General features: G+C 40.2%; 2 protein-coding genes across 5 annotated transcripts; one reads left to right on the top strand and one right to left on the bottom strand.

The window, feature by feature from the left end:
* Positions 1–53,135: 53,135 nt before the first annotated feature.
* Positions 53,136–141,365, top strand: RMDN2 (regulator of microtubule dynamics 2). 3 transcript variants are annotated; one of them, XM_041476947.1, is made up of 11 exons: positions 53,136–53,262; positions 53,750–54,216; positions 60,485–60,680; positions 61,642–61,744; positions 65,589–65,649; positions 76,786–76,861; positions 78,526–78,603; positions 86,961–87,059; positions 88,809–88,862; positions 88,951–89,031; positions 141,310–141,365. In XM_041476947.1, the coding sequence occupies exons 2-11, from the start codon at positions 53,762–53,764 to the stop codon at positions 141,343–141,345; spliced, it is 1,239 nt and encodes a 412-aa protein (XP_041332881.1). In that variant the 5' UTR covers positions 53,136–53,262; positions 53,750–53,761; the 3' UTR covers positions 141,346–141,365. The 3 variants fall into 3 exon arrangements, with proteins under 3 accessions (XP_041332881.1, XP_041332880.1, XP_041332879.1); XM_041476946.1 differs by lacking the exon at positions 141,310–141,365 and adding an exon at positions 98,818–99,533; XM_041476945.1 differs by lacking the exon at positions 141,310–141,365 and adding an exon at positions 98,193–99,533.
* Positions 120,451–127,785, bottom strand: LOC121358603 (cytochrome P450 1B1). 2 transcript variants are annotated; one of them, XM_041476944.1, is made up of 4 exons: positions 127,717–127,785; positions 126,806–126,959; positions 125,029–126,045; positions 120,451–123,339 (listed from the first exon to the last, which is right to left on the bottom strand). In XM_041476944.1, the coding sequence occupies exons 2-4, from the start codon at positions 126,823–126,825 to the stop codon at positions 122,727–122,729; spliced, it is 1,650 nt and encodes a 549-aa protein (XP_041332878.1). In that variant the 5' UTR covers positions 126,826–126,959; positions 127,717–127,785; the 3' UTR covers positions 120,451–122,726. The 2 variants fall into 2 exon arrangements, with proteins under 2 accessions (XP_041332878.1, XP_041332877.1); XM_041476943.1 differs by lacking the exon at positions 127,717–127,785 and having other exon boundaries at positions 126,806–127,704.
* Positions 141,366–144,179: the final 2,814 nt, after the last annotated feature.

The following is a 144,179-nucleotide window of genomic DNA, read 5'->3' as shown; positions in this document are numbered from 1 at the left end:
CTCACCTACAAGAGTTTGTTGTGGAGCACATCAGAAAGCATGTGCAAAAGATGTGAGCTATTGTTACTCAGTTTTTAATCTGAAAAAGTGGAGTCAGATCTGTTGTGCTCTGTAAAGGACTCTGCCTACAAAATTCAGTTTACCCTACTAGTACCACCACTACTCCAAAAAGATTGAAAATTATTTCTACTTTTAAACACCATGCATTTTTACTGTGATTTGTACTTTTATTACATATCTTTGGTTTTTCATTATGAACAGCTACTGAGAGAATTCTTCAGCATGTTTTATGCTGTTCCTCCTAAGGTTTTCTTTAAACCCAAACAAGAGAAATTACAGTTGTATGCCTTTAATACAGTTTAATGCCTTTAAGACTTTTCTGGCCTGATCAACAGAAGAAGGTGACTGTCATCATACAAAAATATGCAATGAATCTGAATTGAGTTTGATCCAGCTCTGTTCATTGATATACAACACAGACTTTTGATTACATGATTTGATAACATGATTCCTTACATGACCTTAAAACACTCATTTGTGTCCTGCCATTAGCAGGACATGCTTTTGCAGGAGGACTTCTGAAAATTTTATTAATTTCCAACAGCAATAGCATGTATTAACAGTTGTGAATGATCCAGCAAAACTGCCACTCCTAGCACATTCCCTTCTTTGTTTGCTTTCTGTTTCCAAATATGTGCCCTCTTTCTTTCTACCCGGAAATCTTGCCTGGGCAAATTTTATCACTTTCTATATTTGTCTGGGATTTTCAGCCTTCCTAGAGATTCATGGTGAAAGGTCAGATGGTGCTTTGCATATGCCCTGAACTGACATGGGAGCTGACACTTTTGGACCTGGCTTCTGTACAGAGGTCGAAGACTTCTGTACTGTGTGTGGACACACAGTATGGAACTATACCTCACTCACCCCATGCCTGCTAGTTTGGGAAGCACGGTATGATACACCCTGCATGCATTATGAAGCCACCTTGGACCTGTGCAATCAGTTTGACACTTAACGGGAAGAATTAACTTTAATTACGGGGCTTTGTGGGGAGGCAGTAGGTCTAGGAAACCCCAGAGATATGTATGTTGGTGCCACGTAGAGATAAAGCATCTGTGGCAGAGTTCACTGGGTCCTATCCTCAGTCGCACATTTAATCAACTCTGATACTGTACTTCCAGTTAATTAGACTTGGTTTCTTTAGTGCTTTCTCAAAGACAAGCTCTCACTGGAGAAAGTCTCATTTCTCGCTTGACCCAGCTCTAAGGTTTTTTCAGGACTACCAGAGATTTAGACACTGTTGCCTTTTGTGGCTTATTGTGAATCCACATTAGACATTTAATCATATTTGAGATCTCACAGAAATCCTGGTGATCTCCTGTGACAAGATTATTAATTCTGTGGCCTGCAGAGCACATGAGTATATGACCCTCTGAAATGCAGCTGAGACACTGAGGTATAGTTCCTTTTTCAATTGACTTATTTTAACTGGAATTTAGAATAATCAGCCATTCTATTTTTTTTTTTAGATTTATGTAATTATATAAGCACCACTAAGACTACAAATAAAGCCCTTAGATGATTGTGAAACAGCAACAAGAATCCAAGAAAAACTCCAAGTTACCAGAAGAATGTTCACTCATGGATGGAAAGATAAATATTTCTAAGACTCACATCATAATTTTAGCAGTATCTGAAAGAATGTTTGTTTTTTTCAGTTTATCTTTTACCTTTGGTAATTAGAAGTTATGGTTCTTGCCTGGAGGAACTCCGGTTTCTATTTAGCTTTAATTTCAGTGCATGAATGGAATGCAGCCTTCTGTGCAAAATGCACATGCTGCCCCATGGCTTTCTCATGACTGAGGATGTGTTTGTCTGGTGCTTGGTGAGCTAGGGCTGAAAAAAACCCCAAAAAAACCTCTACATTTTGGATTGTGCACCAAATCTATCCCATACCTCCTTTGCTTATGGAGGTATGGGATAGATTTTTACATAGATATGGCTGTTGGTATCATTTCCATATATGTGAGCAAGGTAAATAGATATAATTACTTTTTAATCATGGTTGAATTTATGCTCATGGTTTTGCTTCATTAACTCTTTAATTCTGAATTTTCAGTCAAAAAGGGGTTCCCTAGCCATTCTTTTCCAGAAACACTGTTATAAGTAACAAAGATAAACATTAAAAAGGGAGAATCATCTTTTGCCAGGATCACACATTCTAAGGAATTTAGTCAGTTTGGTTGACTAAAATGTTTTATTTAAAGTAATAACTGGTTTTATAGCACACCAGCTCCCTTCCCAAATAAGCTACTTTGAGATCTGTAAAAGCAGTCAGAAAAACAGATGATACCAATTAAAACTTTATCAGGAGCTGCTTTACTGTGCAATTTATTTCATGTAATTGCAGAACACAGGCATCCAAAAATAATATGATAATTTCTCCCCAAATCATAAGAATCTAAGTAATAAAAATGTTGAGACTGTTTTTATTCCTTGATGTTAGATACACTCTGTGTGACCTTCTACCTAGTCTTTGTCATACCTTGCTCTAAAAACAGCACATGATATTGTATTTCATTCTTCTTAAAAGTTCCCTGTGTCCCTGGGCATTCAGCAGGTCTCTGACGTATCATCAGTTCCTGTGCAGTTTTATTCACATCAAAAATAGTTATAAGAATCCTTCCATATGTGCATTCAGTCAATCAGTGCAAGTTTTCTCATCAGTGTGGTGTCTGCACAAACATGTATCAGCAATAGCTACTACGAGGCTTTTATGCTAAATGCTGTTTAAGCAGTAGTTGGTATCATGTTTCTTAATTTAGCCTTACCAATCCCAGTATTTTGCAAACTCTGGATCAAACCTTGAGGTGAGGCTACAAATAGTGGTATTAAAAAATAAAAAAATGTACTTTTTTATGTGTGTCTTTTTTTATAACTTATCTTTATAACTTATTTAATAGTACCATGCACTCATTCTTTTTGCAGGACAGAATTACAAGAACCATTTTTTATGAAGTGCAGTAAATTTCATAGATATAGAGTGAAAGGCCATGTTGGCAGCTATACTGTAGCATCATTTGTAGCACCATTTAAAATGTTCATGCTTTCCTACCCTGCCAGCTATATAGAAAGACATCCAAAGTGAGGCGGGGGAGAGATAGAGTAGTCTGGCTAAAATGTGCTTGAGAAACTGTCACAAAATCAGTGTCTAGTTTGCAAAAAAAAAAAAAAAAAAAAAAAATTATAATTTTAGGTGTAGATTCTGGATTTTGGTATGTACTTAAAAATGTAGTGAGGAATATAAGTGAAGAAGGAATAGTCATTTCTTACTGAAAAAAAAGATTAAAAAGCAAGCCAACAGATGTTAAATTTCAAGAATATATCTAATTCCTAGAATGGCATGCTTAGCATGGAAATAGGCAAAGTCAGCTACGATTTCTAATACCGTGTTCAAGTATTTATAGTGCCTTTATATTAAAACTGTAGTGGGGATATTTTTTTTAATTTTTAAAGTTTGGTGTCAAAGTCACTTACATTTTTATTGTTAGACCAAACTATGGCTGCTAAAGGGCTTTCTTAATTTTGTCTAACAAAATCAAAATGAAAATTATATTACAATATTGAAATCAAATATAGTGACATGAACTGTTAGACATTGAGGGCTGAATAATATCCTGCTGGAGAGTTTAATGCTGATAATAATACTGTGCATTTTTTGATTCAAAGCACACTGATTATCAACTAACTATCTACTGGTTATCAATTATTTACTAATATATCCTCTCAGACATAGAAGTGACTTCCATTTTATGCATGGAGTAATTTGGGTGGATCTGATTTACCTGACACTACATTCTGATTCAATGATACAGTGAAGAGCAGACTTCAGGTTTCTGAGCACATTATCTTCCACTGGAAGTTAATAATTTGATACATTTATGCAACTGGGTAAATGTGAACAAAGATTTTTAGTGGTTAATCTGTATGATAAAGGATAATTTTTAATTAATCAAGTACTGATTGAATTTGCTCTATCTGACCTGGAAGTCTGCAGCCTGGGTTTTCTTGAGAGTTTACATGGTTATTTCTGTTAAGACGAGTAAAGATAAATTGCTTTCAAGGGTGAAGTGCAGCATTTTACATTCATTGTGCACTTCCAGACAAGTGGAAGTGATTCCACAAGTAATGGGGGTCTCTGAACATGAATCCGCATGCTCCAATCTCAGGCTGTAGTGTCATCATGCACCTCACATGGTAAGGTGGACAGAATACATTGCACTGCTCTAAATATAAACTCTGGAAAACAGAGAATACAAAAGCAAGACACACATTATCTCTACAGCACCAACTCGCATCCTTTGGCAGTGACAACACCACACACCAGAAATGCAATAGCTCTGCAGATGGTGGGGGGACACTCTGGGAACCAAAGCCAAGGCAGAGCACTGAAAGCTGAACGCTTAACTCTTCTCTTTGTTCAGACAAATCCCCAACTCAGGTCAGTTACATTGAGTAGGAGATACTTCACATGAGCCATCCCAATGTCTTTAAATATTATTTTTTCCTTTCTTCTGCTTTCAATATGACTCACATCTATTTTACCATCACTAAATGTTGGAGTTATTTTTGCAGGATACTTCCAGCTTGCTCATAGATTCTGTGGTGGTAGGAGAGCTTGTATATCAATGCAGGCACAATCTACAGAACAAAGTGTCAACAAAAGTCTTGTTTCATGTATATGTTTAATTCCCCTCTTGCTGCAGGAACAGCTCTGGCAAACTGCTGCTCAGTTTGTTCATCATTCCATACAGGACTGAGTACAGGGAAATAGTGCACTTTAAACCATTAGAATACAACCCCAAAGAAAGCAATTATTTCTGCTGTTTACTTCCCAGATTTTGGACACCTCAGAGATTATGTGTGACCAAAGCATTTCTTTTGAGGAACACCAAACTCAGCCAGAGGGTGCTTCCAGTTCCCATCCTGTGGCCATGGCTATGGTAAGAACAGGCAGGGGAGGAAGAGGGAGCAGGTTTGGATTGAAATAGCAAGTAGAGCTGCCCTCCTCTCAGCTCTGGCTGCAGTGTTTTTCATTGCATTTGGCCCTTGCAAAGCAGGAGCCTCTGACCTAATCATCCAGCAGCTTTATTTGACCACACTCTGTCTCTCTCTTTAGGAAACATGATTACTGTGTCCTAAATGCTTCCTAGAGTCTTTCATCTTTCCTCTATCTAATTAATGCTAATTTCCTTGATGGTACTCCTAAAGTACAGTTGGAGCCTGGATGTAGATTACAGAGCACTTTATAATATAAGCAGTAAATCAGACAGAGATTGTGAAGCACATATAATATGCATTTCCTGAGAGTTGTGAAGGGTGGGACTTTATCTTGCAGTGCATTAGTGCCTCTAAGATTGTGTAATGCTATAAGGCACTCAGTTATCATGACACTTGGTTGCCTGGAAATCCTTTTCCATTACACTGTATGCCTATTTCATTTTTGTAGACAAATCAGTTTGGCACATGTTAACCTGAAGCTGTAAATTCTGTCTTTTAGACAGTTTTCAAGAGTGATTTTCCCAAGGAGCAAAATGTGTTGAGAGGAATATGGAGGGCCTTAAATAATCTTCAGGGGAATCACCCTCATATTTTAAACCCCAAAGCATACCTAAGACATAAGAGAAGAATACATATTAAAACTATAAGATACACTCAGCTTGCACTGTAGGAGGAACCATATTATTAAATTAATGAAAAGAAAATTACCCTTCCTTTTAGAGATACTTTCCTCTAGTAAGAAAGGTATATAGGTTATTTGGTTGTTTTTAGTGTAATGTTACATCGTTAGACTATATAACTTAAGCCAAATCATGCAGCCAACATCAGTCCATGTATAGCTGAGACATTTTTCATATGACAATATATGACTGCTTGGACAAGCACATTTCAAGGCGTATCTGTGTATGTGTATGCAGAAGTGCAGATGGAATTTGTAGAACAAACTCTAAATATGTCCAAAATGTTCTAAAAGCCACACCTATCCAGCTCTGCAAATCTGATATCAACTGTGCTTCACTGTCTGGTCAGTTCCAGTGGTGGAAAGCAGAGATGAGGTATGACTCTTTTGGCTTGGTTGTATTTTGTCATTGCTTCTTACTGATTAGCCAGGATTCTGATCAGCCCAGGGAATTCCCACAGATTTAGTCTCTGCTATTCTGAGCAGTAACTCTTTGATGGCAATAAAACACCTCCAGTACAGTTTACAATTTGACTCAGATTACTGTTATAGCTCTCAGTTATAGGATTAGCTCAGTTTCTCTGTAATTTCTCTTACTGATAAAGGTCAGAAAAGCTGTCAGTAGATCTTCCTAGCTAAAATACAGCATCTTGTAAGATCCATTCAAGGAAGAACAACTCGACCAAAATGACACTTTCTTCCAAACTTCCCCGTGATTTTACCTGAGTTTTTATATAGATTATAGAACGAGAACAGCATCAGATCACATGCATACAAATTTAAGGGAAATGCTATATTAAGCTTAATCCAGACATGTTTCTCTGAGCCATCATATATGAGAATACATTCATTTTTTCAATAATAGCTTAGCTTCAGTGACCCAAACCCAATTATTTTCAGTGTAAACTATAATACCCACATTTTACATAATCTATGTTATTTCACTTAAAATCCTACTCCCTTTTAATGAAATACAGTAGCTGGCTCTTCTACTGAAAAAAAATCATTAAATATTTCCATACTGGCTTCCAGCTTGTCTGGTGTTTTTGCCTGGCAGAATACAGTGCATCTTTGTATGTTATTAATGGGCTGAGCTTCTGGACAAGACCATGCTTTTTGCCACTGCAGAATTTCCTTACAAACAATGTGCTGTAAACCAGACAGGAACAGAAGCTTTCATATATCCAGAGGACTATTTGTGACAGAGTAAGTAAAGTCATCTTCATTAGACAAAAGGTGAAATACCTATTTCTTCCCTTCAGAGCATAAATTAAGTATATATATAAAAAAAAAAAATCCCAGGCATTTTAGCAGTTGCAAAACTGCGAGGAATGTGGAAGGCTGTTAATCTTTAGGTCTGGTCTTAGGCCTGAATGAGTCCTCCCCTCCTTTTGGCTGTAAGATGAAGGATAATGGTGTGAACACTGCATATGCAGAACTACACAGAAGGGTTGCCAGATGTGGGTGGTGCTGACAAATCACTGTCAAGTGTTAGAGGAACGTTTCCAGGAGTGCTGCAGGCTCTGGAATGGGAAATGTACCATTCCCAACAGCACTAGAAGCCGTGTGAAACACTGCTACATCCCCCAAGCACTCCTGAGATATCCCAAGAGCTAAGTACTGAGATACAGCATTGCAATATTAGGTACTCTTGGTGCCCTGGCACCCAGGAATGCTGTAGCAGAGCAGTGCAGATGAGTGTCTGAAGCTCAACTAAGACCTCTCTGTACTTCATGGCATGCTCAGCACAGGTGGTGGAACTGGAGAGCAGCTGTGCCTGGCCCTGTGCCCAGTGGGCAGGAGCTGGTGGAGATGGCTCGTCTCATATGAAGGAGTTAAACAAGAGATTTCCTTGGCTGTGCATCTGTCCCCTTAATCCTCACTTCTACAGCTGAACATGTCTTCTGAAATGAAGGCAATTCAGAAAACTGTCTAGAAACTGTCAGCCCTTTGAGATCTTTATACTACAAAGACACTTTTTGGGGAATCTTCCAGGGATTGTCACCCCTGAAGCAGAAATAAGCATGTGCCTTGGTCTCAGCTGCAATATGGGTAATGTGTTGAAGCTGGGAAAAGGGAGTTGTGCTGTTGAACCAGCATGTGAGTTGTGGGGGACTTAATGACACACTTTCTCTTGTGCACCTAGCAGGGTGCAGAGCTTGGTGTGTGTGTGGGGGCAGCTCTGTCAGATAGGAATAGAGGAATTTTCTGAAATTAACTGATCTAAATTTGCCAAATGACACCATGTCCCCTAAGAGACAACAGAAAGGTCTCATGAAGCTAAGTATTTTATTGGCAGCATTTCTGGCTTCCTTCATTCTAGAATGATTTGAATCAAGATAAAAACAGATGCAGGTGAAGTGGCCCCCTGAATCTCTTATTCATGAATACAATAAAAGACAAAGCAAGAGTCACTCATTTAATCTGCCTCAATCACATTCATCAGATTTATGTATTTAACCATGAACAATCTAAATGATTTCAAGTGTGCTTTTTCCTCATTTTTACATTCACCCTCATCCAAAACCTACCCTTCTGCCTCAAGACTTCTAGGTTTTGAATAAAGAAAAGCAGTGTTATCTGTTGTCTATCAAAGTGAAGATCTCCAACTCAGTACAGGGTGAAAACTTGAGTGTGTCCCTAGCCTTGACTAGACCACACAGTGAAAGTCGTACAAAGGTAAGTGTTTCAGTGTTCATTTACTTAAAGGGAGAGGGATGAGGATCTGTCCAAGGCAGACTTGCATTTCCTGACTGCTTGGCATATGTGAATCTTTCAAAGTGATTTTGTGCACAGTGGCTGCCCCATGCTTAGAAGTCTCATATCCTGGAATGAGATGTAAAGAAATTAAAAACGAAGCAGCAGTGGTTGAGTTTCAAAAAAAAAAAAAAAAAAAAAAAAAGGATATGAAAAACTGTATTTTTTTAAAGAAAGAAGAGCATAGTGAAGGTCCTAACATAAGGTCTGCAGTGGAAGAAACAGCCTGTCTTTGATGGCAAAGTTGTTTGGTTTTTTCCCCCTGAAACTTCTTCACTCAACATTGCAAAAAAATATCATGATTTTTAATCTACTCTAGCAAGATGAAAATCCAGATTTCTTTTTTTCTTCAGCTGCGTATACCACCAGCAGCCGCTCGCTGGAAGCGACACCCAAAGCTCGGGAGTATGCTGCGTGTCCTTCAGCACCATCTACTGGTACGTGCCCTGTCCTCTGCTTGGGCACTGCATTGCCTACAGGCCTTGAGAGAGTCAGGAAGAAAGAGAACAACTAAAATCCTCCAAGAGGCTGCCCATACATGGTAAACCTAAATACTAGCCTGGCTGAATTGGTGCTTAAATAGATTTTAATTCTACTAAGAAACAGTACAAATCATCCGTTTGGAAACTGTGTAATTGAGCTTATGGTCATACATGTCCCCTAACAAAAACATAATGAAGGCCAGGGACAGAGTAAAACAGGTCAGAATAAAACAGAACTCATGAGGTAATGGAAACACAAGATGAGGTTATCTGGGCACGGAAAAGCTACAGGAAATGTAAGAAGATATTAACATAGAAAAGAGCTTTTGGAAGCTGAGACAGGATGTATTTCCTGAGATCTGTGCCTTAAAAATTATATTCCTGAACAAGCTTGGACAAGCTTGGACTGTTATTCTCTAATTCTGCAATATGCTTCTTAAAATATAAAACTGATTAAGAGAAGGTGTGACTGTTTTTGAAAAAGTCTTTAGGTAAATAACTTTGTACCCCTCTGACTAGAGCAGCTCTATGTACTCCTTCAGTGAGACAAATCTGGGGCTGAGTTATTTGCTCTATTGTCCTCAGAAACTCTGACATAAAAACAAAATGGAAAAGAAAATTTGGAGCAAAACTTGCAGACACTGTAAATTACTGCAACTCACTGACATTAAAAGCACTTCCTGATTTGCTACAGTGGAGGAACATTCCACTCTCTTTGATGCCTTTTCTGCCAGTGGAGTAAACCCAAATTCAAGCACAACCACTGAGTGAGCCCTGAAATATATTCAACAAACTCAATAATCTTCATTGCCAATTTTCAGCATTCGTTTAATTGACAAGTGGTAGTGTGCCAAAGGTATTTCAGACAGTCAGGAATGAGGTTTTCCCAGTGTTTCAGAATATGACAAAAGAGTAGAGAAAAATTATATAACATAATGTGCTACTGATATATTTGGGTAAATACTTGTTAATCTTGTTTGTTTGTTTGCATATCTACAACACTATATATTCACAAAATCAATACAGAGAGAAAGGTATAGTCTCTTCACCATAGAACTTGATATCAAAGAGATCTATTCTAATAAAAATCCATTGATAAAAAGCTTCTATACACATCTTCCTACTCACAGATGTTGCTTCTTAAAAACTTTCTAAATAACATTGTACTTGATTGTAGCATCAGCAAAATGTTGACAAAATGAATATTTTGCAGCATGAATTTGCAGTGTCTCTTCTTGATGGCAACACCTTTAAAAAGGTATTTCAAAGTTTTCAGCTTGGTCTTATGAGAAAAAAATTTAAGCAAAATATCATTTAGCATCAGTTCTTGCTTACTCTGTTGTGGCAAACACAAATGCCTCCAGTTGCTAAAGATAGGATAATTCAGTTATTGGTTGTAACTGGGGAATCCAGCAAGCTGTACTTCCTCATTACATGTACAGGCTTCTGAAGATGTTATTTCCAAAGGGAATACAAGTATCTGAGACATCTTCCAAAGTTAATGACTGTAGCTCCAATTGATAGAAATGGACATGTGTGTGGCCAGCAGTTTAATACAGATGTCAGTGGATGAACAGACCATGAGTAAAGCAAGACTGGATGAGAAGTGAGGTTAGGGAGACAAAGGATTGAAATTAAAAGAGCCAGTAACATTCTTTGAAAAGGCAATTCATAAAGAATGGGCAAAGGAAGATTTAGAAATAGTTAAAACTGTGGAAAAATTTTGCTCAGAAGTTATTCTGGAATTGATACAGATTGTTTACTATTTATGTACTTCTTTAAAAATACTGAAAGAAAACACTGGAGTATGATTTCGGGGTTCTAAAACATTCAATTCATTCATCAGGCTCTTCCGTTGCAGCGCAGTTTTACCACATTTCCAAATTTAGTCATTTTAGCAACTACAAGCTTAGAAAGTTGCTACTGTACTTAAGTGAAGATCAGAACTTGGCAACATATGATTCCAGATGGCTTTAAGACAGATCCAGCACGCCCAGATAGAGCTGAAAAGTGTTTGGTGAACATATGGGCGAGTGAATTGCTTGTAGATTTTGTGATACATTGATAGCATCACATTTCTGGCAAAAGACAAACTATTTGTTCCCATTTATAAGAAATGAAAGCATTGATAAGTGTTTGTCTTGGATGACAGAGAGTGAAATGTGCACCAAAGAATTTCCTAGTAGCATCTATCACTGAGGTAGAACAAATCCTAGAACTTTGTGTGGAAACATAAAACAAAGAAACCCCACAGCTGGTGTGCTAAAGCTGGAATTTGGCCAGGACTTGCAGATGTAATGATAATCGTCTTCTTTTAAGGGCCGCAATTCAGTGTGTCAGTCAGTGTTACAATTTGGTCTTCAAGTGCAGTTCAAAGTGCTGTTTCAAGCTACCATGTCTTCCATCCTCCAGGGACAAGTCAAAACGTGACCTTAAATGAAGGTGCTATTCCTGGGTCTGAGTGTAATCAAAGAGATCTAAAGATTCTGAGAGTCAATACCTGAGCAGATGGCCTGTGGTAGTAACAGATTTTAGCTCCTATTCCCCTCCCATTCAGTGTTTTTACACATCATACATATCTTTTGCTAGTACTAGCATAATATGTTTTGTATGCAAGTAGCAGAGCCCAGAGTAAGATTAAGGAAGAGTAAAACATGCCTCCCACACGCACACATGACGGATGGGATTTTTCCATGCGTATCAACAAAAAGCATCCAAGAATTACAATGAAAGGAATGTAGCTTCCTGTTAATAAAGCCAAAAACTCGTGGCAAGGAATATTTATAAATAATCCAAAGCTGACACTCCTACCTTTGGTTAGTATGGGGACATCTGTGCACCCGGAGGATGTATAAGCAGAAGGGGAAGGACTCCTAGTGAGTCCTCACTCCATGCCACGAGCCCAGCCAGCCCAGAGTCTCCTCAGCTGCTCTGCAGTAATGCCTGCAAGGAGGTGTTGGCCCTCCTGTCCCAACCCACACCTACAAGGTATTAGCTGTGGTTCACAAGCAGGTTGCTGTCCCAGGCCCTGGTCCAGAGTCTGCTTCATGCACTCCTTCAGAGGAATTCATGTACTGCCAGCTCTAGTGAAAGTCACTTCCATTGCTGAAGTGGTCACAGGATAGACAGACAGGGAACCCTGAAAGAAGATTCTACTGAGAGGTAGGGTCCTACAGCTCAGTAAACAAATCACATCATTGTAGAAGGCAAGTAACTATTCTAGTAGATGTATTCTGTATCACTTCCCCTCTGGTTTAAATGTCAAATAGTGGATGACTCTCCAGAGAAAACACAAAGAACCAAGCACCCAGTCTCTTATTTTCAGACTTCCAGCCAAGTCCAAATTCATCTACACTGTCTTGCTGCCAGGAACCTGAACACTGTTTAATGAGGCAGGGTAATTACAGCTATGTCCCAGTGACAGCTCCATGTTGTTGGAGATAGGCAGGATATAAGAGCACCTGAAACATTTTTCTAGTAAACGGCATTAATCAGAGAGTGGTTAAGATTCTGTTGGGAAAGCATGAAAAACACTGCCTTTGGAAAGAAAGCAAAGTTGGAAATTTCTCTTTTGAGTGACTGGTAAAGGGTTAGGGCTGGACCACTTGTGAAGTATTCTATAATTTTAATTTGATGGAATTTAATAACGTAGTATTCATCGACTTTTAACTGGAAATTTTGTTGCTCAACATGGCAACATATCCTTCTGTCAGTCTGAAGATCTGTGTCTCAGCTTTCAACAGGCTCCCATGCACTCCCACTTCAAGGCAAAGGAGCACACAGGAATACTGTCTGTGATTCTACAGGGAGCAGGGATACAACAAAAAGTGTACATAATGCCTACTTCAGTCAACACTGGTATCAAGTGGGATTTTAGGAAGTAGAAGAATATACAATAGCCTTGCCTATTAACATTTTAATGAACTGATCATTTTACTCTAGAGGACTGCTCACAGTCACAAAGAAAATTGAGTTTCTTACAGTCACTGCAACTGTGCTGTAATAGATAATTTAGCCAGAATACTCAATGATATCTCTCCTGCGTATGGCATGTACAATAGAAATATAAAAGAATTTACTTAATGGAAGTTTTGTCTTACCTGAAATAATTTCACCTTTTTAGGACAATATTTGTGGGAACAGAGGAGTCATTCAAAAAGCATCATCCATTTGTGGAAATGAAGAGTACAGATTATTATACTTAAATGCTACTTTTAACTCCTAGAATGGATATTTGAGCCTGTTTCTGTCTAATAATACCTGGGAGTTATTGGAGCCTTATGTAAACTCAGCCTGTGGGCCTAGATGAAGCATCTGAACCTATGCTTAAAATCACCAACTCATCTGACTTTTTGCTTAAGCATTCAAGCACACCATCCACTGTACAGCTAGGGCTCACTGGCACTAGTGTATCATAACAAGTGGTCAAAGTAATTTCAAAGAATTCTGAATGTAGAGAATGCTTTGATTTGCTTTTATTTCCTAGCTCCCTGTAAAAACTGGCTTTTTGCCTTGCTTTTGACTATGCTTCACTAGCTATGAATGAGAATGAGTTCCCTATGAGAACTTTAAGTCTCAAAGGGACAACAATGCAACATTAAAATAAATTTAAATTACTATCCTCAGGAAAAAAACCAATAAAACTAGCACGCAGTGTTTAACAACTTTACTGGAAAGTCCAAAATCACTTATTCAAAAAAGTGGTATCTGAATTGTAAGAAGGAAGAAAAAAAAAATCTTTTTAATTACCTGGTTCTATTGATCATTTTCAAGAATATTATTTTTTTTCTTTTTTTTTTTAATTTCTAGACAACTGGGAAAATATGCATAATACTGGAAGCTACCCTGCTGGGATGTGTAAGTAAACAAATTTTGGCAGACTATGTTGTTAATTATTCTGCTTGTTATAGCAAGGTAATTACAAATCTTGCATAGAGTGAAGAATGACTTTCATAGGTATTCAGTAGAATTTAATAACAAAGCAAGAGCATGTGAGCAAGTTTTATGATGTTGGATAGAGTCAACTTCAAAGAGTGGGCATACTGAGGTAATTTAATTAAAAACTTATGGAATATGTGGATAAAATATGCTCTTGACTGGTTATTAGCCAAGAATATGCTCTTGACTCTCTATTAGGAAAAGTAACATGTATATGGTCAGTCTGCAAAATAATAACAAGAGTCTCCTTGTAGCAAAAATGGTAATGGTTGAAAAATGCAGTCAGAAAAACACTATTTTTAAATCATGAAGAGAAGACAGTCAGTCAGCCTTTGGCTGCTTCTATGCATATCCTAACTTCATCTGAAAAAATAACTTCTGATATCGTCCATGCATTTCAAATGCAGACTGGAGAGCTGAGAGCCACTTAAAAGGCTGGCAGAGGAAACAAAGAAACCTGAGCAGTTGTATTTTTGCTAGGAATATCGCTGGTGAGGTTGACTGATATAAACTGTGAGGGTTGGACATACACTCCAAACCAGAAGGGCACAGGCAAGTTTCCATCTGTGATAGCAGCTCTTTACCTGAAGGCATCCTCATCTGGTACATCAACGCTACAGCAGTCATTACTGCATCCTAAGCAGATGCCCTGACTCTCTTTTCTTTCAAAGCTTTGCTTTTGGAAAATGCTTTTGGACAAAGACTCTTACAGGCAAAATCACAATTCAGTCCTTCAAAGGGCTTTCTGTTGCTTCCTGAGCAGCATGGTGCACCTGGTGACAGCAATTAGGAAAAGGGGCTTGGCAAATCTCTGTAAAGGAAGGGATTATGCAGTGGGGCACACAGCAGTAACTGGAGAAAATGGGTTTCTATTAAAGGAAAGGGAAAAGCTGGGAGAATAAGATGCTGTTGGAGATGAGGGCTTTCAGCAGAGTCTCTCCCCTATTCAGAGGCTGGGAGTGGTTAGACTCATTGAAGGAGCAGTAAAGAACTGTGAGAAGAAAAGCAAGGGTACCATAGAAGGTTGTTCTGTGCAATGTAGCCACTGATAGTTTCAAATATATAAGGCAGAAGATCGGAGTGTAATTCCACCTGCTTAACAATGCATGTTGCTTCTCCTGCTGATCAGGTCTGTAGCTAGATTAACAAATTTTGTGAGCCCCTGCCTCACAAAATTTGTAAGCCTCCCCTGCCAAATTTTGTGAGCCCATTTGCACAGCAGGGTGCGAAGAGCGTGGTGTTTGGTTGGCCCTGGGCCAATGCACAAGTATCCAGAGGAGGTAAAAGTTGAGTTCTATCTGATGGTGGCTTGGAGTCACACAAGGTCTTGGAAGAGGTATAAACCAGGGAACAGCAAAAGAAAAAAATTATCTGTGAAGTGTTCATCAACAAACATGTCAAACCAGATTAAGATTACCCAGAGAAGGGCTGGTACATCAAACAGGAGCTTGGCTTTCTGATGAGCGCGGCTTGTTGCGTGTGGGGTATTTGGCAGCCGTCTTTGTGGGAGACTACAGAACTTGCCTAGAAGAAAATATGGTGAAGGGCTATTTTCAAAGAGCTCTGCTGACCCCACAGAAGCTATTTGCGGCTATGATTTCTGTCATATTCTTTCACAGCATTTTTCTGTTTCAACAAAAAAGCTATGTTGTGTGTCTGCATGTGGTGAACTGCAGATGTGCTAGAGAGGAGGAAAAGTTCATTTCAAACTTGCATGTTGAAACATTTAATGCAGCATGAACTTATTTTCTCTTTAAACTAAATATATATTTGTGTACATTTAGAAAGTGCTGATTTTAACTATTTTTGTTTCTGATCTGGGAACTCAAAGGGCAGTCATCTGAACAAATTTTTGCTTTTGACTGAGCTATTATTACACCTTAGAGACCTGAATGGTTCCAGTGTGTGAATTTGAAGGTAATTTGACAAGACATGTGGAATCCAAGGTAGTAGAAATACAGATAGAGGCTCATTTTCTTGCAGCAAAAAAAATTAAGAGTATAACCTGGCTTGAAATGCCGACTCAGCAACAAGGTGCCACAAAAATTTCTTTCCAAACATTGTGGCATTTGTTAATGCCAGGAAACCTCACAAAAGTTAAACAATGTGATTGAGATGTTCAAAGCAAGATTCTGAGTTCTACTTCTAGCTCTGGTGATGACAGTTCCTGGTATGTCTATGCAGGAAAAGAAAAGCATTGATGTTATATGGATAGGCCTACCTTGCTGGCAAAATCCAGTAGCATGTGTGAAAATAATAATCAAGACTCAAAATTCCAATATATTAGCACATGCCAGTAACTACACTAATAACTTTCCAAGAATCCTGACCATGTTAGTTTACTTTTTAGCGTGTCCCAAAGGCCAGGCCACCAATTCTTCTTGGCTGATGCAGCTGTAAACACCTTCCCTCATTTTGCTGTGATGCTAGTAGCACAGCGGAAATACTGAGATCTGTAGACTTAGATATCTAAAGAGGGAAATTGATTTACATTTCATTCTGATGGTATCTGAACTTGCTGCCATACTCTGGAGAATGTATCACGGGTGCTCATTCTGGCGACGGGCAACTGTGCACTCCCACACTCTCCTGGTGTCTCTCTCTGACTCAGAACACACTCTGTCACCTGGGTGGCCAGAGATGCTGGCAAATGAAAGCAGCATTTCAGAGCGAGTACACAGAGATGAGGAGGTGGTAATGCAAATGGGTAATTCAGAAGTAAAAACTAGGTAGTTGTTCAAAAGTAATAATTAAGATTTATCATGTGTAAAATTCTCTCACCACATCTAAACCAAGGAGTGTTTTGGAACACCTGTGCTTTGCTGTTGGAAGCTCATTTGAGCTGGAAAATTCTTCCTCCAGAGGCAATTTATTACCCATGTAACGGATGCTATTCTGTTGAATATGTAGTATATTGAGGTTTGGCTACCAGTTTCACTCTTTCAACGCAAAGTGAAAATATGGAGATTGTGGGTTTGGAAGAATTTATTTTATTGATGTGGAAAACTGAGAATTTAACTTGGAAATTCTTTGATTAACTCCTGATTCTGTTTATGCAGGGAAAAGTCTGTTAATGTTGGAAATTAAGTTCAAATGTGTTCAATAACAAATTCCCTTCTTCAGAGGCAGTTCTTGTTTCACCTTTTGATGGGACACCATTCCCTGAACAAAAAGTCTGTCTTTCAATAGGCTGCTATCAAGATTTTGTATTTTCATATTTTACAAAGTTATATACTTTACAAATGAAAAAAGTGAAGGTTTGAGAGGCAAAAAGGGAACATTTAATCTGTCTTACTGATGTGATTTTCAACTGTTGAGAACAATTAATAAGCCATCAGCTCTGAAAAAAACCACATTGAACTGTGTACTCTGAATCAGATTAAATTGCTTGATTTTTGTATGAATGATTTGCAGTGTATTTCCACAGTTTTAGAACACACTTCCCTGGAGTGAATGCCTACCAATCTGACTGATGCACAAGATTAGAGAAACTGTAAAACTAGAAATCTAATTACTTAATCTTTTCTTCCTAAATGCTTATTTGAAAAAACATTCTGGTTTCCTTTTGTTTCTTAATTTCAGTAAGCACAAGAAGACAGGTATGACTCTGTTTATTTTGTGTATAGAAGTGCAAAGAAATTACCTCACTGGACTGTTCACATCTATCTGTGTCTGACTATTGTAAAACACATACAAGACATAGTGAAATGACTAACCACAAAATGAAATTAATTAATGTGAAACAGCTGTAGCGCAGTCACTGGTCCTTGAATTTTAAATGTTCCAAAGTGATCAGAATTTTACATTCCTGGTTCTTGTTCACCTCAAAATGACAATGGCAACAATATTTCTATTATCACTTCACAGTGGTTTGATTTACACTGCATTTAATTACAGCAGTTTTGATAATGTTCTTAGTTTTGAATGGCTTGCAAATCTTTTTCTTTTTAAGTGAAATATAAGGGTTGCTTTATTTTAGCTGCAAATTAATAGGAGTTTTTAAACAAAACCAGTTAAAATTAAATCAGTTTGATTCTTCCCTGGTGTGGATAGCCCAGATAAGCTTTTGTCTTGAGGCCAATCATCTATCAGTCCTAAAGGAAGGACTAGATTTATGTGTTCTCTCCTTACCTCCTCCTTTGTACATTCATATTTGGATATATATCTTTGCAAATGTTCTAGGAAAAATGCCAGATCTGCAAAGACAAAGAACAGGTATTGGTATTTTTGCTGTGAAGTTTAAGTTTATATAATGCAGAATGACAGGCTGCTTGTGCAAATGCAGCCGTACAAGTAAACAAAGTGGAAGGAAATATCTCAGAAGCCTACACCAGCAGATAAACTTAGCCATAAAAGGTCTGGAGAACAATTTGTGGGTTCTAAGGGGTAAGTGTTGAACTAGAAATTGGTGTGTTCATACAGTTTGTTGCTATTGGGAGAAAAAGAATAATAACAGTACACAGTACTGATTGAACCCATTACTTGAAGGTAGTTATTAAGGCAAATACTGGAAAACTATTAGCTCAAAGGCATGTGGTGACATGTAAGGGGCTTATCAGAATTGTATCATTCTGTAAACAAAGTTGCATATCTCAGATTTCACAATGACTGCTTCAGACATGGCCTTTCAATTAAAGCACAAACTCTGTTAGTATGGAAGACACAGGTCACATTTCAAGAACTGTTTATCAAACAAATATAAAACCAGGGCTACAGGTTTGTTTTGCTTTATTTCTTTCAATTTTTAAATTTCTTTTAATGCTGTATTCATAATGTGAATTTCTTGTGGATTATATGGACACTTTGTCATTTGTATTTGTCATTCAGGGTCCTTTTCCAAGGCTTGTTATCAAATCAGCTGCAAAAGCTGTATTTGCTTCCAGCTAAGGTGACTGTTCCATTCTTGTCATGGAGGCTTCCTAATCACTAGCTTCCAAAAGCTTCAGTCTGCAGATAATAAAAAGAGAGAGACCATGATATAAACAGCAGGGTTTCCCCTTTCATACAAGCCTACATGTGTTTCCTTATTTATACAGGAGTGAGGAGAACTGGGTCTGTCTCAATATTTCTTCTTCACCCTCCAATTCTTATTTCAGTTTCTTTCATCAGCTGTGCAATTGAAAACAGTCTTCTTCCAGGCTCTCAGCATGGACAACAGGAGGTGTGAGAGTCATAACACATGATAATGCCAATTAAATCTCTATCCTGTATTGTTACCATGTCCAACTTGAAGTTGCTCTTTCCCTCTTGGCTGTTTGTTCAAAAGACATTGTCTTGCTGCATAAACCTGCCCCATTAATGGCCCCAGTCCTCACCGTCTCACCGTCTGAGGACGGCGACTGGAGTCACCCTGCCATGGGGGACACCTCCTCATGCCTGAGGTGGTCAGTGAGTGACTTTGCTTTTTTCCACTCAGCATTGCTTTCTGTGTTGCCATTCAGCTCTGTTCTCCTGCTCCTCTCATTGGGTCTGCCTTTGCACTCCTAATTCATTTGCCCACTCTTTTGAGTGTGGTGGTGGAATTACCTTGACTTCCAGCACTAGCCTTGATTAGTGCACAGCATTCACAATTCTCCCAATTCCCCCAGTAAATGCTGTGCACTTGGGGTCAGCTTGGAACCAATATACAAAATGGCTGAATGATTCCAGGTCACCATAGAAGCACAGTGGGGGCTTTAGCCCCAGTTCCCACACCCTCAGTTGCTTCCATAACTTACTTGGTTATTTCTCCTCGCCTGTGTTAGTGCTGGAAAGGAAGCGGTACTGGGGCTGCTCTTGTGCCTTACTCCTGCAATGGGTGCTGTGCCCTGCAACCTCACCATTGCCTCAGGTACCCCCATGCAGCGCAGAGCCTTACCTTAAATAAACTTCGTGGCATGCAGCGAGTAAACCTCTCTGATCATCTTACAGTACGCTTGTGCAACAGCACAGAAGTTGGCACGCATTTTTTCTCTTATGAGCTTACCTCCAGGAAGATGAGAAACCACAAGGAATCTGAGTGCTTTGAACACGGGCTTTGCATGGAATTTCTACCATCTCTCCTGATAAACACTTGGAATCAAAGTTATTTTCAGATGTCCCCAAAGAATATTTTCAACAGATTGCTGAGATCATGACTGATAGCTTTATTAGTAAGAAATGTAGTTAATTGCCTGTTCAGCAGCAATAAAAAATACGATGGCACATATTTTTCAGCCAGATCTTTCCTACATTTTTTTTCTTCCCTTCAGACTTTGGCACACATGAATGAATTAACTGTGCAGCCCTTTACCATTGCCAAGTTCCTTCTTATCCTGCTTTGTAGATGAAAAGATGAGGAATCTATGTATCTGCTTTGCATCTCTCACTGCAGGCAAATGTCCCTTTTTATCACCAAGAAACACACCAAGGCTTGGTTAGGATTTTAACTACAGCTTTGCTGTGTTCAGGCTCAGGTCAGAACTCAGCAGGCTGTTACCAGCTGGATCTAAACCTCATGACCACTTGAGGAAGACAGGCAGTATTCCAGACCTGAACATACTAAGCTACTGTGACACTGGCATGTGTACCTCTTTTTGATCCATTTTATCAAGCTAGTAAACACAATTGCAAGTCTTTGGTCTTGAGCAGGATCTTGAATTCCACAGCCAAACACTACATTTGCAGAAGTGCTGAATTAGTCTCCTGGTTGTGGCTGGAAAGTTGAATGCTAGTATTTTCAACATGTTCTGTAAATCAGGTCATTCAGAGGCATTTGAACTTACTATACGCTTTTCAAAATCAGGGCCAGGATATTACTTTGAAAAAGTAGTTTTTGATCTACTGTAAAATCAGTGGCACACAGAACAAATAATACCGAGAAGGGGCTAGGCTGGAGATTTCTAAATATATGAAGTACTTAATCTCAACACCACAGAGACAAAATGAGGGCCATTTCTACCCCTGCTTTGATATCAGCTGGCTATTTACTTGCAACAGGAGGGCTCTGATCCGCAAGTTGTCTCTATTAAAAATAAATACGGATAACAACCTAATCCACTACCAGCAGTCTATTAACAATGTTCTAAGCTTGAGTATGAATTTTCAAATGCAATTCAGGTGTGACTACAATCTATACAGCACCAACATTTTTCATCTTGTACATTCTATATGTGAGACCATTATGGCAGGCTTACTGGAGTTCACATCTAACAGGACTTCCATTGAGAAAAGTGCTTTTAAAAAGTTTTGTAAGCTTCTCCACACTTTCCTATGGATTCCTCTATAAAATTGTTGTTCTGCTGGAACTTCATTACTGAAAACAGCAGTCCTCTTTCCTTTGCTATTAATACGAAGGATAACTCAGAAGAAAGAAAAATGGTATCTGCTTTTAAAATACACAGCATTTTAAACTGGAGATAAACAAAATATATGGCAGCTCTGGCACTACAAATATGAATGACAAGTATGAGTGTCACCTCTCAAAGAGATGACATAAGGTGACAGAGCTTTGAAAGTAACTGAATTCAGAGGCAATAGCTGAAGTCTGTGGAAAGACTCAAATTCTTACTTAACTGGGAATTTCTCAGTGATGGACATTGTCCTGTTTCCTGTCCAAAAGCTTCCACCTGATTCTTTTTACCTGTCTCACATATCAACAAGATTATCTACAGAGAAATTTGATAAGAAAAAGGGGCTCAGCATTTTATTTTGCTTAATTTTATTTTAAAGTAGCTTCTGATGGTCTTGCTGAAACTGAAATAAACCTGGCTGACTTTTATGTAAGTTTCCAGGTAGTTTGGATTAGCTATAATAGTTGAAAATAAAATCTGTAAACTAGTTTGACTGAAAGTGTAGGCTCTTGGCTGTTCTGCTGTAAGGATTGTTCTTTCCTATGTAATCTCTGCTAAATGCAGTAGAGATGGCTCTGTGACCACTGAAGTAGTGGGTTTCAGAAGCCCAAAATTTGTTTATATTGAGAAGAAATATTTTAGCAGAAGTTATTTTTACCTACTGTTTTAAAAATACTTCTCAGAGCAGCAGAAAAAGGGATGTGTTGCTCAGCAAGCCACAAAGCATTATTTAGTCCTTAATTTTCTTTACTATTTCTTACTTCTGGCTCTCCATGCAGCTTCAGTGGGTGCAGGCTCCAGACTTAATGGCCGAAATCCACTTCCTTACTGCTGAAGAATCAGGCAGGTCCTACTGGCACTCCATTGCATTGAGCAGGAAAGAAAATATCCTGAAAGGTGCCCCAGCATAAGGGAATGGGAGAGTAAGTGTAAATAAAGCAGAGGCTGGGCAGACCAACAAGAAATGTTTAACATTCCATGCTCTCCACAAAGGGCAGGTCAAGGAAAGGGAATGAGTGGTTGGGATGAAGCACATGCCACGGATATTTTTCAAGCGCATTTCAGCAGAGTATATCTAGTCACGTAAACATCCACAACAAACAGAACAGCCTTGTTCTTGAACGTGGCAGACCTCCTGAGGTCCCTCTATATACACAGGAGATGGGTCTCACTATGCAGGGAAGCCACAGCTGCTGAATTCACAGCTGTAGTTTGAATTCACAGACACAATTATACTAAAAGTGCTGGACATTCTCAGATATGACCAGCTGAACAATTGCTTGTTCATGCCCAAGTCAAACCAATGTATTGTCAAGCTATGTGTGCCCTGCATCTGGGCAGGTAAGACGTGGAAGAAGTGAATTTGTTGAAAGTCATATCTCAGGGTTTGGGGGAAAGCTAAAAAACCCCTAAATGAAAGTTCCATATGTAGTGGACAAGACTTCTTCTTCTTTCTTATTCTCAGGTGCAATCCAGATTAATTTAATGAAAATCAGTTATTAAATCCGTCTTTATATAGACTTGAAGCAACAGTTCAAGTCACTCAAGGCTTTGAATTTGTGAGGCTGCAATAATTTAAAAGGCATAGGAGATTCAAATTATGTTTATTTTTGGTTTATATTGAAACTTAACACATACCACGTTTAATAGCAGTTGGGAATGTAGACATGGGTCTTCAGAAAGCTGCAAAACCTTCAGTAGAGGTAAAATACATCTATGAAGTAAACCCTTATGAATCAGTGACTACCCCAGTCTGAGAACTGCCATGCAGGCATATGGAAGCCAGAGCATGCCACAGAAATAGTCTCACTCAATAGGGAAAACATGAACTGCACCTGCAAACAACAGTATAGAAAGGAATACTGTGAAGGTTAGATATCCACGAGGAAGACATCTTGCCCACTTGCTTATCTGGAGATTATTTTGTTACCATTGTTTGCCCTGCCAGGACAGGACCACCAATTGCTCTTGAAGATGCTGAAGTCTTCCCTAAGTATCCCATGAATTCACACCAGGTTCCAGCTGCTCAGAGGTTGAGCAGCAGCCAACAGGTTGCATTGGTTGGCATAATCTTTTATTTATGGGGAGTGAGGGAGAGGTAACTACATTGCAAATCTTGACTATAAGGGATTTCAAAGGAACAGGAAAAAAAATGGAAGAGCTTTCTTAATTCCTCTTTGTAAGACTTGAACATGTCCTAGGTTAGCATTAATAGTTCTCTAGAATACCATACATTTTTGGATGCCACGCTTAGAACTACCTCTGCCTTAGTGTAGAAGAATGCTGTGACTCTATTACTTGTGTATGTCAGAGTAACCATTTTCCTTTTTTTAAAATCTTATTTAGTTTTTAAAATTTTTTATTTCTTTATTCCTTTTCTTTCTTTTATCTCTATATAATTCATACTAGTAGCTATTCTACCTCATGCGCAGTTTGAAACATCTTATGGGTAGCTTGCATGGTGATCCAGAGAGAGGTAAGTTTTCTGGAGTCTAAAAGTTTTAGACAGGCGATTTTTATTTTTTTTTTAAGATGGTAGGGTTCAGAAATCTAGCTGGAGTTCATGAACCTATTCTTCCTGTAACTAAAACCCATGTTTTACTCAGGGTTGATTCAATTTTTAAAATAAATGTTTTCCTAGTTACAGGGAAAGGCAGTTCTATGTATAAGGGGTAGAATAACACCCTTCTAAAACCCATGTGTCATAGGTGGGTGGCCTATATGCAGGATATGCATGCACACTAAATCTAGCTTACAGTAAGAGAGTTTTCCTCTCCCCATCTGTTCTCTCCCACCTACTCCCTTGGCATAATTTCTGTCATCTTTCTGCCTTCTCACTGAGCTGTATCAACTACTGTATTTTTTAAACTAAGTTTGTGGACATTATTTTCAATTTCTCTAAATGGAAACTGAGCTTAGATCTCACCAACACAGATTCTTTGTCCAGTGTCCATTTAAGTACCATTTACTTTTCCTTAATGGAGTTGGGTGTCTGAACTTGGATTACTGGCATAAACAGAGTGATAAGAGGTTCTTACTGCTTGGGCATGTCATCTATCCAGTCTGACTTACCAACAGCACCTACTGTCCTGAAGCATCTGGAATATCAGATGTTTCTGCAGACACTCAAATGGGGAGAGTAGGGACACGTAATACAAATGTTTCCAACCCTTGCAGGAGTGGAAACATGGAAACTTCTTATGAGTGCTCTCCAGTCTTTATGCCTGAGTCCTTTAGCCCTTTTGCCCAGTGGAGTACCACTGGTGTCCCATCATTTCCAAGAACAGATCTCTTAGGGCAGCAAGATTTTTCTTTTCTTGGACTGTGGTCATACACTTCGTATGAAATGCCTATTCACACTGGGGAAAACTCCATGTACAGATCAATGGCTGCACAATCTTAGGTATGCAATCATCTGCCAGGAACAGACACAGATTTTGTTTCATAAAACAATGGAATTACCCTCTGCAAAAGGAAGATAAATCATTAAAAGCATGTTAGGACATCAGACAGGAAAATGTAAATAACCATACCTAACAGCAGCTGTTCCTGATCCGGTTCCATTCTTTGATCTTTAAAAAGATGGCTATTAATTAGCAGGGTCAACACTAAGATTTTTCTTGGTAACAATGATCTTCTGAACCGCCCAAATAATAGATAGTTGCTTGTAGCTTTGCTATGCTAAGCTTCTTGGGAAGGATTCTTCAGATAAATGGGATAACAAAATTACCTTAATGTAAACAGTTCTGAAGTTAGGTCACATTTGCAGTAGATAGAGGATACATTTTATTGGTAGCCAATCCTGAATCCTTTGAAATAATGTATGAAATGAGTTCCAATCATACTGAAATGGCAGGTAATTGCTACTGAGATTGCAATCACTGCTTGACATGAATAACTACCTGCTGTGCCAGGTTCCATCTGCAACATAAAAGTCACCATGTTATGGACTCTAAGGTTGCTGAAACACTCTTGTTAAGCTGCATTTCCATTTTGCACTACTGGTTGGGAAAATTTTCTTTGAATGCATTGGATAAACTGCAGAATCCTACTAATGCCCACGTAATTGGACCCATAACAGAGTGCAGTATCAAACGCAGAGGCTGGTATCAAATCCAGAACAGTCAAATCCTAAAACCTAGCAGCAAACCACATGGAAAGTGTAAAATCCTGAACACAAAATATATTCCAGAGTGGGGTCTGACTAGTCTCCAGCATGCAGTTTCTGATTCCACTTTGAAATTCAGCAGCAAATTGAAACAAGTTACACCTGCAATTTAATTGTGGGTCATAAAACTTACAGGCAACATCTTTCTCGTTGACATGGTATAATCACACAATATCTTTTCAATGAAAGTCATAGCAACATGTATGGAGGGAGTCTACTGAAGGAATGGAAAATGACCTTGGTTTCTCCTGTTTAGGGATGAGAAGTTCAGAGTCTGTGATTATGTCTCTCCTGTCACAAGACATGAAGGAGATTAGTCCATGTGAATCTGCACCTATATTTGAGACAAGCACAGTTGGTCCAAAGTCTTAAGAATTAAGCATTCTTAACTTAAGAATTCATCTTCTACAATTTCCGTGGTCGAATGTTCAGAGAATCACGGGCATGCCATCTTATCTAACTGTTAATGTAGTTTGAAGCAAATAACACATCCTCTGAAAAAGGATATGTAGTTAAATACACAAACACTTCCTCCTATATCGGACTAGACAGCAGAAAAAAATGTAAACTCCTCTGCCACTGGTTCATAGTTAAGGTCGCAGTGGTTACATAGTTGAGAAGTATTTCATTGGATGTCATGAAGGGAAAGATGTGGTACTGTTAAGACTAATCCTTCCTGTTCCTTAGCACACACTGCAGAATCATAAGATTATGTCCTGTTTTAAGTAAGCAAACTGGCCTTCAGATTTCAGCCAGGTCTTCACCAATTCATACATCCAGCTTGTTCTCCAGGACCTGTCAGTTCCAAGGCAGAAAGGCTAATGTCTCTGTGGCTGCTTGAAGCACCAAGGAACCATGTCAAAGCACAGTGTCTGGCTCTGTGCTCCCCACTCTGCTACTGTTTCTTCCCTTTCACAGCCACACTCTATGCACACATTACTTCTGGGCATGACTCACTGCCCACCTCTCTCAGGAAGAACCTCTCATTGAGCTGGGGCTCACTGGATTGCAGAATGTTTTTGACTGTGTCCCCACACTGAAACATTTACATAACGTGCTTGATTTGATTAAGAAATGAGGTGCACGAATGCCTCAGCCACCTGAGCCATACTTGTTCAAAGAAGCTAACTGAAAACCAGCAAATGGTGGTAGGAGTTCTTTAGTCTGAATTTTGCAATTCATAACTAACATGAACAGAGTTGAGTTTTAGGTGATAATTGGATGCAATGCCAGAGCTATATCTTACTTTTGAGTCCTTTGCAGATAACGTCAAATTATTTACCTTAAAATGGGTTAATATATGTCCATTTCCTATTGTACTTTTCTCCTCATCCTCATTCATGTCTTTTGTGCAGCCCTGTAAACTGTAGCAAAACAGTTATCAGCTCAGAGTGCCTGTGGCACCCTGCCTGCAGTGATGCTCAGGTGCATTACAAGTGGGAATGAAGAGAAAACTTCTAAGAAATAAACCTAAATATTTCTGTGAAGCGTGTTCCTCTGTGTGGGGGTGGAGGTGATGTGTTCCTTTCTCCCTTGGTGGACCCAAGCCAGTAGCTATATCTATAGTATCTAACTGTGAGGGGATAAAACATACAAATATTGTGTCTTCCTACACCTTTGTTCTCCCATCATCCATGGCTTACAGACAGAGCACTGCTTGGCCCCCTTCTGGGGCTCCTAACTCTCTGTCTCCAAAAGGCTTTATTTCTGCCCAGGGAAAAAGGGGCTAATAGGTTAAAAATGTGGGGATGTATTTGGAAGAGCGAGCCCTGTAGTTCTTTCTGCAAGTTTACACACTACTACCAACTAGTGCATAGCAACAGCTAACAACAGGGACTTCTCTATGTCCCCTTCAGTCCGAATGCTAAGTACTAAAAACAGATGCTAATTGTATGGTTCCAGAAAAAAAGGAAAAGAGCATGCTGGGGTGACTCAGGACATATTCCCGCTGTTGTGCAAGGACAAATAGTATTTAGATATGTGGAGATTTGTCTGTGGTTAACTGTGGCTTGTTGGGGGGCAGGAGAGGGGTATGCATGTGTATGCAAAAACTCACAAGCACCACCCTGAACTATTTTAAGTCTTGGAGATGAAACTGGTGATTATCTTCTAAGCTGTTAGCAAATGGCTATTCAGTGCCATGGTGGGGCAAACTGAACTCAGTGACAAAGAATGGGATAATAAACAGAATTTTATGTGTCTCCTTTGAAGCATAAAACTTGCTACAAATTACATATCATTAAACAAAGGCATAAAAACTTATTGGAAAACAGAGGGTGGCAACACTTCCACAAAAATGTAAATGTGACTCTGATGCATATATTTTTACCTGAGGGAAATCAGTGCCTGTGAAAACACTCAAGACAAGAATGCTTATGAAAATGAAAACAGTCAAGGCAAGAATTTATTACCCTACGATTTTATTTTTTATTGTATTCTCAAATATCCAGCCAAGTGATAGGAATGCATTGCTCTGGGATCCAGTCACCCTTCTTCCAGTGCCTGACTGTAAGCTCTGCCAAGGAACTTAGTAAAACATTTTATGCCTATGTTAGACACTTTATTTGTAATTAGGCATCTAAATAGTTAGCATCATTATCTTAGTGAATAAGCACATGAACAGAAAACTTTTTTAGAAAAGTTAACTGAAAATGCTAATTTAGGTGACTTGCAAGTACAAAAGTTTGACAATGGTGTCGAGAGCTTTCCAGCACCTTCAGTTACCTTAGTCGGAGGAATTGTTACATGACATTTTATGCTGCAGCTGGTTTTTGTCACTGTAAAACTCCATATGCTGGAGTCAGGTTATTAATTAAGAAATATTTTTTGGCACTCTGATGTGACTTATACCCCAAAAGGACCTGTAGCATGCTTTGGTTCCAAGCAGTTAGCTTCCCCAGGCCCTTTCAAGTGTTTCCTTGAATGTTTGAATAAGAGAATCTTTCACAGAAGGGTTCCTTGGTATGGTCCTTCCCTGTCTCATCTGATCTAAATTCTGTCTTTTGGGCATCTTCTTCACCTTTTGATCAGACATAACTATTTCTATATGCTCTAAACCACTAATAGGTTTGTTTATACAGACTGTAAGTGGTTAGCAAGAAGGAAAGCTATTTTTACAGCCATTAAAAATGAAAATCATGCTCCTGACATCACTTTACAAAATAAGCCTTCAGGTTATGAGGTCTCATTTCTTGAAATAAAATGTCAGGTTCATTGCTAGACATTATGCTTCTCTCCAGTTCTAACCTCAAGGCTGCAAAGTCCTTCATTACAATCTCCAGACCAGACAGGACTCTGCTGTCAGGTTGAAGCCTGGAGTGAAAGAGGAGCAGCAGGCTATAGTGGAGGTAGCCCTCTGGGACTCTGCAGCAGTGGGAAGCTGCCTGTGGTGTCCAAGGCCATAAGAGCAGTAGCAATCAGCAACTTGCCAGTGGTCACCAAAAGGCTCCTAATGACACAAGGCCACAACTTGTTGGTCTCTGGCTTTGCAGTCCACAGTGTGACTGTCTGTGGATGGGAGGAATAACCTTTATCTTTGGCCTGAAGATATTACTTTATATAATACACTATCCTGTCAGGGCTAGGTATGGAGGTGCAATCTGTATATTTACATGAATTACTAAGGCAACTGTGACCTGAATATTTGTAAGAAATGTCTCTGGCAGGCCTAAATATTTCCAGTTTCTCTGCCTGTGTACATTTTGGGGGTGCTGGTATGACTGGCAAATGAAGAACCTGATATAAGAAGAAATCAAGACTTGCTTCCAAACTTTTAGCAATTTTATGGCAATTGCAGGAACAGAATAAACAGTGGCATCCCCCCGTGCTAAAGGCAAGCTGAGTACTCTGCTTGTGGGGTCCTCTAGTATTTGGGGCAACGTCTGCATTGTCCTGCTATTTTAAAGCTCCAGATGCTGTTAGGCTGATACCTGTGAATGTGGGCTTTTGTTAAAAAAGAAAATAGTAATTTAAAAGCAAGTCTTCAATATGACAACAAGAAGTTTGAAATTGCAAACCTTAAATGACCTCAAACCAGAAGGCAGCAAAGTCAACACTTCTAGTTTACTTAGAACTAGAATTTTTAATCCAACTTTTGGTGGATGCCCAGAAATGGTCTCAGTTTCAACAAGTTGTTTGGCTTTCCCTGCACATGTTCTGCCACTGGAACACAGTGTCCAATGTCGCTTCTCTTACCAGTGCTGCTGGAGCAAGAGGGCTTGCCACTGTGAGCTTCTGTTTACGCTGGCTGCACCATGGCTCATTTTTGTGGTTCTTTCTCTCCTTCTTGCCAAATACTTGGGTTTCCCCTGCCAGAAATAAGAAGATGGGGTGAGTGAAGGGTTATGAGGTGGGTGAAAAGCAAAGATGGGGTGTGTGATGACAAAGGGAGCAGAACTGGGAAGTGTGGGGAGAAATGAAGAAGAAGAGGAAGCTGAGATATTGGGATTGCATGTAAGACTCAAATGGTATGTGTCATTGAACCTCCAGCACTTCCAAGACAGAGCTCTAAACAACATTATTTTTGTCTGGTTACTATAAACCAATAAACAGGAAATGTGTTATAGTAATAAACAAAGGACAGGAAAAAGGAAACACCACTAATCAAACAGGAACACAGCCTGGGAACACGAAAAAGGAACAAACAAGAGTTATGTTTTGCCCAATTCTCACTCAGGACTGAGAGCAGTAACAAGTATGACAAAACACAGGACAAAAGAGAGGTACTTGTGGCACGACAGAAATGAAAACCAACATTCTCAGAGACATTTTGGGCCTTGTTTCCTGCTAGGAAAGAGGATGGGAGCTCTTGATGCAAACTGTAGCTGCTGTAGTACCTCTTACACCAGAAGTTTTAGAAGTGTATCTGCGTCCATGTATGAAACTGTAACTACCTCACCTCAGATCGGTCTCTTGTCTTTAGCACAAATTTGCATCAACAGAATGAAGCTATTTAGCATGAAAACATGTTCAATACCCAGCAGTCACCAGAGCTAGGCTGTGTTCATGCTGGATGGAAAGTGAAAATACAATCTTTTTTCACTGTTTATACATACATTTTTTTTATATATGTGGATATATATAAATATATATATATATATATATATACACACACAAACAAATAAACATGCATGTCTTTGTGCAGGAACATCCTATTTCCAGCATTTCTAGGTTTTACTTCAGGGCTAGGGAGTATCCTCTAATGTATTCTCTGTTCTTTTTTCATATGTTTGTTCTGTGCTTTAGCCACAGAAACTTCTTTAGAAAACAGACTGTTTCTGTGGAGAAACTTTAGTTAAAAATAGGTCCAAGTGTTCCTCTGGATGTTTTTCCATGAGATTAATTCTGAAAACAAGACTACTTTCTTGGAAATATTATGTTACAAATGTGATTGGTATATGGTTCACTTAATTCCATGGGTTCTTGTTCCACCTAAAACACACAGGTGAATAATGAAGAATCATTTAGATATACTTTCTGCAAGCAGGATATTCATAAATAGAAAGCTCAAAGGAGAAAATGAGCTTCCAGTGGATAAAAGCATTTGAAACGTGACTGTTCTTCATTAATGATCCAGATAACGAAGTAGACTGCACCATCAGCAAGTTTGTACAATACAAGGAGGACTGGTTGATGCACCATATGGTTTTGGTGTCATTCTGGGAAACTTTGACATGCTGAAGAAATCAGACAGCAAGAAATTTAGGGAATTCTAAAAAAGGAAATGGGGATCCTAAGGTACTTAGGCACAAGCAGGCACTGTGGTGGTACCCATTGAAAAGACAAGAAAAAAATGGGCAGAGATTAAAATATAAGAAATTCCATTTAACCATAAGAAAAAAATATTGCCATAGGGGTGATCATACATTGGCACAGGTTTTTCAGAGTGGTTGTGGAGTTTCCATCTGTGGTGGTATTCAGAAAGTGACTGAGCAACCTACTTTAGCTGACCCTGCTTTGAGCAAAGGAGGAGGGGGGGGTTTGGTCTTGATGATCATGAGAGGTCCCTCCCAGTGTTAACTGCTTTATGATGGTGTAAAATTAAATAAAACCCGCCACAACAATGGCAGGCTGAAGATAAATGATTGTCAATTCACAGGGAAAGACAAGAATGGGAACATTTTGCAGAGCATCTCTGGCTGCCTCACTTCTGAAGATACCCAAAAAGCAAGGAGATGCTGCTGAACAGTGCTCTGGAGGTACAGGTGACTGGACAGTTGACATCAGAAGGGGCTAAGCAGTTGAAGGAGCACTCTGAGCCTTCCTCCACCAGACACCACAGATGGCTGAACCAGGAGGCAGTGGGTGAGGCAAATCATGGGTTCTGTAATGAGAGAAAAGAATTGCAGGTGGAGTCTCAGCAGGCTGTTTGGAGAATGTTTACATGCTGGCACAGTGGCTGTGGAGATATGGCTGGCTTCTACTGTGTGCCTCAGTCCTCTTACCTCTCCTGAATGAATACAGGATTGTGTCCAGCCCAAATGGATGCTAAGCTGCTTGGGTGTGGCATGAGTGATTGCTCATTCAGCTCTGGTCATCACCTGCTTCTCTCACTTTTCCTCCCAACTGGCTTCCGCTGATCATCCAATGCCTACCAATCATGGCATAATTACTTAGATACTCCTCAAGCAGCTCCTTGGAAAGTACTACCCAACATAAGGATGGCAGAAGGATAGGCTGAAGCATATCCATTTCCCTGGGCTCTTTTGGGTCCTTCTGCCAGAAAATAGCACCTTGGAGGTCTGGAGGAAAGAGACTAACCAGGGCTGGCACACACAACATTGATGACCTTCCCATGGGGTAGCTTAAAGGTAGGAGTGAGATAGCACCCCATCAGAGACCAAGGTATTTGCAGCTTTAGCAGCAGGCTGTGCCTATAGCTATATTACTCCATCAGGGAGACACATGTGCTTGCTTTGCTCATGGTCAGGATGAATGAATTGCTTCACTGCTGTGCCAGAAGCCTGACTGACAGGCTGTGAGCACATTTTATAGGTTTGCATCTTCTCTGCAAATGCCCCAGCTTCAGACGTGCCTTTAACTGGCATCAGAAGGTAATTTAGGTGTTCACTGCCATCAGCTCATTTAAGCTGTCAAATGCAGACCCTGTTCATTAGTTTTTCACACCATCGCAGTCTCTGTTGTCTGGTTTTGCCTTCCCAATACAAGTAAAAGATTTGGCAGAGCAGCATGTGGGGAGAAATAAGAGATTCAGAATGGACAGCCCTGCCTACGTCAAATCATTTAATTAGTCAAAGGACTCAGTCAGACTGGGAAAAGAAAATGTAATTAAACTGATTTCACTTAATTTGTGTATTAAAGGGACTCATCCCTGCTAAAATGATAGGAACAGGAGAAACCACAAGTTTTGCCTACATGAGACCATGCTTAGGTCATGAACAGAAATACCAAGTGTGGTGAGGAGGACATCTCTGACTCTGAGCATCCAAAATACTGCACAAGGTTCATCTTTAGAAAACATAAGGATATCAGCATGTATCACCAAATATGTCTGTGATTTAAAATGCTAGTAAATTATGATTCGCAGACATATGAGCCAGATCTACAGCTTTTATAAAGTGTGGCATTTTTCTTCAGGTCATAGTTTGAGCCCATGCCTGATTCAGATAAAACTTCTGACACTCAATTTTTTTGTTGAGCACAAGTATGAAGGATTATTGGTAATAATGGTTGAGCACTCACACTGGCCAAGTGCACAGCAAGCTAATCCTTTATGCAGTCCATTTCTTCTCAGTATTATTAGTAAAACTATTTAAAGTTTAATTGGTCTTTTAAGTTCTTGGCTAGGCTCTCATTCTGCTGTCTGAATGAAAATAAAATTAAAAAACTCTAATGAAAAATTCCTGACAGATATTTTTGTGCCACTAAGCTGATACAGGTGCAATACACCATCTCACTAAAGCAAATTACTCTGGCTCTGAAAACTTGAGACATTTATTCTTGAGTCCAAATTTGAAAACCTTTAAAAATCACGTTAGAAGTAGAAACCTGGGAGTAAAACAAACCAAAGTCTGCGTAAGTTAGTTTTGGCAAAATGAGTAAAGAAAACAGAACAAAATAAAATATGATCAAGGGAAGGGGAAACCCACAAACATAAAGACACTTACCATGTAATTTTTTCAAAGTAGATTTTCACCAAAACTAGTGCATAAACTCAAAACTTCATTAAAACATAAAGCCTGAACGGGTTTAGTGGGTGAGGCTCTTGTTTATTACGTGTGACTGTGATGTCAGTCCAGGTGAAAGCTGTAATGAAAACAATTCCAAGATTTTAGTCCAGTTTCTTTGAAGGTTAACCCAACATCACAAACACATCAAGTCATATAACACCCATGGGCAAGGCCAGGGTTCCTTCCATCCAGATAGCCCTAAGATTGTATGGACAGTACATATACTAACCTACAAGTAGTTTGTGGGATGGTAGCTCAGTAAACATAGGTTAAACTATTATCAATAGTTTGGAAAAGATAAATGGTCAATCTTTCCAGAAACATGCACCTGTCTTCAGCACGAAAAATATTCTCCAGGTGTGAATGCCTTCAGTACTTGCACAAACAACTACCTGAGGGCACCTAATTTGCAGTTTGCTCCTGAGTGCTGTGCACACTCATGTCACACATGATGCAGACCATTAAAAAAGTAAAGCAAACAGCACCTTTTTAAGTAATATCCTAGAAACCCAGAATGGAGAAGAACAAAGAAAGGAACTCAGCTGAGACAGGAAACTCACCCACATACCAAAAACTTGACAAGATTTTTATGAGATGCTTAAGAGAAACTCCTCTCAAGAGGCCCCATAATGGGCCTGAACCAGCCTCCAAAACCCAAATATCTCACAAACTTCTTTGCATTAGCCTCTTCCTAAAGAAAATAAAGGAGGGGGAAAGAAATTCCTGATTTTGATTTGGAAAAGAAGGAATATTTTCTTTCCAGATAGAAAATTTGTGATATAGTTACCTCTGTCTTTCCTCACTGGGAAAAATGCAGGGAAATTTTCTATTAACACTTTCATAACTTCACCTGGGTTAAAAGAATTGCTACAGGTCTTTTTTAAGGCTTGGCCACTGTGCACTGAGGGAACTGTCACACACATGTACACACAAAAGGCTGCATTACCTTATTATGGTGTATGCACCAGAGCCTGAGCAATGTACCTACATTAAACACAATCCTTTGCTAAGGTCTTTATTCCAATGTTTCAGGAAGGCAACCAATCTCTTGCAAAGCATGCATTTCAGATTTCTAACTCAGGCTGCCAGGGGTGGTGCTCTGTGTGCACCCATCTCTGCCTGACCATATTTTCTCTCATGTCCTGCACTAACAGCAGAGGGGATCCACTACTCCCTTTTAGTACCTGGATACCTTTTCTGACACTGTGTATGAAGTCCTTGGGTTTTCTGGAAGCTGAAATGTTGATTGTGAAACCAGTGAAATGTGATGGCAGACAGAGCAAGGCTCTGGGGACGTGAGACTTAACTCTGCACACATTTACCTCTCAGTATTCATCAGTATGGGCCTTATCCTCAACAGAGGTCCTAAAACCATGTCAGACCCTTTTCATGAGAAGAGAGTAGTGTTATTATTTCTTCCACATATACTGAATGTCCCTTTTGGGAAAGGTGGAGGGCAGAGTCTTGTGTTTTCCACAGGTTTCACTTGTTAGATGAATCATGAGGAAACACCTCTGCCAGGAACACGGTGTGTCAGACCCTGTGAAAGCATGAACAGAAAATGCATAGAGAAGCAGACCTGTAGGCAATGTAGATCTGCTAATAGCTTGTTTAAGAAGGGCTTAAACAGGTAACAGCATGGACATACCCACACTTCAGTAGTTATGACATGCTGAGAGGCAGTAATTTAGGCAGGCAGACAGCTCCATTGTCTCCCTAGGCAGGTGTGTTGGAAAAGCTGCTTGGAGATTTGAGGGCTGAATTCAGGTAGCTGAAGTGGCAGGTGGGTGCCTCAGCCCCTCTGGGGCCTGATCCTCCCGTGGTTTGCTAAATACAGAGTAGGAAACTGAAATTTTCCTGCATTACTGAAAGAGAAATTGTGCTGTTAGTAAAAAAACCCAGACTGCTACAAGTCTTGGTGATTTCTGCAAGGAAGACCTTGCCACAAGCCCAGGCAGCTGTATCCCAGCACAACCTTTAGAGTCAGACTTATGGAGCTCTGCCACTGCCCTCCATTGAGTGTGAGCTCCCCAGTGCTTACACAGTAACATGGAGCACATTCAGACTCCAGCTAACCCTCAAATATCCAACTCTAGATGTATTTTCCTGACCCATATTTCTCATCACTTGAAAGTCTTTGGCTCTGGTTTGTAAAAGCCAGCACCAGAAGAAACCATGCGTTATATTTTTTTGTTCTGAATTTGCTGGATTATTTTCCATCTGTCAACACCAGACCCCCCACCTGGAAAGTAGCAAGTTAGAAAGACTTCTGCTAAAAATTGCCACTTAAATAAGCTACCTCTAAATTCTGCTAACTGAGCATTTTTGCACAATGTGAGGGACCCAGATTTGCCTGGGGCTGAACTGACTCAGTCTGGGTGTCCAGGCAAGTGCTGCCTGCCTGGCTGTGGTCCAGACCTGAGTACTAAGTCAGCCTTAGGCTGAAGAAGGAGCCCACAAGATGGTGCAGCACTTTGGTTTGGGTACACACAGATTCAGCAAGTCCAGGGACACACAGTAGAGGCCCTACTAACACATGCAGAATAACACACATCCTGAGATCTTCCACAATTCAACATCTTTGTAAATGTAATGACCATTAATAAGTTATACAGACATCCCCTGGATTTTATTTAGAATTAGAAATTTTCATAGAATTAGATAAAGATTTAGGTTGATTAGGACATTCAAGGACTGAGTAAAAGGACTTACATTTGAAAGCCAAATGCCATAGGCCATATGCTCACTAATTCCTCAAATCACCTTCTCTGGAGATAAGTAGCAAACATATCTGCAGTTCTAAACATTTCTGCAGTTTTAAACCAAAGGAAAAATTAATACTATTTTTAAATAATTTTTTTATTATTTATGAACAAGAAATGATGGCAGAATGGAATTTGTGTCATGGTCAGCACAGCATATGAGGGGAAAGAAGAGATGGCTGGGCACAGCACAGTTCTACCTCAGAAGTTCTCTGAGCCTTGAGACGGTCCCCAGAGTTCTCCTTCCCATAAAGCATTAATTAGTTTGCTGTTATTGTAAAGTATTTATAATTTTTAGCATCTGAAAGCAGTTACGCATTTTCTATTACACCTTTGTTGGAAATTTAATCTCTGCTGTTCTTAGACTGAACTATTGCTTTATGAGGCAATTCCAAATAAATTGCCTTAAAAAAGAAAATATCCTTTTTGCAAGATTATTTTTAAAGAAAAAACAAATGCCATTTTGAAAATGTTCTCTATGTTTCTAACCTCATTTTTATGTTTCCTTCCTTCACACTAATTGCTCATTCCTGACCAGTTCTGTTTCCCAGTATCCCATCTGAACATCATTACACTCTGGATGTATTCAGTCACCTTTTTACCAACTCAGAAAGAGGGGCTAGTAACATACTATTTTCTCTAGCTTACTTTTATTCAAAGAAAAATAATATGTTACTATAGGGACCCAATATATTTTTCTCTTTTTTTATTCTGGCTATTGATGTTATCATCTGATATCCGTCAATGAAGCCTTTTATTCTGTATATATCCATGTATAATTCAATTGTCTGGAGAATCAGTGTGAACTTTTAAAAATAATTAAAACACTGTACAAGCTCCTTTATAGGTGATAGCAACTGAAAACCTTGTGCAATTAAAGTATCAGAGCAGGTTTGGTTCGGTTCCCAGATGTGCATATTCCACTTCTCCCATAACTCTCTGAAGACCTCAGTTTGGCTCAGTATAGCAAATCTATTAAAAAACTCCCCTATGGCATCCATGTTAGCACAGAACTGCTTGGCTGCTAGAAGGATTCCAGAGTTTGAATGTTTTCCTGTTGGTGCTGGGCTGTGACATCACCTTGTCCCAAATCCTATTTTTCTGGTTTAAACTGCTCTGCTTTCCCATACTTCCAGCAGTTTAAGCTCCTCTGGCAGCTTGTTAGGTCAGTGGAGAAATTGTTGACTCTTTCATCTGAAGTCTATCAAGAAAATGTTGGTCATGTAGCATGAAGGGAGGGCTTTATTTGCTGAAGTCTGCCTCTCAAGGGAAGTTTATTGGCATATTTGAAGACCTGAGGATGTTTTTGTAGTACAGAAGCCAAGCTGACCATGATAAGACCCTGTGGGGTGGGACACCAGGGTATTTTCTCTGTTTAGTTAAACTCTCATATCTGTGAGTTATTTAAAATGCTGATTAGATTTTATTGAAGACTTGTGATTCTATTTCCTCCAGAGGCCTATAAATATGAGGGTCATCTTAGTCTACGAACAACTCATATTCCAATGCCAAGATCTAAAACAAACAAACAAAAATCTCCAAAGTCTAACTAAGACAATAGTTGAGATCCTAAAGACCTATAAATTAATAAGCTTTCCAGAATGAAGAGAGGGTGAAGTCTAGGAGAGTAAATGACTTCCCAAAACAATGTGCTAAGCAAGCCAAGGTTGGATCACAGCTTGCTGAAGGCACTGAAAGGACTCTTTTCAGTTGGACATGAATCTAAGGACTCTGCAACATCCAATAGTACCATGAAATAGGGAACTGTGACCCAAATGTTATGGCATATTATGGTCATTTGGACACAGGACATTTGGGAGGACTATCTATTTTATGGAAGAGAACAACAAAGAACTTCAATTTTATACATGTGAGACTATCTTGACGTAAGTTTGTGGTGTAGCAGAAGCTGCCAGTGGCAATTGTTGCTTGAACAGTAATAGGAATCCTTGCTTTAGTTTGTCTCATCAACACAAACAGAAAGAGCCCACAAATACATAGGGCAAAACTACTTCCAAATTCCTGTCTCTCCTTGCTGAGTGGGTGCTTGTATGGTGTATGGAGCAGGTACAGCAGCATGTTGTGCACTCAACCACTGTGCTGAGACTGCTACCCTGTTGAAACGTGCTGTTCACTATGTAGCTACCATACAGGTAAGAAATATTTATACTAAACACTACTGCTGTTGGAAACAACCTTCTTTTGGTGTGACAGTCACCAAAAGAACTACAAATCTGCAACAATTCCATACACTTTGAATCTGAAATACTCAATTTACAAAACTATTAGTTTCATAATTTCCAGGGAATCTGCCCTGCTTTTTCCCACTGGCTGACATAAACGACTTTCATTTCCATCTAACCTACACTGTTTTCTTGTGACAAACACAGAAGCCTCTCAGCTCTCTGTAGCAAAGATTGTAGTCATCTACATATGTAAAATATGGAAACACAAATTAAGTAAGCTCTTCAATATTTTGCTTGCTATATGTTGGGTCTTTTCCTGTGCTAAGCTTCTCTGTTTCTATAGGACCACAATTTCACACCAGTTGTGTATCTGCTTTAAACAGCCATATAAATAGACATCCTCTGAGGAGGAGAGGAGGGGATGCAGTTGATGGGATTTTGACCAAATCATCCACAATGAGGAAAGAATTGTGTGTGGTTATGACAGAACAGGATAAATTTGTGGGTCTGGATTTGTAGTATTAGTCTAAAAACCTTTCTCTAACGGTGATCATCAACTATTCAAAGTTTTAATTTTGCAATATCTTACTCAAAACAAAATTGGAAACCTAAATATCTAAACATGCACTTCTGATTTTCACATATTTGAATCTTAATTCATGAGCATCCATCTGCTACTCTTGACTATTAACCAAAAAGAAATAATGATATAAGGAAAAGACAATTATTTCTCAGGATTTTTTTGTTTTGGAATTTTTTTTGTTTTTCTCAGTATTTTTTTTGTTTGATAGTATAATAGGATATTTTTGCTACATATGCTATGTAAAGGACTGTGAGAAATATAACTTCAAGCACTAGGGTTTTTTCAGTCCTAGAGCTGAGGGATCAAGCAGCCAGCCAAGAAACACCACAGAGGAATGTGTTGAGGGAGTAGCAGTTCAGGTAGATGGTTTGGCCTGTTTCCTTCTCTTGCACTGCTAAATTCCAGAGGCCTGCACTTGCCAGGACTCAGTGCAGCCTTCTGCATAAGTTACAGCCCAATGGGGCTCCCAGATTCACTAGACTCACACACCAGAAAACTGCGAGCAATGCTGCAAAAAATGTAACTCTTTGAAAACCAGATCCAGCCTGCAGCAGTAGAAAGGCTGGTATTGATATTCTCACAGTGTGTCCAGAAAATCTCACCTCATCAGCCTCTTGCCATCAGCATTTTAAGAAACCTTTCCAGAGCCTCCTATAAATTATTATTTTTCTGGAACAATATGCCTTTCATGAAGTTGGATAGGTTTTGTCACAAAATATAAGACCCTGAGTTTTCATTTTCTTTTAAAATGCTTTAGAAGTTCTGCAGTAATTTGTTCAGGTCACTTTCTGGCTTTATGCTTATCTAATTTTGTGAAATGCTTTCATAAAGGAAATAATTCATTAATGGCAGTAGCCTTTAGCACAGGCCTAAATGAGGAAGTCTGGGTTCCCTGTTGCTGGTGATGGCAGTACATAGGAAATCCTTGCCCAATCCTCCCACCCACAGCTTGGCATGGACGTGGTCAGAGAGCAAAAGGTCAGAGCCTGGGGAAGCCCTACATTGAAGGTGATTACAATTTATTAGGGCTATACACAAACAAATCCTCTGCACTAATTAGGGAGGCTGGCAGAGGAGGGGGTAAATTGCAGCTTAAAAGGAAGACAGGAAGGTGAACTGATAAAAAGTCTCCCTGACTAGCAGCTTGCAAGCACTGCTGTCAACACTGCCTGTTTTCTGTCCCATGCTGAACTACCAAGTTAAAATCAGTGCTGCCCATTGCGTGTCATGGTCTCAACAGGACTCTCGTTTCAGCTGTCATCTCTAGAGACTTTATTCAAAAGGAATGAACTTGAGCAATACAAATACAGAGGAACAATAGGAACATTCCATAGAATTCTCAAAAAGTTCATCCAGAAGAAATTACAGGCTGTGTGACTTTAAATTACTTGTAGGCTGTCTCTGTAAAGTACTGCTACAGGGAAGGATCAAGGGTTTTCAACAGAGCAAAAAAAGATCCTTTCTCAGACTATTTCCTTTGGCATCTAAATATTCCTTTGTCTTATATTTGGAGTGACAGAACCAGGTTTTTCTACTTTCCCTGAACATCAGATCTCTCTGTGATGGAAAATTGTCTTGCTTAATCTTTTCACAGTGGCTTACTTGGTCTTTGGCTTTGCTGGTTCACTCCTGATTCTATAGTCTCCATCTGTAAAGCACACTCAGTGTAGCACTGTCTTAAATTTTTTCTGCTCTTCTTGTTACTAGGAACACGATTTCATTGATGAATGTTTATAACACAGCTTGAGGAATTTCATCCTCCCCTGGTAAACTGTGTAGGAGATTGCCTTAATGGACAAAGAAAAATGTCTGCTGGACTTTAGCCAGAAGCATGGACTTGCTTATAAAGAAGAAAATACAAGTATAACCTTTTGTTGCTGTGTACAGAAGACATATTTTAAAAAATACTCACCTCTTTTCTTACAAAATAAAATGGAACCAGTGAAAGATATATGTGGTTTTCACTATTTTCTGTCAAATTGCTTAGTTATGACAAGTTTAATTCCACTTCTTGATCAGATATCTTACAAGATATCTATTTTCTCCAACAAATACCTCTAACTGGGAAAATAAATTACAGATGACTGTGAAAAAATGAAGACAACTTAAAGTTAAGAGAAGAAAAAAATGGTCATATGCTTCAATTGCAGGTGTAAGGAATCTAATTTGAAACAGCAAATTGAAAGTTAAATCCCAGTTTTAACTTCCCTGAATAGGTTACTTGAGCAAGTCTTGGAATATGAATTCAGCAAAGCCATGATGTTAGTTTGATTTATGCTTGTTCAGTTTGTTTAATCAGGGTCTGAAAACAGACTTTAGGGTTTGAGCTGTTCTGAAGGCTACGTGAGAGCGGGTGTTCCTGTGCTTAAGTTAAATTCCCTGTAGAGCAGTTTCTAACCTCTGCTGAAGAGAAGCAGAATCACGCTGTGTTGTCTGGCTAATCTGTTGTGTTGCATTTATGGTAAAGGAAATATATGTGCTATATTTCACTGCTTGCTGAAATAACCTGTAGATGCCCAGCAGTTTTAAAGAAGAGTTTCAAACAGACTGCAAGCACAGCTGAACTAGCAGCCAGAATGCACTAACATCTTTCTCAGCCTCAGAACAGTAATTTGGAACTATGAATCACTCTCCGTGTTTCTTCCACTCACTCCCTGGTGGAGGTTTAATGTACTTAACTATATCCCCATGGAAAATGTTATGTGCCAGGAGTGGAAAAGCACAGGAGTCCCATGTAGCTGATGGAATGATTAAAAGTCAATGGGTCCCTTCTGCCCAGGCATCTCAGAAAAGGAAGACAGGATGCCTTTATTTCCTTACAGCACCTTATCCCTGCTGCTTCTTCTGGGTTGGAGAAGGATGGATGGTCTTTTGGCTGCTGGCATTGCCTGAGGTGCTCTGGAATAGGAGACCAACTGCTGTCTGCTTCATTGGAGCAAAGAGCCCTGGAGAACTGGAATTCGTCTCCCACATTTCTAGAAAAGACTACCCATCCAAAGTGGCCATGGGAACTTGAACATACGGTTCAAGTACCTCTCACGTTCACAGGTTCCCTCACTTTGCCTATTGAGCTGTCAAGAAGCGCAGAAAGCATGTGAGCTGCCGAGAGAGAAAGCCAAGTAAGCCTGCAGGGGAAGCAGGCAACTTGGGATCCTGCCTGGCTTCTCTCAGAGCCAATGTGCTGCTCAGAAACCTGCCAATTACAGTTTGGGTTATTTTTTTCCCAGTGGAGAAATTTGCTGTCAGAAATTTCCAGCCAGCTCTGCTCTGTGCTGCTACTGCTGCTCCAAATGAGAAAGCCAAAATGGCCCAGAGGGCCTCACACAGGGAAGGTGCAGGGCCTTGGGAGCCCTGCCATGACAGCAGGTCTGCAGCCCTGGCTGCCACAACCCAAGCACGAATGCACTTCCGAAATGTCAGATGTTCCCTCCAGAATTACGTATGCACATTCACTCTAGTGTGACCGCTAAAACAGTGCATGTGCCTTGCCAGGGACTTCAAAGGCTTTTCTACAACACTGTAATCCTCTGATAAAAAGTTCTGCTTCTTATTAGAGTCCTAGTCCTGGTCAATATTCTTTGAATTTAAGAGGCAAGTAAATTCTTCTGATTTTTTTTTTTTTTTTTTTGGCATAAAGAAGGATATGCCTTTTTACAAATTAAACTGTTTAATAACTTGCATTTTTTTACCTTGCCTGTCTGAAATAGCCAAGCTGGACAATGGTGTCTATCTGAAATACACAGAACTACAAAAATTACAGGGTCCAAAACTATTACCACTGAAGCTGGGCTCTTCAAATGAATTGGGACAGTGCTCCTGATGGGTAATATTGTAGAAGTGTTACTATGACTGGCTGGCTCAGCTTATACAACAAATCAGTTATGTTGTTTTCTTAAATAATAACTCTCCATGTACTACCTTTTTCCATATATTAGAAAGTGAAACATGATGAAAATTATGATGAAACATGATGAAAAATCTGCTTAGTGCACTCAGTTTTTTACCTTCACAAGGTATTTAGAAATAGATATTAGTAAATAAAGTAGGAGTTAAGTAGTAATTTGACTGGTTAACTAAAGTGCCTAAAATGATGCTGTTTTCTAGCTCAGTTTGAACTAATTTTTATTATGCATTACAGCTGAACAGTGATTGTGGTCTTAGAACCATCACAGATAAAGATGACCATTGCCTCAGAGCAATTAAAGTATTAAAAAAAAAAAAGGACAAAAAGATGCAGATAAGCAAAAATGCATTGAGAAACCCATGTTTGTTTATAAATAATGGCCAAGCTTGTTTGCTGCACCAGACTGCTGTTCAGTACAACTCTAGAGGAGAAGGCAGCCAAGATAAGCAGGGAAGTCGCCACAGCTTCGTGATATTCTGCTCGTCCTCCTGTTTCAGTTCAAAATAGATTGCAGGACATTTTGCCAAAGGTTGTAAATAAAGTCACCCTTTTTACCACCAAAGAGATAATGAGTATCACATGGGCTGGCCTCCCATATAACGCAATCCAATACGTGCCTCAAATAATTTCCATGACAAGGATGTCTTGCAAGTGGCAGAGGTCAGTAATACCCTAGGCACATAAAGAGCAAGACTGAAGTCTACAGCCTGAAAGCAGTTGGACAATTACTGACACTGAACTTGAAGAGTTGTTCCCTTTTCAAGGGGCCTTTCTCCCCAGAGATGTTACAGAAAACCTATAGCTATGTACATGTAAATTCAGGAGGTAGGAATCCAGGTCATGACCACCTTTGTGACAGAAACAAGATCTCTGGGCATTTAAAATTTTACAGAGACTTTCTCCACCTTCTTTGTTTCTACCTTTACTTTTCATTTGTGGTGATTCTACTCTGAGCATCTGTTCTACTGCCTCCATTTCTCTTTGTTTTGTTTTGTTTTGTTTTTTTGGGTTTTTTTTTAATTTTATTTTATTTTTTGTTTGTTTTGGTTTTTTGTTTGTTTTGTTTTGTTTTGGGGTTTTTTGTTGTTTTTTTTGTTTTTTTTTTTTTTTTTTTAAGACTTGAAGGACACACCACTCTGAGCTGAATTTTTCTTGTTAAGGGACAACTTACACAGAGCCACACCATGATAATTCACTGTCATTCGGATCTACACTAGAACCAAGAGCATATACTAGAAATATATGCTCTCTTAACTAGTCTTGAGATCTGATAGTCTGCCTCTGGTACAGGTATAGGATACCAGGTGTTGTCTTTCCTTTTTTAATTTGTATCTCTTGCACCCTTTCTCCTACAACAATTGCAATTAGCGATGCACTTCCATGAGATGAACAAAATCAGTCACTTTTCTCCTTCAGCTCCTGGCCTTGCGCTCCTGCCTTTTTTCTCACAAAGGGCTTTGCCTTGAGCTGATTCAATCCACCAACCTGGCAGAACAGTGACAACAAAACCGCGGTTTTCTCAGCCAAGGCAGTGAGCTGAGCTATCTAATTAATGCTGGATTCAGCGCAAGGAAGGATGTAAAAGTACTGCTTTGGATGGCTGCAGGACCCGCGGCAGGCCGCTGCCATCCGATCTCTCCAAATGCACCCGCCAAGCACCGGAGAAGCGAGGAACACCGGGCATGGGCGTGCTTCAGGACGTTTCCTTCCTTCCCTCGTATCCAGGGGCGTATCCAAGGGCGCCGCCGGCTGCGGCACAGCGACAGGGAGCGAAGGCGAGACATCGACCCGCCCCTGGCGGCCGCGGCGCTCGGGCGCCACCCAGTGGTGCCGCTGGGTGCGGCCGCGTCTGAGGGCGCCCGGGAGAGGCGGGGGACGGGATGGCGTTCCCTCAGGCACAGTGACCCGTGTGGCTGCCGGGCGCCTCGAGAGCCTGTGGTATGTGGGGAGATACTCGGGGACATGGTGGGCTCCGCGCCCCTCCTGCCCCAGAAGCATGCACGCCGTGTGTGGCGCAGTGCACGGTGTGGCTCCTGTCCCCTGCTGTCCCGGGGCAAACCGTCCCCTCACGGCCCTGCTGAAACTAGGCAGCGAGGCTGCTTCTCACGCTCCGTTGCCCGGCGGTTGTGTAACCCGGTTCCTCTGATAGCTCGAGTCTGCAGGCTGTGCCTGCCCATGCCTAGCACGGACCGCCTTGCTTTTGTGCCAGGTGTGTGCTTTGGCACGGGTACGCCTTCTCCCTGCCTCCCCCGCCGCGTGTGAGCCCGGCTGCCCCGCCCCGAGCTCCGGTGGCAGCACTCCTCGGCAGGAGGTGACTTTGGGGTTGCCCAAACCCCGTCCCTCGGCAGGAGGCGGCTTTGGGGTTGCCCAAACCCCGACCCTCGGCAGGAGGCGGCTTTGGGGTTGCCCAAACCCCGACCCTCGGCAGGAGGCGGCAGTTGCCGCTTTGGGCCGAGGAGACGGTGGCAAAGGGCGGGGCGGTGTGGCCGTGGGGCAGGTGCTGTCCTCAGGACGGTGTGTGGCCTCGGGGAAATCCTTGGGCCACGTACGCCTCAAACCAGCCCTGCGAAAGCTCTGCCGTTGGGAGGGAGCCAGGCTGCTCGTAGGGAGCCACATGATCCATGCGTGGCCTTGGAGGCAGTTTTTGCCCTGACCTCCCTAACCTGGCAAAAACAGTCCCACCATGCCCTCCAAATTCCCACTTGCAAGCCCGCAAAAGCAGTTCCAAACATCATGGCCTGGAGGCATAACTGCATCATGACACTGGCATGATTTTGGTTTTTTTGTGAAAATATCAAAGAATTTTTAAGTGTTGTTGCTCAACATTGGTTTGCAGCCCTACACAATGAGTTGACTGTACCCAGAGATGAAACAGATTTCCTACTCTGCACATTTACAAATGCCATTTGCACCCTCATTTGGGATAATGCTGCAGTAAATTAAAAAATAAATATATTTTTTAGCATTCTTTCTGTATTTTGGAATCAGGTTCTGATGCAAAATAGTGCAATGGACACGTTATCTACATCATTTGATGCCTCACATGCTGTTGGCTCTTCAGAGTAACTCTTGATTAATATTAGACTTGTTCAGGGTGTAGTGCTAAATTTTATGCATGTTTCAAACTTCTTGCTCAGTAGGACTTGTAGCTGTGTGAGGAATACAGATCTATAGACTCCTTTAAAAGTGTTTTAAATTTAAAAAATGGCTTTTAAAAAATAGGAATTTGAAAAAAGGATTGTTTCACATCTGGAAGATAAACCATATTTTAGCATATATCAAATATATCATAATACTTTTGGAAATTATTTTCCTGCCCTTTGGAAGCACAGGGCTGTATTTGCTCTTCTAGGTGTTTTGGTTGCTTCAGTCCTGCTTTCACAATCCAAGACTATTGACTAAATATAAAATATTTATTTTATGAAAACAGATGATCTTGAAAAGCTGCTTAGTAACTTGGTAAAGTGGATTATAACAGTATGCAATAGAAGTCTGTCAAAAATTCTATGTACCTGTTGACATACAAATCTGTATTTCCATGTGCTTTTGCAAACTGGAAAACAAACAAACAAACCAAATAAAAACATGTTTCAGTTGTTCGTACAATTTCTTCCTAGCTCTGGAATCTTACTCTGTTATTCTCAGGAAAAAAAAAAAAAACAACCACCAAACTGGTATTTCAGTTTGACTATCAAAACATTTGCCAATGAAAATGCTTCTAAAACAACTACTCTGGCCAAAAATCTGACTGTTTCATAGAAATACTGTAATGTTGCCCAAGATACTTTTCTATCTTTTCATTAGATATGGAATTTTGAAATTGCATATTGCACAGCCATGCAGTAGCTTTCAATAGTGTCTCTGAGAAGTGGCAATAGAAGAAACAGTTTCACTGCTTTCAGGGACAGCAGTACTGCTTATACTCCGAATGTCCTGGGAGGGGTTTTGTTACTTCTGCTAAAATGCAGTTCAGAATTCTGAACCACACTGAATAATGGTTCCCCACTGGAACCATTGGATGGTTAACCTAGTGAATTAATCACACAAACACAGTTTTTCTAAATTAGAAAGAAATGTGCAAACATTTGAAAGGCTATCATTGCAATTCTTGACAGTGACTCAATATCTCAACTTTTGCAAGTGTTGCAGTTGCTGCTGCATTTTTTCCCACAAGATAGCAGCACTGTAACTATGAATGAGCAAAGCACTTGTGAGCCCATCTCACCAAAAATTCAGAAAGCCCACCTGGTTTATTTACTCTTTAGGAATCTGCAGCTCAGAATCACAAGGAAGATTTCTTACACACCAGGATGGACTGCAAACACCAATTAAAAGAATAAAATCTATATTTACATTTTACTTTAACACCTATCTCTATGAAAAAACCCATCAGGTGTCTTGAAACCATCTGCAAAACTAAAATGCTGTGTACATAAATATATTTGAGTGAGTGTGTATGTGTGGGTGCATTGCATACAGTAATAATCTTGTTACTGTATACAGCAAAACTCTTTTAAGTGGTTAGGTGCTTGTTTATGCTTCCCCTTAACTCACCTGGTTTCACCACATTTCCTCATGCTTTTAGCTGCACTTACTGATTGTCACTGTTCACAAGTGCTCCCACGATGAAGGAGGAACCCCTTTGCCAGCACTCAGCAATCGCCAGCAGGAGGTGAACTCCCCGCTGTGTTCACTCTGCCCTGAATGGTTGTGTAACCCACATCAAACTCTCCAAGTGTAAATATGTATGTAGACAGTAATGCTTTGGGTTGGCTCAGGTGTGCACCTCGCAGGCAAATCTCCCAATTGTCCCAGCTTGGCAAGCTTTGCTTGCCACGTACCAGGCATAGAACACCTGGCTGCACTTTGGGAATATCCATTGCAGAAGCACAGCAGAGGCACTGCAGCCACAAACGGGCACACAACCCCAGTGATCAGGCTGGAGTTGGCAGAAGTTAACCCAGGGCACAGCATGGATGTCATGGCATCAGCACCAGCTGTTTGGCCCAGAGACTCACTGCTGTCAGACCCCACTGCTTGCTAATGTACACAAGGCCTTGGTGGCCTAGATGGAAACTTGAAATCAGAAATGAAAATTTTTTATAAACTCACAAGTGGTAGCAGAGAAGAGGGACAGAAATGATGGAAGAACAGACCACATCACCTGAATGATGATTTTTTTAAATGTGAAATTGTAGACATCCCAGGGCCATCAGGCAATATTTACTGGAATACAGGAAGGGGCATGCTGTCATTTGCAGGTGGAAACAGTAAAGCTCTTTAAAATACTTCAGTATGCTCTGAAATAGCATATTTATAGAGAAGCTGAAAAAAGGGACACTTTTCATTCAGTAAAAGAAAATACAGTGGGTGATGTAGAATACAGCGTGCACACACACACATCTTTATAAAGACTTTGATTATTTTTGAGTTTTAACTCCCAAGGAACATATACATATACACGTAAAATATATTTTTATACACATATATTATTTATGACTATTCATATATTTTTCCTCTTTTTACCCAGGCACTCCAAGGACAGTTTCTCTTTGTGAAGAAATCAGGCAGTGCTGTGAAATTACATCGGATGTAGCCTTGCTTATTTTTTCCTATTGTTGTCAACACAACGTATGCAAACTCTTTTGGGCTGCCAACTCTCATCTCTTACATCAAGGAAACGGAATCATCTACCTTGGCCTACAAAAATTAACAGAGCTCGTATAAATATATTTTGATAATGTCCTTGAGATTCCTGAAGACACAAAGAAGCAGGAACAGTACGTACATTTTTTCTTTTGCTGTTTGAAAAGCCATGCCATCAGTGACCATTTGTACTTAGCTGAAATTGCAGCACTGGATCCTATCAACACAATAAATAAATAAACAGATGATTGTGAGTGCAGTTGAACTAACGAAGCCAGGTTTCCTATGGGGTTATAACTTGTAATTCTGTTAGCTCACATCTGATAAAATGTGAGCTCTGCTTTAGCTTTTCCTGTCCTTGCAAAATGCTTTTCTCTTGTGTGGATTCTCAGTTTTGCACCAAAGAATAAGCAATCTTCCCCATAGCCGTGACTCTAATTCAGAAATTTCTTCTTTAAAAGATCAACTAACTCAATGAAATTTGTTAGAGTTTCTCTGTTGAATTTGACTGAGACTGGCCAAAGATTCAAAAATACTGGGGACGAGGGAGAGGTACAGTTACATTTGCATGCACGGAGACAAAGGCAGAGGCAGCCTCATCTCCCCAGGGAACTGTGCTAAGCAGTATGTCTTTATTTCAAAAAAACAGAAAAGATCAGTGTGCTATTACCCATCTCCTTTTAACTTCAACTGATTAATTTCTCACTAGGGGCACTGGACAACTGTTCAGGCCAAAAGCAGCAGAGAATACTGACAAGTCTGACAGTGAGTGCTTCCCTTTGAGGTAAGATATAACTTTATTTTTATAGCAAAAAAATTCAGAAGAATTTAACCAAACTTGACAGAACAGTGATTTCTGACTGTTCTGACATCCAGACAGGATTTCTGGCAGGCTGGTTGCAAGTCTGGTCAAAGGTATTTAAGCTTTCACAATGTTTGGTGACATATTAACAATATTTGACTTTACGCCTACAAGACAACTGGTGAAGTAATAAGTATGAAGTGTTACTAGCTCATTAAAGGTTTCTGTATCTGTTACAAGCAATAGATTAATCTCTTGGGAGTGGGGGAGGGAAGGGCATTTCAGAAAGAACAGCATATAATGAAAGAAAATGGACAGAAGACTTACAGCTAAAGAAAATTATGAAAATAGTAAAATACAAATGCTTCCAAACAGAAGTGAAAGCACCAGTAGATTATGCTTCCCTTGTCTGGAAACAGAATGCATCCATTACTTACTATATAATGGCTCTCTGATCCATTGAACATAATCCCTCAACAATGTCCTAACTTTTCGAATATGACACAAAAATCTTGTCCCAGTTCAAAATTTCCCAAAAGACCAGTAAACTGCCTGTCCTGGTTTTACAAAAATAGTGCTGTAAGAAGGCTGGTGCCCTGTGCAGGCGTGTCAGTGTTGCAGCACTGGTGTGCTAAGTTCATTCCTGTGTGTCTGCCTGGGGCCAGGGGTGGAGGGAGGCAGGATGATCACAAGGTCTTGCCACTCCAAAGTGCTGGCCTTCTTGAAACTACCTGGAGTGGCCCTTCAATACTTCAAAGAGTCTACAAAAAATAGGGAAAGTGGCTTTTTACTTTGGCAAATAATGATAGAACAAGTAGGTTTAGATTAAAAGAAGAGAGATTTCAATTAGATGTTAGGAAGCAATTCTTTACTTAGGAGGTGAGGCACTGGAACAGGGTGCCCAGAGAAGCTGTGGATGCCCCATCCCTGGAAGTGTTCAAGGCCATGTTGGATGCAGCCTGAACAACCTGTTCTAGTGAAAGGTGTCCCTGCCCATCACAGGACAGCTGGAATATGATGATCATGAACATGCCTTCCAACCCAAACCACTCTATGATTCTACAATTCTATGATCTTGACATATTCTGTCACAATTGGCTGAAATTAAGCTCCATATTCAGCAGCTAGTGAGTGGAGAAAGTGTCATGGTATGGCTTGAAGGACAACACACAGACAACCTGGGGGCATAAACTTTGTGTTCTTAGGAAATAAGGCTGAAAATACACTAAAAATATTTGGGGCTAACCATTTTATAACAGATGGTTGTCTGGACTTCTTTTTTAGGACTTCAGGTATAACCTTTTTTTTGAACTAGGAAAAATTCATATGCAGAAGAGTAGTACTTTACTAAAAACATTTATTTCCATTTATTAGAACATATATCATATTTAGGCAAATTGAATTATGTCAAATCTAGGTAAATTGCTGTTTAGTTCTCCAGCTTGGAAAGCTGCTGTGTTCCAGCGAGTTTCTAAATATAAGCAATAACATCTTTGAACCAGACAGGTGACCTGATTTTCATAGTTGCTACATATCCAGGCAGCTGTAGATGGTAGTTCTCCTGGGCCTTTATTTTTGAAAACAGTTCTCCTTATCTAAGGCCTGCAGGCTGAGACAGTCACTTTGGAAAATCTTCAAAAATAATCACTTAGCCTTTTGCATCTGTAATATTTTGTTTCAACTCTGTGCTCTGTTTGCCCTCAAATTAATTATCTTTTTAAAATCCTTTCCTGTTATAATTGGCTCATGGAAAGATTTTGGCATAATAGATTGAAAAAAAGGGTAAACAAAAATTAAAGGTTTTCCAACACATTTATATTACCATTCCTGAATACTTGAAACACTATCAGCATATGGAGATTTATGTTTTCTTGTTCCATTTTAAAACACTGAGGGATTTTGTATCTTAAAACCATTACTTATAGTGAAATTTGTTAAAATAATTCAGTTTAGTGAGGTTTCTATAAAATTGAAGAGATTTCCATCCTTTGTTTAAAAATTTCAAATTACAAACATATGAACAGATTATACATTTTGTTATTATATTGTAACTGGGAAACCTGCAAAACACTAAAACAGTATTCATTTCTTCATTCTAACAAATTTCTACCTTTGTCTCAGATTGTAGCTTGGTCTCATAAGGGTAATTTCATCCTCAGGATCTTAATGAAGAATTATTTTAGAGCTGTATTTGGTTTAAACTAAATTATTTGATGATAAATAGACATTAGACTGATTTACAATTGCTAATTTGTACTAAGACTGAAAATTCTTGAGTTCTTGGTACCTGTTTGAGGCACTTTTTTTTTTGTTTTGAACAGCACTCTGCTCACTTTTTAAAGGCAATTATTATGTTTTTTAAGAATTGTGTTCCTTTGTTTCTGATTGATATGGGTGAGGACAATTTCAGCTGCTGAAGAGCTTCTTCCATTGCACAGACACAGTGATTTCCATTATGGTTTCCTCAAGCCCTCACACAGAACAACACGAGTTTTATGCTTGTAAATTTTGACAGGATGTTGTGCACAGGCTCTCCACAAGCCTTCAGGAAGACAAATGGTCAGAGCAGGTTGTCTGTGGTGATCCTTCTTCCATCCCAAGCGAGAAACAAGAGCCAGATCATTTTGTCATAAAGGGCAGAGGAGAGTCTTGTGAGAGTCACCAGTAAAAGTGATCTCAGATGGGGCACAGGAGCAATACCTCCCACACTCTGATAAATCCCTCTACTCTGCTCTGGTGAGATTCCACCTCCATTGCTGCATCCAGCTCTGGGGTCGCCAACACAGGACACATCTGTTGGGATGAGTCCAGATGAGGAAAACCAGGTTAATCAGAGGGATGGAGCACCTCTCCTGTGAAAAATGCTGAGAGAACTGGGATTGTTCAACCTGGAAAAGAGAAGACTTTGTTGTGACCTAATTGTGGCCTGGGACCCGAAAGGAACTTAGAGGAAAGATGGGGCAATACCATTTACAAGAGCATGGAGTGACAGGACAAGGGGAAGTGGGTTCAGATTGAAAGACAATAGCTTTAGATTAGACACTAGTAAAAAACGCTTTACTGTGAGGGTGGTGAGGCACTGGGACAGGTTGCCCAGGGAAGCTGTGGATACCCAACCCTGGAACTGTTTATGGCCAAGTTGGATGGGGCTTGGAGCAACCTGTTCTAGTGGGAAGTGTCCCTGCCCATGGCAGGGGAACTGGAACTAGATGGCCTTTAAGGTTCCCTTCCACCCCAAACCATTCTATGGTGCTGTGGTAAATTCCTCCAGACTTTGGGCAATCTATAATGGACTTCGGTGAAATCACCTTAGGGTCCTTAGATGGCTTAAATTGCAATGAAGCTTTTATGCCAGGACTGCCCGTCTTCCTGGCAACTGGGCGGGGTTTCTCCGTGATTTTGCAGCTTCAGGTCTCCACCAATGCAGTGGAAACACAATTTCTCTGTAGCCTAGAAGTAGCAAAAAGTCAAATCGGTGAAATCGAGGGGCCACCAGACTGAGGACAGACACACGAACAGGTACATTTGCTCTAGAACGGCGTGTTTCGAGCCATGTCCGTGGCAGGTGCAGCCGGAGTCCCGCAGCAGCACGGCGCGCCGGGATTCCCAGCGCTGTGGGAATCCCTCCTCCCCCGGGCAGCGCGCGTCACCCGGGCGGCCCGGCCGGCGGTGCGGCCCAGGCCCGGCCCCCTCGATCCGGGTATCGCCGCCCCCTGTGCCGCGGCGGGAGAGCTGCGGGCTCCTGGGCCGGACTCGCTGCTGCTCCCGGCTCGGCTCGGCCCGGCCCGGCCGTACGTACGTACCGGGGGCGGCGCTGGGCTCGGGGCCGGCGCTGCCGGGGCGGCTGGGCCCGGGGCTGGGGCGGCTGCGGGGTGGGCAGGAGGCGAGCGCGGGGCTCCGGCAGCCCTCGGCGCGGTGGGGCTGGGGGACCGGCGTGACGCCCCTCCGGGCGGCGCTCCGGCCTGACAGCTGGGTTTCCGCCTCTCTGCGGTGGCGGAAAATCCGATTATATGAGTTTCTCGCATTAAAAGAAACAAATCCCAGGATGCCGGGACGGTTAAGAGTGAAGGCTGCGGTCCTGCCCATGTGCCGGAGCCCCTCACATCCCCAAACCCACTTTGGTCTTGTTTTTGCCGCCTCGTATTGCGGAATCTGCAAAAAGTGTAACTTTGTGTCTGCAGTTCTTCCTGCTTTATGTTTTCGTGATTTCAGAGCGGAGCAAGTCGCTTGTGTAGAGCAGGGAGAAACATCTTAAACTGTTATTGTTGTCTCACAATTCTAGGAACGTGCAGAAATGTCTCCCTTCGAAAATAAAGGACTAATACTGGGCATAATGGCAGGGACCGCTGGATTAAGCCTGGTGTTGGTTTGCTACCGCAAGATCCGAAAGCCTGGTGCAGCTGTGCGTATTCGTGCGTTCCAGGATATAGGTAACAGAGTTAATTCAGTGGGCTTGCCAAATGAGGCTCCTAATGAGCAAGCAGCAGTAATGGTTTTACATGGAAGGCAACTGCAAATACTAGAAAAATTGAATGACCTGCTACTAAGCGTGGACGAACTGAAGAGAGAGGTGGAATTTCTGAAAGAAGCTATTCCAAAACTTGAAGAGCTTGTTCGAAATGAGCTTCAAGGAAAGGGTGACGTTCAGAGAGTTAGCCCATCACACAGAGCAGCAAGGCGAAGAAAAGCAGAGACAACTTCTAGTGCAAGAGAAACTACCAGCTCTGAAGAGGCAGAAAGTGAAGGAGGGTGAGTTAATTTGTATACTCTACTGTACACATGCAGTGCAAGTTGCATCATTACCTATATGAAACTGTAAACAGGAGCCCTTAAAAAGTTTGTAAGGAGCCCTTTAAAAGTATAGATTTTATACTTCTGGAAAAATAATTACAAACATTCAGATGAACAGTTTTTAGATCAGAGAAGACTCTTAGTGATCATCTGAAATCTGCACTATGGCTGAAGTTGGCTTAATGCCAAGCATAATACAGATTCTTTTTAAGAGTGTGTTTGGTAACACTGATGCAGTATTGCTACATAGCTGTGCAATGAGAGGCAAAGTTCAGAATAATGGTGTAATTTTAAAAGTTCTTCTAGTGCAAAGTGTCTTCGACAGAGTTTGTTCAGACGTGTATGCTCACGTGCTTTTCCTGATAATTGTTTTTTATCAGCCTCACAGATTAGTTATTACTGAGTTCTGCCTAGAGGCATTGCATACTGTGGAAGCTACATCTGAGCAGCACCTCTGTACAAGTGGCAATGTTTATGTGTATGAGCTGTTGTATACACTTTTTGGTGGCTCAAAAAGTGACCATGAGGAATTTAGGATGCTGACTCAGGTAGAAAGTTCCTAGTTTTGATCACATCTTGTAGTCACGTTATAGTTAATGGGGTCTTTTATTCTCATGAGTTGAGGAACATGCTGGGGAATGATGTGTTCCAGGAGAGGCACTATATTTTTGTCTTGACATTAATCTCCTGTAATTACAACTTTGTTTTGGTATAATCAGATTAGATACTTACATGCAATTTACTAATACTATGTTTATAGCAACTGAGTTTTTTGAGCTACTTCTCAGCATGTCTTACACGCCCGTGTAGGCAGCATTATGTCTGTTAATTGCCCATCTTATATCACCTTTTCTCTTTAAAGTATTTTAACTAACTGTAATATTCTGGAGACAGCTAACATGCTGCATATTAATGGAATTCTATATTTAACAGTTTCTCCACATTCGTTTTCAGTTACTGTGAGCAGACTTTCTTTCTATGTTACATCCCAGCCCACAGAGTTCACAAGTCTTATATTTTGATACCATATTTTAAGACTTGTCAGTTCTATTATGAACCAGTTCTTTATTTTAAGTATTCAGGGTTAGCATAAGTATTCAATGACAGTCCTCCTTCGTCTGGTGTGGAAACATCTTGGTTCTCTTAGTTTCTTAGATTATTTCATCCATTGGTTGGTTTGCATAGGCCTTCATGTTATGAATAAAATATTCAGAGCTGCAGATAAGGCAAAGGGACCAGTTTACAAATTACCAGGTCCACAGATGCAATGCAGGGGTTATTCCACAGGTAGCATTTGAGAAAATCCTGTTTCCTGATCAGGAGTGATGTGTTGCTGTTTGAAAACAAGCCAAGGAAACTTGTGTGTTCAGGTTCTTCCGTGTGACGAAGAAGCTGATGTGGTGCTCCAATACAAGTGATTATAGTGTGCAAGAGCATTGAGTGTGTCCTTAAGAGAGGCCTTCTCTGACAAGTATTTGTGTACAGTCAGAAACAAGGAAGATAATTCAAGGTTATAGTTAGCATTAATCATTTGGCTATGTTCTTTCCCAATGCTGTTTTTCAATCCCTTATGGAAAGAGGTGGGCTTTTTTCCTATTAACACATTGGACTTGATATGTTTGTTTTTCATATCTTCTCTAAATTTGAGATAATTTGATTTTCTTTAAGTAAATAGTATTTTTTTGCTTCCTTTTGCAAATAGATTGTAAATCCTAATGTGTAGAGTTGCAATATATAGCTTTTTCTGAAGTTTTCTGTGACTTTAATGACTGGTGTATGGTCTGGAGGGTCAATAGCAATACATGAGTTTTTTGCAGTTACTCTACATCACTGCTTCATATGCTGTAGGCATTGCACCATGTGCACTGTTTTATACTCTTCTGTGGCTAATTCCACACACAATAGTGCATTCAGGTGCTTGTTTTGGCACTACAGGAAAAAAAAAATTTGCTCTTTGTTAGTGATAAAACATTTTTTCACCTTTCTATACTCCCATCTAAAGTGCATTGTGTTTCACTGCCTCAGCAGTAATTTCATGATCTAGAAGATAGGATTTTGCTTGAATTAATCACTTCTGTTTTTAATTGACAAATGGGTAGACACTGGGAATTGACAGATAAACTAATCTGAAGAGTTTTATGGATTTGTGCTGGATGACTACATTGGTTTCAGGTTTGTAAACTTCTTCCAGAAAAGCTTTTAGTACTACCCTAGTTTTTTTCATTAAATATAGGGAGCTGACAGTCTCTGATAAGACTCTCACTGCTTTGATCTGCTCTGGGCATATTCTCAATATCACTGTTGGTATTCAACACCTTGGGAAGAGAAGTTTTCTGTTTTGCCTTTCAAAAATTACGTATTTCTGTAAGTGGAGAAATGTCACATGTGTTTTAATAAATGAGCTATATTTTTACATAATGACAGTCAGAATGGAAGGTGCCCTGAATGGATGAGACATTAAATGGTAAAGAGTCTTTGGTTTCTAATCTATGCTTCTCTGTATTCTATTTTTTTTAAGTTTGTTTCAGTTCCAATAATGTCCTAGTGAAAACTTCGATGTTTAACATTTGAGAATGTGTAACAAGCACTCAGTTATTTACAAATACAATAAATTGTGCCTAGATGGTCACCTGGAATGGAACGTGTCACCGAATTCTCCTCTTTGTGATTTTCAAGCTGTTTCCTCCCTGATATGGCAGTGATGAACTCTGAACATCAGTGTCATTTTGGAACCCGTCTTCAGCTGGCCCAGCATCCAAGCTCTTCAAATTGCATTTGGCATCAGACAGATTCACTGCAGTAAATTATTTTCTGACAGATGCTCTATTTATAATTTTTCCTTGAAATAGTTTAGTCAACAGGAAAAGAAATTTCCCTTGCCTGCTTCTGAGTATCATTTCACTTAGCATTTTCTAATTTATTTTGCTGTTCATTTATTTGAAATGCAACCTTCAGTTGGCTTAAGAATCCAGTTTGCCAAACCTTTCCTTGAAAGCCACTTATCATTACTGATGGATGTGCACTTTGCTGAATCATACAGTGCAAATTTGATCCAGATCCATCTGTGACATAAAATCACCTTTCTGTGGAATTAGCCAGAGCAGATGAGAGGGTGTTTGTATCAGCTTGTGTTTTTCTTAGAAGTTGGCAGGGAGATGAGAGATGATATTTGATCTGTCTAAAAGCTGAAGTGTTGTGAACAAATGATACCTGGTTAGGCCCAGTGTCTGCCAATTTACAGACACCCCAACACAGTTTTTGAACAACCCAACTGTGTTCATACCACAGGGGTGTTTCATACCATGTAGCTTGTTTTAATCTGGTACTAGGTGCTGGGATTTATTGCTTAGCCATGGTGGGGTGAGTCTCCAGCACAGTTTCCATTTGTTCTTTGAACTTTGAACAGTCCATTGTGATACAACTGAGTCCTGTTGGTTGATCGTTGCTCCTCACATTCTTATCACTGTTTTTCTCTTTTATTTAAATCTATTGGTAATAAAGGTGAAAACAAGTTGGCACTGACTCTGGACATTTTTTCCATTTTTTTCAAATATTGATCAATGTGTTTATCACTTGTAAATCACTTTTCTTTTTATCACCTGATAAAACCTCTTGCAGGAAAATACCACCTAAAATTGCAGATTTCTGTTGTATGGAATATTTGTAAAACGAACAATAATGACTATTCCTTGTTTTCTGTTTATTTCCTTTTTGGAGTAGTGTTATCAGTCCTTAAAGCCCTGGAGTTTTTAAACTGTGTTAAGAAGAATCTCCACTTCTGTTTGTTATTTCAGTGCTTTAGAATGCATCGGTATAAGACTGTTAGCTGCTTTGTTGAAGGCAGATATTGCCCAACAAGTAAATTGAAATTTATGACATTCTATTCAATGTTTAAGAGGGTCTGTTCCACATTTAAATACATTCAGGGTTCATAAAGCAGGTAAATAGATGAGGTAAGAGAGAATTTGCAAGTACAGTGGAGATGAGAGGGAATAGGTAAGGCATGACCCTGCTGTCTCTGCTGTTTTGTAATTAACTCCTTATGGGTTCACATGGTCTTTTAGATAGTGACCTACTTCACACTTTTTCTATGAGTCTCCCAATAAATATATGACTTACCTGATGTCGTGTGAATTTGATGTTTGGCCTCAATTTGGTGTTTTGTCATGACATTTGATGTAATGCTGCTGGAAATCTCTGCTGGGCTTGTTTGGACTGACAGACAGCCCGATGGGCTTGGGCGTCAGCCCAACCTTGTATTTGTCATCTGGCTATTATATTTTTGCTGGGAGAATAGCATTTTCTAATAATCATTTTTATCTGTTATCTAACACAGGAACAGTAGTGATCATAGAGATTTTAGCAGATGTTTATGCAGCAGAGGTAAAGAATACAACACCAACTCTGACTTCCAAACACTGGTCCCTCGCTTTCATATCTACCTGATTAGGTAGCATTTGATGCAGTGCCCAAATTCCTGTAACTAAGGATATTGTCTTTACTGCTTAGTTGTTGCTCTTTCATATTATCTAGTGACCTTATTTTAGGTTGGGAATTGCCCAGATCCTCAGTGCATTTATCTTTTAATTAGGGGGAATGGAGCATCTAAGTCATGTGAGGAAAGATACTTTCCAAGCATACTTCACATCATAGAGTTTTGTATTGGAGCTAAAAGATTGTCCCATTCCCCGGGAACTCCCTTATACATTTGATTAAGTTTGGGCTCTTAAAAATGCAGCCACGATATATATCTGTGCCCACTTCAAAATAACTATGAAAGAACGATATGCTGTGTTTTAAGCATGCTTCAGAAAATGAAAATAAATGTTCAATGACTGAATATAGTCTCTGCAAGACACAGCATAGGATGTCATCAACTTCAGCATCATCACGATTATGTAAAACAAATCTGTAGAAACATATGAAGTTTTCCATCTCTGTTCTGCTCAATGAAGTTTTTCAGTTTGAACATGTACACATGGTCTGTGTATATATTGTTTTATGCAAAGGTATTTTTGACTCCTCTTTCTGGTGTCATTGTGTTAATTTTGCAGCAAAACTGTCATGCCACATCTGGCACTTCTGTAGCTTCATAAGCATTTGTACTTGTTCATTTACAGGCTGGAAGTGTATCTGCTCTGATACACTCATCTGTTCTGAAAGCAACATATTGAAAACAGAATATTTGAAAGCCATGATTAATAACCTTCATTTTGACTGCTAACATTCTGTCCTAGTTATATTTCTGATAAAAGAAATAGATTTTTTTATATTCCAACTGTCATGGTCTATTTCGATTATTCAGTTACTTAATGTGTGTAGTACATTCCATGCTATTTGTACTCAAAGTAACCATTTAGAAGATCTTTGAACCTGGCAGCTGATAGGTTTACATTGTTACTTCTCCCCAGAACAGTATTTTCAAAAGTGGAAATGCAGAAGATGAGGCTTCTCTGTCCATTTTTAGTACATAAATAAAAGGCTGCTTTTTAAAAAACAGTGCCATCAACTGCTCCTCTTTGAAATCAGAATACCCTAATGTATTCTCAGCACTTTGGACAGTAAGGCCACCTGCTTATCTCTGTGTGATATTTATGCTTTTGTAAATATTTCTTTGCCCTTGACTGCCTTGTGCTGAGTACTTGTGCACTAAGCATCATGAATCAATATAAGCTCTTTTCTGAAGTTCAGATACTCTAAACTTCAGAATGCTCAGAAGAAATAAGGAATTTATAATGATGGTGTTATTTTTATTGGCTTGTATTTAGATCTTAAAAGTGCTAAGAAAATACTGTATAAATTATTGTTATAGCACTTATATTTTGGTTAGTAAGCTCATTCTTTGTTCAAAAAATAGGGAAATTGAGGTAAAGAGTTGAAGAGGCCTATTCAGGGTTACTGAGCATGTCTTAAAACACATTAATGATTTCAAGTGTTCTGCATTTGAAACACAAGGCTACATGTGTTTCTAATATGTATCTGCATTTTTTTAATGGAGTATTAGGCAGCAGTATAATTACTTACCTGTTATGTTTGGAATATGACTGTGCTATCCCTTTGAAGATAAAGGTTTTGTAATAATAACAATAAGCTTGATATTAATAAAAAATCCTTTAAAGTTGGACAACTGGGATAAACTGTACTCTGAAATTTTTGCTTTTTAATTTAACAATGCCCTTTTTTTTTCTCTTAAGAAAAAAATGGTTGTTATTTTCTGTGATTTTAGTTACCTTACCGCTCATACTGATTCTGAAGGAGACTCTGAGGAAGAAAAGAGATGTATGAAATCACCTGATGACTTGCTGAAATCAGAAGAAGATGAAGACTTACTTAATTTTTTACAGCAGGTGGACAACTTGCACAAGGGTTCAGAGGATGATAAAAAGGAGGGCTTCAGACTGCTGACTGAGAAAGATGACAAGGTATTATGGGTAAACTTAATATTGTGTTGCTATTAACTTATACTTTACACTGCTTTTGAGAACTAAATACAAGCTTTAAAATGCACTTAGAAGTGGACTATGAAATTTCAAGCATATTTTTAAAATACAGTCAAAAAGTAGTATTTCAAAGTGGTGTTAATATTCATGTTGTGTGGACATAGAATTTCTACTATTTTGTATCCCATTCCAATTCAATAACTTTGAGGCTTTGTTTGACATAGGAATTCTTCCATAAAACAAAGAAAAATCATGGGCTTTTTTCAATATAAATTATACTTACTTCTACTGGTTTTGGAATTGTCTGTGTGAGAAAATCCTGTAGAAGTAAGTAGTAACCAGACCTACTGTTCTCAAACTGTGAGCATCTAGTCTGCTCATACCTTTCTAATACCATCCATGTGAATTTTTCCTTTGGCTTTATTGGGCCCATATGTAACTCCAGATAAAATTTAAAGATGGTTTCATGTGCAGTGCTGAATTCATTTTACCATTTTATTCTGGTTTGGCAAGCATTAGTTCTGACTGTATTTTCATCTGAGTATTGGAATACCAAGGAAGGTAAATGAGATATTGTGAGTGAGTGTGGTGCTTATGGCTTCCCTGAAGAAAATACATATACTTTGTTCAGGAATTTGTTGTGCTTTGCTGAATTACCTTGTAAATGTTTACATTAAAAGAAGTTTAAACTGATTTATAAAATAACTTTTTAGACAGTCTCAGGTGTTTCCAAAAGCTGTATTCTCTTTTGTCCATGGAAGATTGGTCAATTGGTTCTCACATGAACTAAAAGTAGCATGTAGAAGGATGGAAAATTAACAAAAAATTATGCCATCTTCTGAATACTTGCTTTAAGCATGTTATTAATTTTAAACATTGTGAACGTAAACTGTTTAAATCACATTCTGATCAGTTTAATTATGTAGCTGTCGTCTACTTCCAGTACAAAGACTGTGTGGACTTTCTTTGGAGGCTTGCACGTGCTTATGGAGATCTGTTTGAGATGACTACTGATGCTGAGGAGAAGAGGAAATATGTAACTGATGGTAAGAGGAAAAATGTTTATGAAGAGTGCCATATGAATGTAGTGAAACATGCTTTGAACTTTGGTTAAGTTTTTCAATATAAGGAATTTGCAATCCAAATTTGCATTTGTACTGTAATGATCATGCTTTGTGCAGTAAACCACCACAGTTTGTAACTTCAGTTCATTCTTTCCTCAATGAGATCCAAAATCAGTGGCAGAGAAGTATAATGGGTCATGATTGGAGGCTGTTGTCTCTGCAGATTGCCTTAAAATCCTGTATTTTGTTGAGAAACAGATGGATACAGAATGTGGAAACTCCCAGATGTTGTTAGCACAGTTTCTTAATTACATCTTTGGGAAAGCAAGAGGAATAAATAAATGAGGCTGGGTCAAGGTTTGTTTTTCTGCTTTCCTGTGGTCAAGGAGCACTCCTGCATATCAGCAGTCTCTTTTGTGGTGATGGTGGGGATGAAACTCTGTGAATCTGGAGGAACTGTTGACCAGAAACAGAAGCGGTGTGTTGACAATTGATGTTGCTTCCAGACATCTCTCCCCATGTGTCTTGTTTAACAATTTAATCTCTACAAGATTTTAATTTTCTTCATCATAGCACCTTTTTTTTTGATTGCTTTTAAAATCATTGCCCTTTTTTTCACTGTCTGGATGGATGTTGGCTAGAGGAACAGTTTGTTTCCCCTTTTATTTTGGGTCTTCTTTTTATTACATTAAAACCTACATCTCTATACTGTGCCACTCTCCTCCAGTCAAGGCACTGTTTTTAAAATAATCTTTTTTGCCTTTATCTCAGAGTATTTCTCTCTTTCTTTTGTCTCTCCATTGCCCCTTCCTTGCTGCACCAAATCAGGTTTTGTAAGTGTAACCCAAGTTTGGGTTTTTTTGTCTTTTGTGACACCTCTCATTGACTTTTTGTTGTGTTGGCAGCGACAGTGTCACTGACAAAGCAGTTTCAGCTGTCCTTTGTCATCCTTAAAGGCAGTGTGATGCCTTCACGCTGTTGTAACATATTCCACGGTCAACCTCAGTTTGTTCAAGGTCCTTCCTTTTTCAAGCCTTTTGTCATCTAAATACTCCTGAAGACTTGCACTGTCTTAGCAACTTAATTGATACTGTCTTTGCTTTAGTAGAGACTTGGCTTTGTACATAAATCCTACAGTGCAGTGAGGATTATGACACAAAGTAAATGAAAACAGTAAATTCTGTTGCAGGATCCTTTGCTTTTACCAGTGACTGGACTTGAAGCTGGCCAGGACTGTGGGGGACAATAAAGAGTTTTTTTCAAATGTATTAATGGCAATAGGCAGTGTAAAAATAACATTAGCTCATTACAGGATGAGGGTGGTCACCTCACAAAGGGAGACATGGACAAGGCACAGATGTTTAATGTATTCTTTGCCTCTGTCTTTAACACGGATGATGGAGCAAGGGGTTATCAGTGCCTTGAGCTGGAGTACCATGGCTGCAAGAATTATCAATTCCCAGTCAACCTGGAAATTGTGTAGGATCTGCTGCTTCATCTGGCTTCCTAAAAATCCATGGGGCCTGATGGGATTCATCCAACAATCCTCAAAGAACTAGTTGGTGTCATCTCAAAACCTCTTCTGGTGATTTTGGGGCAGTCTTGGCAATCTGGAGAGGTCCAGCTGACTGGAAGCTGGCTGACATTGTCCTGATTTTCAAAAAGGGTAGGAAGGAAGACCCTGGCAACTACAGGTCTGTCAGTCTTACTTCAGTGCCTGGTAAAGTTATGGAGAATATTATTCTGGGAGGTATAGAAAATCATCTGGAGGACAATCCATCTGGTCACAGCCAGCACAGCTTCATGAGAGGAAGGTCCTGCTAATAAAACATGATTTCCTTTTATAACAAAGTGCCCCACCTAGCTGATCAAGGGAAACCAGTTGATACAATATTTTTGAATATCAGTAAAGCTTTGGATACTGTCTCTCACAGGATCTTTCTGGACAAAATGTCCCGCCCACAGCTGGTTAAACACATCATGGGATAATGTGGTTCACAGGTCAGGCACAAAGGGTTACAGTGAATGGGGTGACATCAGACTGGGGACCTGTCACTAGAAGGGTTCCACTGGGCTCCATTCTTGGCCCTGTGCTCTTCAACATCTTCATAAAGGACTTGGACACAGGCAAGGAAGGGATACAGAGTGAGTTCACAGAGGATACAGAACTGGGAGGAGCTGTTGAGTCCCTTGAGGGCAGAGAGAACCTGCAGAGAGACCTCAACAAGTCACAGAGCTGGGCAACCACCAACTGTATGAAGTTCAACAAAGGAAAGTGCTGGATTCTGCACCTGGGATGGGACAACCCTGGATGTGTGGACAGGCTGGGCAATGAGATGCTGGAGAGCAGCACCATGAATCCTGGTCCCTGGCAAGTCGAACCTGAGCCAGCAGTGCCCTGGCAGCCAGGAGGGCCAACCCTGTCCTGGGGGCATCAGGCACAGCATCAACATCTGGGCAAGGGAGGGGATTGTCCTGCTCTGCTCTGAGCTGGGGTGCAGTTTTGGGTGACACAATGTAAAAAAGACATTGAACTATTGGGGGGCATTCAAAGGAGCATCATGAGGATGGTGAAGGGCCTTGTTGGGAAGCCACATGAGGAGCAGCTGAGGTCACTTGGTCTGTTCAGCTTGAAGAAGAGAAGACTGAGGGGACCTCATTGCAGCTACAACTTCCTTGTGAGGGGAAGAGGAGGGGCAGACTGATCTTGGTGGTGCCAGTGACAGGACCCAAGGGAATGGATTGAAGTCGTGTTAGGGGCGGTTTAAATTGGATATTAGGAAAAGGTTATTCACCGGAGTGTGACTGAGCAATGGAAGAGACTCCCCAGGAAAGTGGTCACAGCACCAGCCTGACAGAGTTCAAGAAGAATTTGGACAATGTTGTCAGGCACATAGTGTGACTCTTTGGGGTGGTCCTGTGCAAGCCAGGAACTGGATTCAATGATCTTTGTCAGTCCTTTCCAACTCAGCAGATTCTGTGATTCTGTAACTGCATGTAACCACAGCTGATGAATGATAGCAAAAACCAGGGAGAGATAAAGAATGATGGAATGAAAGTGAGTCTTAGGTGTTGAGTAACCAGCCTAGTTTGGCTCATTCTCATGAAGTGGGGGTGGCGGCAACCTTTTCATCTCAGTTTTTGGAAGTGCTGCAGAGGGCTTGAGACTGCAGGAGAGCTGGCAGTAGTTTCATGGTTATTTTTCATTCCACTGGGTAGGAGGACTGTGTATGCTATTCTTTGTTTTTATGAAGTTAACTTACAATACAGAAATGTCAGTGCAGTTTAATTGGTTGCAGCTGAGACTCTGCAAACAGCAAGCATCTCAACTGAACTTCTTACTGGGGGCGTGGGTTGATCAAATCACCTACTGTCATCTTTATTCAGTTAAAAGTGGAACTTAAGGGAAGGCTTTGTGCTAGAAAGAAACTTCAACTGGTTTATTCCTGTACCCAAGGCATTGAAACGGCTTTGCTGGTTCTTCTGACAGATGCTTGTCTGACCTGCTTTTAAGGCTCTTCAGTCTTACAGACATGACAGCCTCCTTTGACAGTCTCGTCCAATCCTTCCCTGATTTAACTGCATCTGAACTGGATTTTAAAGGAAAATACTAAAACTGCATGTATAGTTGATATATACTTATATGTATGTGTATGACTATGTAAATGAAGTAAAGCCAGGATGTTATGTTGTTCATCTAAATGTTTCTAAGAACAGGAAGCAATTTCTTTGCTGCTGGAGTAAATCAGATTGCTTTGTTCTTGGGCATCACCTAAAACGTGGAAGAGTACTATAAATCCTTTAATATATGGTGCTCCATTTACAGGAAAGATTAAAGCTGAACAGGCTATTCAGCTGGATGCTGGGAGTGCTGAGAGTCACCAGTGGTAAGTTTGAGAAAGTTTTTACAAAGTTGTGTACATTTATTAAATTCAAGGAAAAAAACTCCAGTCTGACATCAGTTTCATAAATTAGTCATTACTATTTTTTCATAGTTTTATGAAATTCAACTATCATCAGTTGTTGCTAAGAATTACATTGAAATATTCTGTGAAGCATTTACTATAGCATGTGAAACAACTCAATAACCATACTTCAATAAGTACCAAGAAATGTACATAAGAGTATTTGCTTAAGCTGCTATTTTGTTTCTCAGAGAAGCCGTAGTTTTCCATTTACCTTCCCATTCAATAATTCACAAAATAATGTCATTTGACCTTGAATTTTGTCCTTTCCTTTTCTTGTAATAGTCTAAATTGTGATAATTAAAAACAGACATAGAGGACTATGGAAATTTGAATTAACTTCTCAATTTTTGTTTTATCATACAGTTTTTCTCCAAGCTTGACTCTTAGTTTAGTTTTGTAGACCTTGCCAGAACTAACAAACTCTGCAAATGTAAATATTTTTTATCAAATCAACATTATCAGGTAAAAGATAATTCTGCTGAGTTCTAGCTGATAGTTCCTCACCTTAGTATTTTATTAGTAAATTTTACTGCACTCCTGATTTCTTTTCTAATATTATTAGCTTTTCCTTTCCATTTTGGTTTCTGCATTCTTCATTAATTTTCTTTGCACTTGTGGGATGGGATTTCACCAAACTTCTGCGCATCTAAAACAAATACTTTTACCCCAGGCTCCTTTCACAATCTAAAGAAAGCAGCCACTTCTGGAATGCAGTTCACTGGAGTCAATTTTGCTCATTTAGTCTTGCATGAGGGTGAGATGAATTTCTCCTGGGGCTCAGTTGACAGCATCTCCATTGCCAACAAAGGGAGCACATGTCAGCTATCTCAGGTTTAGATACTTGATTAGACACAGACATTGTCATTTAAGCAGTTAATTCTCTGTCTTGCTTTCTCTCTTTCTGAAACCAATTTAAAGCCATTTCTGCTCTTTGCTTCACCACAGTCATGACCACTTCCTGAGGGTAATGCTGGTGTACCCCTTTCAGCTAGAACTTTGTGTATAAACAACCACAAAATCACATTCAAGTACGAATCCTGCCTCTCCCTTCCTCCTCAGCCCACAAGACTGACAAAATATTCTAGTATAAATACAGCTTCACTGGCAGAAACTATGCTGATAAACCCTTACATATTGCGCAGGGAGATGTAGGTGGTCTGCTGGACTTCACATGTGAGATCCTGTCCTGGCAGGAACATCTAGCAGGGGAAGAATTATGAGTGTAAGGAGATGTGTTCCAGAAGTTAGCTCAGAAAGCTGATTGAGAGGTTTAAGAGGAAAATCTTACATTCTTTAAGCTACTGCTTCTTGTAACAGGCAATGGATTTCTATATGGTTTGCAGTTTTCATCCTTCATCTATCTGGGTTGCAAGTGAACATGAGGTTTTTTATCAATTATTGTTCAACTGATGTCTTTCTAGAGGTATCGATAGACATTATATATTAAAATAGTTCACTGTCATTTTTATCTGAATATATTATCTGCTTGTCTTTATTTTCTGACATATTTCTGACTTAGTGCATGATTTTTAAAGTGTGATGTAAGTGTAATGGTTGTGCCAATGAAACTGAGGCTCTAAATACTGGGCAGAATGGACTTCCTGCTCCAGAGGAACATTGGTATCTTTTTGTTTTGCATAACAATAGTTGGTCATTCTGTGGTCCTAGTAGGTATTTTTGTACTGTGCTGCTACTTAACCAGTTGGACTTGTTTTGTAACTTATTTTTGAAAATTGTTTTGTTCTATTTTATTCTTTATAAAGTATTTTACACACATTTAATTGATTTCGTGTTTATTTCTTACCATTTCTGAGTTTTGAAGCCATTTAAGTTTCTAAATGCACCCCTCATGGATTAACATTTTATTTCAAAAGTGGTTTTTGTTGTATAGACTTTTTAAAATCATTAACTTAATTAATGAAATTACTGGAAGATAATGGATCCAGCACTAAAGTTTGAGTGACACCTATAGTCATGCTCAGGTTCACATGAACCTGGTTCTGCAACCATCTCTACAGGTGATTTAATCTAAATATTTCCATGGTTATGTTTTGAGGAACATCAGGTAGGACAAAGTCAAAGGCCACATAAACAAGGTGTATCTCATTTGTTGTATTCCTCTTACCCAGGCTTTTTTATTTTGCCAGAATTCTTCTTTTATCATGTTTTTTCACAAAAATCTGGTGTTAACTGTTTTGTATGCTTATGCACTTCCAGAGTAATTTATCCTGTATTGTTTTCAGGTTAGGCTGGTTTGCCTGTAACACTTCTCCTTCTCCCTGATAGCAGCTATGTTTGCCTTTTTGCTTGCTGTTGAGGCTTTCTGCATTACTTACAAGACTTCTGTAGTCAGCTCTGTGTCAGATCTATATTGTTCAAATCTGGTCTAATGCAAATTTTTCCAGTTTATCTAAACATTATTTCACATGTTAATCCCTGTGAACAAGAAATAAGACTTCAGGGAATCTTCCCTCTAAAAAAATGTGCTCTCAAAGTTGTACACAAACAGAATTATACCTGAGGTTATAAATAGGAAAGACTGTGTATAACCAGGTAATGATGCAATACAATTAAGTTATGAATAAATGATATGTGAAAGTAATACAAAATCCATAGTTAATAAGAATATTTATAAGAGAGAAAACAACATTAAAAAAACCCAGAACAAATATTTATACAAAAAGATCGCTAGTGGGTGGTCAGGATCAGAGCTGAAGGGCAGTAACCCAGCTCCAGATGGACAGCTGGATGTTCTGTCTCTGTCATATGTGCCTGCTTGTGGGCAAGGGCCTGCTCCTGCACTTATGGGGGATGGAGAGTTGAAAGGCAGCATGTGCCATTTTATGTGCCAGGGTATTTGTATGGCATGACAGATATCACGCAGGACCTTTGGGATCTCTACACTTCCAGGCTATCATACAGAAATGGTGAGAAACCCTAGGACATCTCCAGTGGCAGCAGGCACCTGTGTCCAGGCAGGGATCCTGTGAATTGAACAGGGTCTCTGCTGGCTGTAATAGGAGATTAGATACACAAATGAGAAGGTCAGCATGAGTGCAAGGTCAGTGTGAAAGCAATGCTGTCTCAGACCAAAATCCTTCCTTTTCATCTCACTGCCAACATAACGTTTTCTAAAGCTGTATGAGGTAAATAATCCTAGCCTATGTAAGATGAGCCCATCTGTTTGTTGCATGTAAGGCTATGTCAGTCTTTATCACCTATTGATGACCAAGCTGGTTTTCTGACCTTGACTGAAGAAAGTTTTAGAAAGGTTTTGTCAATTTCTTACTAATTTCTGAGGGGGTTTGATATTTCCAATCAGCACAACTGAGGTTTTCACTCATGTTTGGTGTAGCTGCTATCTATGTTGTCCACTCATACATTATTTCTAGTGTTCTCTTAAACTGTTTAATATATTATGGCTTACTAAGTGAGTGAGGATTAAATGACAGCCTATTCTTTTCCTGGTCCTGTACCTTGCTCTCTACTTACAGTTAACCCTTGTGGAGCAGGGGGGATATAAGTGAGGAATAAATTGAATTCAGCCTCATTGGTTTCATCTTTTGCCTCATTGCTAATTGTTCTGCACTTTCATTTCTGTTTTTTTTTTTTTTTTTTCCTTCTGGTGTATTTATAGAAACCTCTTCTTATTGTCTTACCAATATCCCTAGCTTAGAGATATACTCTTATTTTCATTTCTAGAGTAAATTTCTTTTGGGTTTTAAGGTAGTTGAGAATTCCTCACTGGAGCTGAATTGATCTAAAAATATTCCCTGCTATGACTAAAGGGTCATTTGCAGTTGTGCTGTTGAATATTGTCTCTTACTAAATCTTCTGTAGAACTTTTTCTAATATTTAGAAATATTAGAAAAAGGCATTTCTTAAAGATTTCTTTTTTTTTAATTAAAAATGTGCACTGTGCCTGTCATGCAGTGGTTAGGTCTATGGACCTGTTTGGAAGTTTCTTTTGGAAGCTTATCCCTGCTGCTTGAAAGCTCTATTTACCAAATAAACAAGTTCTTGTGACACCTGGACACACATAATTGTCCTAGTGTAGACAGTATTATGCAAGCAAAAACATCCCTTTTCCAGAGCAGGTATTTTTCTTGTTGTGGAACTGCTGTAAGGTATCTGCAAGACAGAACACATTTTTTGTGTCCCCCAGTGGAATTTAGTGGAATGGTTCCATGAGCAAACTTGCTAATATAGGCTTAGAGTTCAGCTGTATTGTCTTACTTTTGATATTTACTTCAGTTAAGAACAAAAAGATGCCATATATCCTCTTAGTGATATCACCTATATTTTTCTGTAAAATTGTATGATAAAATGATCAACACTCCAACTGTTCAGCTAACTGATTAGAGTACTAACAGTATTGAGCCTCAAATTAAATTTGAGGAAACATATGCAGAACAAAGAAAGCAAAAGATCTTGAAGTAGTCAGTTGGTTTTGGTAATGAATTGCAGCTGCAAATAATTTTTATATCTGAATCCAGATTTTTGAAAACATGTGATAATACTTAATCTCATAGTTGCCAATGAGATCAAAAACCTTCAGACTTTTTGAATGTTGACCTCTAAATAACTGAAGTAAATGACAACACTGGAAAGGAAAAGCATAGCTTTATTATTTGTATGAACACCCTAAAGAAAGACAGAGTAAATATTCTAAGTGATTTGTGGCTGTGTTCAGGCAGTGTCAATTTTTCAAGTGGTGGAGGAACTCACATGCAAAAGTTATCATCAGCCGTTGCAGGTCCTCTTATTTTTTCCAAGCCTCAAACAAATTCATTTTGTCGGCCAGTGATTCCCAAAGGACAGCTGTGAATCCTTGCAGCTCATCTTGGATCATGGAGCATCTTTATCACCCAGACTTTAATTAGAAGTGCTGTGTGAACAATTTGGTGCTGCAGTTGCTTTATAGTTGCGCTGCTTTACAACTTTACAGTTACAGAAAATAAAATGTAGATGCATAAGAACAGTGCTTTTATTTAAAACTAAACAGTCACTTTTAAATTCTTCTGCAAAACCAGTGAATTTTTGTATTTCTGTGAGGTTTGTTGCTGGTTTCACTTCATGAGTTTGGAGAAGAGGTCCGGAAGGTTTCTCTGCTGTTGCGCAGATCCCCACACTTCCTTTTTTTTGAGGAGAACTTGTTACAGGCTTTGCAAAGAACAAAAAGGTTACTGTCATGGCAGATTTTCAGGACAATTACTTAAAAAGGTCATTCTTTGCATTGAGCTTTGGTTTGTTTGCCACAAACAAAGTTGGTGCTGCTCTTGAGTTTGTGTTACTGTCTAGAACTCACCTGTTTGTGGGAGTCATACAGCACCTCTCATTTAGGTGCAAGTGAAGTTAGCAAGTGAAAACCCAGTAGCTGTAAGTGAAGACCCTTTCTGAACACACCTCCCCCCAAGGGTTTTCTCTGTCATGTGTATGAGTGTTCATAAGAAGCACAGATATTCTCACAAACCCTGGGTTTTCCATGGAAGTGAGTTCCAGAGCTTAGGGATGGTCTCTCACTGGCAGGCAATGCTACAGAAGAGTAGTATAGGTTGGTTCCATCATGCACATGAATAATTACTGTCATTTGGGCATTTTGGTGATTTTACACAAACTTCCCACAAAGAAAGTGAACATTCCATCTTAGTTATAGAATTCTAACAGATAATTTTTCAGGTTTGTAAGGTGTAATGGCGTAAAAATAATTTTCCAGTGAAACAAAACTTCAAAATTTTGGCATATATTGTAGGATATGGTCACAGTTACCAAGAACTTTTAAAATTAAATCCTCAGCTCTTTCTAATGAAATGGTTGTTACCTGCTGCCCTTAATTGTCCCTTATTTAAACTTAGATGAGGCAGATAACTTGCAAGTGACAAGCATCTGTTTCTATGATGCAGTCAGATTTTTCAGGAGTTGGTAGTTTGTACAGAAATACAAGGTTTCCAGCTGGTAGTTGTTTGCCCTGTATTTGATTCATGGAAAGACCAAAGAAATTTTACAGCAATATTTGTTCCTAATTGTGTGTAATCTTAGTCAATAATCTTTGAATTACATAATTGGGTTTTTTTTTAAATAATTGAAAATTTCAAATTCAGAAGCCATTTCTCAAAAGCTGTAGATTGTACTGAAGTAAGTGGATCAGTGAAACACTGCAGCGTACTCATGCAAGTGCAAAGGAGGAAGGTTTGACATGTGAAAAGATCTGTTTACTACAAGTTTTTTTGCCAGAATGATCACAGAGGAAATAATTCTGACAACCTAATGATGCCTATTACATTTCTGTCAAGGAGAATTGTTGTGTTACTGTCTCTCTGTTGTTTCACTCTGTTTCTACACTTCTGAAGACTATCCTGCTAATTTCTTCAAGATTGTATTTCCATCTGTAACAACTGTCTGTTATAAAAATAAAAGTTAAATTTTTGGAAACAGGAATTTAACACAGTTGTGGGTTTCACAGCCTAAGGAATGCTGAACATGGCATCCACATGTTCTACTGGTGAACTTCTGTGAATACACATTAACAGCAGCATTTTCCCTTGATTTGATATACTACATGTGTTGCAATAAATAAACCCAGAATTCTTAATGTCCTTACCTTTGAGGTTTTTTAAACCAAAGTAGGGGTTTGTTTCTCATGTTTTTGCAAGCGTTACCTACACAAGTGTGTGCTACGTCTGATGTTTCCCTGGAGCTCAGCTTCAATGCTCTGGTGAATTTTTAATATGAAAAGTGTATTTCTGCCAATTTCTACAGTGTAGACTCAGTTATATTCCCAGGGAAATGAAATTTCCATTAACAAAAAAATCTCTGCAAACAAAAAATCACCTAAACACTTCACTTTGCACCTTGGCACATCTTACTTGGTGTGTTGGCAATCTTAGACATTCTCAGGCACTGCTTCCATATCCACATGGGGATGATCATATACCAATACAAACCAATACTTTACCTTTCCATGGAAACTTTGTGTCAGATGGATTTTTGTAGATTAAATATCTTGGTAGCAAAGTGATACAATATGACGTATGCAAAACTGGGATCTCAGGCAGGGCAATGCAACAGGGATCATAATCAGTAATTTCAGTTGCAAAATCTCCCCTACTTAGAAATTGGTATCTCATTGAAATAATATCAGAAGGAAATCCTGTGGATCTCACTACATTGCAGAGACCGTCGGAATATATAAGTGGGTGAAACTGGTGAGTGAGGGAGTTGGGGGCCAAAATATAAGATGGCATGCACAGAACTGATCCATGCCGAGGTGGGGAGATGCAAGAACACATTTAGAACTGGAGTGGAAATGAACTTTCTTTTCACTGGGCCTCTTGTGTGCTGCCCACGCATTAGCCTTTGCTCACACTACTTTACATGTTAAATATTTCTCAGATAAGGAGGAGGGAGTGAAAAACAGTTATGAAACACATGAATTAAACTTTGGTGGTGATAAATATCGCAAATTCTCCTCCCATTTGCAAAGTCTTGTCGGATACAATTTAAAAAATTGATGTTTTCCTTTCCTATTGATACTGAGATGCTAAAATGGAGATCTAGATTTCTAAATGTGACCTGTACCCACACATTTCCAAAGTCTGTGGCATAAAAGGTTTTTTTTAGATTTGGGTATATAGGAGAGGAAGGAACAAGTCTGGAAAGGTGCATGTTATTTCTGGTTTTGGCCATGTGAATTTTATCAGGGAAAAGATAAATAATGCTATATTTAAATGCCCTAGTGTGGCTTAATCTTCATTTGAGACTTCAAAATCTTTTCTGTAAATCTGTCTCATGTGGATTAAGCTGTGGATGACAAAGTCTTAAGTGTAGGTATCATTTTTGGTATTAGAATTCAAATTGGCTTGATAAAATCATTGGATCAACCTGCTTCTCTTTTTTTGGCAATTGGTAAGATATGCCCCTTACAGTTTTTCCTGTAATACACATGTAGCACCAGAAGGGAAAATGTTAATTCTCTTTGATCAGGACCTTCTGCATGATGGGTACATAGGTATTTGGCATCCATCTCTGTCAGCAAGAGTTTCTTGCAAGCTTGGGTTTGAGGACATCATTTCTAATGGAGGAACATGGTGGTGACCTGTATACTGAGTTTGATTGTGTTTATGCTCAACAAAGGTTTAATTATGGGGATTAATCATATGCTGCTACACTGTATTCAGTAATTTTTCTTTCATCTGGGAATTACATTTTTTTATACCAACTGTGTGTTGGTTTTGATGAGGCAATTATGGTTGTGTTTATTTGGATTAATGTGTCTGGGGCTGTTTTTTTACATTGCCCAGGAGTAACATCAGCTCAGCAAAGAAGTCATTCCTGGCAGCTCTTTGCTGATACGATTTCCTCTTTATTTTTGTCCATGAAAGTTCTGTAAGCAGTACTCTGATATTCAGAGGGTGTGAGGGAGGTAGTGGCTGTGCAGAGAAGCACTATCGCTTGCACTTCTAACAGATGGGCTTTTTACCCATGTCATTAGGCATTTGCACGTTGTTGTATGTTCATCTTTTCAGTATTCCCCCTGTCACCACGAGATGGGGCAGGTGACCACGGAGCGCCAGGGATGTAGAAAGAACGGCAAAGAACCAGATGGAAGCGTTTCTAGTTACTCCCTGCCTCTTTTTCTTTGGTAATTTTCTTCACCATCAGAGTGGTGAGGCGCTGGAACAGATTGCTCAGAGAATGGGCATCCCTGGAGATGTTCAAGGCCAGGCTGGATGGGGCTTTGAGCAACCTGATCTAGTGGAAGAGGTGTTCAACTGTCCTATGGCAGGACAGTTGAACTCAATCCTTAAGGTCCCTGACAATATAGACCATTCAATGATTAACATTACCCTTTGCACCATTGAAAATAAAAGTTTGCCTGGTGTTTTAAAATCTTTGAAAATTATTTAAAATGTCTAAAAATTCTTCTCAGGAAAGAAAGGACATATTTTTTGTTTTGTTTGGGGGATTTGTTTAGAAATAAAATGAATATCCAAAATGCCATAGAATTTCAAAAATTAAATAATTACTTTTTATCAATTGGCTGTCTAGTCCACTTCAAAAGTATAAAATTAAAAAAACCAAACCAAATTTTAAAAAACCAATAAAGTTATGAAAGACATTTTTATTTTTTTCTTTGGAAAAATAATGGGTATTTAAAGTTAGTAGGTTAGCTTATTTTTAATTCAGTGAAAATTTCATTGGGATTTCCCTCCCAAGAGATTTTAGCTGTAAGTAGAAGTTTTTCTTTGAACTAGTTTAAACTAAGGCCCTCTTTCTTGTCACGCACAGACAGGGAAATACTGCAAGATGCTGGATTAGCTTGTTCGCTTTTCATTGTTTTCTTTTGTAGCAGCAATCCGTTTAGCTATGGTATGCTGAGTTTATCTGATTAGCACTTAATGAGTGAAGGGGATAGGGGCAATGTTGCCTGAGTTACTTAACCCTAATAAAGTTTTCACTACCTCCCCCCTCTCTCTAAATACCTGAACTTTCCTCAACCCCACCCCTTGCCTTTTCCCTCAACTGCAGCTCGTTCCCATAGGAAATGCACTCTGGCTGCAGCTCTGTCAGCACTAGTGCTGCCATTAGCTGGATTTTGTCCAGTGCACGTTGGTCACAACAAACACCCTGCTCAACAGTGTTTAACAGTCTGTCTGGAGCTCTTACATGCTCAGCTGCTGTTTTGCTGACTCCGTGCCTTACCTGGGAACATTTACTAACCAAAACACTACTGACCAAAACAACCTGTAGGATGAGCATTTCTGACTTAAAACCATTAGGTATAACTGTAAGCAGTAAAATAATTTCTTGAGTTGTGTTAGCAATGACATTTTAATGAGGATTCACTGGAGCTTGAATAATTACATTAGATAAAGAAATTCAAGAAAGCTGATGTTTAATAGTGCTTACAAACTGTGTGTGTCATGCAGATTGTGGTTGTGTTACCACAATTAACTCAATAAGCTTCTTGCATAACGCATGTTTTCCACTGGACTTCAACTGGATTTCCTTCTTTTAGGATTAATTTTTATTTTTGTTTGGTGTTGCATTGTAAAATATTTGATAAAAAAGCGAAATTCTGAAAAATATTAGAAAAATAATCTACATGAGTTTTTGCTGCTTAACTATTTCTTTGGTGGTTCTTTTAGTTTTACACAGAGATGCAAAGTTGTCTTAATACCAATGAAAATAGGTCCAAGGAAAATGTAATTGATATCTGTGCAAGAGATTCCTTATGCATAGAGGTCCTATAACTGTTGAAGAAATAAGAAGAAAGCAATAGAAATTTAGGTGGAGTGTCAATAATAGTGCTGCTTAGGAGATCTCAGTCTAGGTTTACCTCTGAAAATATTTTCACTTATAAGTGTTTAACAAATATTTTATAGAAATTATCTCACGTTTCTTTTACCACTCATTTATGATAATCATAGTAATAATAATAGAAATAATAATGATCTTAGCAATAGACATCTAGTAATGGCAGTAGTGATCCTGTTAGAGCAGAATGTGTGCATATGTTTTCAAATTTTAAAGACACTAGAAGAATGTCAGAAGTGCAGGAGTGCACTGGGGTATTGGAGAAAGGTGGAAGGCAACTGTGAATGTTTCTGAGGTGTGTATAGCTTCCTACGGGGCACACCCCAAGCATTTGCCTTCCTGGGTGAGTTTCTGCAGCTGCTGGTGCTCACGTTCCCAGTGAAGCGCAGAGCACAATGTGTCAAGATAAACTATTGTCAATAGTAGAGCCAGTCTGGAAGTGTTGCACTCTGAACTAAATGGCTGAAATTTTGGAAGAGAAATCTGTTTTTTTCACTTAACTGACAACCCAAATATTGTCATTTAAACTTCTCCTTGTTTCCATTGTTTTGTTTTGGTTTGTGTTTTTGTCTGTTCCTGAATATTTATAGCTCATGCCAAACTTCCATCCAGCCACTGAGATTGGAAAAAAAAAGGTGTAAATGTGTACATTAGGTATTGAAATATTTTGTAATGTGATTCAAAGTTTTATTTAAATCACAAAAAGTATGTGTGTGTGTTTTTCTTTTCCCCTCTCAGGTTTGCAATTATGTGTGGCTATATGTCTCAGTTTGAAAGTGTACAAAACAAAATCAGGAATGGTTATCTCTTTAAGGTATGTTTTTGTAGGATTTTTGTGGTTGGTTTTGTTTAAGCTATTCCTTTAAGTTATTTCCTTTTATAGTGTCAAAGATAGGTTTTTCCAACACAGTAATTCAGCCTCACAGGTCTATTTTGGTGCTGAAGTTAAATTGAAAAGGTTATTATTATGTATGAAAATAAATTATATGCTTGCAAAATATAAAAATTGAGGTAGGATTCTGGGAACAGCATTAAGATTTCTGATTTCCTTTGTAGTCAAAGCGGGGAGGAAAGGCATTAATGACTCTGTTAGATAACCAAAACATATGAAACAGCAAGCAATGAACTAACACAGTTCTGCAGTCATCCTTCATGTTGCTCTTAAGTAATGTTTGTTTAAACTCTGTCCTTGCAAAGGTAATTGTGTTTTTTAGAGTTAGCTGTTTGTGTTATATGTGCTACTCCCCCCCTCCATGTCCTCAGCATTGCTTAGACACTTTCCATCCATCCCTTGCCCTCCAAGCTGGCGTCCCCCCTTTCTGGGTGACAGTGAAAGGCAACAGACATGTTCCAGTCCCTGGGGAATGCCGGGGATGGGCTCCTCTCACATCATGTCCGTGTTAGGACTTGGAGTGTGGCAGAGCTTTCCTTTGAGAGAGCATTAATTACATCTGAGCTGTGCCAAGCAAGCTAAGCCCCAAGCACTGGGATAAACTGGGAATAAAGGGAAAATGACAAATAACACAAGTGCTGCAGCTGTTCAAGGATGGAGTTTTTTAAAGAGTCACTGTGGTGTGAGCAGTAGCTGTTTCAGGGAAGTTTTGCTCCTCACAAATAATCCTGAAATGTGTTGATTAGTGAGGATAGTAGTATGAAAACATAGCTCCTATCTGAATAGTTGTGGATATGATAATATAGTAGTCTCTTATATATGTGTAAGTCAAATACTTTTTTGACTGGCTTAATTAGGAAGACACGTATGTGGGGGGAAAAAAGAAATGTTTGAATGAAATTTATTTTAAGAGGCAAATAGTAGGGCTGAAATATTTATTTTTTCTTCCAGCTAAGGTTGAGCAATAAGAGCTTTCTTTGATAAATTAAAGAGAAAAATAAAGGTACTCATGACCTGAAATGAAAATGATTTTGAAAGGACCTCATTAGATACTTTATAGGTTTTATAGTTTCACTATAAACAGAACCATTTTATTTTCTGAATTTCACATTATAATAACAGTTGGTTGTGTCAAGTACCATTTCATTGAGGCTGTCACATTCCAAGGTGGAAGGGACTATGCTTCAGTAAGGGATGCTGGCATGTAAGATCTGTTCAAGAGTAGTAACTTCCTCACTGATTTGATCTGTGATAGTTTCCTAATACTACCTATAAATGAAATTAATTTAATTGAAGTTGTTGCCTTTTTAAGACAAAAGTTCTTGAATTATTTGACTGAACTTTAGAGCTATTTAGTCATGTTCCAAATACAGCATGCCTTCTTGCATTGCGTGCGACGTTGCTAAATAATTTTGTGGTTTCCCTCCATGAGGAAGGGATTTGCTAGTTAAAGTTTTAGGTTGTTAGAAGACAATTGCAGCAGAAGAGAATTTCTAAATTTGTTCCTGACTTGCAGCAAACTACTTAGAATGTAAACACACTTGCCAAATGAACATCTAAAGTGATACTAATTTTCTTTCCAATAGGAGCACCTAGACAAGGCAATTGAACTTAAGCCTCAAGATCCCTTTTTATATTACCTAAATGGAAGATGGTGCTATTCAGTAAGTTGTGTTTTATTTATCTGAAGTATGAATTGAGTATAATAGAAAATTACAATTAAATAGTAGGACTTAAGATAAAGCAGGTATTTATTTAAGTAGATGTTTTTTGAGCTAAGTGAAGCAGACATTTGCACTTCCTGAGTTCACTACCAGATGCATGATGCTCACAGCTGATCATTCCTGCAATGTAATTAGGTAAGCTGTGCTTGCATGACCCTCATTGTTGTGTTCAGGTTTTTTTATCTGAATGAATGAATAAAAAGTAACTGATTTTTGGAAGGGAGGAAGGATGATCTCTTGAGTTTACTTCTTTGTTCTGCCATAAATTTTCTGGGTGGACCTGGGCTGGTAACATAGCCTTGTGGTGACTTTATTTCCCATCCATAACTTAAGTTAAAGGCATTTAAATGCCTGTGGCAGCAAGGCTACCATACTGGCTTGGTAAATTCCAAGGGAATGTCCAAATAATATTCATGAATAAAAATCTGTAATTCACCAATGAGTTTTGCAAGAAATGCAATTTGTGTCATACTGGTACAACAGCTGCTTTTAAAGATGGTTTTAGTTATATATTTTAATTTATATTTTATAAAGATTATAGTTAGATTGTAGTAGATTCTGTAGTGATAAGTACTCATATATGAAAAAATAGAATAATTGGTTTGCAAGATTAACTGTTAATAAGTTTTTTAGAAAAATCGTGCTTGTGCTTTAATAAGAGAGTTGTCTTTTTGGTAATCCACATCTTTGAGGGCTCAGCTGGCTGTCCATACTGGTTCCTCGAAGAATCTTTTGTTGGAAGAAAGCATTCTTGCATTGTCTATGCTGTAAAAAATCACTGTGAGTCTTCTCAGAATAATGACTGCTAATGCACAGTGAATTCCAGCCAAGCTTTTTTCTTTTGGATACTTCCAATGCAAGTCACTACAAAGTGCCGGCAAACTGGAACGAAGGATTTGCTGTGACACATTACAGACTTTGTCTTTATCTGCAACAAGACTTAATGCAAAGTAATCTTTCAGCAGTTTTTCAGTTCATATATTTAACTTCCAAAGAGCTTTCAGCAACCATGTTTTTTCTCTGTTGATTTGAATAAGGAATGACACCAGCTTTTTCAAGGAATTTGGCTTTTTGCTTTTTGTCACAGTGTACTCTTGAATATCAGCATTAGCTATGCAAAAATAAGTTGCTGAAGATGGTTCTGTAGTATGCTGCTGTCCTGCCTCTGAGAAGCATCTCTCTGATCAATGATTCCTTAAGCACTTTTGTACTGTGCTGTGCCCAACAGCTAACTGCAGCTTTCATTTACGCCAAATACTCCCAGATGTTTTTCATGGCTTATTTCTCATGTGAGCTGCTGCTTTTTGGAAACACACAATCTCAGTATACCTCACTTAGTTCTTTTTTATTGCACTTTGTTTTTTACTCATTTCATTTTCATTACAATCACCACTTCCTGACTGAGTAATACATGTGGCTTGTTGTACTGTATCATTACAAATTCATATCCCACACTCGCAACATCTATGCAGGACTTCCTTACTAAACACTGAAACCACAGATTAGCATTTGCTTTAGGTTGTGACCTGACCTGCATTTATTTGAGTGAAACAATCTACCTAAACAGATGTAGCCACTGAAATATGTAAGGATTGAATTCAGATTTCTGTTGTTCTTTTTTTTTTTTTTTTAATTCTTGCCTTCTGTGACTGCCATGAAAAATAGTAACCTGAAACACACAGAACAGATTTTTGTACTCTAAACAAATGGAAGTATAGGACTGAATAACATCTTGTTCAACTTCTGGGGTTGTCAGCTCCTAAAAACTTACTGTCTTTGCACACTTTCAGTAGCAAGATGAGGTCATTTGGAAGCATTAGTTTTGAGGCATTACTAGTCTTAACCCTACCCCAGTGAGATTGGTAATATCCTCACTAGGTTTAGCAGAGTGAATTGTTTCTATGCTGATCCACTAACCCAGGTTTTGGCCGTGCGTGTTAGTCATAGGAGCTTGTGGAAGGTATGCCAAATTACTTGCTCCTGTTCTGCAGACTGTGAAGTTTCTGTAGTAATTATGCTGTAGTAATTATCCCAAAAGAAAAATGTTGGCAGTGGCATTGATTCCAAATACTTTGTCAGGGTAAGGATTATGATGGAGTGTTGAAAAATTCCTTTGTCATTCATCTATTCTGGTACCTGTAGATGGAGTGATAATGCTCCTCTTAGATGCTCTGATTTTAATGTTCAGTCTCACTGTTGTTGAGGCTGGGAAGGTGTTGTCCAGTGTGAGATAATTAAAGCAGAAAAGAGATGAGTTAGGCAAGAAGGTTAGTTTTTACATTTAGCCTAGCTGACTTTGGGATCAAGTTAGGATTGACCATTGAATGTTTGTTCTTTCATAGGTATGGCTTCCCAGGGTATTTTTGTGTAATTTTGGTCACATATTCTTTTACTGAAGCAGTGTAGTTAAAAAAAAAACCCACGTTTTTGATATTTTATAGGTTTTAATAGCAGTTTTGTGAAATCTGATATACTTAAGTCTTCCTAGTATAGTCAGATATTTCCCATTCACTCCCAATTTAATGTTAGGAGATCTTATTACTATATTTTTTTGGATGAGAAGCAGGAATTGCATAAGATACTGTAAATGGGGATGCTTCAAGTGTAACTCAGGGCTACAGTTCATTTTCACAAATGAAGATCCATTGAAAAAATGTTGAGGTAAAGAGTATAGAATCATAGACTCATCGATGTTAGAAGAGACCTTCAAGATCATCAAGTCCAACTGTCAGTCCTGTCAGGCCTAAACCAGTGGAAGCAGATGCAGAAGATTTACTGAAGACTGAAATCTGTATGCAAAGACTGCATGCTGTACTGGTAAAAGCTGTTTAATTAGTGGAGTTCAATCTGGCCTGACTGCCATTTCCCACCTTCCTCAGTGTAGTGCAGTCCTTTGGAAGGAGCAGTGGTACAGCACTGCTGAGTTTCTTAGTCAGCAGTTATTCTTGCTGGGCCAGAAATGAAGCTGATGCAAGATGTCATAGCACCTTCCAGCAGAAAGGATGAGCTGGGTTTTCACTGCCTCACATCAACTGGAGTTTGTCTGTGATGCAGAGCCAGTGGCAGTTGTGCACCACCTTGTCTAAAAATCAGTTTTTGCTGTTTCTTGTTTCTCTTGCCATTTAAAGTCAGTAGAGCTGTACAAAAGAGGACGATTGTAGAATCCTCTCAGCTCTGCTAGAAGATTACTTCTGGTATCACAATCAGTTAGGCAAGATTTTCACCAGTCATTTCATAGATGTCATGGTGGGCAAAATTTTGCCTATGAGACTTGCTGTGTTTACAAGAAGTAAATGGATCTATGGTGCATGGTATATAAGAATTATTTCCTTAAAGTTTTGGGCACAATTATCTGATAATTCTTTATAATTGTATGGTTGGGGGGAGTGGGGAGTTAAGTGTTTTAATGTTTCAAATAGCTTATAAAACTTTCTAGTTAAGACTTATGTCTACTTGCCATTACAGGACAGGCACAGAACAGCTAGCATGTACTTGTGAAACTGGATCAGAGTCCCTGGTAAATGCTAGTAGTATGTTGAAAATTAGATCTCCTGGGATTTTCCTTCTGCAGGTTATATGCCGTGTTTTGGATTTGTCTCTGGTGTATCCCAGTATCTGTTTGGGTTACATCAGGGAATAAATTGATACAGTTCTTTTGTGTGCTCTCTAAGTGGGCTTCCCTTACTGGAAATTGAAAAGCCTAATTCGAGTTGGATAAATACCTAAATGCCTGTACAGATTGTCCAGGTTCCTCAGCTGGCAAGAAAGATAATGTTTTTGTTGGAAGCCAATATTCCAAAATTGGTGTCCAGTTACTTAATCTCTTCCAGAAGTCAAAACATTGCAAAATTATTTAGTACTATTTTACATTAATACATTGTAATGAAAAAGAAAAAGAAACTCTCTGAGGATATTTAATTAGGTGCCATTAATATTTTACTGAAGCTGGATCAATGCTGTGATTTGCCTTTATGGAAGACAATTGTGTGATATGTGTTCAGTGAGCTATTAGCAAAGAAGTATTAGAAGAGGATGTCTTTTAGGACTGAAAGTCAATCATGGATTCTTTTTCTATTCAGGTGGGTTAGTTTCCTTACAGTGTATATATATATATATATATATATATATATATATATATATATATGCTGATCCTAGGCTAAGGAAGAGAAAGGCATATTTTTGAAATTCATTTTCCCAGTATTTAGGAGAGAACCACATTTTTTGGCCCTCAGAGGTACAAGAGGCCTGATGGAAGAGTGCCGACTATGAACTTAGCGTTCAGCTGCAGTTTAACTCTGGGAGTTCCTTTCTTCCATCTCTGGATATAACAGAGATTTTGGTATAGGATAAATGGATGACAGTTTGTTGATGGATCTGTAGGAGAGGTTCGTTGAAACAAGCATCTCTATTTGCTTTGGGATACTGTAGAGTGGCCTCCTGTCCTTGGCAAAGGCCAGGCTGTCAGATGACCCACTACCCTTCACCTCTAAGGGAGATCAGGAGTTGGCTGATGGTTCCTCAGGCCTTTGTTTGTTGCTCTTGAGTGGGTGGGAGTAGCTCTCCTTATGTTTGGCAGCTGGGGAGTGATGTTTCTTTAGTGACCCAGTACATTAAAACCTGATATTCTGTGGAAACACAGTGTTCCTTGCAGTGCTTCTCTGAATTTTCAGGCTTCTGGCAGGACTGACATCAGGATTTAGGAGACCTAAAAAACCAAAACTCACTTAACATTTGGAAATCATCTGTAGGGAAAAACCAATCTTCATTCCTTAATTTTGTTGTTGTTGTTGTTGTAGCTATTACTTGCAACAGTAGTTGTTTGCCTTATTACCTGCTTCACTCTACCACTCGGAACACTGCCTAAGTGAAATCATGGTTCTGTTGTAGTTGATGACAGTTACCCTCTCTTTATACTTGATTTTGTATGGACCTCCAGATACATTTTGCACTGTTGGAGTAACCTTGAGTGTAGCAGTCAATTCTGCACTACACTAGGGCAGAATACACATGTTAAACCAGGGGTTGCATTCCCTGTGCTTGCTCACAGAGAATCATAAATAACTTTGTATAGTAGGAATGATGTTTCCATTTCATTGAACATGGTGTAAGAGTTACTCAAATAAAGTTATTTCAAATTAAGGACTTTGGTTATGTGTGTTTAGGGGAAGAGTATAAGTTCCTGTTCATCGTTATTGCTCTGGGACACAATTTTGTGTATTGCATATAACAGGTCTTTTCCATTTGTCCCCCTTCAGTCGTAGAGGGGTGGAGACAGACTCGGGCACAGTTAAGCCGTTGTGATGGGATTCACCTCAGCTGCCTGTAGCTATCCCTAGGGTCTGTGCTCCTTTTTGTAGAAAGAAAAGAAAGGAGTGTTCATCTCAGGCTAATGTAGGTGAAGAGGAATTGCCTAATGGTAGTGCCTCTCTGTATTGACCATGCAAGGAACCTGGACAACTTGTGTGAACTAGGTACTTCATATATGGAGGGCTAGGCTTGCTGTGGCAAGTTCATAAAGTCAGCAGCATATAAGTCTCACTGCTGAAACATCACAGAATTCTCAGATTGTCTCTGGAATAGTCACAAAGTATAATGCTGGAGACAGTGCACATTAAAAAGAAAAACCTCACTGTTGCCATAGAATTATGTAATCATCAAGGTTGGAGAAGATCTCTTAATATCAAGATCCAACCCAGCACTGTCCTGTTCACCACTAACCCATGTCCCCAAGTGCCACCCCCACAGGTCTTTAAACACTTCCAGGGAGGTGATTATATCACTACCTTGGCAACCTATTCCAATGCTCCACCACCTTTTCAGTAAAGGAAATTTTCCTAAGATCCAATCTAAACCTCCCCTTGGTGCTATTTCATCTTGTTCCATCACTTGTTACCTGGGAGGAGAGACTGACACCTACCTCGCTACAACTCCTTTCAGTGTGGGTGGTTTTGTGTGAAATGTGCATGTGCTTACATGCATTTCACTTTTAAACATTGTTTTAGCTTGATGGGAATGGTGAAATAAAAATGGCCAACTGCATATATGTTTGGGCTTTTTAGAAATTTGAGTAGTGCAAAACAGCACCCAAGCCAGACAAAATAGACTAAAGCCTCATTCTGATTAAATCTCATAAGAAAATAAAGTAACTGCCAGGAAGAGCTTGTGTTTTCAATGGTTAATTATAATTCCACATGGAAAAACTGTAATTTTGTTTCCTCATGATTGCGTAACAGCAGACATGAGTGTGGTAATTGTATCTGTGCAGTGTGTATCTCCAGGGTGTTGTGTGCTTTTGCAGAGAACAGTGTAACATATTCCCTTTATTTTTACCCCCCATTCTTCCTCCTTCTTCATTTGATGGACCTAGAAATACAGAAACCCCCTTCCTCTTCCAAGAGAAGAGAGAACAAGGCAACAGTAGATTGATGTGAAAAAAACAGCGCTCTGGCAAAAATTCTGTTAATAACTCTTGTAGAATATGTCTCACAAACTATACAACAGTGAGAGAAATTAAATGGGGAAGGAAATTATATCTATACCTAGAATTAGAAGTTTTAAGCAGCATGTTGCAGTTTGTAGCACAGTGGGAAAGCGCTGCAGGGGCGACAACATCTTGTTGCTCCAATGAGTAAGAACTCCATGATTGCTGGAGAGGTTTTGTAAAAAACATTTTATGTTCTCAGAAGAAGCTTCAATGGTGAGGTATGTGAAAGAGAATGAAAACAAAACTTTATTTTTGTAATATCGTTTCTCTCTGGGTTGTAATTTAGTGCTTTGGTGTGAGACACTTACTGACAACATGTAACAAATAAGGCCTTGGGACCCTGCTGAGCAGCTAGCATGACTTGTACAGGATGCCTTCTGTCTCCACGCAATGCTGCTCTTATGTAGCTAGAGACACTGGGGCCAGATGAGAAACCATGACCCTGTGCGTTTTCCTGCTGCATGCTGACCTGTATTTCTCGTCTTTGCAATGGTACTTTTCATTTGCAACAAGAAGTAGGTAGAACTTGATGTCTGTTCAAAGGAGAAGCAGTCTGGTTAGTAGCTGTGGATAGTTATGGGAGAGTGGATTCTTGTATTTTACAATTATTAACTGATATCTCCTGGGTAATTGCTGGATATAGGTGCCGCTGGTAGGGGGAGCAGCACAGCCCTGCAGATATCGAGAACCCAGGGAATGAGGCAGGAATAATCTAAAACACAGCAAAACCTTTTTAAATTTTATAACAGTAGGAGAGACTTGACTTCAAGGCTGAACTCTGTTATTTGAATTGCAGCTCCTTTTGAAAAAGAGATGTCCTATGTGATTCATATCTCATCTCCAAGTCTCTGATGAGAGGCTCTCTTTCTTTGCCCTGTGTGTGCCTCTTCTCTGTGTTGCCTCTTCATAGATCAGGCCAGAAAATACAGAACCTTGGTTTTTACTATTTTTTGACTCATCTGCTCTGTGACAGGAGCTATCAGTGCTGTGCTTCAAATACTGATGTGAAGGAAAAAATCCCTGGCTTTTCTTTACATATGTGGTAGAAGTGTTCAAAGGAAGGTGGCTTCACTCCTCCACTTAAACAGGCTCTTCTTTCACACTGCATTTCTCAGCAACTCCATCCTTTGCTAGAGATATGAGGGTTGGATGATGGAGCCAAATGCCTTATGGCAGTGACCAAAGCAGTTTCTGTCAGGTGTCAGTGTATGTAAGTCATATGCATTGTGTGGCAATATGACAGTTCCCTAAAGTCCTTTTATAGCAGCTAATCTTCCTGAAATGAGGTCATTGGCAAGTGTTATTTGTCAGATTGGAAGAGCTAAAAATGAAGCCTATTTCTTAACAGTGGTTGTCACCAGCTTCTGTGTAATAAATGAACTTGTTATACAAGCTCCAAAAACACTCACATTTTTACTGCAGCAACACCTTTTCATAATGTAGGAAAGTAGTCAAGTGCATAGATTATCTTGCAAAGCTGTCTATCTCATGAAAACCTTAACAAGTTTCAAGTACTATTTCTAACCTTAGGTTTTTAAAAAAGATGATACGAAACCTAAAATGTACTTTAAGCTTTGAACATGGAAGTAACCATATATTGAGGATGTTGGTGTTTGATCATATGACTCTAAAATCCAAAAGACTTCTGTGTGCTGGCCAAACTGACACTATAAAGCATTCCTTTACAGGTTCTTTTCCAAAATATGTTGTATAGATAGTACAATATGAAAGACAGTATTTACTGCAAAACTGAGAAGCAGCTCTTAAGAAATCTCACTTTTTAATTTTTTGTTTGTTTGTTTTTTAATTCTAGGTAGCTCAGTTGTCTTGGCTTGAAAAGAAAGTAGCTGCAGCTCTCTTTGGGACTCCACCAACTTCAACAGTAGAAGAAGCATTGCAGAATTTCCTTAAGGTAAGTCCTAGCCAGGGGTTTTCCTGTGTTGCTGTTTGCCAGCTGTTATATGTGAGTATTGTCAGGATGTCTGTTCAACAGACTGTGTTCAGTAGCTATAAATTCAGGGCTCTTCTAAACACCACTGAGCTTTCTATTAAAATATTTTTTTCTTTTCAGTTTTAAAGTTAGTTTGGACATGAGTGGTTAGCACCTTTCTTTTCTGTATTTAGTATCAGGAAATTCTCCAATTAATTGCCATGGTTGATAGTTATTGAATTTAATGTGATATGAATATAGATGAGTTACATATGCTGCTGAAACAGATGAACCATTGTGATAGTGATAATTGCTGATTTGCCTGTTTCTGCAAGAGAGTTGACATATGCAAGGAAAACTTTGACATTGTGATGCTTCTCTTTTTTCTGATCTGAAACTATTTTCCATTGAATTTCAGTAGAAGCCTTTCTTATTTGTGGAGATGAAATGGCTTTTGTAGTGAAGTAGCGAAGAAAGTTCTGTCATACAGGTCCATATTCCTGGGCATTGTATTTGAACACAAGAAAACACCACATGAATAAAATAAATCTATCTTTTATTGCTTTCTATATGTATAATTTTTGCTTCTGGAGCTCAAAAGCATACAGGTTTTTCACATAACTAGATTCAAAGCATAAACTTCTATCATTACAATTGCTATCAAAGTTTTTCAAATAAATTGGACAGGCATCTTTTCCTCACTATTAAAAATGCTTATTTTCTGTGTTCTTAGTCTATTTAAAGATTTAATGATCTCCTGAATTTTGGACAGTACAATACATTACCGTCTTCCCAGTTTAAGAGATTTTATCTTGAAGGTCAAATTCCAAAAGTGGTAGAAATAATTTGAAACATTCACTTTAGCTTCAGGGCATTTTGTGGTGGGCTGCAGAGTGACTGTGGTTTTAAGTCATCTTCAGCAACAAAAATCAAATTACTTTCCAAAAGACAACTGTTTAGGTTTCTTTTTCAGTTGTTTGATTCTACACAGTTGTGGTAAAGCAGCATTGTTTTGGTCCAAAGATTACAGCTACTATAAATTTCACTGATGTAATTTTTTCCTCCCAATAGCTGTTCTTTGATTAAAAGCTGATTCTTTGTTAGTAGATAATTAGTAAGAGTCTTACTCATCTTGTAAGCTTCTATAGCCTCGATTTGTTAAAAAAAAAAAAAAAAGACATTATTAAACTTTTTTAATTACCTGGACTTTTCAGAAGATAATAATTTGAAAAGAAAGGTGAACCCAAAGCTAGAAGATAAGAGACTGTGGAAGGGAAATAATTGTAAAATTGATAAACACAGTTCTTTACTCATTACACAAAGTGTGAATGGTTGGTTGCTTTCTTATTTCTTTGATGAGGAAATAAATGTTAATAATCTATAGACAGTGGTATCTTTAAGCCTTTCCTGTAAGTGAATGAATCCAATAGATCTTGTACAGAATGACCCTAGATCTTTACAGAGTGCTTAGGGAGAGAGGAGAGCAAGCAGTACAGAACATTTTCTGTGTTCACTGTCAGCATCTCATGTGCCTGCTTTAGGGTTTTTGTGGTTTTTTGTTTTCTTGATTTTTTTTGAAGTGCTACTAAACAGATTGCATTACACAAAGTAGGGATGATTCAATCTGATGTTTGAGGAAATGTAGTGCATTACTAAAAATGCTATGCAGATCGCATAAATCTCGTCATGCAAGTTTTATGTCTATTTTCTTTCCTGTTTTTTATTATTTAGGCGGAAGAAATGCATCCAGGATATTCCAAATGCAATTATGTGTATTTGGCAAAGGTAACCAATTTCTTTTAAAAATAATGATTTGTAGACTCTGGTGTTCTTACAGTGGTCTGATTGGAAACAAAATGTTTTTTCTTTTCAGTGCTATAAAGATCTTGGCCAGAAAAACAATGCACTGAAGTGCTGTGATTCTGCACTGTCAATTCTCTCAGTTACTAATGAGGTGGGTATTGAGGGTGATAACTTGTTCCCTTGTGACTGCTCTCTTGTCTTTGGCATCCATTATTGCACTGCCGGTAACAACATAATGTTTCAGTTTTTCCTCCCAGCACAGAACATTCCTTTTCCCTCCACTCTAGGTTGCCTCATAACAGTTGTTTCTATCAACAGCTTTAAAAAAATCTTTGTTTGGGGAACTGTCAGGGACTCGTTTGTATCAGAAATTGAATTGTACTCTTTGTAATTCAACCCACTTCATTAGATCATCTTGAGCAGAAGCAGTTGAAGGTGTCACTCTAGCTGTGCTGAAATTTTGCCCCAGACCTATGTTTTCCTCAGTTGAAAGCACTCTGGATTTTTGTCCTACAGTCTCTGTCTCTGCTCCTGAAAGCCTCTGGTTTGTGATTCTTGTTAAGGGCAGTATGTTAACTACAGCAAAGACAGATGAGTTATTAAGATTGGTTTTGTCTTCAACCACAGGGCAGTTAAGGAGGCACAGTTCTTCAAGTCATATCTGCTGGCCTAGAGTTTGTTCTAAGAGGTTACTAGATTCCTCTTGAGGCCCATTACAGTATTTTAGGCCCATTAGAGCATTTTTGGTACATTTGGTACATGTTGGTACATTTTTGGACACAAAATTTCTACAAATATTTTGGAGATTTTAAGTTGTTTAATTTCTCAAATATAAACCAAGTCATGGCAAGAAGGTGCACTCTGTCTGATCTCGTGTAAAAGCAAGTTCCATAACTGACCTATGACTGGAAACATCTTACCATCCTAGAGCATGACGAGTTCAAACCTGAGCTTTTTCAGCCTAAGGGACCCCCTCCGAGCACAGCAGATGTGGTATGGAGAAAGAGAGGTGATTCCTGAGAGGAATTGGCCCCATCCCATTTAATTCTTTGAAGTTAAGGGAAAAGACCATTAAACAACTCTTTAAGTTGATTGACAATAAATGCTGTGTGTGGAGCACTAACATGTTTATGTCAAGTGTTCCTGCTGGGAAGAAAGACCCCTGCATGCCTCACCAGCCGCTGTTCCTGGGTGGCCTAATTTTTGGCCCCAGTTATAGTGTGTACCAATCATAAATTAAGTAATCTTTGCTTAAGGTCAGTGTTTCTTTAAATATGTATTGATACTGATATGACATTGACAATGATTTAATTCTCTTTATTCTTTACTTACTGTTAAAATATTCCTTCAGCTTGCCTATTACAGAACATAGGAAAGGCCGCTATAAATTATCTGTTTAATATCCCATCACATTTGTGAAGTATCAGCAGACCTGAGAAAGAGAAGGAACCCTGAGGTGAGAGCAGGAATTCAAAAGGAGTCTGAGGGATAGGTGTATGTATTTTGGCAAGCAGGGTGGTGATGAGAACAAGAATTACACTGATTTGTGTAATCAGAAGGGTGAGTGTCAAATGGGCCCCAAAAATCTTTTGTCTGTCTGAAGAGGACAAGGTGATTTGACCTCTCCTGTTTTGACGAGTTCTGTAGATATCACAGATTAGTGTCCTTTGTCTTGTTTACTTGTGATGTGTTTTGAGTTAGAGTTAGAAAAAAAGAGTCCAGAAGAATATGGCATTAGGGCAGTAGTATGTAATTCAATTAAAAAAAAACCAACCAAGCACTCAGCACAGGGTGAAAAAAACCAACTGCACGCTGAAAGAAATTGCTGTGAAATGGAGATCTGGAACATGAACTCTGCTGTGTCTGACTGTTACCTCAAATCCCATCTGAATTTGAATATTACATGTTGTTTTGGTTATTGTGTTACAGAAAGACTGTTACTGATTTTTGGGAAAATGTGTTGGAAGTGAAGTGGTTCAGGGCTTGGAGCTGTATGTAGGAATAACATTTAGTGAGATTAGTTTAAGAGGGGGAAGAGACAGTAATAAGACTGAAGAGGCATTGGGGAGATGCTAATATGCACTTTATTAGTGCCTGAATTGACTGCAGCCCTGTAGAAGATGGGGTTCGTGGTCTAGAAAAAAGCACAGGTCAGCAGCAGTGTGAGGATTTCTTTCCATTTGCCACAGCTCAGGATCTCAAGGTTGTCAGCAGTGTGGTGTTTTGTCACAGTCATGTGAAACCCATCATTCCCAAGTGTAATCATAGTTTCTCATATGAGTTTCTCTTTCTTCAAGCAGGGGAACTCCTTTATTGTTTTTAAGTGTTGGCTTCTAGTGAGAGACATGTATTTGTATAAAGGCATAAAATCAGGAGCAGGCTGAGAGACGAAGTTGCTGGAAAGGTGCCACGTTGAGGAAATATATAGTATTCCATTATAAAAATCATCCTGCAGAAAGATTATCAGACACTGTTTTACTTTTTATTGCTTCTGAGCATCCACAGTTTCCAGTGACTTCTGGGAACCAGAGGTGCTTGACATCAGTAAAGTAGCCCATAGCTCATTTTAATCCTCAGGTCAAATTCTTAGCTGCCGTAACTCAGGACACTTCTTTCACACTTTTTCTAGGATTCATTTCACGTAGCATTTTGAGTTAAGTGATATTATTTTTGTCTTGAATGTTATGTCACATCCAAATTTCCCTTCTGTGCATCTGTTCTACCATTTACAGAGTATGTTTTAATTCAAGGGGTAAAGGGATTTCCAAACATAGCTAATTCTTGTTAAAGGAAAAAAAATCAGATGGCCTGTTTTAAACCTATTCTGAATCTCAAAAAAAGGATACACAGAAATTATATAAAAAGAAACAAGTTCCGATTGAATGAGTCCTGTAAATTAAGAGTTACAGGAGGATTTTTAAAAATAGGACAGTTTTTAAAAATAGTTTGGCACAGTTTTAACTTATCAGTCCATGCATTTTTTTTTTAAAGGAAATATGTGAGATTTGGTAAAAATTACATCTGAAAAAACAAAGCAGATACTACAGTGTAACTTTAAAGACCTTTCTCTATCCTCTCTAAACAAAAAACCTCCAATGAATCATGCAGTCCTTCCTTGGCCATAAATAGTGTAGAGTGGTACTTCACTGCTGGAGGTGCATGGGACATTAAATTGTCCAGTTTTTCTCTAGTTGCTACCCAGGTGGATAACCTCAGGGTCCTGGGAAATATTTGCCCCTTCAGTAAAAGAGATCCCAGTCTTCAGGGCTGCTGTGAGTTATTGTTAAGTGCTTAACAGCTGCTCTGTTCATCTAGAGGATGTTGCATTACCCTTACTGAGACTCATTACTTTGTAGTGTGCTCAAAGCCTTGCTGAGTGTGACTGTGTCAAGGGCTCTTGAAACCAGATGTGGTGGACTATTGTGGTGGAACAAAAGTACTTTTTTTTTAATTTGAAGAGAAAAATGTAATTTAATTTTGAAATCATGAGTATCTGTCTCACATACAGAAAGAACAGGTAGGGGTGTGTGTGCAGCGGGGCGTTAAACACATGGTCCTTTGCTTGTAAGGGGAATAAGACCCTAATTTCTTGTTTTTAATAAAGATTGTTGAAAGTTTTCAAGGCTGGAACTCGTAGAATTTCAAGTCTCAGTGTAGGATTATAAAGTATAATTGTCACAGAATTGGTTTTTCTTCTGTCTGGAGGCAAGCATGAGCATGACAATGAACTCTGTGCTTGTAGGACCAGTAAGCTCACCACAAAGGAGTTAACAGCCTAACAGAGAAAGAGATTAAAATTTCAAGGTTCTGGTCTCTATTACATTTTAAAAAAAATTAATCTGAAAGCAGCAGTAGCATTACAAAAAAGTGTAGTCTTTGAAGAAATGAAAACAGGAAAGCAGGAAAAATGCAAAGGAAATTTATTTGCAGTGAGTTGCTGAAAGTCTTACTTTAAAATGTAGATAAAAACTTCCCTAAAGGTAAGAAAGTGTTTTACAAAATTTTTGGTGATTTTGTGCACTCCGTCCTTCCCAGCAATTAGAAATTATGGCAATTCAGAGTTAAAAATAACAAAGAGAGATTTAGATCATACAGAAATTCACGATTATGACGTTCACTTCTTACAGGTGTAGAGTGGCAGGAAGCAGAGACTTGTTAAAGACTCTGCCTTCAGCCTCAGTGACATCTGAAACTCATGTGGAGGAGGTGATAAATGTAATAATAGGCAGCAACAATGGCTGGATTTTTACACAAGAATGCAGCTGCTGAGGGGAACTTGTGCTCATACAGTTTTCTTCCACTTTTTTGTACAACACCATAATTGATTTCCCTGGCTATTAATTTAATTTTTAATACTGTCTATAAGGTCAAAAGTGGGAGTTGCAGAGGGATGGAAGAGAGGTCAGAGTATAAATTTCAGCACCCATCAGCTGTTCCATTCCAACAGACTATTTGTGTATCTGGATTTTCAAGTTTTTACAAGAAATACCCACTCCAGCAGCCATGGATTGGTCATATGAGCAGACCTTGTTGTGGTATTTCCAACAGATCTTATTTGAAGCTGCTATTGTAATTTGTCATTCTAAGATTTTGAGGAGAAAAAAGTAGTTGCTTTTAAAGTGAAGGTTACAAATTATGACTTGTTTTTGAAAAAAAACTACCAATTGAAACAGAGTAATTTGGGCTAACCTTATACAAGTGTTTTTGTTTTCTCATCAACCAGAATATTTTCTTTTCACGTCTTCAGCTCAATACAAAATGTCATGTTTTTCAGAGAACATTTGTCCTCCAAATGGCCAGCAAAAATCAGTGATGTTTCAATTGAAAAATAAGGGAAGTGTTCAGATTTGTGTTAATTTTGAATTCTAGGCTATTCTTTTCCTGCTAGTACTGTTTGTGGAGTTGAACAAGAATTTCCTAATAGCTATCACCAGCTCAAAGCTAAAACATTTTTTGAGTGTGCTTAAAAAAACTATTCCTTAATTAGTGGTTTTGTGTACAATAAATGTGAGTGGTTCAGAGAATACACTTTTTAAAAACTCATTATGAAGAAATCAAATTTCAAATTAAAATTCTAGGGGAAAGTAAGAGTTAAAGAGTTGCTAAAATAATTTGAGACTGCCAATATTTTACATTATTTTGCACTTCAAAGAATAGTCTATTTTTCTCTTAGTGATCAGATCAATTTTCTATCTGCATGTTTTTGAAGTCCTTGAAAAAAGGCTTGTTTGCATTGTGAACTTATTTCTTCTCTTCCTCTGAAAATTATTCCAAAAAGTGATGAAGATCTTTTTTGTGGTGTCACAGTTTCATACAAGGATGAAGTTTATCCTGATAAACATCAAGATTATTATATTTATGATGAAACTGACTATCACACAGTATTTGTTTCAACATCCTATCAAAGCTAACACAGTTTTAGCACAGTTCTTACTCCAGCAAGACTGGTCAGCAGCCAGTTCCCCAAAGTATGGAGTGTGTCTCTGTCTCCTCCATGTAGTGTGTCTCCATTGGCATTCTGATCAGGCAGGGGCAGAGTGGAAGACGTATTCACAGAGGTGGTGGTACAATCCAGGATTACAAAATCAATTGGCAAAAACCCTTTTTGAATTTTTATAGAGTATCTGGGCCAAGTCAAACTCCTGGGATTTTGAAATATGTTGTCTTGGAGGCAATATACAGGGTGAAGGAAAGCCTTGACAGGCACCTTTCTGAGAGGGCTTTAACTGGGTGTGATTGTGTTCAGGCTGTTTCAGCAATGACTGTGCAGAAAGAAAAGCTGTAGGTCCCATCATGGGAGAGGCAGCAGCTGGACACAAAGAGGAGAATGTCTTTAACACCAAAAGCTCCACATTGTATACAGTAGTAAAAGAAAACCAGATCATAGGTGAAATTTAGTCTTTCAAATCAGGAAAGAACTAGCCAATTAAAATTTTACGTGACTACTAACTATTCTGAATTGTATTCTGCTGTTTTGTAATTTTTCAACAGTAGTCCTTGAAACGAGCTGAACTGTTTATTTGTATTCTTCTGGGTGAGAAAGGGTATTTTCCCTCTACTTGAAGTAATATCCAAAAATCTGTAATTATTTGCTGCATATTTTAAAGCTCATATTTTAAAGCTCATATTTTAAAGCTGTGCTTGCCTAGATCCTAAAAGCCTTGTGAAGTTACAGTTAATCCCCAGAGAAGATAGTGATAATATGAAAAAACACAGAATGCACCAGCTTGTGACATACAGCAGTCGCGTAGAAGGCGGCACGTGGATGATTACATTGGTGTGTTGCAATATCAAAGGAGAAAAGTCATGGTGTTATACAATTGTTAGTGCACACTACAGTCACACCATCTGTGAGAGTCTGTCAGGAAACCAAGAAGGGATAGGATAGCATTTAGCTTTGCGTGATTTATGCTGTCTACAAGAGCTATTGCTCTCTAACAACCCTTGTGCATGCTTGGGAGTCTCTTCTGCTACAGCCCAGGATTTCTCCTGGAGCTGTGAGGGAACGATACAGCTGTACCCAAAAGCAGGAGTGTCTCTCAGCACCTCATTGCTGTTACTGCGTATCAGAGTACAGCTTTGGACCACCCTTGCAGCCCAGCTTATTTAATATACCATGCTGCCCTGCTGACTTCAGTGAAACCCTACAGGATGCATGTCAGCTTGGGATTTGGCAGTGGTTGCACACAATTATGTTTTCGTTGGCTGGTGTAACCATTTTGGTTGTGGTCATGGGGTTGTATCATTCTCTGTTGACAGTTGGGACTTTGTCAACAAGTGCACACATGTGCAGTGCCTGGGTTGAGTGTATTAGCACATACGGAAATAATTAGCAGAGATGGAAGGTAAAATCATTATCTTTCTGTCTTGGCTTTAATTGCCATTTAATTTTTACATTCACATTTATATGTGTAACTCCCCATGTATATGTATCAGTAATTTTTTTTTCAGTAAAAATTAATTGTCAAAATGTGGACTACTTCCAGATAAGCCAACATTCCCTTTTTCCCACCAGCTCTCTCTTCCTTCTTGCTCTTGTTTTCAACTCCCTCTCTCCCCTTGTTCAGTCCCTGGCCTCCCAGGTCTTTTTTTCCTGTGCATATCCCCTGTGAATGATGAAACACAAAAGTAAAGCAACAAAATAGGAATGAGGCAAAATACAGTCCCTGACCCTGTAATTTGAATACATTTTGTGTAGCAGTTTGCAGAACATTTTGAACTCATATTCAACTCTGAAAATGATATAGGGAGTGTTTAATAAATATAAGCCTTGACAGTAGAAAGATGAGGTTGAAAATGGCTGTGTATTCAGTCAGTGCTGAACTAAGCCTCAGGGTGAACAAATGGGACTGACACAAGTATATTGCATTCCTCCTACAACTTGCACCTCTTCTTCTGCTTGCCACACTCTAAAGAGAAACCCTGCTGTCTGGGGAAAAAAAAAAAAAAATAGCTGACCTTATTGTTCATTTTCAGAAAGCCACAAACCCAGAAATCAATAAGGAAGACAGTTGGCCCAAGGCAGGATTTATGGCTTTTTCTTTCCATTAGCAGCCAAGCTGTCAAGCTGTGGGCAATAATGAAGTTTTCACTCTTAAAACCAGAAACTAGTACACTGAACAGAGTTGTGGCTTCTCTCTCCTTTTAGCATGATACACCTCTTGGTCTGGAAGGACTCTCTCCAAAGGTGACATAACAGTTCCCTTCACTGACTGTTCTCAGCTTTGTTTTTAATGCCATTACTTATTTTTTTCAATGCTTTTGCCGTACGAGTTCTAATTGACTGGAAGCTGCTGGCTCAATTAATGCAACCCGTTAAGCAGTCTGCAACAATAATTCCTGCTTTAACTGATGTAGTCCTGTTTAGAACTGGCAAACCAGAGGTGGAATGCTTTGCACAATTGCAGTTTCTACTCCAGACAGTTCTTAGAACAATCTTGGGTTTTGTTCCATTCTTTTTCCTAAGCCCAGAGGAAGATTCAAGGAAGATTGCCCAATGTTTTCTGGACCTTTGCAACTTGTAAAGCTCATTGCCCAATATAATCCTTTACTTCTAAAGAGACAATTATCCAAAGTCATTTGGAGACATATTTTTAAAATGCTGTATCCTGCAAAATGAGTAGAAATGCTGAACACTATTCAGATATGAGAAAACCTGCACCTTTATAATTTTCAACTTAGAAAAATGTCATAAGAGTATAACCAGATATAATTAAGCTTTTCCATTTCTTACTAGCATGGGACAATATCTGGCTTTTTACTTTTTTATTTAATGGAGTTTAGAATTGTTTTCACAATTTGACCACAGTCAGTACAGAAAAGAGTGTATTTTCCCTGAATTAAGGGAAAATTTTGAAGTTTTCAGTTTTTGGTGAAAGCAACGGCATGGTGCTCCAGACAGCCTGTATTGAAGTGGAGTTTAAGGGGTGCTCAGTGCTGTATGACATTTCCTTCTGTTAGAGTATTTTGGCAAGAGCTTACAGGCTTTGCAGTGTGTGCCTTTAAAGGCCTCTGATAAATGATTAGGCAGATAGTTTAGCCTATTGTTGCCAGTAGGAGTAAGGCAGTAACTCCAAGAGAAGTGTTCAGCTAATGTATTAATGCCTTAATCCAGACCAATAATATGATGTAGTTTGACATGTCTGGCATATGGTTTTTATCATCTCAATATTCTTCTCTGTTCCTCCATGACATTATAGACAACTAACAAAAATAAAGAGAGGCAGGAATTTCTTCACCCATGAAATATATTCTAAAATGTTCTGTATTTTGTTCCAGCTCTTTGGTTGATTGAGTAATGAAGTGATCCTGAAATCTAGTGATTACTTCACTGTCTGCAATATTTTCCTTGAGAATATACCATGGCATTATCATTACTGGACCCTGTCATTAGAAATACTTACACAAAATCTGTGACGTGCAGGCACTTTTCACTTGCACTGTTAAATATCCATGGGTGCATGTGTTGGGTGTTTGGACCTTATGAGCCTTCAGGCATGAGGTGGTGACATTTTAGAAATGTTGTTTTAAACCAAGGTGTATTTTGCAAGCTAGAGGTTTTACAGCAGCAACTAAAGGAAGCAGATTATATCCAGAGGACACTTAAAAATAAGTAGAATAATGGAGTTTTTGTACTGTGGTTACATGCTTATATGCATGTGCCCCTTTCCAAGGAGATTATACATGGAATAGCCAAAACATATGTCACTGGGTACCTGTGAGACAGTCTTAGGCTTGGCTTAGGTTTGAAGCCCCATACAAGCTGTGCACTTAAAACATTGGCCTAAAAGGAGCCTTTTCCTGCTGCCCTAGGAGAACAATGTAGTGTTGGCTCTGAGCACAGCAGGTCACCTGCCTCTTGCTCCCACATTGGCCCCACTCTGCCATGAGCCCAGTAGCACAGGGAGAGCTCAGTCTGGAAGATACTGAGGGTGCAGTCACAGGTAGGTATGGCTGTATGCTCTGAAACCACCATCTAACCTATGTCATTAATTACATTTCCCAATGTTTTCTTCTTAGTTGCATAATAAATCATTAGCAAACATCACAGAACATCTTTAGAGAAACTGCATGTGGTCAGGATGCAAGATTACATCAGGTATAAGGCAAGGCAATACTTTATGCAAAGTACATCAATAAAAATTATATCCCAAGCTGAAGGGCTTACTGGTCTGCTAAGAAGGCTATTTGTGGGCTAACATTTTAAGTGCTTTAACAGAGCTGTAAAGGGAGGGCCGCCATCTGGCTCTTGTTTTCTCTTCAAACTTTATTTTTGTATTCACTGATAAATTAACTTACTATCCAGTCTTTACATTTTGTGGCTGTTGCAGTTGTGTGTTATGTCTGTTGTTAGTAAAGAAATGTGGATAGGCACGTATTAGGCAAATGAAGGGATTTATCCTCTCTAAATTGATGCATGGTTGTCTGTTTCTTTCAGGATAAAGAGGCCCAGAAAGACTTAGAGGCTTTACTTCTTACACTGAAGCTCTGATACTACGTACTTTTAACTCTTCATGCTGTAATAAAATTGTAAAACTAAAATGAGACTGGAAACTGCGGGTAAATTTCAGCTAAGTCAATGAAAAAACAGTCATTGATTTTGGTTGGCTTGGATCATGGCCTTTAAGTGTCTGGAGATTATGGTATTAAAATAATACATTCATTATTGATTATTTATAAACTTGTACTGAAGTTTAATTTTAAATTTCTGACACTGTGAGTCTGATTCTCTGAACATGAAGTCTACTGCTGGCAATGGACATACCGGGGGTTTGAATGCAAAAGGAATAAATCTCACTCTTTGAAAGATGAATCAACTAGGATGTGATGCCAGCATAGAAATGTGTGTAGCATAAACAAACAAAAAAATGTTTCTATAGTAAATTATATTTATATCAACTAATTTACACAGATGTGTACAGAAAAAAATCATGAATATTTATGTTTACACATTTCTCTACTCTTAAAAAAATTACAGTCTTGTTGAAGTTAAACAAAGCTGTTGCCGCAACAAAGCTATTTTTACTTTAAACCTGTTGTTGGTTTTACAAAGAAATGTGAACATTTTATAAATTAAATATTATAAATTATTTGTAACATCAAGTACAATATTAAAGATAAGACAAATTAAATAAAGTGGTTTAGATTAATCTATTACAGCTGTGATATTTAATGGATTTGTATCAGGACCTCCATCAAGTTTGTGAAGTCTGGCTCTCTGTCTTTGAAGAGTTGCCTAATGTGGTTTTGTCAGAGTGTCTTTGAAGAACCTAGTCCAGCATGTGTCCATCACTAATCTTTTATATCATCTATATAACATGACCTGTACATAAAAATAGACTGCTAAAGACCTACTACTTCTGAGTGTGTTGGACAGCAGTGTTTTAAATAAAATGTAGCAGATAGGGAAAGAATTTCTATTCACCAGTGGAGTGATCCAGAATACACCAGTCTGTAGAAGAAGAGAGGCCAGTTGTGATTGGCTTTTAATTCAGGATCTTAATCTAGATGCAGGGAGTGTATCTTGAAGAAGTAGGCATTTCTGTTAAAGAAATACGCCTTTTTTTTTTTTTTGAATGTTCATCCTGTATAAGAAATTGTATATGTCTTTCTCAATTCAAGAGTTCTTTTTTTTTAACACATAATATCAGAGAAAAGGGAAAATGAAAGATTAATCCTAACAGTTCCTTCTATGACAGAGTGTTGTGATTCATACAGAGTGATTGGCTTGTGAATGGGGAAGCTGGAAAGGTGACACATCGTGATTTTGGTAAGGGGCTGTTGGTAAAGTCTGCTTTTGATGTTTGCATAGCCAATGCAGGAAGCATTGTTTAAAATAATCTACAAGAGTGATTTGTACTTAGGGTTGTTGTTAACAATTCACTGTCACCTAGGAAGATGTAATAAGGAGGCCTTTCCTGAAATCAATTTTATGCTAATTTATATCCTTTATAAAATAAATTGGATTATGCAATAGATTCTTCATTTTAATTATTGCTGATAAAAGCTGAAAGTGTATTGGAGAAATAGATTAGAACAAGAGGTTACTTACATTAATTACTGAAATTACATGACGTAAGTAGGATTTACTTCATTAAGGGCAAATATAAAGTCTTGAATTGAAGTAATTAACAGAAAGAGATTGGAGGAGACCAGGCTAGTTGTAATTCTATAGAAAAGAACAGGCAGATTCCAGTGAGTGGCAAGTTAATTATGGGTCAATAATGTTATGTTTTTGTGAAAAAGCAAATTTCATACTAGACTGAATAAATAAACATTCCCCATTAAATTCACATGAAATAACCTTTTACTCTAATTAGGCCTAATAAGTTCTAATGAGGTCTGAGCTGGTGTACTGTATCTAGTTTCAGGCACCACACTTGAGGGAGGCTGGGGTCTACTGGAAGGAGTCCAGTGGTGGAGAGAGAGACAAGAATGATGAGAGCACTAGACAACATTATTTTGCGTGTAAAACATGAAAGAATTTGGTGTGTTTAGTCTGCAGGAGCAAGGACTAAAGGAGTATTCACATTTGTAAAAAGCTTTTGCAGAGAAGACAGTAAAAAAAGAACCCCAAACCTTGTTCTCCAAATTCCCTATTCATAGGACAAGAGGTAATTGCCTACCTTCAGATTAGGCATTAGGAGAAAATAATCCTGATAGTAACTTTGCAAAGCCCTTCAATATATTTCCTGAGAACATTATAAAATCATTTACTTAAGTTTTAATATAAAAGTTAAATCAGATTTCATACACTGGCAGTGTTTAAGGCACGTTCATCCTCTGGCAGAGGTTGGGCTAGAGGACTTCTTAAGATCCCTCCTGGCCTTGCTGTCCCTGGGCGGTGCACAGCTCCAGCTCCCTACAAGCCATAGGCACTCCTACAGGGGTTCAGAAGTCAGTGGGCTGTGTCTGCACACACACTATATGGCTCAGCATTTGGGCCCAGACTACCAAATGAGTTTGTACTCTGAAGTATTTATCAGCATGTTTCAAGACTTGAATTTAAAGACATGCATCATGACTGCCATTGACTGTTTATTATAACTGTGGCTTTAATCGACATGGCAACATTTTTAAAGAAATGTATGGTTTTATAAATGAAATTACTGATCTTTCTTTTCAGCCTTCTGAATTAAGCCCATTATTCAGTTTCAGTTTTTGCTCATTACTAGTGTATGTGTAGAATTACAAATTAACATCTGTGACAGAAGAGGCTGGGCTTAATTATTTAATTCTAAATTGTCTTTAGTAGTTTGCAGAAATATTAGTCACACAGGTAAGAAATGGCTAAGACATTTTGTGCTTTTAAAGGTTTTTACTAATTAGTATACATGAGTATTCTCAGTGTTTTTGTCTCTGATTTGCTAATATGAGAACTTTTAAAATTGAAGCATGTTCCCTAAATTGTTCCCTAATTGCTCCTTGGAATAAAGCTTTTGCATTTAGTTGTAGGCCTAGGCTATCTGTTCTCTGTGTCATACCAGCTGGAGAAAAAGCAAGCATAGCTCCAGAGGCCATATGTTTTCTTTTTTGTTTAAAATATCCACTAGCAGACAGTCACTTCCTTAGTTTTGTCTCTGTGGAGGAGCTAGAGTCTGTGATTTTGTATTAACCCCCTGCGGGTTTGAAGCCATATGGAGCAGATGGGGCTGCAGGCTTCCTGAAGCCATGGTAGCTCCTTCAGTTCCACTGTGGCATCTCTTGTTTGGTCTCTGCTCCAGTACATACACTGTAAATCCTCTGTGGTAATTTGTCTCTTTACATACTTGGAAAAAAGTGAGCTCAGGGGGCCTTGACCTGGTACCAGGATGTATGTATGTATGTATGTGCTTCATTACATAAATGTTAAACTAGTTAAAACTACTAGTTCTGCCATCTGTGATGACTGAGGTAAGTTTTATTTCTTGTGGTGAAGCTGAGGCTTCTGTCACCGAATCCTAATCCCTTTGCAGTTGTCCCTCATAGCACACAAAGCATGTGATATATTTTTTGTAGCAATGGCACGGACACATTGTGGAAATGGTAACAGAGATACGCTCTCATACTACTTTGTCTAGAGCACTGTCTTTCCTTCTGCAGAGTCATGGTGAGATAACCATTTCTGTGTAGTGATATCAATACACTGACTTCTGCAATCAGTTAGAAAGCTGTCCACCAGTGGTGAGTAGCTGATGATGTAGAAAAGAAAGTGACAAGTCCTATTCCATTTCAAGTTTAAAAAAAACCCCTCACATAAATCCATGCCTACAACTCTGTTATTATAGTAACTAAAGTCTGAACTAAAAAACCAACCAAACAAAATACCCCCAAAAGCAAAAAGCAACACTGAAACAAAGCAACAACAAAAGAAATGCAATGAAGGAATGGCTGCCTAGAGATCCAGCCATGTTGAACCCAAATATAGCAGTTTATTTGGATCTAATTATCTTCAGCCATTACTACCTGATCACATTTTACTTGAAGTACCTAGAACTGTAGGGAGGTGTTATGAATTGCAGCAAGATTGGTGGGTTTTCTGGAATTTTCCTGGACATTCTGGAGGCTAGTCTTGTAGTGTTTTTTCAGTGGGCACAGTAGTGCATTACACCTACTCCAAATCAGAAAATCTTGTGGTAATGTGATGAAATTGTATTGCAGCATTCATCCAGTGCAAACTCAAGAAGGAGTGACTCTGAAGTGCCAACATTATTATTTGCTCTTTTTTCCTTCTGCATATAAGATTATATTCTTATTTTCCAGCACTTTTTCTTCTTACAGGCTTCCAAGTTCCTTGGAGAAGAAACAAATCAAACTGTCTTGACAATACAAAAAGAAGTAAGCTTTTCTGGCCCTGTCTATGTTTGTGTAACCCATGCATGTGTGATGCTGGGAAATGAAGCACTGGAACTAAGAATGTGAAACATTAATAATTTTTTTTAGGAAATATTTTACTCATTTAAATAAACAACCAATTATTCTAGAAGTATCTGTGGGATCCAGTGCGAACTCAAATATGAACAATCTGAGCTCTGTGCTGCTGACCCATGATGTGACTGTGGGGTTAAGCTCCTTAGCTACATACCCAAGTTACACACACGCAAACACAGTCTGTCCACTCTTCGTATGTTTTGTTTATTAAGATTAATTATGAGCTAGTTTGAATTGCCTACGTGTATAAACTAAAAATAGAGCCACACAATATTTACAGGGAATATTGTAACCTAAACATGTGTTAAGGATATAGACATGAATATGGATGTGCTTTTTCAAACTAAGTTCAGGTTTCTGATTCATGGATAAAGGTAACCAGCATGGATGTTGAAATTTCAGACTCCAGAGAGAAATGGTTTTGTTTGCTGTTCAGAAAAATGTGTCAAATCAGCAGAGTGGACTCAATGATTTACTTGTGTGTTCCTAATCTTGGAAGAGAATAATTTATGAAGAAATGAAAATTCATTTGTAAAGCCGACTGTGGTTCTGGGTTTAGGATTCCTCTTTTGCAGAATGTTAGGCCAGCTTACATTTATAGTGCCCTATAAAATGATATAGAAAGTCTTTAAATGGTAATAAAATACATGTTTTTCAAATTAGAACAGCAGAATATATCTAATGCAACACTTTTAAGTCCAGTGAGGGTTAATACAAAAGCACTGCTAGAATGTTTGTTGATTTTGATGCCACCAGTGTATGGTTATTGGCAGTTTCAAGCACAGCAGTATTCCTGCTGCCTTCACCATGAATCCCTGACCAAGAATTACCAGTGCACACTGGCTCAAAAAACCATAATTGAGTGTGTGATCCCACAGTCATTTGACATCTTCTTTGCTTTAGAAGTGTTTTTGTTACTGAAGAGTAGTTTCACGTGATTTGTCCTGTGATGTTTTGGCGCCGTTGAGAGCATGGCAACACAGCCTCTGGACATCAGTGAGTCCCAGGCATTGTGCCAGGATGAGATTTTTAAAAGTACCTGCATGACCTTGTATGACGTTTGCTTCTGTACATCCTAGTGCTCAGTCCAGCTTGTTCAGCGGTCCACTGCTTTCATGCCCTTTCACAGCCAGTCCTACATGTCCAAACAGGTTCATTCAGGAAATGAGAAGGCAGGTATTATCAGATGTCATGGGAGAAATTCAGAACAATAGATCAAGGGCGAAAAAAATACCCAAACTATTGGATCTGGACCTGTATGGTCATTTGAGCAATACTTTTAATTAGTTGTCCACCATGCAAGATTTCTCTAAAGGTCATTAGTTTATTTTCTCTAGAGGGGCAGCTTTGTGATTACTCTAGCCTATTGCACGCCACAGAGTTTTTCCTCCCTCCACCTTATTTCCCCATCTGAAAAAATGGGGCTGACAAGGCTTCTTTCACCCATGAGGATGGTTTGAAATAAAGCATGTAAGAAAAACACATGAAGAGCACAGAGAGCAGTAAGTGGTAAAGTAACCTGCACTTTTTTAGGCCTCTTACTCTTTTGATCAGCCCTCAAAATGCTGTCAGGGAAGATGAAGCCTTGGGAAGCATTTATGCTGGTTCCAGGCTGGTTTGGAGCACGTGGAAAGCCGTGGTTTGGAGCATGTGGAAAGCTCTGTCTGCGGGCACAAAGCCATAGGTGTGTGAGCAAGTGCCCCAGCTGGCGAGCAGCAGCCAGGCAGGAGAGGCAGCACACCTGGCTGAGCAAGGAGCACGGCGACCCCTGAGGAGGTTCAGGTGGGCCCTGGCAGGGGGAATCGGCGCGTTTGGTGCGTGTGAGCAGTGGCTGAGCGTCCTTGCCGGATGTGCCATGGTTCCTCGGGAGCTGTGTTGCTGCAGGAGGCTGCGGGATGGCAGCTGGGCCTGTGGGGGCTGCTGGGCTGGAGGCAAAGGAGGGGTGAGTACGTGCTCTGTGGGGTATCCAGCTGCACCCTGCCGTGGCTGTGTCAGGAGGAGTGTGTGTGGGATACTTGTGGGGGGTATTGTAATGGTGGGTGTTTCACAAGCCTGCATGTCTGTGGCACAGGCCGACATTAAGTTAAAAGAGCAAATCTGGAAGGTGATCCTTGGAGAGCTAACCAAAGGTGGACAGGATTTGGTAACTCCTGTGGGAAGGCATGTTAAGTCTTGAGCCTGTGACTGCTTACGTGCAAGGCTTTCTTCTGTGCGGGGCTTTGACTCCCCTCAGGCCTGCCACGACACCTGAGGGGCTGCTCCAGGGCTCTGTCATTGCCTTGTGCTGTGGGGCACTGCTACATGCGGCAAGTGACAGTGAAGCGAAAATGGTCGTTTTCTGCTTTCCTTGCTTCAAAAGATGTGTTTATTCTTGTTTACCTACCTAAATTTATATGGAAAAACACAAGGCAGAAAAGAGTTCAAATGCATTGCCTATGAGCTGCTGTTTTCCTGTGGTAAGAGCTTGTTGCTGTTAAATGTGCGCTCAAATAAAGCCAGGACACCAGTGTGAAAACGCTGCTTAGCTCGGGTTTGTGGAACACGATGTGTTTTAGCTGCCAGTAGTTCACTCCATTTCTTCCATAACCGGTTACAGGGCTCAGTTAAAACGCCCCGACGGCGCTGCAGGCAGGCCGGGCTGCGTGCGAGGCAGGGGCAGCTCTGCCGGCGGGCAGGGCTCCGCCGCGGCCTCTGCAGGGCAGCGCACGCCCGTTCCACCGGCTGAGAGCCGCTTCATCAGCTGGCAGCCTTAAAGGAAAGCAAAGGGGTGCCGTGGCTTTCCTGAATGGCCGGGGGGTTATTTAATCCTTAAATTCAGGCCGGAGAAGGAACTTATATGAAGGAGCTTTTCTTGTGTCAAACCATGAGCAGCAGAACAGAAGCAGATGTTTAGTGTGTCCACAGTGGTACTCACGGCAAACAGGCTGACTGGGTTCTGATTTCTGTTGCACTGGATTTACTCTGGCGGGATTGCAATGGATCCTGTCTGGTTTTGACTGCAGAACTGTAATTGCATGAGCAGAAATTGTTTGGAGACCACAGCTTTTGTGTTTGGGTGTATATGCATGCAAAAATATTTGTGTGGATAGATATATCCATAAGTTTAATAGAGGAGTTAAAGTAGATATAACTTGCTGTGTTTTGTAGTTTCAATAAGAAACTTGATTACTTTGTGAACTTTTTGAAATTTCTATCCATGTGTGAAGTGAAAACTTGACAAAGACTCTGCCTGCACATCCTTTTATATCATAACTTCCAATTGCAGGGTTAAAAGATGAAAGGGAATTGCCACAACACACAGTTGGACCTCCCTCTGAGAGGAAAGACAGGAAAAATATCTGTTGAATGCAGGATACCTTGTGTGCTGGAGAGGAAATACTAGATGATAACCCGATAAGCTTTATATAGAGCTGTCAGCTCCTAATGGAAGTCTCTTATGTGTTCAATTTGGAGCAGGCAGATTGTAAAGAAAAAAGGTAAAAGAAGCTGTAAATTATTGTATTAGCTTCCTTTGCCTTGCGTTCTCCAAGTGTGAGCTTGTGACCTCCATGAAGGGGTTACTGAGTCAGTAGGAATCAACACATAGTCCATCAATCCTTTCTCTGTCGTCTGGATGATGGTTCCTGAAACATCATATCTGCTTCCAGGCCATCTGTGGCTGAAAGGGAGGATGAGGAGGAGGGGAGAGCTCTATGTGTTGAGGCGGGGTATTGTCTTTTGAGAGTGATTTTTTTGTAAGTAGGGATTATGGTTTGCAGAAAAACCCTCAAGGAGGATTGCTTGGTACCCATCTATGGTATGTTTGACTTTCTTTGGCTTCCTGAACTCAGTACTTGTTCACCAAAGAGTGAAGTAAATCCTGTGGGAGTGGAAAGGGGAGAGAAATTTCAGGCAAGACTGAAGCTGTCTTAGCTCTTAAGTATGTGGAGACTGAAGCGCATCCCTGAGCGGCTCCTGCTGAGATGCTAATAACTGGTCTGCTCACCCCTATTACACTGAATGTCTTCCAGTTTTCTTGCCAAAATGAGTGGTATTTTCAGTCAGATTCCAAGTAAGGAGAAGTCAAAATGTAACCTTAAACCAGTGAGCTTTAGAGGCAGCTTTGCAGGGGCCGTGAAGTGTTTTTCTGCCAAGCGTATGGGCAGAACTTCCAGCAAGAGCCACAGGCCTGTCAGTGGGTTTGACCTGAGACATTTGGGGCCCTGTGGCCAGAAAGGAAAGTCTCCATAAAACTTAAGTCTGCAGCAGAGCTCTGTACATCTCCAGGACTTCAGTTTCCATGGGTTTTGACAAATTTTTTTGTGATGTTGATTTTCTCTGACTCTTCCTCTCTGGAGCTGGCTTTGATTTTTATTATGATTTTTCTGACACTTGGCAGTCAGAAACAGAGGAATTTAGAATCTTAGTTCAGCATTTTATTTCTGCACTGGTATCTTCATTACTATGTACAGCCTCCAATATATCTAATGCTTAGTGCATGCAGTATGTACAACTGAGGAGGGGTAATGCTGTGTTTACTGAGTTGCTTGGTCATACTTGCAATTACTTACCTGTTTGATCAGATAGGGTCCCTTCTCATCTCTAGGATCAGCTTTTGCAACTGAGTGGAGCATCTCTTTTTTCAGAATCTTACAAAAGCTACGAAAATATTTTTTTTGCACTAAAGATGTGGGAAATTGCAGTCAGTTGCTCAATGTAATTAAAATAAAATGCAGGTGATGTGGAAACTTGGGTACAAAGCAATCCCATTGCTCAAGTCCACATTTTATTTTTTTTTTCCAATGACATAATAGATTTTCCAGTTGTTATTGACAGATTTCAGAAGGATATATCTCATATTCAGACAGGTTGAGTAATTCTTGATAATGCAGGCATTGTGGCAACCTTAGAGAGACTCGTGGTCTTTTAGCACAGATGGAGTTTGCTGTTAGATTTTTCTCATCACAAAAGCTGCTGTTTCTAAACTGTTGTAAACTTAAGGGATGGGAGGAGCCAACAGATTTTCTGGTGTAGAAAAGAAAACAGTTTTCAGCACAATGTTATCATAGTGATAATACAGTAAGAAGTTAAGAAAAATCATATTAATACCAGAATGAATGTGTTAACTTTTAATTATGTTTTTCTTATTAATTAACCCCTTTTTTTCCCTTGTGAAAGTAGATTTAATATTTCCTTGACATCTATTTGCAAGGAGGTGTGTCCATCAATTAAATTTTTAAAGAAATGTATGAATGCACCATGACGATGCTTCCATCAAACAGAGATCACATGGCAGCCTGTAGCTGTATCCTAATAAGCTGGTCAGCCTGCAAGGACACGTGTGGGGGAAACAGTGATGCTGGGCAGCCACTGAGTCACCAGCCCTGTGATCCCCTCTCTGACAATGTGCTGCTTTGCAGAAGCGACATCCATTGTTTCAGTTGTTCTCGTTAGTCACGTTCAAGACAGTGCTGCAAACCTTAAAAAGGAAAGGGAGGAGAAACCCTGGCATGTACCAGGATTTTTGCTTTGAGTCTCGTGTGTTCCGCGTTGTCATTTGGCTGGGACAGTGGGACGCTGAGCAGACTCAGCCTCTCTTAGTGCAGAGCTGCAGCTGCTGAGGTGCCTGGGGCACAGTGCTTGTTCCAGGAACACAAGATTTTGTTGATTCCACAATTAAATGCTGTGGGATTTTAATTTGCTCTTTACTCATTTTTCATTTCCTTAATTTTTGGCATTCAGATGTAATGTTGTTGAAAAGATTGCCCGGGGACGTGAACACTTTCCTGGAGCTGAAAGTGTGATTAGCAAAGCACTTCCCTAGGATCTCCTCCTTAACACTCATCTCTTTCCCTAGGGAAGGGATGGTCTTGCTGTGAGGGCTATGAATTGAAATACACACAAAGTTTTGTGGTTACAGGAAGTCCCAGAGAGAGGTTTGGTGATGGGCTTGGCTGCGTTGATGTGCTAGTGTTACACTTATCTCTTTTGTTTCTAGATTGTGGACTGAAATTCATAAGCCTGCTTGGGATCCCAGGCCATGCAAGGAACAGAAAGAATTAAGGTATCTCACAGTGTAGTTCATGGTGTTGTACCCCTCAGGGTGTGCAGCCTTCCCTGTTCAAATGCCTGACACAGGATGTGTGTCTGCATCCTGTGATGTGTTCTTAGTCCATGCTCTAAACCTGGCTATCAACCCCCTTATTGGAGAAAGTGATGTATCTGCCATTTGGGAATGAAGACACCTTTCTGCCCCTGAATCCTATGATTGCCCTTGCCTTTGGTGTGTAAGTGCTACCTTGAGTTTGTTCTACACTTGCATTTTGTCAGACATTACCAGTGGTGTATAATTTAAGGGATTATATTTAACTGTTGGTGACTCTGGATTGGGTTCCAAACAAGGTGATCTACTAAAATCACCTTGTGTTTGGGAATTGGCCCCAGCATTATTTACTAATTCCTGAAATGCAAGGGAGAAACAATTCTAACGTGCATCTGTGTGGAAGATGTTTGGCAATATAACGTTTTTCTATGGAAATGACTCCTTATTCAATGATTAATTATTGTAAGGGCTATGTAAAAATTTTGTTTTCCTCCTGCAAAAATATGAAACTCAGCGGGGGTACTTGTATCTCCTTACATGAAAGCTTTCACAGAAAGATTATGGGCAGGCTATTGTCCTCCTTTTACATGGGAGTTAGGTGTCTAAAGGACTTCTAGGACATATTGTCCTGAAAACTTGGGAACTCCACCTTGAGGTGAAGCAGAAATGTATTGGAAGCATCTGGTATTTATTGTGGTTAAGCATAACCAGAAGTTTTGTTCTGCTCATGTAATCCATCTTCTGTTACTGTAAGGACTAGCTGAATTTCCTTGGTAACAAACACCCTTCCTTCTCCTCCCAGAAAGCTTCAGCTTGCTTGCAACATCCAGAACAAAGGAAACTCCAGATGACCTATTTCTGTGATATCAAAATCTCTGTGTGATCTGTTCACGCTGGGAGAACAGTGTTCAGCCCTACTGCAGCACAAGGCTGCTTAATAGAATATGTGTGTCTTTTTCCAAACAGGAGTGAAGTATGAAAGAAAACATAAATCTGGCCTTTTATTTCTGCAAAGAGAAAAATGTATAAAAGAGTATGGTGATCTCATTTTTCCTATTGTTTTTTCATTGAGAAATAAGAACAAAGCTTGTGCTACCAGAACAAGTTCTGTCAGAAGAGGTGGGCATCCCAGCTGTGAACTAGGATATGCAAGAAGGTTTAAGTTTTTTCTCCTAGCCAGCATATACGAACAAACTCTGCTACTCCCTGGAATGTTCTTATTAATAACTAAAACACATACTGGTTCTTTAATTTACCATGGATTAAGCTCTCAGGTTTCATCTTGCTGGCGAGACTAAAGAGCAGGGAGATATCTGGCTGCAGGTAAAGATTGCTCTTTGCTAGGAGATGCTGAGGTCTCTTTCTTTCTTATATATTCCTGTAATTACCTTTTGCTGTCCCCTCTGCATTGCAGACCAAGATACGAGGGGAAGGTCAGTGAATACTAGCCCCAGCTTTGCTTTTAACAGCAGAATTTCTTCTTCTGGTCATAACTCAATTTTTCTCTCTGCCAGGATAACTGTGTGTGGAAACCTCTGATGCTGGGCTTCTTGAAGCTGCAAGTCCCAACATGACTACAGGGTTATTGCTTTGCACTTGGCTGTATATTTCTGCTCTGAAAAAAAGAGCTTGTAGGCTCTAATGCTGTGAGTAGCCCAGCGTGAGGGAGATATTTCAGCTAAGCCTTGGCCCTTGATTATCAAGGCTATGATGCATCACTGTATGTCCAGGTGCACCAGACTTGGATCCAAAGATGGAGTATGAGGCCTCTCTTCCATGCCATTTCCAGCAAAGGTGTTGCTTCCTCTTGTGTAGTCTCTGTACCTGTCTTTCCTTGTTTGAGCTCTTCCCTGGGGTTCAGGTGGGCAGGATCCCAAATAGTCTTGCCTCCTGAAGGTGGTGTCCTAAGATGAATGAATGCATTTGGTTTTGCATATGCAAATTTCTCAACAGATTCACAGCCATAGATGTAGGATAGCAGGTTCATGGCCCCAGCTTTTCTAGAAGTTTACCCTTTAGATACAAATAGCTGAAGGAGCTGAGTCTGCTGTCACTGCAGCCAAGTGGCCCATCTGTTCTCTCTTGGTTTTTCTGGCAGTGCAGGATAGCTCTGTAGATAGCACAAACAAGTCATCACAGGTATTGAGAGCAATACAGGGCATCTGGATGGCATTCCAGGTACTGTGCTACCTGTCAAACTGCATTTTATGTTGTCTGGCCAAAGCTGTAGCTGGACAATTAGAAGGAGAAGAATTTGCTAACTAGGATGCAAATTGAAGTTTTCTAGGCATTTAAACAGTTTACAGGATAGTCCATTCTAATTGATGTAAACCCTTCCAGCAAGGAGGCAGAAGGGGATTTACCAAGCTTGGAAATAATTAAAATCATGCTGAAATTTTCCTAACAGGTACTAAATGTGACATAGTGTGTGGTCTCTCTGACAGGGTTGCCTTTCCCTATAAATGGAAAAGTGCAACATCAAATGTTTCAATGCATGCACATAGATAAACAGTTCTTTTATGACATATTAAGAACAGTTTGGTTTATGGCTTTTTAGATATATCTTAAAATCTTGTTTTATAATGACTTTAGCAGAGCTGTCTAATTTCCAAAATGTGCTTCTAAAGCAGGATGAGGTTTGTACCTGGTTTTTATTAACTACATTACCAGCTAAAAATAAACCAAGTTGCAGACAGCAGTGTGGACCCTCAATGTGTTTAATTAAAAATAATAATAATTCTTGGAGGCATGGAGGCAGAAATCAAGCTCTCTTTGTCTCCTGGAATCTGCTTTGCTCATCTGGGAGAAGAAAGTAACCTGATAGTCTTTGAAATTTACTGATATTCATTAAGTTCACTGGACTTTGAATGGAACTGTAGTTAATTATGAACTTTAACCCCATGTTTTAGTGTATTCCTGGACAAAAAATGTGGCTTTGTCATGCCTTGCAGGCTACTGGCAGAGAAGTCCTCTGATAGTGTGTATAAAAGGATCATGGGGCTGTATGTCAAAAGTTGAAAATTGCAAGTGCAGAATTACAATTAGGGTGGTCTGACTTTTTTTTTTCCTCTTAAACCAGCATAGGGATGTGGTGATTCTCTCTAATTTGTTCTTTACTCATGTCTGAGTGCCTTTGTGAAGAAGGAACTCAAACTGACTTAGGAGTTTGAGTTTCAGTGGTGGAATTCATAGGACATCTGCAGGAGTCCAAGCCTTTTACTGAGCACAGGTTGGGGGCCAGTACCTTGCAAGAAGCAATACTAAAAATATATATAGTCTGGCCAAAGCTAGACAAAGGAAAAGAAATATCCTAGAAAAATACTGGGCTACTTTCCAGCCTTACTGTGTAAGCCTGTGCTGCTACTGAAATTCACTTACCCAAGAGTCATATGTCTCTGAAACCTGTCTTTTCAAATAGTGCTGCTATTTAGCAGTCAGAACTAAAAGGCAATAAACCACATGCTTTTAAGCTGAAAACATGATGTATCTCCTAATAAATTTGGAGACCACTTCTGTGACAGTTTAAGTATGCTGAATTTGGTGAGCATCTGTAAACATTTGTTTTTGTGTGTCGGATAAAAGACTCTAAAAATTTGAAGTAGAGTTTTGATACCTGTTTTTGATAAGTAAATAGAATCTTTTTGGAGCCTGGGAAAGCATGCATTCTGCAAGAGATTTTGATCAATATCTGTGCAAGAATGAGAGAGCAAAGGAAAAAAATCCAACCCCCAAACCAAACACTGGAAAGGAAAAGGTATATTCTAATTTCTAGTTATTTTTGAAGTGTATTCAGTGGCCTGAATTCCCTTGCTCAGATTTGCATTGGCATAAATTGTAATTTGTTTCCTATATTTAAAATTTAACTTTCAGTATGCAGTAAATTTTTTAAAAAAAAATAAAATTGTTAGTAGAAGGTAATGGCCAGATTAGGGACTTAGGTGTTTGCAAGTGTGTTGCTCTGTAGGTTTTCCTCTCTTCAAGCCTGACCACAAAGTTTGACTGAAGGCATGCTGTGCATTGACCATAATTGTATTGATATTTGGAAACATGAGAATATGAATATTTTACAAGGTATTTGTTATTTAAAAACTAAGGGGAAAGCTTAGATTCTTTGGTTACATGATGATCATTACAATAAACACAGACTTCTACACTAAAACTCAGTGAGCAAACAGGGCACTACTGTTTATTTTCCATGTCTTAAATTGTGTGGCTGCTTCACCTACTGCCCTAGGTGAGTTTGCTGCATGTAGTGCTTAATCGATACTACAAGGATCAAAGACACTGAAGTGCTATTTAGAAGTGTAAAAGGATTAAAATCTTTTGAAGGTGAGGGGCATTTTCACCAGTTGGTTTCACCTGGTGCCCTCTTCCCAGTGGTTTGGGAGTGGTTCTTTGTTAGAGCCCTCACTTGGGAAGCATCCTGGACCAACCCTGCTCCTGCAGGCGCCTGGTTCCTGAAGTCAAGTGGGGAATTCCCCCCTCCTCTGTTTGTACTGGCCCAGACCTTCAGGGAGAGCCGGGAGTACATGTGGTTCCTGTTAGCTCAGAAAACAGAAACATCTGGGGAAGATGAGAATGACTTACTGGCTCAGTTCAGCAGGAGGAAAGTCTCTGACAGTTCATTCTGGACAGAGAGATCCTCTCTATTATGTGTTGAAGCAGGGAGCAAATGCACGTAAAATCACATAAAATCCAGTTCAAAACAGCAGGAGATGGGCACTCATGCTGTCACATATGGCCTTTCTCTCTTCTGCCTGTGGGGATGCCTCCTAAAGAAAGTGAAGGGAAGGATTTTCTCATCCAGTAGGAGTGGGGAAGGATGCTGTGGAAGAACAATTCCTAGGGACAGCAATGTGTTTCCCAGGGTTGTGCCCATATGGGCTTAACTTTAAGAAGAAAGGAAAGTGAACCAGTGGTAAATAAATTTGCTATGTATTTACTATAAAAAATCTGAAGGAAAATGTTATAGCACTGTGGATAGTTGTTACTAACATGAAAGTAGAACAACTAGACCAGCTCCAGGAGGCCCTGCTTCATCAGGGTTTCAGGTCAGATGACTTCCAGAGGTTCCTTCTCATCTCCACCGTTCTGTGATTCTGTGACATCAGGCATTTGGGTTAGACTGTGCAACACAGCCTAGCTAAACCAGTGTGGCTTATTTCCTCAATCCCTAAGGAAATGTGTCCCACCAGGATAAGAGTATTGCTTTTTTCCTAATCTAACTGCATCACCAATGATGTTCTGTAGCTTAACACTTCCATTTCTAAGCAGGGCAGAACAAAATACGGTTCTCTAGCATTTGGTGTGGAAGCAGTAAAAGCAGGACATGGCACGTCAGTAACCAGAATGTGTGTGGTATGAGCAGGCTGGCTGAGGGGCAGATGGCACGAATTGCCCTTTTCAGAGGTGTGTGTTTGTCACAGTCACAACCTGTCGTCCCTAGGGTACCCTGGGGAGTTGTTGTAGTGGAGATGGGGCTAATTACCATTAGCAGCTGCTCACATTCTCTCTCCTCACTTTCATTCTCCTCCATGGGATAAAATATTTCTTTCTATTCTCTTTGGCCTGTTATTTCTCCTCCTCTGATGTGTTCTCCTTCTCAGTTCTCAACTGTCCCAATTTTCCCTATACTTATTCCTCTGACCACAGAGAATCTTCTTTGCTATTTACCCTGAAGAACAACTGCTTCTATTAGCATATGATCAAGCTTAGCTGGATTTCCCCAGAAGGCAGAGAGTGCCTTTATCAGAAAAATAAAAATTAGCATCTTTGGCTTGGGTTAAGTGAGATAATTGACTTTTGCCACCTAGAGATGTGTGTATTTCCAGGAAGTTTCTGAAGACAAGAGAGGTATGACAAATCCTCAGGGAGGAACTTGTTCATAATTACATTAAGACCTTGGCTGTATATGAATTTAAGGATGCAGGAAGTGGTGCTAACTGGATCTTCACTAGGGAAAATATTATATGCTAACAGCAACACAGTCTGGGGGCTATAAAAATAGCTAAAGAAGTCCAGTCACTTCATTAACTGACTCCTCATAAATCCTAGGAAAATCAATCTGTCCTCTTGAGAGCAAAAGCTTAGTATGCAAGCCTCATGCATTTCTTCTGATTTCACTGTTTCAGTCATTCAGACAATTGATGGAGCATCTATTTATTCCAGAAACTTTCCTTTCTGTTCTGCTGAGCAGTTTTATGGCTTTATACCCAATAAAAACTACTGTGTACACTTAACTCTGGGAACAGGCTATTTACTCAAGAGCTATTTACTCAAGCAGAAAAGTATTGTATTAGGGTGAAAGATCCCCTGTGAAGATAGGAAAGGAATCTTGCTGGCTTTAAGTAAGGTGTGAAGATATTTTAACAGTGTTGTATAGTGAATACATTGTGAGACAAATGTTTTGTACTCTGTCTCTGCTGATGACTTCAAGGAAATTACCTTAACCTTCAAATGCAGAGAACAAGATTGTCAGTGTGCTGTAAGGCTGCACACACAGGTGCTAAATATCTCAGTCTTAATGCCATCAGGAATAGGGGTTCTTTTGTACAAAGTTTCAGTTCAGGTATGATGTCACTGGAGCATCTGCCTTGTAATTCTGTGGAGAACCTTGTCAATTTAAATATTCATTTATTCTGGATTTTTTTTTCTTTTCCTTCTTTATGGGAATTCTTCCTTGTTTGATTTTTTAAAGACTATTTGTGTAGTTTCTGACCAAAGCCCCACTGGCTGATCTTGCAGTATGTGAGGAGCTCGCTGTGGCACTGGTGCTCCTCACATACTGCAAAGATGCTGGCTGGGCAGGATGTTAGGCGCATGAGAGAAAGAATTCTTTTCTGAAGAAAACTGATGGAAAACACCTCTCTTTTGTTTCTGTGCCACCTGGAAGGGTTGCTCAGAAAGCTTCCCTGCAGGGCATATTGTTCTAGAGTGTAGGTTCTGCTCTTCCTGTGTCCCACCAGAAACAGAGAGATTAACTGAGTTATGTCTTGGAATAAGTTGAAGCACAATGCTGTGTCCCAGCAGCAGCACACATAAATGAAGGGAAGGAAAATGAGCTTTTTTATAATGGAACAAAAGTTTTTTTTTAAATTTATTAGTCTCATTTTTTCATTAGGGTAATTATTGTGAAGTTTAAGTTAACTTTCTGGTAGCACTTCTTAAAACTTGAATTATCTAAATTTCCCAAATCACAGAATATTAATAGCCTCACAATTTATGCTTTTCCTCTGTAGAGTGAAAAAGTGTAATTAAAAAGAAGATATACAGCTGAATTAAATTTTTGAACTGCAGCTTGAAAATACTTCACAGAATACAAAGCATAAAAGAAGCATGGGGTATTGTTGCATGGCAGGCAATTGCAAGCCATACTTGCTTTGTGAAGTCAAACTTTGTCTTGCTCGGGTAATCTTGCTTTTGTACTAGGAGCAAGGTGGCTCACTCCACGTGTCCACTTCTATTATGATGAGCAGAACAGTCTAGATAAGTGGAGGGTGTTCTGTTATTTTTAGCAGAGAAAATGTGATTATGTGAAATCCCATTTGTTATCATGAGAGGTTTAGAAGCCTGTTTCTGCATGATAACAGTTATGCTCTTACCAGAGGTCAGGCTGGGAGAAGGGAGATTGTGGAAATAAAGCCTAGTCTGAGCCACCACTGGAAACATACCAATAATACAGAGATTAAGCCTAGTTCTGGAGCATGCCACAATATATATGCCATGTTTTCCTTGGGGGGTATTGAGCGAGCCTAGATACAGCTGAAGACAAAATTATAGCATGAGAATAACCAACTGATACCAAACCCTTCCTGCTCATCTTGCTCAAATAAATGACACTGAACTGCTCTGAACAGACCCTCTAGATCAGAAATGTTTCTCTCTAGTGTAGTGCCAGCTTCTTCTACTGCTGTGTCTGAATGTCAAGTGGAAGATTCCCCCAAAGGTGTTCAGACTGTTGCAGCTGAGCTGCCTCTTCCTCCTGTTGTTCTCAGGTACTGGGGATGCCAAGGTGAGGTGAATGACAGACTATCCATGACCTTTTTGTTGTAGACCTGTTTTGTTCTCAAATCCTGCTGCTGATCCCTCGTGTTTAGTTCCTCAGCTCTCGTTTCTGTGTTTGCTGCCTCCAGATCTATTATTTGACTTAACAGGCAGCCAGGACTTACTTTTTAGACATCCTTTTTTTGCCAAATCTTTCAGAAAAACAATCAGTCATCCTGTCTTCAGGCTGGTAAGGTTAGGTCCGGATGCTCTCAGTTTGATGCTCCCTGCTGCTGATGTGAATATCTTTAAATACCTTATGGATTCTTATCACCCTAACGCTGGCGTATTGTGTCTGTATGTGTATTTACAATGTGAAATCACCATCTGTCTTTTCCTGGAACTCAGAGACCCTGTGCACACTTCCTTCCCAGCTGAAATCTTGTTGCAGTCCAGACATATATTTTCCTCTGCCAGCTCTCAGCCACTCCAGCAATTGACTCCTACATAGCTCAGCAGCTGATTTATGCACCGTTAATGAGTCCCCTCTGAATCCGCTGCTTCTCTGCCTCCACCCACGTGCACTTGAAATGCCTGAGCATCCTATCCTGAGTTAACTATTCTGATGGATCGCTGTCCCCAGACATCCAGCACAGACCCAGAGCACAGGGACTTGAGACACTCTTTTCTAATTTGGGTATCCCTAGCTCTGTGCTTTCGAGCTGGAGCAAGATCTGCTCTAAGTAATGAAGGACAGGGCAACACTAACTGAGCAACAATTTTTTTTGGGTCATGAAGCTGTCTGAAAAGTTGGCAAAAAGCCTAAAAGTAGGGCTGTCAAAGCATCAACTACAGCTGTCTTAAATGCTCCAGACAGTCTGTGCTTAACACTGAGCTTGTTTTCACCTGACAGTTAAGTGAGTTGGCCTGATGTGAGTACAAGTGACTGAAACATGGAAAAAATTCAGCTGCAGAAATACAGGGTGGTAAACAGCAAAGAAGTTGTTGAAACTTGAATCACTGTGTCCGTGTTGTACTGTTTACCAAAATAACAGCACCATTCAGAGTTCAGCCCTTCCTTTCATTCATGAAGAAAGCCAGATCCACTTTCAGTGTCATCCCAAGCTGAATTAGTTACATGGGCAAATGAAAGATCTGAGTAATGTTTAACCAAATTAAAGATGCAGCAAAGACAAATGTTTACTGTTTACTTTCCAAGGCTAATTCCTCAACTTTTATCAGGTAAAATGTGAGTTCCCAATTGCCTAGTCTCTGATTCCTCTGATTGGATGTTCTGAAACAATTTCCTACAGACAGACCTATGCATCAGTCCCTGAAACTCACAAAACCCACTGGGTCTGATGCAAAACTAACTGGCATGGCATTTAGTTGCGTTGTGCCATGACTGTGCTGGTACCACCAGCAGTTGTATAGATCCTGGACCTCCCCCACACACCTTTACAGCAGTGCTTGTTGCTCAGGCTCTGATGAGTCTTTTTCCTTATTGTTGTATTATTGGTATGGATTTCAGCACCTCTGAACCAACTCCTGCCAAAGCCAGCAGGTTTCCATTGGTTTCATAGGGACTGTAATGGTCTGACTGGTATAAACATATCCCATATCAACTCTGCTAGCTACTAATAGCTCCTACTTGCTCCCCTTCCTTGTTATGTAGTGGAGTGGTCTGACAGCTACTGGCTCTGCAAGAAATGTATGCTTAAGTCCAGGCTTCCTCTTTGGGGGGTTTATGGGCTTTTTTGCTTCTTATGGTGCATGTTTTGGTTTTTTAATACCTTATCTCAATCTGAATAAAGGATGTTAGTAGAATTCTGGGAGATAGGCTGAGTGTGTGTGCACACACATACGCAGAGAAAGCAAACATTGGATGACATTTGGCTTTCCTAACCCTTGAAATCACTATAACCTGAGCAAGAAGACTTTTAAAGGAGAACTCTTGCCTTGAATATAGCTGCCTAGATTCCTCCTGCTTTTGTTCATGAAGAAAGAGCAACCTGTATTTGTCTGGTACTGATGTGGTGACCCAGTCACAGGCTACTGAGGGAAGTACTCTTGGCTTTTACCCAGGGACAGCTGCTCTGAACCAGCATTGTCCCACTGGCCAGCCCCTGCCATGTACACACTGCACGGGATATGTCTGGGCCCTACACCTACTCCACAGGCCCTTGACTGTTCCCGGGAGGACTATGTAAGTTGTCTTCAATTTGTGCTCCTGTTTTCACCAACTCAGCCTGAGCTTAGATCCTGCCCCCACAGGGGGAAACTCCAGCTAAAAATATCTCAAATCAGAAGGAAACTACTGCTTATCAGTCTGCCCAGCCTTCTGTCCCACCCAGATCTTGTTCCACTCCCTTGGGGTTAGGGAAAATGTGGTCATTTCTAAGACAGCTCTGAAGTAAGCAGGCTTGTGTAGCAGACTGAGGAAAAGAAGATCAAGGGGAGAGGAAGATGCTTCATCATGAAGAAATGCTTTACATTTGCAGTAACAGCCACCCTTCACCAGGGGATTGCCTTCATTTTGTGAGAGGTTGCTCTGCAAGGGCACGTCAAGGCCTGTTTGGCTGTGAGATTTCCATTCCTGGCACTCCTGACTATGTACCCAGGCCAAAAGAGCACGAATTGGTCCCCAGTGTCAGGAGTATATAGATGCCAGCACTCTATATAGGAGGGAAACAGAGAAAGGAAAACCAGTCTGTGGGCTTGAAAATAGGGAAGGTGGAAGTAAAATGAAATGCCAGAGGAAAGGACATAGCAGAGGAGATTGAGCAGGCTGAGGAGAGATTAACAGGTATTAGAAAAAAGCAAAAGACAGGGGAGAATTCAGATCAGTGCTGAGGCAAGCAGCAGGGAATGTTCTTAGCAAGGAGCATTAGGAAGTTGAACACAGATGGCAAGGTATGAAAGGCAGACAGACCTGAGAAGCTGTAAGGGCAGCATGGAGGAAAAATCTTAAAGTCCAGGAATGGGAAGAAGGTGTAAAGTATATGAACAAAGACCTAAAATAATAATACTTTCCAAATCGGAAATGATAATTTTCTTTATCTTGATGTTAGAAAGCTGTATATAAACTAAGCAATGTTAGTGTAAGAATAATTTTATTTAATATTTTGGTAACACAATGATACATCTCAAAATTACCATAGAATTTAGCTTGCTAAATGACTGCATACATTCTAAATAGGTGCTACTAAATTTGAATAACTTCACAGAATACATGTGGCTTTATGTGACCAACATCTATGTGGTGTGTAACCCCCTGACTGACATGAGCAGTATGGATGGATTTTGCACTAGTAGCCAATGCACAGTTAAAGCTTTTGGAAGGGTAAAAAATTGCAAAAGACACTTTTTATTAAAGTATGAATTGATGATCCGTGCTTTAAAATAGCTATTCAGCTGTAGGTTACATAGTTTATTTGTTTTAATAACAGCACTTACAAAGGTACAAGAAAAATTGTCTTGCTAGCATTTGATCTAATGTAGATCTCCATATGAAAATGCTGAGTATCTTATAAAGCTTTTCACAGATATAGGCTAAGTTCTGGGATATCACAAACTGGTACATAACTCAGAAAAACACCTGAGGTTACTTCATGTGTATGCAGCAGAAAGCTGTTTTTAGCTCTAAAACAGATGATAGATGCCATATGAAGGCAGAGACTTTAAGCAGGTACTATTATTACTGTGTGGGGTTATAGAGCAGTGCTTGTAGGCTTGATTCAGGTTTTTGAAATCAGCAGCAAAGCTTGTACTTAAGATCGGGGTTGCATTGTTAAGCCAGCTCTTCCCAGTGCCAGTAGGAGCTCTGTCCCTGCTGCCAGCGTGACTAAGACTGGCCATCTATCGGAAGTCACAGTGCAAACCCTCACCTGCTTAGGTCTCAGCAGGGCTACTTCACTGTGTAGCACTGTAACCTTGTTTTTCTAGCCCTGTTAATACCTTATCTGGTACTCGGTTGAGCACAGCAAGTCATGTGAGGTACTCTCACGTCTGATGGATTTCATGCATAATTGAAGGTGATCTGCAGCTCCAAAGAAGTGCCCAACACTTTTCAAATCAGGCATTTGTGTAGGGCTGTTTGCCTTCTAGAGAAATATTCAGCTTTGTGAAACAAACATTAGCTGGAGGTTCAATATCATAAAGTTTCATGTGTGTTTTACTTTAAAATAAGAGGTGTTTTTAAAAAATAATTTATGAACTTTGCCTCACAAATATTGTAAAAATACTTTTTTTCACTTAATGGGTACTTTAATTAGGACATGTAATGTTAATTTTCCTTCTGAGACTTTGTTCCAAATTGTACTAAAAGTAAATAGTTGATTTTCAGACATACTATTTAACTCAACCTAACAGAATGACTAGTGAGTAGAAATATTATTTGCTGTATGCTTTACTTGAGGCTTGTGGCATTAACATTTTAATATAAACCCCCCCAATCTCACTTCTACCTACCTTGGCAAATGTGGATTTTACTAGACTTACCTATGTGCTTAGGGACAACCATATTAACTCCTTCGTAAAGAAACAAAAAGTTCAGCTGTACCTTTATAAATCTAATTCAAATACTTACTTTGTTCGTAAACATGCTAATGAAGAGATTAGCATATGATTTGTATCACCCTTGCCACCTAGTGACAGAAATTCTGATATTTCAAAATTGTGGAAAGTTACTATATCAGGACATTCTGCTAATTTTCATATAAGACATTAATTTTAGTTTCAAACATGCTCACAAGCAAGACTTTTATTGTTTTAGGCATTTATGTAAACATTTTGGAATGCTGAAGGCAAGACGTTACATTGCCATTTTACCAAAAATCATGTGAACATATAGTATTGAGGCATTAACATACATCCCAGCAGCCAGAACAGCAGAGCTGCCATGAGCCTATGGCAGTTTCCAGCAGAGTAAATTCAGAAGCAGACTGCAATGTTCTGAGCAACTGCTTTTGTATGTTTTTTAATAAGAGATTTCATTTCTGAATGTGGAGTCACTGAAGGCAAACTTAGAGTTAAGGCATAGTGCATGGAGACATGGAAAGGATTATAGAGACGGTTCCTGGAGATGCTCCAACCAGTCAGTAGATAAAAAGCACTTTACATTGACAGCTTCTGTGAACAAGCTAGAAAAGAAAAGGCTTACTTTCAAATTGCCTATGTTTTATCATTTAATATATTGTTCCCCTGGCTCTCCTTCTAGAATTAAAAAGATGACTTGAATTATACCTTGTGCAACTTTTCTTCCTGCTTTTGTAAAGTGTAGTATTGGCTATGTACCAAAAATATCACCAGAATAAGATATGAGTTATATAAGTCTAAAAAGAGAGAGGGGGATTAGATGCAAGGTTTATTGCTTAGGCATTTGCTGACAGCTGACTTTCACTGACTGCTTTCTCTGCTTGCAGTCTTTGGACAGCCTGATCCAGCAAATCCATCGTATCTCTAAGCGTAACATTCAAGGTGAATGGCTTAGGTTTAATGGTCAGCCCATAGGTAAAGTCCATTTTAGGGTCCTCATTTGGATTAGCAGTAAAATTGCACTGATGCACCAGTATGGAGGTAAAGAGAAAGAGCTGCACCTTGGATAACTCCTCTCCAATACACCGACGCTTTCCCAATGAGAAAATCATCACACTGCTAGTAAGATCTTTATTGATGAACCCATTCTCATCCAGGAATCTTGTTGGATCAAAATCCTCGGGGTTGGACCATTTTGCTGGGTCATGATTCACTGACCACTGATTGACAAAGATGACGGTGTCCTTGGGAATGAGGTAGCCCATGATGAAGGTGTTGGTTGTGGTGGCATGTGGGATCGTCACAGGCACAAAGCTGCTGAAACGCATGGATTCGTACAGGAAAGCCATGATGTAGGGCAGGTGAGGCTGATCTTCAACACACGGCAGACGGTCTCTTCCAACAATCCTATCCACTTCTTCTTGCATTTTAGCCTGGACTTTTGGATACCTGTCATTTAAAACAAGATGTGTGCGGGTACATAACACTTTCAAAGAATTTTTCTTACAAATAATCCTTGCTGTAAACATTTCTCACAGAATCTCAGTGCTATCCTAAATGATGCAGTTTGAGCAGAGTTTAAATGTATTGCAGGAATGTGTAGAACTCAGTTGAAAACTTAGAGAAAAAAAAAAAAACTTCCTGTGCACTGGTGTAATTTTAGATTTGCTCAGTTTTTACTTTTATATTCCATGTAACTGATTCTCAACATAAAAAATAGCAATAACTGAAAGTGTGCTGAAAGTGAATATTCTGATCCAACTTTGAAAATTCTAAAACTAGAATTACTTGTCTCTTCTAAGTATTGCATATTCCATGGGAACAAGAATTTGATTTTCCAACTCTGTATGCAACTTTAAAAAATTAGAATGGAGTTTGTTATCACTAGACATATTTCATACCTTTGAAAGCCTGGAGGTTTCTAAGCTAGAAAAAAAAAATCCCAATTATTAAATTGTCAGAATGGCTTTATGAGGTTCCCACTTCTATTTTGAGAAACCATTTTCTAATTAATATCAAATGATTTTTTCAATAATGTATTTACATTTTTACATTTTCTCAATAATGTATTTAAAGCTGACTGTCTTGAAGTCTGGACACTTTGGAAGTCTACACAGTAACCAAACAAGATCAAAATGTTAATACATCTTTTCCTTGTCTTTGCCCAGTAGCCTTCATTTGCTTTAAGTATTCAAGTTTCTCTTCTGCATCCTTGCTTTTTCCTCCTGCAGCAGACTCACATGTCAAATGCTGGGCAAACATGAGAAATGGGGAGAAACCCAAAAGTTATGTGAACACTGGGGCATCACACCCTTTGCTGGAGTGTTAAATATTTGCCTGTTTTTCAAGAAGCGACTGAGTAGATAATGTTTGCATATGCCTACAAATTAAGCAGGCGATGGAAGGAAAAGCCAGGATAGGCAAGAGAGTCGGTGTAATGGCACTTTCTCTTAAACACCTCCCCTCTCTGAGTGTCCCCGGCGGACAGGCCGGTGCCAGGGCAGCGCTCCCGCCGGCTGCCCAAGGGGTCTGCCTTGCCCAGTCACGCAATGGCAAGGAAGGCACACACAACGGCAGCTCAGCATAATAGCGGGTTTGTAAAGCGGTGCACGAACTCTTTACCGTGCTTAAGCGGTTGTTATCCTGTTCCTATGATCTCCTTGATCTTGACCTGCTAAAATCTGTTACTTTCAGGTTTTACTCGGCTGCCTTTCTGCCAGCCTCTCCTTATACACCATAACCCGACCGCCTGAGTAGGGTGGGATTTATTTTCTTTTATACTTCCTTATCTCTTTCTGGCAGGTTTCCCAGAGCTTCCGTGTTAGTTAATCGGAGGCCGCTGAGGCACCCGGCGCTGCTCGGGCTGGCGCTGCCCGGTCTCGCAGACCCGCGACCCGACGGCGGGTCCCTGCCGGGGCCGCGCCCCCGCCTATGCCCGGACCGGAGCTCCATGCGCTGGCTCGGGCCGGCTGCTCCCGCCTCAGAAGTCCTCCCAGCAGCGCCTTTGCCCATTCGGCGCAGTTTAAACGGGGCTGCTCCGGGGCTGGTAGGCGCTCGCACCCCGGGCGGGCTCGCATATCCCTCCCACCCCGGGCCGGCCAGGCGTTCCGGTGCGCTGCCGCCTCCGCCGGCACATACCTGATGAGGAAGATGAGGAGCCACTGCAGGGCGGTGGAGAGGGTGTCCTGGCTGGCGCCGAAGATGTCGGTGACGGTGGCGGGCACGTGCTCGAGCTGCAGCCACGGCTGCTCCCGCTGCAGGCGGATGAAGGCGTCCATCATGTCGCGGGGGGCGGCCCCGGGGCGCAGGCTGCGCTGGTGCTGCAGGAACTTGCCGCGGACGAAGCCGTAGAAGTCGCGGTTGAGGTCGCGGAAGGCGCGGTAGGCGGCGCGGACGGGGCTGGGGAAGCGCTGGAGCCAGGGCAGCGCATCCACCAGGCTGCCGGCGCCCACCGCCCGCCCGAACTGCTCGTTGCGCCCCACGATGCGCAGGAACTCGCCGTCGCCGTGGCTGTAGCGGCGGCCGAAGCACAGGGCGCTCATCACGTTGGCCACGGCCACCACCAGGACGCGCGAGGGGTCGAGGAAGGCGCCGCCGGCGCTGCCGCGCACCAGCAGCGCCACCAGCGCCCGCGCCTCGCCCACCAGGTGCCGCTCGAGCAGGCGGCGGGTGGCGGGGCTGCCCGTGGAGAAGGCGCGCACCGTGGCGTGCGCCGCCCGCCGGTGCAGCTTCCAGAGCTCCGAGTATCCGCCGAAGGCCAGGCTGAGCCCGCCCGACACCAGCTGGAAGGACGGGAAGGGCGGGCGGCCCGCGAAGGCGGCCCCCTGGCGGACGAGGGCCTGGCGGATGGCGCGCTCCCCGTTCAGCACCACCACGGGCCAGCGCCCCAGGCGCAGCTGGAACACGGCGCCGTAGGTGCTGGCCAGCCGGGCGAAGGAGAGGTGCGGGGCGCTGCCCAGCTGCGCCGCGTTGCCGATCAGGGGCCAGGGGAAAGGGCCCGGCGGCTCCCGGCGCTGGCCCTGCCGCCGGCGCTGCTGATGCTGCAGGAGAAGCTTGCCCAGGTGGATGGCGGCGAGCAGGCAGAGGAGGAGTAGGAGGGAGCTTTGCAACGGGGGGATGCCGCGCAGCGCTTCCCCGAGCCTCTCGAGGGCCATGCTGCAAGGCAAAGAGAAAGGTCAGCAGGCAGCGTCCCCGCGGGGTGGGGGGACCTGCAGGTCCCGCGGGCAAGAGGAAGCCCGGGCGGGGCCCGCAGGTGTGGCGGACGGGAGCCCCGGCAGCCGTCCAGCGCTCGGAGTCCGTGCAAGTCCTTGCTATGCGCTCTTCGTGTGCCTAAAGCCCCCCGAATCCTATGCGAAAAACAGGGGATAATCAATAATCAAGTGGCAAGCTCCTAATAAGAGATCGAAATCGTATTTGGCGGGGAAGCCGCTGCTCTCCGCCGGTAGGGAAAGTTCTCAGCGGGAGATCCAACAGGTCACGGCTGAGAGAGGCGCACAGAAAAGCAGGAGGATGCTCTCGCCTGTCGAGCCTCCGCAGATGCAGGCAACTGCCGTGCGTCGGAGACAGGTTAATTCCGGCGCTGCACATCGCTCCCCCCGGCGAAAAAGCCCCTTCGAGAAACGGGTTCCCCGCCCCACTGTCGGAATTCCCCGCTGCTCCGGAGAAACCTCCGCACGCGGCCGCGGAGCCTTCTCCGTCCCGAACCTTTCCCTCCTCCCCGCACCTTCGGGCCCGTCGCGGCATCGCAGGCTGGCGGTCTGCCGCGCCGGGGATGGGCTGCGGAGGATGCCTGAGGACTCTGCGTGGCAGTGCTAGCTGGTCCCGCTTCCCATCCCCGTGCCCGGGGACCACCCTTTCAGAAGCAGCGAGAGGATGAAGGGGTGAAAAAGCGGCGGGCTCCTGTAGCAGAACTGACCTGTTGCACGCTGCTTCCATCCGAGACCTCGAGGAGGATGGAGAGGAGCTGTGCAGCCGGCGGCAGCTCTAAAGGACAGCCGCGGCTCCGAGGAGAGCGGCGACGGCGGCGTTCAGATCCAAGCCTTTGGGAAACTCATTAAGAGTCCCGGTACCTGTCACCCGGAGCTTGGCAGGTCATGTGCAGGCAAATGCCAGTTGCGCCCGATCCCAGCGCAGTTATCACCTTCCCAGCTCTTTAACCCTTCGGAGCTCGCCCTAGCAGCCACCTGCCCCGAGCAGCTCCGCGGACCGGGAGCGAGCGGGCTGCTGCGCCCCCTCCCTCTCTCTCTCCCTCCCACCCGCCTGCTGGGCTGCGGGGACGGGACGGGGCCAGCCCAGCCCGCCGCAGGGAGCGAAGGCGAGCGGCTCAGAGGGCGCGGAGGGGACGGCCCGCTGCTCGCAGGCTCAGCCGGAACCGGAGCCGCCACCTCTGGGCGCCTGGCATTGCCACTCCCGGCTTTAAACCCGCTGGCATCCGCGGTGCGCGGCGCGGTGCGGGCGGGACGCGGACGGCCCCGCTGGCAAATCGCCGTTGCCTGGCCCGTCCTCTGGCTTGAGGGGTCGCAGTTATTTGCCAGCTGCCCTTGGGCCCTCGCCAAGCAGAGCGGCTGAGCCGCGGACGCTTTTATGGCCGGGGCCAAAAGTTTTAGCGGAGGAGGTGCCGGGAGGGGAGAGGGGTGGCGGGCGGGCTCGCAGCTCTCGCTGTCGGGAGGCGAAGTCTCGCCTGCATCTTAGGGGCTGAGGAAGCCGAAGAGCTTCCCCTCCTCCGCCTGTCGCCTCCCCGTTGCGTGCGGAGTTAGCATTGCGTGAGCCGGGGCTGGAAAGCCTCCAGCCATCTCCTTCCCGGGCCCCTACCCCTCCTCGCAATACCTGACACCAGCTCCGGGGAGAATGAGGCTGGGAAGCCCCGGGCAGCTCGCACCCCGGCCGGCTCCGGTGCCCTCCGGTCTCCCCTCAGCCCTGCGCTCGCTTCTCTCCCGCTTACGGCTCCTTTTTACTCTTAAATCTGGCGCCTCCACCCGCACTGGGAGAGCTGGCGAGAGGCGTGTGGGTACGGCGCTCCGAGCACCCCCGGGCTTTCCGGCGCCCCGGGGGAACTGGGACGGCAAAACCCCCAGATACGGAGGAAATTCTTCCCCAAGAAAACAGAACGACTTTGCTTTGGTCTTGTCATTTTTGCAGTAACAAGAAAAATATGAAAACACAACATTTATTTCAAATTCTTTACAGTCACGTCATGAGAAGAAAATACAATGTTTTGGTAGCACTGAGGGATTAGACAAAATAAGATGCTGGGAGTCAGCCCAGCTCAGGGTGTGAGCCCGGTCCTGGCCAGGCTGCTACGGCTTCTGTCTTCGGTAAAAATTGTAATCTTGCCTGTTGTCACTGTCCCAGGCTCTTCCAGATGGTGATGCTCCTTCTTGCTCAGACTAGCATCAGCCTCGGATCATCTGTTGGCTTGGAGCTTCTTCCTGTCATTGCCAAGTAACAGAGGTGTCAAAACCACTTTTTCTGAGCAGTGCTGGGAAAAGTGAGCTTCCCTTTCCCAGCCCCACTTCTAGGGTGAACTTGAAGGGTCCTGCATACATACACCAGCCTCAAAAAAAAGCAAAGATAGCTCCATCCCTGTGGGACCAAGGTTAGTTCATCACTATCAGAAGATTGAACCCAAATTTCACATGCTATAATCACTCAGCTATGGAAAAGTTGTCACCGCTCCCTCCTTCATCTGTCTCATGTCAAAGAAGAGACATGGACATTGTCTTCTGGCAAAGTTCCAGAAAAAGATCTGGATGGCACTGATCTTTTGCCACTGAACAGATAATCTGTTCCAGGCACTGGATCCGGGTGATAAGGACTAGCTTGGATCAGTTACCTGAGCTTTATATTATAATGCTGGGCGTTTTTTATTGCCAGCAGATAAATTTGCCCTTTTCTTGGTGACTGTGTTAAAAAGTTGCCTAAACTCCAGGCATTCCAGATCTCATTAGTTAGTCCCTAAACTCTTTCTTTGGATCAGCAACTAAATTAGTTGTATTGGATTGCTTCTGGCTGCTTGCAGGAAATACAGAGAAAAGACTACATTTCCACTATCATGACTTGCAAACACAAAATTTAAGGCAGGAGCCTAGGAGTTATAAATCCTGGTACTCTTTTTTATGTTCTAAGGAAACATTAATTATTTCTTATTTCATGTCTCTTTGGTCTTCAGGAGTTCTGTCACCATTAGGAAAGAAGGAAAACCTATTTTAGATATTTTCTTCTGTGGTGATATTACCACATGGTCCCCCTGTGCTGTTTACAGCTTTGGGTCCCTATTGCATTTATTACAGTCTTTTTGACTGTATACACTGAACATTCACCCAAGTTTTTAGGCTCTGATTCTGTGTGGCTTTGATTAGTCCCTTGGTCTCTGTTACATTCTACAAATTGCCCTCCTGCCCACCTCTGTATTTATTCTTCTCACCTATTTTGTTTGTAGAAGCATAGGAGTTCAGAATGGCTCTTAGAGAATGTATGCTCTTTTTTTCCCCATTCTAGGGACTTAATTGAGATGCAGGTCCTACTGAAACCAGTCCCAGGCTCCTGAGTTTGTTAGTTTTGTTAGGCAGTGAAGACTGAATCACTGAAAATACATGCCAAGTAAAAGGAATTATTTCCGAGGTCTAGGAAATCCTATTTTATATAATATATGGAAAAGAAAAGGAGTTCAAGGGCTTGAAGTGAGTTGCTTTGGGATTAAGGGAGAGGAATTCAGACCTAATCTCTTAAAAATCTTGATTGATGTGATAGGAATGCCAGATGCAGGGTTTATGGGGGATATCAGTACCTCTGTGATTCTGAATAATGTTGTTTAAGTATGTGGATGAGCATCCTTGTTGTGGAGGTAAAAATTTGATAAAGGAGGAGGAATTGCACAACCTAGAGAGTCTTCATGTGCCCTTTGAGAGCAAAATTTTATGTCTGCCATGTTCTCCCTCTTCCAAGAAAACTCCTTAACCCCTAAGAGATTTTTACAAGTGTTAAGAATTACTTACCTAAACCAGGTATTGAAGACTCAATTCTTAGTTTTACTTCTAACCATGGCAGCCCTTGTCTTTGCTTATGAATACTGGTAAGCTGCTCATAAATCCTCATAAGCATCAGCTGGAATTTCTCATGGACTTGACCTTGCTCTGTTTTCTTTTCTTACTTCTTCCTTTTGCATCTTTCCATGGAGAGCCCTCCCACACTAGATTTCTCTCTTTCCCATGCCTGGGACTATGGGTCTTTTCCTCCTCTCTCTAAATTTTACAAAATCCCAAGGTGGATTAGTTGAGCAATGTTTTATCCTGGGATTGCTTCAGCATAGAGCTTGTACAAATTGTTTACCATTTGTAGGGTGATCCAAGCAATTTTTTGTTAAACAATCCTTGGCAATGTTGTTTCTGATTGTCTGATTCTGAGTGTTGCACAATACTATATAAGTATGTGCAATATAAGATGAATAAACAAGTAGCATAACTGTAAAACACAAATCTCTTGGAAACATAACTAAGTGCAATATCCTATTGTTTCAGGCTGCTTAAAATTGTACAGATGTACTTACATACCTCTAGTGTTCAACTCTAGTCTCAAATCACCACTGCAACAGCCAGACTACAATCAGAATAAGAACCTGTACACCTCTGTGTTTGCAACAGCTCACTCAGACTATGTTTATGTGGTGATCCCATGTGATGCAGGGTTACCATTATGATTTGAGTAGTTTCAGGTCTGGAGCAAAAGATCTGTGTTCAGTCCAGCCACAGCCTCATGGCTGCTGGCTCCGTGGTCACCACAGTGTACTGGGTGCTCAGTGTTCAAGCCAGCCTGAGACAGCAGCACCACAAGTGTGGATGGTAGTGAGATAATTTCTGATGCAGGCTCTTGGTTTGGCTCAGATTGTCAGATTTCTCGTCGTGCCAAGCTTGAGATGTAAGCAAAATAGAAGGAGCCACATCCTCAGTGCTACCCAGAGCACCAGGCATACATAGGAGCCAGCTACAGCTCCATAATTCAGGATTATTTATTTAGGCCACTCATTGTGCCCTAAAATAAAGCATTTGTGGTATGCTTTTTAAAGCCTATGTATTTGTGGTTGCATATCACATTCTTAACCTTCATTAACTTGCAGCTTTCTTTGGACTTTCACTTTTCCCTGCATTCCCACTGACTTCCCAGCTCACGTTTTCAATTCTGCCTTGCTATTGAAAACTCTAAATTTGGCTTCTAATTCTGAGCCAAATTCCCACAGCTGCTGTGGGAAGGCAAGGAGCCTCCCAGCATTTTCTGGGGCTCAGTTCAGTGGTAGACTGAATTGTAGCCTCTCCATCTGTTTGCATTTTTCATGTTACTTAGAAATTAAAGGCATACATTGTGGTCTGTTTCCACACAGGCAATACACAGGTATGATTACAGAAATGAGGATATGGCGTTATACTTAATTCAAGCATAAAACTTGATTCTGAAACTTCTAATTTTTCCTGATTCCTACAGTATTTCTTTCCAAAGTTTGCTGCCTTTTCTTGACAGTATTAGATGAAACCATACCGTTTAGTCTTAATCTTGAGAGGAAAACACAGAGATACCTTTGTGGATATCTTTTGAGAAGTCTTTTTAAACTGGCTTCTGCTACAAGGCAGAAAGAGCAAAATCTAATTTACACACTGTTGGGCCCTCATCCATGGTATTTTTTGTGTGTCTTTTTACTGTCACTATACAAATTCTTTTAAAGTGCTCTGAAGGAAGTAATCTGAAGTAGATGGATTAAATGACATTTAGGAAAGATTAGACACTGCTCAAGGTGTGCATTATTGCATCTGCCCTCAAATGTGATGTGTGGGCAAACTGCTGTGCCTGCTCACTCTCCTGCTTCAGCAGCAGGGGTGCTCCCAGGGACATCTGGCACCTCTGCATCCTCACACTGGTTTTGAGGTTTGCAGAACCAAGAGCTGTGTTGCCAATATCCACCTTTTCATTGAAGTATCTAAATCTTATGACCTTTATGATGTGCTAGGTCACTTCAAAGCTTTAAAATTATTACTTAGGACAAAGCAGTTATACAAGCAGTTATGTTAACAAGCAGTGATATATTTCTCCTTTGTTTTCCAGGATTTGTTGGGTGTTGCATTAGTAGTAGTGATACAAATTTTATAGTGCAATTGCTTTGTTAACTCCAAGATTTCAGTATTTTTCATTTTAGAAAGTGCCAGTGCACATGTATGCTCAGAGTATTGGCAGATGCTTGTTCAAAACAGTCCTGGGCTACAGCTAAATGCGAAGTCTAATTCCCTCACAGGCAGAAGCATATTCTGTAGGAGTGAAGGTTTTGAAGGTTTGCCTGTGAAGTTCTAAAAAGTCTTTACTATGGATGTGAAAAGCACAGTTTTTTAGAGTTTGGATGTTTGTTCAAATTTGAATGAATTATCAAGGGATGAGCACAAGGCACAAATATGGGAGAAAAGACATTATCCAGACAAATGTCCAGTCCCTGCATTAGAGCATTAGACAAAATTTTTCAAAGAAAATGCCGCTTCATGTTTTCATATGAACACTTACTTTCCTCGTTCTCATGAATACATTCAACTGGTTTAGGACAGACCTTTTCTAAAGGCTACCCTGTAAAATATGTATTTTGGGGGCATAGAAAATTTCAGACCAGTTTATTAAAGTAAGGTAATATTATAAGTAAAGTAAAGTAAGGTAATATTAAAGTAAAACCCAGAGTTTACAGCTAAGGGAACTCTGTGCAAGTAGGCACTTGCAGGGGGTTGACCCTTCAGCACAGAGGGGTAAGACAGTGAAGCACTTGCAGATGAATGAAGAAACTTGCAGTTCCTCGATGAGAATATGGGTTTTCCCATATTGTTCCCCAAGTGTCCTAGCCATTGATTATCTCAGCCTATAAATGTTCATCTCACCACTTCCCAACCAATAATTTCTTATGACACAACTATCATCATTTCCCATGATACAAATATTGGTAATTTGGGTTCTTCAGTTTGTGTTTAGTGTGTGCCATTTTTGGCACTTGACAGCAGAACAAGTGGTCAAAATAATAAAACAGACAACAAAATTTGAATCTGGTCCCCTCTAGAGCAATCCAAGTTAAATTTCAGAATTCTTCTTTGGGCTTCTATCATAACTTCTGGAAAGCCTGCTCTGCTTACCTGCATATTCACATGGATATGTTGAAATTTCTTGTTCTATTAGGCATGGATTCCATAGCACCTGGAGTAATTTCTTGTCTAGAAAATGGAAATTTTATAATGGGAAGTTTTCAGCATTTAAAAACATTGTTATCCTTAGTACTGCTGCTTTCAGGTTTTCAGGTGCTCTGAGAGAGGAGGTGGCACTGGGCACAAATTGATTATTGAGATGGCAGCTGAACCGAAGAGGAACGCAATAATTTCTCCATCATGAGGACTTTCCCTAGCTTTTAATCATGAAGAGACAGGCCTTTAGCTGGGATTTCCCAAAGGAGGTTCATGTTACGGACCTAATAAATTTCACGTCAGTCAAGGAGTTGCTTGTAAATGTCACCTGTTAGATAGCCCTGCTCAAATGAGTCAGGAAACATGCTCCCCCCCTTCTCCCTTCCACTACTGTAGGTCAATAAAGTGTTGAATGGTATTTGTGAAAAAGCTGCAGAGTGATAGCTGATCCACCAGAAACTGTGGTTATGCTACACTGACTTCATTGAAGTATCCCGTCAGGTGACAATGCACGAATCTGAACCAGGACCTTCTGTGATTTGGCTGATTAAATTCAGCTGATGTTTGCACATCCCTCTGTAGCAGGGCATTCTTGGCTTCCTCTGCTCTGTTGTGAAAGGGTTTGGTGCATTTGCCTCCAGCGGTAACTGCATTTCAGTGGTAAATGAAATTACTCAAATACTTGGGACTGGGATGTATGCAGGTAATACCGTAGCCTATAGAATTATTTATGCTCTTCCCCAGGGTAAGGGAAATGAGAGTTATTTGTTTCCACATTTTTTAATTTGAACAAAGATTTGGAGAATGTATATTCAAACCAATGGAATAAGGGAAACTCCCTTTGTGGTATCTGTGGTCAGTGATGGAAAATTGAGTTTAGGAGAATTTTAAACTATTCTATGTAAGGGCTACAATCTTGATCAAGATGATTGACTTCTTCTGTAAGGCAAGTAACAATTATAAGAAGAATATTAAAAAAATTTCCTCTGTCCCTCAGTAAATTTTTCAGGGAGAAAATGCGGTTTTGACACTTAACATGCTCCTAGCATTTTCCAAATGTCTGTTTCTGAGCCATTCATGTCTTCTAACCTTCAGCAGTGGCAGATCAAAGACCATGACTGCAGGTGCCAGTCAGGGCAGGTTTCATCTTGTCACGGTACTCCGGGAAGAGGGATTTGCTAATGTCTGTTAATCTCATGGCACACCAAAGGAGAAAGACGGGAAAAAATTGCCATAAATTCTTCCCTTTCCCAAGCAACCCACACCCAGGCTCAGGGTGGCTGATGGCTTCCTCTAGAAGGGAGAACAGTGTGGGAGCCTGTGCCTGCCCTGGGGTGGCTGGGCAGGTACAGAGTCACCCTGCAGGAAGAGTCTGGCTCTGTCAGGGAATAAGGGTTGAAGCAGCTGCAGAAGCAGCAATGCACTGGAGGTGGTGACAGTAGCAGTAGCTGAGACCATGAGAAGAAAATTCTTCCAGTGAGGAGAACCTAAAGTCCATCCTGGCTGTTGTTGTCTCCCACAGAAACACTCACTCTGCAGCCAAGGAGGAAGCTTAAAATGCTGTGCAGCACCATGGGGAAGAAGTAGCAGCAGCGGAGGTAACAGCATCTGTACCAGCTGCAGGGAAGAGACAGGATTAGGCACAGCTTAGGGCGCTGTAGGGGATGGCTTTGGCCAAGAGCCAGATTTGCCCCTATCTTTCTTTTGAGGTGTAAACGGCATGCAAGGAGGCTTCTCTCAGTGGCTTTCCTGTGAAGATAAATAACCTGATCCCCCGGTTATTATCCCCCTGCTCTCCTCCCCTTCCCCCTGACTGACTTTGATTATTGTAACTTTACATGCGCTTTTAATTTGCGTGCAGGCAAGTACAAAGGCACAACCGGATATACCTGTTATTTGCCAATGACCTGAAAGAGCATAGTTTATGTTAAGCCTTGGGTTATGGTAAGGTTTGCACGCGATTCCTCAATATACATGCTGCAGGCAACTGATGGATGGAGGTGATGGAGGGTGGAGGAAAGTTTTAAAGTGACAGAACCTGATTTGGTTCCTAATTAATCCACCATTTATGTAAAGGCCTCTATTGCAATTTTGTGTGGAGACCAAGTCTTGCCCTTTCTTCAGGCAAGGAATGTATGATCACATTTTCCAGGCTGCAGTTGGTTTCCAGCTGCACCTGCAACTGATCATGAACACTTTATGAAAATTAGGCAAAAAAGGCAGGTAGAATATTTACACCTGCCTGTTTGTACATACTCTTGCATGGCAGGCAGAAGATTGGAAATGGAGTAGGAAGCTACAAACGAGATAATTCATGGCAGCAGAGTCAGGGCAGAGTGTGTGGGGATGCACACCTTGACTGAGGTGTGGGGGTCTGGATAGAGAGGGGATCCACATTTTGTTGAATGGGGCTCAGCCCCCACACAGTTTTGAGAGGTTTCATTTGACCTAAACTCCCTCAGCAAGATATAAAGAATATCCATCCCTCATGGGCCACATAAGACACGTCGTTACAGCAAGGAGATGTGGGCTCCAGTGCTCAGCCCGCACACTCTCTTGCTCACTCGCAGGGAAAGCCTAGTGATGTTTGCTAAGAATTTACTTCCAGTGATTTCACATCAAGTTTAGCTAGGTCTTCAAGCAGAAAGGAAGTGTCCTTATCTGCCAGGCAAATTAACCTTGAGGTCTTAAACTTCAGTGGTTTTATTGCTGCTATGTGTTTTAACCTAGTGTTAAGGACTGCACAGGAGGAATCAATTACACATTTTGTTTGGAGGTTGAGGAAAGGGAAAGGATCCCATTTATTCTCATTCTCAGCTCCACTTCTTATCTCCAGGGAGTTGAAAGCAACATGAGTTATATTAAGCTTTTTGGGATTTAAGGGACAGATCTTCTACTCACACTTCTCTCAGAAGCAGCAGGAAAAGGTACAGAAAGTCAAGTGCTACTCTTACAAATGAGAGCATCATAAAATACTTGTTAAAATAACAGAAAACAAGATGGACCTATTGTTACAAGACCTCTGCGTAAGTTTGCATTTCTGGACATGAGCACATTTAATCTTTTTTGCCTCAGATTCCCCCTAAAATTAGGAGTGATCATTGTGTGTGGATCTGCCCAGTATCTGTTCTACTGTTCTCTAGCTTAAGACAGACCTTGTACAGCCAGCATCCAGGAAAATGTTGTTTACAGTTGTAGGACAATGACTGATGGACTGACTTTTTACTCATGTTTTTAAGTCAAGCAATGCAACTCTGCCTTCCGCCTTCACCAGCCCACAATCATCAGGCAACCATGGTCCACTTGCAAAAGGCATTTATCTGAATCACGTTTCAAAATAAATCCATTTGATTTTCCCTCTTCTCCTCTGTTTTTTTGGGGAGGCGGGGGTTTGTTTGCTTCCTGCTTGCAACCCTCCTTAGCTGCCCTCTTGAGGAATTTGTTTTATTTTAAAAACTTCTTTTTCCGTGTTAGTTTATAATTTACCCTGGTTTTTGGTTCTAAGAATCCAAAAAACCATAGGTTTTGCATATCTGCATTTTAATTCTTCCCCATTTGTCTTGATACTTATAATGAGTGTAGAAAACTCACATCTAACAACAACTTCCCAAAAGCTGTGAACTCTTAAACACACAATTGGTCTTTATGGGGTCAGTATATTTATAAAAATGTAAATATATCTACGGGCTTCTTCTGAGGAACAAAGATTTTCATTTAAAAAACCCAGCCAAACAAAAAAAAAACCCAACCCCCAAAGCATATTGCTGTCCACAACCTGTTTATTAATAAGTGTAGCAAGATTACCTAATGTTGCTGTAAGCACTGATGCACGAAAAAACCTGAAAAACCAAAACCACCCCCACCCCTCAAAAAAACCCTCAAAAAACCACCAAAACAAAAATCCAAACCAATCTTGAAGTTTTTTGCACTTAGAAATTTGAAAAAGTGTGAAACTGCCTACTCCAGCCCTGGAATAAAACATTCACAACAGCAAAGTCTGTTGTGACAGGGTTAAACAGTCAGGAAAGGGTTACAGGCTGCCTGCTTGTCACTTGATTCATCAGGGGTTTAGATGAAGATGTGTGCCCTTTTTCTGGCATGGAAAGCCTGAGAGCCCCTGCAGCTGGCTTTGGATCAGGGAATAGCTTTACTTTGTGTTACTTTATGAATTTCATGTTTGGCTAATAAACTGTATCCTGGAGCGAAAGCTGAAGAAGACTTGGGTGTTTCTGTGCCTTGACCTTTCCCTTCCCCCTGGGCAAGAAAGCCCACCAGCATACAGGCTGTGAAAGAGCATGTGACAAGCATGGTAAAATATTTTCCTTTTCCTTCATTAAAGTAATCCTGGGTTATGTTGTTGAAAGAGAAATGTGAGGAGGCAGGTATGAAGAAGTAAGGAAGCAGCAGGCCTACATTTCACTTGTACATGTAAGAGGAAGTCCTACTGAAGACAAAAAGTAGATGAAAGTAGAGTGATTGCAATTAGTTCAGGATATCTATCTAATACTCAGCATTTGCATTTGATCAGGTTGCAAAGCTGTGGCTGCTGGAGCATGAGTTACGTCTTCTGTCTTCAGAAAAGTTTAAATTCCCAGATAGGAAACCTGACATCACATAACCAGTTACTGTCATCTTCAGCTCTGTAGGGATCACAAAAATGGATGCTAAGTCTGAAACAATACAAGGGTAAAATAGGGTAGCAGTAACAACCTGCTGCAGTTTCCAAAGTGGGCAGAGCTCTGCCTGCATGGCACTTACTGCTGTGGAGGTAAGCAGGAAGTCGCTCCCAAAAGAGTGCACAGGCCAGGAGAGAGAGAGGAGGGAGGTACAAATAGTTCAGTAGGTGTGACTAAGGACTAGTTGCAGCATCACTGTTTATATACTTCTTGTGGAAAAGTGATCATACCAATCATGCTAATCTTATATTAAACATTTTGGCACGGCAGCAGGTTTTGAAAAATCTTGACAAACTCTACAGTTTCTAAATTATCCCACTGACTTAAGCAGCATAACATTTTCTTTAAAGCTATTCCACTCAGGGTAAATGATAGACCATTTGATTTAAGTAATTATTTTCACATTGAGTCAAGTTAGAGAGGAAGGCTTCAGCAGGCTGCAAACATGGGAAACAAGCTTAGTATCCCAAGTGATTGGGTATAGTGCAGAGAAGTCTGGACACCAACAAGATGATGTAATAGCAGTACAGAAAACCAGATACAAATCATGTTGGTCCATGGTGCCCATCTGATAGTCAGTAGTTTCAATACTCATGTCCCTGAATGGCAGCCTTGCCTGAGAAGGCAGCTTCTGCATAAGCGTCTGGGAACTTTGTCAAATTTAGTTAATGAAAGCAGTGTACTGAAGAGAAACCTGTAGCAAAGTTTAAGTGATGGAAACCCTTTGCCTTGCTTAGGCTGATAAAGACTTCAGTATTTAGGTGGATATCTTAAAAAGTAACAAGGGCCGAAGCTGTTTTTTCTAGCTCTTAGGGAATGTCCAGCCAGAACTTACATGATCACCACACAAGAGTTAAACATAAGAAAAACTTGGTACCAAGACAGACTGGAAAAGGCACAAAGAGGAAAAGGCTCCCCTTTGGAGGTTTTGCCAAGCTAGAAAAATGTTTCTCTGCTGTTGTTGTCAGATACATGGTTCTATCTTGTTTTGATTGGTGTGAATGAGTTTAACTGTGTCTCATTTCAGGATTGTTTGGCCCGTGGTATCTTTGCAGAGCAGGGATGGTGGTGGCCCTGGTGCACTTTAGTGCACTTTAATACACTTTTCCCAAACACTGCAGGTGGAAGCAGCCAGGGAGCTGCCTGCTCTGTGCTTTCTCTTGCAGGGTTCTGAAGCTGACTCTCCTTTGTCCTGGTAATGTCACTCATATCTGAGTGCTTTTTCAATCCCATTAGTTGACCGTCTTGTTAGATGATTTTACTATGATTTTTAATGTTCACATTGATGAGCAGTCCTCCTTTCTGGTAACATTAATAACTACAACCCCTTCATTTAGGTCTGCTTCAAGCTCTTAATTGTTGGAAACCAAAGTAGCACAGCTTGCACACTCCTCCCTGGCCAGCCATCTCCTGGCATGCTGAGCTGTAGGATCCATGGATGCACAGTAATGCCACCTCAATGTGCTATCAGATCATCTGGCACAATAAAATCATCCTATCACAGTGTTTACTCTTTATGCCAGCTGCACAAGGAGATGTTATATCCATAAGAGCAATATGAAAAGAAATCCTCTCCAATCTGGCATTACCTCTGCACAGGTGACCGTGCATCTTTAGAATAATCTGGACTAATCTGAACTGACAGAGCAAGTTCATGGCAGTTTTACATAGCCCAGGTATTTTAGATATTCCAAGTAAGCTTGGCTTGTGGAGTTGTATTATTGAGTCATTGCCTGACTTGTTCTCTGTGGAACATAATTCCTCCAAAAATGACCTCTTCCATCAAGGTCAGCTGAAATCATTATTTCAACAGGTAAGTACATGGATTCTGTTTATTAAGCCAACATTATAAAAAAGTATTCCTTCCTGTGTTTTTAATGTACCCCTCCTCAATATATTTTGCTCTGCAGCATCCTTGTTACATATTACAGGATGAATTTATACTGGTTCTTCCCTATTTGATCTTGATTTAAGGTTAGGCAACTGTCCAGATTATACAGCAAACCAGTTTGTAGTAAGTATAAGTAACTCTGTCAATTCATTGTACTAACTATAGAAAAACAATTTAAGTGTAAGGAGTTATTACATCTAAATTCCAGCCAGCATCTGAAATAAATCACCTAGGGACACAGATGTATTTGCATAAATGTGCACAGATCATAGCGATAATGATGGGAACAACATTTTTTGTCAGCTAATCACAAATACTTTTGCAATCATTCCTAAACACAGCACTACAGCACACTTGTGAGGTGGGTAATTATTAAAATTCCATTTTAGAGAGCAAAACAATGAAACCACATGATTAGGGACTTTCCAGAGGCCATCCCTGACATTTTTTACTTGCTTGGCAATAAAATCAAATTTAATTACTTCTGTTCCTGAACTTTATCTACATATTCATGTTCCTTTTTCATACTTCTGTCTGGCATTACCTTTTATACCTAGTATCTTTTTACATTCTGGCATAACTTGCTAAGTGTTTCCACGTATGGATAACATTTGACAGATTTTTCATCTTACTAAGAAAATGTGAGAAAAAATGCCAATATCTTCTATATCAGGAGGAATAAATACATGCACCTGCTTCTGCTTATTCCCAAACCTTGTTTTGACAAGGCAGACCTGTATTAATATGAGCTAGGTACCACACTTACTTCCATCTTAATGTCAAGTGCTGAGGCCGGCTGATGATACTGGCTCACCCTACTTGAAACATTTTCTTGGCACCTCTTATAAACTCCTTTGGGAAATCTGTCAAGAAAACACAGTTTTAAAACACCAAACATGTCAGGAAAATAATTGTAGCAAAACATATTCAACTCCACGTGTGGTCAGGGAGAGCGTGTTCTGTTACACCTGCCAGGTTGTCATCTGGGACAAATGACTCCAACTCTGCTGTGGATGTGGTCATGCCTGGCTCATGGGAGAGGATACTCCTGCATGGTTCACCTGCTGAGACCTGGAGACACACCTTGGCTGCAGGTGCACATCTCCCAGTATCAACAATGCATGTGTGAGCATCCAGAAGGCACAGAACTCCCCATTGGGACCCCTTGTTCCTTGGCTTTGTGTCCCCATGCACAAGGTGGAGCAAGCAGCCTAGGAGGTCAAGTGGCTGAAAAATACAGCTGGAAATTGTCAAGATCAAGAATTACAGATCTGGAGCCGTGGAGGGCTGAGGAGAACCTCCAAGGATAACACAGACCACCCTGTTGCTGCCAAACCTGGATCAAATATGCCTGTAATGCTTCCAACAGATGTGTGTCTGAGCTCTCCTGAAAACCCTTCCCTCTGGAGATCCCACTCTGTCCTTTGACAGTACATCTGGGGCTTTGTTGCCCTTTGCCAAATGTCATGCTTCAGGTTTTCTTCTTGCAGTTGAGACACATCACTTTTTATTCATTAAAGATGCAGTGAATAAATTCTTCTGTCTGCAGTCTTGAATACATTTGAAGTCTCCTCTTAGTTTTCTTTAGATAGAGCCCACAAGTCTCCTTATAAATTAAAGATCCCAGAGTTATGTGATTCTTGTTTTATTTTTTTTCCAGGTACCTTGCTATTCCCCTGTGCTGCTTTTTCTCTAAAGCAGGACAGAGTACTCAAAAAAAAGTGCAAGTGAGTAGAACAAAAATACTTTATTTTTTAAGATAATCTTGTGACACATCACTCCAGGATTGCTATTTGTATTAGCTTGTGCCTCTCTTTTCCAAGTAGGAAGGGGTTTCTTTTCAATATTATGTGTCCTGAAGCATGATCTTGTGAGGTAATGAAAAAAGTTGAATACATGTAGTGAGAAGATATTATAATAGTTAAATATGTGGATGTGTAGCACCCTTTGATTTACATTGCTTTTATTAGTTTTATTGTTATAACAATGTTGTGATAATTAAAAATGTTTCCTGTTTCCATGGGAATGACACATGGGTTTATGTGTCCCCAGGAGCAGCTATTCTACTTGAACAGAAGCTATTTTTATCATCTTCTTGGAAAACACTTCATTCCTGACTTTGCATTCTCATCTCCCAGCAAGTCTATTTTGATGCTTGAAAAAATACAGCAGTGTTTATTTGGGTAGAGTATACAGCAGGATCACCTTTTTCATTAAAATTATCTTTAATTTCTTTCCTTCAGTAATGTCTATTCCAGCTCTTCAGGAAATGTCTCTGGTATTTCAGTGGCACATCTTTTGTCATTCAAAATAGCTGTGCTGTTTGGGACAGAAAGTAGAAAGAGGGCAATTTTGTAAAGTGGGCAGATGTGAAAGGCTTTAATGAGAGTCTTTCTAAAGAAATCAATGCCTACTAGGATAAATTGCCTCTCTGGAGCTGCTGCAAGTGCAGTAGCTCCACGTCCCTGGTAAACGTCTCTGCTCATAGCAGATGTGGAGGACCCATTTAATTACTGCACCCAATTATCAGATACTTTCCCTATTAACCACATGAAATGTGGGATTGTTGTGGGATTTGGTACAAGGCATTTCTGTATTCCAATAAGATTCTTCATGTGCTCCTCACACCTCTCTGGCTTAGCATATGCAGTAGCATTTCTTTTCACTTGGATGTTCTTCGGGGCAGTTGGAAGGATTCAGGCTAAACCTCTGTGACAGCAGACCAGTTTTCCATGGTATATGTGGCTGATTCCTTGATTTTCACTAAAATTTTCTTCTGTGACTAAGCTGATGTCTTCTAGCATGAGAGGCTTACTGCAATGAGGGCACCAGCTTGGAAAGATTGTGAGTGAAAATGAAGACTAGAATCATTGGTAAAGAACATTGCACTAAAAAAACACCACAAAATACTTGGCTATGCTGTGGAACATTGAAACGATTAAAAAGTGAGATGTGTAATTTTTTTCTTCTAGCTACATGCAGCATGTGTTTCCCATGTCTCATATTACAAGCAAATGTGAACTGAGGGTTTATGATAATACCACCTAGGAAGTATGATATCATCTTCCCCACAGGTGGTAAGTCAGTTTTCCAAGGTGTGTTTACATGGAGCATTTCAGAGCACCAGCACACACACCTGATGCTTAAGCAATATCTGTAATTACAGAAGACTCTGAGGAATAAACACTGTCTAGCCAGGTATGACTTGTAAAACCCCTTATGGCCAAATATGTGATGTCATTCATATTATCTTGATAAGCACTTGTTAAGGCATGAATTCAACTGAAGTTAAATGAAGCTGATAATGTGGTTTATAAGTGTGAGCACGTAGAGCTTTTGTAATCAGACTAGTTGTTAATGAGATAAATAATCTGATAGTGTGGAAGCAAATTTGCATGTATTTTGAGATTTATAAATCCTGTGTTTCAGGATGATGGTCTGTTTTTATCTAACTTGTAAACCACAAACATAACAAATTGTACAAGATTACTAAAGGAAAAGTGACAAACATTACCATCAGTCACATGCCCAACTTGATACATTTATTTTCCTTTTGGGTCATCAAAGGACTGAATACCAAAGATTGTTAAGTTTATTAAAGTATTAGCTTCCTTTTATATTCCTTTTTTTTTTTTTTTTTTTTGTGTTTATTGAAACAATTTCATGAAGTTTAACAGGTTGGAAATGGCTCTTGCCAGATAAGTCTATCTGCTATTTGGTATTTTTTTACATTGGAAGCACAGACATGTTTTATATGTGCTTAGAAGGTGTTAAATGGTGTAAAACCAGATCTCTGTATGTCACTTTGGTTCCAGTGCTGGCTCCAGGACAGATTCACGGCTGTCTTTAGGACCTGGGATATTTTTGTTAGAAAATGGTACAGAAGGGTAAGACTCTATGTCCTATTGCCATTGCAGCACTCATCTATCACTTTGTTTTTCACTGTTGTTTTTTCACAGTCTGATCCTGTTCAAGTGGCTTAGCAGATGTGCTTGACCACCTACAGCCTTTTTGGACTGTTTTCCTTCCTGGCTTTTCAAGCTCAGCTATTCATGAAATCTGAACTATGTGTTGATCTCTGAGACTGTTCCAACTTCCCTTAATGCAGCAATTATTTAAAAGAAGTAGGCAGCAGTCCTGCAAAATATTTGTCCACATTTCTCTTGGATGCTTTCCTTTAGTGAGCAGATGAGAAGACTGTCTGGTTTAAGCTAGTCTCCTGGAGACAAAAAGCAAGAGCAATACTTGCTGTCTGCACATATGTGTGTGTCTTAATGACCCACAAACAGCTTTTGAACCCACTAGCCTCTCTAAACTACAGGAATAGAGATCCCCAGGGTCCTGGAATTCCTATAAACTTCAGTCAAACTGAACAGAAGAGAGATGTATCATCAGACGTTTCCTGAAGGGCATGCTTCATCACAAGGTCATCCTTTAATAGACAATTCAGCCACAAGACCCTAGTCCACAGGGGCAGGCTCAGTAGTTTCACATTCTTTGGCCAGAAGTGAAGCAGTGCTCTTGTCTTGA

This window comes from Pyrgilauda ruficollis, unplaced genomic scaffold, assembly GCF_017590135.1.
Source record: "Pyrgilauda ruficollis isolate IOZ18807 unplaced genomic scaffold, ASM1759013v1 scaffold4, whole genome shotgun sequence".
Lineage (NCBI taxonomy): Eukaryota > Metazoa > Chordata > Aves > Passeriformes > Passeridae > Pyrgilauda > Pyrgilauda ruficollis.
This window is presented reverse-complemented; position numbering and strand designations above follow the sequence as displayed.

Bases quoted from the DNA above. Each gene is read 5' to 3' on its own strand.
- RMDN2 (XM_041476945.1), top strand. From the start codon at position 53,762: ATGTCTCCCTTCGAAAATAAAGGACTAATACTGGGCATAATGGCAGGG. The intron at 76,862-78,525 runs GTATGTTTTTGT...TCTTTCCAATAG, and splicing joins GGAATGGTTATCTCTTTAAG to GAGCACCTAGACAAGGCAAT. The intron at 87,060-88,808 runs GTAAGTCCTAGC...TTTATTATTTAG, and splicing joins CATTGCAGAATTTCCTTAAG to GCGGAAGAAATGCATCCAGG.
- LOC121358603 (XM_041476944.1), bottom strand. From the start codon at position 126,825: ATGGAAGCAGCGTGCAACAG. The intron at 126,046-126,805 runs GTCAGTTCTGCT...TTTGCCTTGCAG, and splicing joins ATGGAAGCAGCGTGCAACAG to CATGGCCCTCGAGAGGCTCG. The intron at 123,340-125,028 runs GTATGTGCCGGC...TTTAAATGACAG, and splicing joins CTCCTCATCTTCCTCATCAG to GTATCCAAAAGTCCAGGCTA.